This window comes from Dermochelys coriacea, chromosome 5 (genome assembly GCF_009764565.3).
Source record: "Dermochelys coriacea isolate rDerCor1 chromosome 5, rDerCor1.pri.v4, whole genome shotgun sequence".
Lineage (NCBI taxonomy): Eukaryota > Metazoa > Chordata > Testudines > Dermochelyidae > Dermochelys > Dermochelys coriacea.
Genome location: NC_050072.1, coordinates 122,735,904 through 122,857,799, shown reverse-complemented (window position 1 = coordinate 122,857,799; position 121,896 = coordinate 122,735,904). Strand labels below are relative to the sequence as shown.

The 121,896-nt window shown below is 43.4% G+C and overlaps 3 protein-coding genes across 19 annotated transcripts; 2 read left to right on the top strand and 1 right to left on the bottom strand.

Moving 5' to 3' along the window:
- Window positions 1–488: 488 nt before the first annotated feature.
- Window positions 489–27,505, top strand: SLC46A2 (solute carrier family 46 member 2). 5 transcript variants are annotated; one of them, XM_038401673.2, is made up of 6 exons: window positions 489–726; window positions 1,268–2,446; window positions 5,210–5,293; window positions 7,516–7,672; window positions 9,902–10,000; window positions 24,861–24,912. In XM_038401673.2, exons 1-5 carry the CDS (start codon window positions 699–701, stop codon window positions 9,957–9,959), a joined length of 1,506 nt encoding a protein of 501 aa, XP_038257601.1. In that variant the 5' UTR covers window positions 489–698; the 3' UTR covers window positions 9,960–10,000; window positions 24,861–24,912. The 5 variants fall into 5 exon arrangements, 4 of the variants coding, with proteins under 4 accessions (XP_038257601.1, XP_038257600.1, XP_038257599.1 ...); XM_038401672.2 differs by lacking the exon at window positions 24,861–24,912 and adding an exon at window positions 10,609–15,610; XR_006281290.1 differs by lacking the exon at window positions 489–726 and adding an exon at window positions 27,393–27,505 and having other exon boundaries at window positions 1,121–2,446; window positions 24,861–24,959.
- SNX30 (sorting nexin family member 30) lies at window positions 11,858–76,184 on the bottom strand. 2 transcript variants are annotated; one of them, XM_038401677.2, is made up of 9 exons: window positions 75,845–76,184; window positions 57,584–57,772; window positions 46,182–46,292; window positions 39,226–39,384; window positions 37,903–38,098; window positions 36,631–36,830; window positions 31,037–31,123; window positions 21,592–21,744; window positions 11,858–18,236 (listed from the first exon to the last, which is right to left on the bottom strand). In XM_038401677.2, the coding sequence occupies exons 1-9, from the start codon at window positions 76,025–76,027 to the stop codon at window positions 18,177–18,179; spliced, it is 1,338 nt and encodes a 445-aa protein (XP_038257605.1). In that variant the 5' UTR covers window positions 76,028–76,184; the 3' UTR covers window positions 11,858–18,176. The 2 variants fall into 2 exon arrangements, with proteins under 2 accessions (XP_038257605.1, XP_043370353.1); XM_043514418.1 differs by lacking the exon at window positions 46,182–46,292 and having other exon boundaries at window positions 75,845–76,085.
- Window positions 76,185–101,195: 25,011 nt separating this feature from the next.
- On the top strand, window positions 101,196–116,617 carry LOC119856025 (INTS3 and NABP interacting protein). 12 transcript variants are annotated; one of them, XM_043514407.1, is made up of 6 exons: window positions 101,196–101,327; window positions 103,803–103,886; window positions 111,950–112,052; window positions 113,153–113,212; window positions 113,653–113,743; window positions 115,645–116,617. In XM_043514407.1, the coding sequence occupies exons 2-6, from the start codon at window positions 103,862–103,864 to the stop codon at window positions 115,738–115,740; spliced, it is 375 nt and encodes a 124-aa protein (XP_043370342.1). In that variant the 5' UTR covers window positions 101,196–101,327; window positions 103,803–103,861; the 3' UTR covers window positions 115,741–116,617. The 12 variants fall into 12 exon arrangements, with proteins under 12 accessions (XP_043370342.1, XP_043370344.1, XP_038258993.1 ...); XM_043514409.1 differs by lacking the exon at window positions 115,645–116,617 and adding an exon at window positions 114,197–114,247; XM_038403064.2 differs by having other exon boundaries at window positions 101,210–101,320.
- The last annotated feature ends 5,279 nt before the right edge of the window (window positions 116,618–121,896 follow it).

The window sequence follows — 121,896 nt, the reverse complement described above, 5'->3', positions numbered from 1 at the left end:
CCATGTCCTTACATCAACCATTCGGAGCCCTGCTTGGCCAGACAAATCCGGCGGACGACAACAGAAAGGAAAAGAGCTCCCTCTCTTTGGGAATGCTGCGGTGTATGCCCCCCACTCCCCAGATCAATGAGCACAGTGCTCCCACGGGGCCGACAGCAGTGGGGCCAAACCGCTCCCTGCGTACAACTGCTCGGCCGCACCTGCAGTCCCACCAGCCCAGCGACGAGGCAGCAAAGAGGCGGGGGGGCCCTAGGCAGGACCCAACGCCTCAGGACAAAGAAAAGAGGGGGTGAGACATGGAGATGGCATCAGTTCTTTTTCCCCAGCAGCAGGAACGGAGCAAGGGTGGCCCTCGAGGTGGGGTGATTTGATAGGAAGAGGCTGCTTTGGGAGATGGGTTAGGCAAGAGGATCTTGCGAAAGCACACATGGTCACAGTACATATCCTGTTAGTCAGCCTCCCTTCTCCAGTTGCCTTGCTGTTCCCGGTGTCTCGGCCCTCAGGAGAACCCAGGGCAAGGGGCTGGCGTTGCCACACATTTTCCAGTACGTTGCCTGTTAGTAGCTGTGGTGAGTAACTCCTCAGCTCACTGGTTACTCAGCTAGTGAGGGAAGGGAGTTATTTCTAGACTCCGCTGTGTGTGTAAGCCAAGAGAGCCCGTCAGGATTGCCTGCATTTGAGAAGCACAGTGAGGCTGAATGCACACAGGAGTGGCTGTGGAGACAGGTCAGTGCAACAGCCTTGTTTTTGTTTGAATTTCCTGTTACAATTTGCTGTTCAAATTGTTGAAAAGGTTTTGGGGTGGAGGGGCAAGGAACAGGGTAAACAGGTTCAAAAACCACCAGCAACAAACATGGGGTGGGTGAAGACCGGGGGTCGGGGGGAAGGGGGCTACTGTCTAGTGATCTTGGCCCTCTCCACCCTTCCCCCCCACCCTGTAGGTAGACATCACCTTTTGCACGCTTCAGCTCAGGGGTGGTGAAACATAAGCCACAACCAGGGGACAGTCACTTCCTCAAGTGAGACAGAAATTCCCCAAGGCACGGCCCTGTGACTTTTTTGAATGCACGCCAGGAAGAGAGTGCTCCAGGCACGCAAAAGCATCCCTGGCACACAAAAGTGTCCCTAGCACAGGCAGGATTGACAGCAGTCTCAGTCATTGCATGGGGCCATGTGTGGCTGGAGGGGAGGTGCAGCCAGCGTTGCTCTCACACAAGTGTTTCTGTGCTAACTTGCAGACGTTAGTGACTTTCGGTTTTAACACCAGAACTTCTGGACCTGCTGTCTCCAGCACATCTCCCTGCCGCTCTTCCTTCCCCACCCACCTCCTTGCCAGTAGCCCCAAGGAAAGGTTTGGCAGCAGCCATCATGGTCGGAGGGATGGCGGTGAGGACCTGGATTGAGCCCGTGGTAGCTGGCGCCCAGGTAGCCAGCTCCTTTTACGACACAGGGCTGCTGCTAGTGGTGAAGAACTACTACAACCGGACCAGCTCGACCTCCCCAGCGCACATGCTTGAGGATCTACAGCAGAAAGCTGTCTCTGACTTCTTCATCATCTACAACTTGGTTCTGGGCCTGAGCCCCTTGTTGACGGCCTATGGCCTGGCAAAGCTTGGTGACAAGAAGAACAGGAAGCTCACCATTTTCTTACCTCTCCTCGGCTATCTGGTCTCTAGGTCCCTCCTGCTCCTCTTAATCCTGCTGGAGTGGCCTATTGAGGTGATGTATGGGGCGGCGGCCTTAAACGGTCTGACGGGAGGTTTTACCACCTACTGGGCTGGCGTCATGGCTCTGGGGTCTCTGGGCTCCTCTGAGCACAGGAGGTCTCTGCGGCTAATTGTTATCGAGCTGACCTATGGGATGGCGGGCTTCTTGGGAAGTATAGTGTCTGGGCACATCTTTGTTCATTCCCACATAAGTTATCGACAGGGCACCGTGCTAGTGGCCTGCAGCATTGCCTGCTATGCCTTCTGCTTCCTCTACAGCTTCTTTGTTCTGAAAGTCCCTATGCCTGAAGGCACCTGCCCAGCTTCCCCAGCTCACAGCAAACCCAAGGACATAGATCAGCCTGACAGTCAACTACCAGAGGATGAAAGAACTGCAGGGAATTCAGGCTCTTGTGAGGACGAGGGGCGGGGCCCCCTGGCACCATCAAAACTCATCATTGCAATGCTTTTCTGTGGGGCAGTCTTGTATGATCTAGCAGTTGTGGGAGCCATGGACGTGCTCCCGCTGTTTTTGCTTAAGAAACCTTTGAGCTGGGGCCCAGTGGAGATTGGCTATGGCAATGCTGCTGGCTACATGATCTTTATTACCAGTTTCCTGGGGGTTTTTGTGTTCTCCAAGTATTTAAGGGACACGACTATGATCATCATTGGGATACTGTCCTTCAGCATTGGCATTCTCATCATGGCCTTTGTGCGACAGACATTCCTGTTCTACATTGGTGAGTTGAACCGTGACATGAGTGGTCACAGCCACTGCAAGGGAGAATTACTGATCCCCCTGTACTCTAGGTAGCAGGCAGGCTGAGAAAAGGGAGATGTGCCAGTGCCATGCTTCAGCAGCAGTATAAGGCTCTTTGCTGTTCACGTCAATGAAAACCCCAGAGCAGGAAACACTATGGGAAAGACACACTTTCCAAAGAGACTCTTCTAGCCACAGTAAATTATTCACCCACACAAAATTCTCCTATTACATCAGGGTTTAAAGTTTAAGAGGTCAACATGATGACAGGGTAAGAAGCAATTTCCTTCTCCTGTTTTCCTCCCTCACACATAACCTCATCTTTGCTGCCTGGTTACAGGGTTGTCCCTACTTTCTCGGAGGGCGGGGGCAGAAAGGCCATGAAGAGCAGACCCATGACTCCCCCCTCTGCTCCTTCTGAGATGGCAGCAAGGGGCCTGCGTGAGTTCATTAACCCACTACACCAGCAGCCCCTGGGAGCCCCAGGTGCAAAATTCTGATCAGCTGTGAATTTTACCTAAATGTGTGGGCCCTTAGCTGTTGGGTCTGCCCCATCTTTTCCCCTGTCTTTGCTGGATTAACGATAATAAACTTGATGTCACATGTTGGCTTCAAGGAGGGATTGGGCTTTTTGGTTTTTTTTTTTATAAAATCATTTGTTTTAAAGACTAGTTAGTACTGGTAATTTTTCACTAGATCATATCCCAGGTATAAACTGATGAAAGGCAGCTTTGCACAGGAGAAAAACCCCTTTTCAGCTATTAATACTAGTCAAACAACAGTCTGTTTTCATTATGGGTAATATTGCTCCTTGTAAGGAAAGGCCTGTGGATGAGAAGGAAGAAAGTTTGGGTTACCTTGACAAAGATGAAATGGAGGCATCCTATGGACTGGAGCTGATTGGACAAAGTTTTGGTGTTGTTTCACAATAAGGCATAGCTATGGTTAGTAGGAAGCTTAATTGTCAAGCATTGTTAATTGTCAACTAGAGCTACTGTAGCAGTTTAAAAACTTAGTAGTACGTATCCAAAATCCTGAATTTTAAGTAAGTAAGGCCTTATCTACACTACAGCCTATGTTGGCAAAATATATATATATATATTGCTTGGCGGGGGGGGGAAGAGATATTCCTCCCCCCACCCGAGCGACATAAGCGTTCATGGGCACAGCACTATTTTGGTGGGAGAGCTTCTCCTGCTGACTTAGTTTATGTCACTCAGCGGTGCTGTTTTTATGCCGATGGCAGAGCTCTCTCCCCGCTCTAGAGCGTCTTCACATGCACTGCAGAGGCACATTTGCGCTGCACGTACAGACGTGAGGAATTATCTTTTATTGCTCCAACTTCTGTTGGTGAGGGGGACAAACTTGCGAGCCAGGCAGAGCTCTTCTTCAGGACTAGGAAAGGCATTCCCAGAAGTCATCACAAAAATGCCAGGTGAAACAGCTTGTTCAGCATAAGTAATTAGCACATATTGTAAGGGACCATTCCATGTAGAGAAGCCCATTAACACAGCTGCAGTCATAGGACAAAAAGAGGGAGTTAATGGGTCACAGGCATAAATGGACAAGGGGTAGACAGGGATAGGCTTCCTGACCCTCTCAGGAGCTGAGTTTTGCGGTAGAAAGCAGTTACTGTAGCATAAAAACAGTATCCTTGTTTGTGACACTGAGCAGCTGCAAGATGAATGTTTGGTAAAATGCAGAGAGAGAAAGAGGCCTATACCATTCAGCTTAAGATCTCCTTGCTGAAAGACTGACAGGGACACAGTGCTAAGGGAGAGCAAAACAAAAATAAGGTCTGTGTGATGCTGTTATACCCTTATGAATGGAAGCTGAAAATCCACTGAAAATTATTCTGGCTGGAGACAAGGTAGAATAGTATAGTAAAGAAACAACAGGGGAATGGACTTTAACAGCTTTTCTTATTCAACAGAGACATGTTGGGGGAACAAGGTTTCAGGGGAATGTGGTAGGAAAAAGCATACTTGGTTAAATAGCTTCCAGTGAGCTGTAGCTCACGAAAGCTTATGCTCTAATAAATTTGTTAGTCTCTAAGGTGCCACAAGTACTCCTTTTCTTTTTGCGAATACAGACTAACACGGCTGCTACTCTGAAACCCATCACCAACCAGTAATCCTGCATTGTTTGTAAGATATTATCTAATACTTGTATTGCGGTAGAACCCGGGAGCCCCAGTCACACGGACCAGGACCCTGTTGTGCTTGGTGCTGTACAAACAGGAAAAAAAAAAAAAAAAAAAAAAAAAAAAAAAAAGACAGTCTGTGCCCTAAAGAGCTTCAGATCTAAGACCCAACCAACAGCAGAACCATCACTTTCCTAGATAACACAATCATCCTATAAAACATCCTGCCTGTGCGTGAAGCTAGGACCCTAAGAGCATGAGCCCGGCTGATTGACCTTTAGAGGAGTAACCCTCTTTGCTGACAGGTAGATTCCCCTCCACTCATGTGGACCAGCCACTAGAATGGGACAATGACCTGCCTAAACACGAGGATTAGTTTTTAATACTGTAGAGGGACTGAAACAAAGTCAAGCTGCTATGACCAAAAGAACCACATTGCCCACATCACAAAGTGAATCCTACAATCCACAGCTGTTGCCTGTGATTTGCTCAACACCTCCCCAGTCCTGATCTGCAATGTATGGCCTCGCCCTAAGGGGCAGTAGGCTGACATTTTGACAACAGGTACTGATGAAAGCTACCCATTTATTTGTGTTACAGCTCGGGCCATAATGCTGTTTGCTCTCATCCCCTTACCAATCATCAGATCTCTGTTATCCAAACATGTACAAGGATCATCCTATGGTGAGTAACAAGATTTGTGTGTGCGTGCATGGGGTGACAGGAAATGGGACAGAAACCCAACGATGGCTATTGCTCTCATTCACTCTAGAGTGGAAGAGCAGGTTAAGTATCAAGTGCTGCCATCTGTATTCTGCTTAATAAAATAATTAGAACTGGAGAAAACCATCTGGAGAGTTAGAACGAGCTGGTCCCGGTTCCCTCTCAGTGTTTAGCCAGTCTTCGTCCCAACCCCAGGTCTTTAGCACAGGTTTTGGGACATTACTCTGATCAAATTGCAGTAGAAGGCATTATTGTAGGCAGTTATGCCACAGCTCAACTTCACAGCCTTACCGGATGAACAGAGGGGAAGCAAAGTTGGAGCAAACCATCAATACCTCTCTACCTGCACTGCCCTCCCATTCAAGCACTGATGATCCCAGAGTTCTCAGAGTTACTTAGCACAGGGACATTTAGATATGTCAGCCCGCATCCCTTTAGCCCTGTTTCAGCCATTGGTGACAAGCCACTGGAACAGCTGCAGTACCGCAAATGCCTAGACCATGTCCATTGGCAAAGGGGGGGAGGGGTTGCTTTTTGAACAGATACTTTAACTTAATTGAACCTCCCTCCCCCACTCCAGCTGTGTAGAAACAATTGAATACCTTTGAGCTTGTTGCATAGTGAGATCTGAAAGGTGCTGAACTGTGCCCAAACCGGCATAAAAGGAGGGGTTCCACTCAAGCTAACCCCCCCCCCATGTACACAGAGCTGCAAAGGTAGACTGCAGTTTGCAATAGCAGGGCTGCTTCTCCTTTCAGAAGTTTTGCCTGTCTATACTAGAAGTTTGTGGCTACATCAGCACACCAGTGGCTGGCAACCAATGGCTGAAATTGGAGCTGGGTAGACCAGGCCCTAATTACAACCCTGGACAAGGCTAAATGGTCATGCTAGATTCAGGTTCCATTTATAAAGGGCTAATTAATAGATATTATTAGCATATTCTAGACAGGGGTAATGTGTGCAGTAGAGTGATGAAACCATAGTTACAAGCAGATGTTAGATGCTAACAATTCACCATTTATTAAAACGTTAAACATTTATAAACCATTTGTAAATGGATCCTTAACACAAACTGTAGCCAGCTACAGTTGTTCTTTGCTCTCTGAAGGATGGAGATCAGAGTTATCACATCAGTCTTTGTCCTCCATCATAGTCAGCAGAAGCTAGAACAATTGCATCGTATAATAGTACTTCATGGCTGGGGACCGTTAGCCGTTACAGAATTTAAGCTTTCCATTTAAAATAGTTACATTTCTCACCCTCACAGTTCTCAAGATAAAAGCTTCCACATGTGAAATAGTGAAATGTTGTCTTACAGCATCTACAGCCAAGCCACAGTGAAACATGGCTAAGGCAAATATGCTATTGCCTCTGAAACCTAGTGACGAGGATTTAAAATATCATCCACACTTAACTGATGCTGCAGAAACCATCAGCTGAACTGGGATGAGTCTGAATAGCACATCACCACATCTTCCCAAGCAGTCTTCTGATTGTAGTCACGTTAAATCCTTTCCTGTGGGAGTGGCACCGTGGTAGCAGGTTTCAGAAGTTTGACCTGCGTAATAATGCTTTAATCAGTTACCTGTTTTTTTCTCCACAACATTTTCTTCTCCTGTTTGATCCTGCACAAAGGTCATAACCTTAGGAGAGATCCAAATCGCTACTCCAGAGCTTATCCTAATGGGGTAGGCAGCTGTGGGAGGATTGAATGAATGCATAAGGAAAAGTCTAAGCAGCTAAATTCAACCAAAATTAAACTGTTTCAAGTTCCATGAGCACGTGGTGCTGAGGTTTTGCTTCAGGCCCCATCTCCAGTTATAAACATGTATTTGCTTTTCATGAGAATAGATGGCATTCCCATTAAAGAAAGCGCATGCGCGCGCGCGCGCACACACACCAATAGCACCTACTTAAGAAAGGAGTTTTCGTTGGCTCCTTAGCAGAGGCGGTCCACAACTACAGGGGAGGCACTAAGGCATCTTCTTAAGACTAGCAGTTCTGGCACAAGGGTGGTCTTGTCTACAGGTTCCATGTTATCCAAAATGACATTTATTATGTGTCAAAGGGCCTGAATCTAAACACGGATGTGGCTTTCTGTCTATGTTGACTCCCCAGAGAGTGGTTTTCCTTCTTTCTTTGAGGCTCTGGCTAAGAGTAACTATTTATCTGCTTGTTTACAGGTAAGGTGTTTGTCTTGCTGCAGCTGTCTTTAGTGATCACGGGGGTTGCTACATCCACAGCCTACAACAAGATCTATCAACACATACTGGACTGGTTTAGTGGATTCTGTTTCATTTTGTCATGTGTCGCTGGCTGCCTAAGCATCATCCCCATCAGGTAAGGAGGGGGAAGGATCTTATTTAAGGGATTCCCCTGCCCCTTAAGTACTTGCAAAAAGGAGGGAAGGGGAAAATCAGACTGGTGTATAATCAAGAACAGATTACATGCCTGAAAACAGAGGCAGCCTGAGAGGACTTGGCCTTTAAAAAAAAAAAAAAAAAAAAAAAAGGCAGTGGAGAGTTCCTGGCTAGAGTTTAGGGAGAGTGGACAGCTAGTGAAATGAGCAGCATGTGCAAAGGAATGAAAAGAGAGAGGAAGGATTTCTAGTCAGCGTGTTTTATACTTCGTTTAACACACTTAATACCCATGACTGACTTGGTGGAGAAGTGATCTCTTTACCTGCAGGAGTGGGAGTGGTAACAATATTAGCTGATATCCCTCCAGAGTCCCAGGAAGTCCTCCAGCAAGACTAGATTGGATATTACAAAGATAACAGGTGGACAAAGAAAAAAAACAAACATTCTGGCTGTCTTTACATCTCACAGCAGCAAACCCCCCATAAAGAAATATGGCATGTCCATCTAGTCCTACCCACCACAGTGAAAACTAGGGCTACGCTACAGCTTAAGTCGACACAAGCTGTGGGGCTCCGGAGGGTGAATTAGCCACGTCCCCGAGTGACCTAACATATGCCGTCTTAAGCACTGGTGGGGACAGCACTATGTCAGCGGATGAGCTTCTGCTGCTGCTCACAGGGGCTGAAGTAATTAAGCCGACAGGAGAGCTCTCCCCCATTGGCTTAGAGGGGCTACATTAGAGAGCTTACAGGGCCCAGCTGTACCGATGCAGCTGCGCTGCTGCAAGCTCTCTAGTGGAGCCATAGCCTAGAATTCAGCAGAGGAAACAGGACTGACGCATTCCTTTCCAAGCGGCATGACATGCCCCACACTGTAACAGCGGTACATAGGCTCAAAGAGGAAATCATCACAGCCAGGTACGGTACCCACCTCTAAATTTTTTTCCTCTGGAAAGACAGAGCTGAGTCACCTCTCAATGAGCAACTTAAAGCCGTTTTTACCTTAGAGGAGACCATGCTGAGACGTCCCCCCCCCCCCCCGTTCGTAGTTACGCAGTGCTAAAGGCAGAAGCATTTGGGGGCGGGGGAAAGACGAAAATAAATTCTTCTGAAATGGAAGCCAGTCTAAACCTGTTTGTAAGAGCAAAACAGGTGACGTTTCCTCTGGATACCACCCCTTTGTGCAGACTAAGGGGAACAGGGAGACAGGAATAGCCACCTGATCATTCTGTGCCTTCTCACCCTCAGTCCAGCAGCCCTATGATACACCTGTTGGTGTAGTTACAACAACATGCCAGAAGTTGCAATGTATTTTGACCACAGCTGCATTGCACGTGGTGCCATAACTGGAATAGGGTGTTAGCATTCAACACAAGGCAGCTCACAGGCATAAAGCCCCTGGCTTTGCTCGTCTACGTCTTGCACAGCAGCTAGCAGCCTGGTCTCAGGTGAGGTCACTTCGCAGGCCCCCTGCTAGCATGTACCTCCTGGGACACTGTGTCAGATAGCGGCATCTCTGCAACCAAACACCAATGAGTTAATCAACTGCAGTTCTGAGCCCTAGAGAGAATTCTTACGAAAGGATGCCCGTGGTCATGGCTAGGGGCTCATTGACTCCTACAGGCTTGGCTGGTGGTTTATGCTACTATCACCACCTGTGAGTACTGGGTCTTTACAGTGAGACGCCACCTTCGCCTATCTGTTCTCCTGTATGAGCCAGTTCCTGATCTGGTACTTGTCCCATCCTTTCTACAAGGTCAGTGCACAATTACCAACTAGTTTAAGCGCACACCACTGATTACTGGGGGGAGGGATAGCTCAGTGGTTTGAGTATTGGCCCGCTAAACCCAGGGTTGGGAGTTCAATCCTTTAGGGGGCCATTTAGGGAACTGAGCCAAAAATTGGGGATTGGTCCTGCTTTGAGCAGGGGCTTGGACTAGATGACCTCCTGAGGTCCCTTCCATCCTTGATATTCTATGAAAGCTGTTACATGTGCAAGGCTCCTCCCTGTGGCAGTTAACAGCACTATGTAAGCTATCCATGCACAGCTAGCAAGCATAAAAGTGACTGTATAAATACTTGTGAGAAACCGGATAGTGGTTAACAATCTGAAACACACTGATTGTTATGCCAAATTCCTACTAGAACAGTGATACCAGAACCCCTCTGAGCAGTTGTTCACATTCTCATTCACATTTTATTTTCTACAGCATTGTGGCCTACAAGCAACACTCACGATCTGGGTCCCTTGAAATCCTCGCAGAATGATGGCATGCCGTTGCAAGTTTTAGCTCTGGGAGTTATTGCAGGTTAGAGCACCTTACTGTACTAGAGCACTGATGATGGAAGACAGCTCTTTGGGTCTACCATGCTAGTTTTAGTCACTATGGATTTAGGCTAAAACAAACATGTTGACTTAGGTGACAGCAGACAGGTATCCATGCCACAGACTGCTCTCATGGGTAGCCAATAGGCGGAGGCCAATAAGCATATCACCTCCCTCACCCAAGGTGAGAGGTACTTGCATTGCTGCTTCTGGGGTACAGAAGTAATAGACAATCTTTGCTGGAGTCAGGCCAGCAGCATTTGATTTCAAATTTATGCCAGTGGCAGGGATGACACCATCTTGGCTGCTAGTCCAAAAAAACAAAAAACAAAAAAAAAAACACTTTAGTGGGGCAACAACATTTGGATCAAGAGCTCTTTCTGGCCATAGAATAAGGGCTGTAGATACAACCCCCTGCTGAGATAAACACCTCCATTCAGCAGCACTGCCTGGAGGAATTTATGGACAGGCAAGAGGGAGGGAAGACTTGCTACCAGTCAGTCCTGGAAGGGAGGATTAGGTTTGTCAGAATACATAACCCTAAAAACAGTTTACATAAGCCTAAAAATTTCCCTTACCCTCCCCTTGCAGATTAAATTGGAGGGTGGTGAAGGCACAGAAAGAAGCAGGATATAAAAAGGGGCAAGCTCCTTTATAGAAGGAAGCCCCTTTTCAGAGTGATGCCGACCTGAGGGGAAGATACAGCGCTTGATCCTTTGTTTTGTCACTCTAGAGATGATTGCAAGCTTTTCAGGGCATGAACTGTCTTACTTGTAGAACAGCCTACCCCTTCTCTTCCCGCCCCCCCCCCCGTACTGTAAACCAATTGATCAGCTTGAGAAACCACAACACTTTTCATAAGCTGGATCATAGTCAGATCATCAGGAACAGGGTTCTGCACCTGCAGTGAAGTGGGAGCAGAGCTCATGCATGACATCTTTTAGAGCATACTGTAAGTACAATTAGTAGTGGATGCAAAATTGAAGTTGTTACTTCATCAGCAGCCACTGACTATTAATAGTGTTAAACTATTTCTGAAAGGCATGAGGACCCCAGAAATCCCCATATATAGCAATTAAATTCACCATGTGTAAATACATTGTAAATCAATGCATCAATAAAGAATTACTGAACAGGTATATGTGCTAAATGCTTTGGAACAGTGCTGTTGGAGAGAGCATCTAACACCAGGCCCACCAAACCACCCATGCAGTCTAAGGGGGATGGGGAGGGGTACTATTCAAAGTGACCCTGCCATGAAGCAGTGAGACCATCATGAGGAAGTTGTGTGAACTAGATCCTAGAAAGCCCCAGCAACATGAGGATTAAGATTCAGCACCTTGTGTAAACAGAGTAGCAAGTACATTTGCTTTAAATATGATGTCCTGCTGTTTACTTTATTTGAACTATGCTGAGACCCCTTAACTGTGTCCTCATAAGGAAAGGTTGGTTATGCAGTCAAGATGCTGGACTAGGTTGTAGGAGCTCTAGGGTCAAGTGCTGGCTCTGTGTGACCTTGCACAAAATCACTCCCCTACAGAGAGAGCATCTCATTCTCCCCATTTTATAAATGGAAAACCAAGGCACAGTGATATTGCAAGGATAAAATGTGTAAGCGAGGTGCTCGCAGTCTGGTGAGGGGTACTACAAGGAAGTAGATGTAAACAACTGAGTATACATTTGTATAGCATAGGTGAAATCTCACCCCTGCCTGGGAAGAGGGAGTATTAAAAGTTTCACCACCATAGAGAAAGTCAGGGCAGTAAACAGTTGAGCAAAAGTACGTACAAGTGCATGCATCATACTGTAGATGTGGTAAAGACTACACAAAATGAAACTATTAGGTAAAGAAATCATCCTTTAATACATTTATTGGTCCATTCCTTTAAATTAATTGAGGTAAAGAAACAGTGTCTTTAAAAAAAATGTACACACTAATAATCAAGCATTACAAATAGTTTACCTCAAAGTGTTTTTATCAATACTAGTTCCATAGTAACAATGCACAGAGTATGTTTATACAGAGCTAAATGAAAAACAGAAACATGCCAGCACCCGAAATCAAAGACATTTTATATCCTGTGAGTTTAACGAGAAAAGCAAAACAATGTTAAATTTGGTTGAGTATAGGAAACAAAAAACCTCTCCAATCTGTACATCATCCACTAGCTAATTCACACACAAGGACAAGTCTTCACAACTTTCATTTTGGTTTATCTGGTGAGGGAGGTGATGTGAGGGTGACCAGAGTACGAAAAAAAAAAAAAAAAAAAGTGTCTGTAAGCTGATTTTACAAAAAGTCAAAAATACAGTACACTGTTTGGGCACCTAGGCAGCAACATTTACATTCATGGTGTCATGCGCTGAGCAACAAAAGGGATGAATTCCTAAAAATGTGCTGGCAGAAGTTAAATTTCATGGCAACATCGACTTGCCTCATGGCATAAACTCCCCTGAAAGTTAAAGGGAGCCATGAGTGCAGGCACATAGGAAGTAGAATGAACAGGACAACATTGTCCAATCTCCACCCACAAAAGAGATGAAATACTATAGATCGTTCACGGTTGCGTAACAAAACCCAGCATCACCTAGTTGTATGCTGTGTGGGTGAGGGCCTCAAATCCTGCAATCTGTGTAGGTAGAACCTTGTCTCTATTTACCCAAGTGTCTCACTGTACCACTGAATGTAGGATTAGGGCTTAGCTATCCAGGTCCAGGACGACACAAGCATGCTAGATTTTTATATTTTTTGGTGTTATAGTTTGAGTTATTCAAAAGGCTACGATTTTGATAAGCACTTTCTGCCTTAACCCCAAATTAATACTGTTAATTGTGAATATTTCTATATATCAAATACCTCCTGCCAAGACTGTAGTGTCTAGCAGGTATTTATCAATAATGATCTATTATTCCTTCCAACCAATTTTTTTTCTTAAAAGTAACAAAAATACATTTAAAATATCAATTTATTTAAACCTTCATATATCCCAAAAAGATCAAAGTATTCTGGAGGTGCCCAGGTTCACATCATCATAAACGTATTTGGCAAATACTAGTAATTTTTCTCCTAAAAAAACAAAAAAAAAACAAACACGAACAAAAAACCCCAGTTATTTCCCTTCTTGAATGACCTTCAATTGTTTATAGTAAAAAAAAAAAAAAAAAAGCTGGTTAAAACCAAAAAGGAAGAAGACTGTCTCCCTACCTTGTAGCGTTTAAGGCAGCTGAACATCAAACAGCTTGTTAAATAAAACTCCGAATTTGTGCCCACAGCTCTGCGCACACAAAACACTGGGTCAAAAGCACCACGCATTGAAGACAAAGTTTCCATTTATAGTCTGAAGCACATTTTCTTTTAATTTTGGATCATTTCTTGAGTTTAATGGGTAAATTGGATTAAGGCCCCAATCTTGCAAACATACACAAATAGCCCCACTGAATTGAACGAAACCCTTCACACATGTAAGTATTTGCAGAACCAAGGCCTAAACAAGTATGTAAGTGTGGACAGGCTATGCAAAATCACCACCACAAAGCTCCCTCGACAACACCACCAGTTCTACCTATAGACTCTCCCTAGGTCAAGGCCTTCCATTTATGCCAATGTGCTGCAGTGCTTTAGTGATGCAGACAAAGGTTTGCGATGGAGGCCCTCAAGTTGCACTTGGCACTGAAGCCATATTCCCAGAGGTGAAAGGCCAGTGCATTAACTCATTGATGGATAAACTGCACATTCACACAACCTAAACCCTTGCTGAGCTTTTCCTAGTTTTCTCTCTTTCCACCTCTTTTCCTCCCTCTATCAACCACCACATTTTTTGATAACCTACCAAAATGACTGTGTCAAGGAACTTAAGTATAAACATACCACAATTTATCCTCTGGTAACTACCAGTAGTTAAGGAAAGACCTGACAGCTTTATGAAATGGAGCAGACCTGGAGAATTCATTTTAAATGATTACTTGAGAAGGCCATTATTTGTTTTCTTAAGTCTTCCAAGTTTATTGCATAAGTAAAATCCTGATGAGAGAATATTATATGTAGATAGATATATAAAGATCGGAGCTAAACAGTGCTTGCCTGGATGTGCTGGTGCCATTTCAAGAGTTACAACTTTCCAAATTGCACACCTATCAGAAGTTATGGAGAGACAGCAAGAAATTGCACATGCCTTGGATCAGTGTGCACCACAGGGCAGCTGCGGAGCAAGATTTGTTAAAAGGAAACAAGACACTTTAAAGCTGTAGATGGGCCCACACCACAAAGTTCAGCTCCGTGGAGTGCATATCCGCTGTTTGGGTTGATCAGCGTTGATATGATATCAAATTGATATCACTCAATTTTTGAGCCAGATCAATCTGTGTACACAGAAAAAAGCCCACGGAGATATACTGAAAGGTACTTAAACAACTATTAAAGGAAAAAAAATACAGTGAAACCAAGTTATTCTTTCAATGGATTTCTGCTCAGTATTTGTGAAGGGCTTGCTTTTCTACAGTCACAAAAATTAGTGAGACTATTTATACACTGCCAAACTTGGGCCCTAATAGATAGCCACACACAGATCATGAACTGCAATAGATTTTTAAACCTGCATTTCAAGGGGCAGGATCTGATGCAGCATGAACAGGAACAAGTCAGTTGTGACAACTGAATTCAGCCCTGAAAACACTTGTCATTTTGTAAGTCAGTTGGTCTCTTCTGTGCTTCTAACATGCTACACAAAATCTTCTGTTCAGACTACGAAACAATACCTGGCTCAGCATCATTTTCACACAGCAGTTCATATTGTGAGGATTCATTAAGACAGACCCAACCACAGGCTAGCTGTGTCCAAGAGGAAACCATCACACAATATCCTACTCGTATGACTTGCAATTACAGGTAAGAACTCCTTTTCCAACACGTTTCAAAAGCTTGCTTCCAATTTAAACCGTGATTTATGTTATTTAGCATAGCAGCAGGCAGCGTCTGCTTCACACTAGAGCAACATCCAACCTGGAACATGATCTAGGGCCTATACCCTCTGATCTGTGACCCAAACTTGCAGTCCACATATCTTCCCCCTTAAAGGGTTCCAGATACATGTGTACTTACAGTGAATCCTTCCGAGCCATTCCTAGCCATTGGCTAGTTGTCGAGGAAGGGCCAGCATTCTAATGGCTTAGCCGCAAAAGGTGTTTGCTTGACAACAAACAAGGACTGAAGTCACTTCATTCACTTGATTAGTAATTTAAAAATCAACTGGCTCCAGAGACTGTGCAGCAGAACGTTAATATTAAATGTAAATATTAGGTAAAACATTAGGTGTCTGTTGCCGGACACCCCACCACGTTTGCAGTAGGTGAAATTGTTACCATACTTAAATGCCTTAAGTGAAGCTATAAAAGCTCCCCTGCTACCCACTACAATCCTTACCTGATGTTGCAATGTTCTTTGCAAATAGAACCTTGTACAATATGTATTTTCTGAGAAATGGCAAATTTACTTAAAGAACCAAGACCCTGGAACTACAAGCTGATGACTGGTCTTCAGTTTTCTAACTAAGCCTGGAGGGCAAAAGGCATGAACATGGGAACTCAGAAGAAGGGGGGGGGGGGGGGGAAAAGGAAATTGATTAAATTCATTCCCCTCTAAACAGAGCCACTACATTTTTCAAATGTCCTCTTGTGGAAAAGTGCCTTTTTTTTTTTTTAGATGATCAGCAGAAATGCAGCTTAGCTGATCATTCTGTGAGAGAACAGTGCTAGAAAAAGCTGTCATTTCTCAATCCCTAATCAGTCTTTCCTGCTCATTGGGGAAGTTGAAGATAAGTTTACTTGACCCTAGGTTTATGCTGATGTTTCAGAGCCAATTATGTTAAAAAAACCTAACCAATTTGACAGGGGTTAAACAATTCTCTGGTTTCACTCCATGAAACCTTTTGTTATCAATCATTTTCATCTGCTAAATGATATGAATTAATGACAAAAAGCATAACACTGCAAATCAGAACAACTCCTATCCCATACAACCCAGCAATTCAACTAGGCCTTAATCATCAAACCCTAATATCAAACAATTGGAGAGGATGAATAGACAAAGGTTTAAGGAAGAAAAAAAATCAGATCGTTAGAGAATCATTTCTTAAAGTCTTCCCTCCCTGTACTAACATTAACACTAACTAACTAGAATATTGTTACTATACTGCAATTTCAACCAGCCAACCACCCACCTGAGGCAAGGTCCCTGATTTCACCAAGCAAATGTACGCTGACAAATTGGAACTGCAGGTTTAGAATCATAAAACTACATCAATGAAAATGATATGGTCAAGTAGGAAAAACTGCCTTAAACATGACAAACGTTATACCCAGTGATCCCCCAATGTTAATAATTTTACAGCCACAACTTTTATCTAATAGTTGTTTGAACAGAGACGATACAGACCTGAAGAAACTTCAGGTCTATTTTACCGCATTTATTTTAACTGGGGACAGTCCACAAATTAAGTGGAATTTGCATGGTCTTTGTAAAAGGGATCCAAATAAGAATTTTTTTTTTTAAATTGAACTTTGGATTCCTTGCCAGAATGGTGCCAGGGATCAACGGAGCATTCCAATAATCTTTGGCAGAAAATGAGATGATATAAAAGAATAAAAGGCTGTTTGCTGACCCTAGAATCCTGAATATTACAGTTATGTTTGCCAAAATAATTAAATCTTTGAGTTCCTCTGGGAGGAAACAAGCTGGTCAAGCAGCAAATGAAGTCTTAACAGATTCAAAGTATCTGTTACCCGTCTTGGCAGCGCTCCTGCCTTTGGAAGGTACGAAAGCCACTAACAACAAAAGGCAGTGAACTGGAGAGACTGGATAAGGAAAGGAAAAGAGATTCTGCAGACTAGAAGGTTGACAAAACCTGGTAGGAAAATAGATTTATAACTAAAAAAGGGTGACTCTTAAGAGGACCTTTCAATGAGGATCAATAGAGACAAGCATGAACACTAAATGTACATAACAGGGAAAAGAAGATTTCTCTACCACCTGCCATTGACATGTTTAAAGCAAGTTTCACACATGCACAATGATACCTGGTGTCAGCAAACACTTGACACTTTGGGGGTTTTGGCTGCTGTGAAAGAAAAAGGGGAAAAAAACAAGAACCCATCCTTACTATGATGGGCATGTTTTAAACGCCTAAAGCCAGAGGGAGATTCAGAGGGATTCTGATCTAGCTTAGATTGTTCTGAAAACAAGTGAAAGCATGGATCAAAGAATCCTATCACAGAACTATCTGTGCTTACTTTGGGGATAAAACGTTAACAGACTAGTGTTTGTTCCCATGACACCTTGTAAGGCTACAGCATAAACTCACCCCCCGGCCCCAGGCCAGTCTTCCTTTGAACCCCAAATCTGTCACATATGCGCTTCAGCCAATTTACACAACTTCATATCACCAAAGGTAAACAAATTAGTATGTAATAGTCAATATGAACAGAGTGCATGCCACGATGAACCACAGTTCAGACTTGCATCATAAGCTTTCTGCAGAAGTGGCAGTATGTTCTAAACTAGGACAGACTAGCCCAAACTCCCACACAAAGATCCAAAATTGCTTAATCCAGGGAGTTTACAAATTGTAGTAAGTGTCCACTTCTGGCCATTCCCTCTCCAGCAAGAAAAAAAAAAAAAAAAAAAAAAGCACCACCACCCCCACACACACACACACAAAAGAAGAAGGGTAGGTTGGTGGGCACTGTTTCATGGGAATCAACCCTTATTTAGCAAACAAGGAGGATGGTAATAAAGATGTCATATTGGCACCTTGCAGTTTAGAGTTTTATTTTCATCTTTTTAGTATTCCACTCATTAGTTCTTCCGGAATAAAAAGAGGTAAAGTTTTCTTTATCAAGAAGCGATTTGATCCCCGTGTATTTCCATTACAAGCTCAAGATCACTCCACAGGCTGGAGAAAGAACCGTTAAGATAACTCAAAAAAGGAAACCATACCGGTTTAAACACAAAAAGAGGAAAAGTCCAAATGCTTTTCAATGGGTCTGTACCAGACTGGGCATAGCTGGCATTTTTCAGGTAGCTCTCAGAGTAGTGCATCAGCCCCAGTAAGTTGTTTAGTGGTACTGTGCACTTGTGTAGAGAAGTCTGTGGGCTATGGAGCTTCTTATTTGGTCTCTGGTTTGTCTTGTAATAGTGGTATAATTGACTCCCACGCCGTAAGGCACTGCAAAAAAACAAATATGTATTAACAAAAAACTATTTAAAAAAAAGACAACATTACATACTCCTGATTCCTCATTCTTGTCTCACCACTCAGGCATGCAAGTTAAGAGGTCTCACAAAGCATGGTCCTGTTAGCCATCAGTTTAGTAGCTCGAAAGACAGGAACTTAAACAGTTTTCTAAATTCCCAGACAAAAGAAGTTGCTTGGCTGGAGTTGGGGGGGCGGGGGCACTAAGAACTAAGTGACTAACTAAGAAAGTTAGTCAGTCATCAAAAATTCCAAATGAGTAGAAACTTCAGAAATTCCGAAGTTAAAAACTGAAAGGAAGTCAGAATCATTGGAAAATATGAATGGGCAGAGCTACAGACACCTGGACAATCACCATGCTGGCTCCTTGTAGCAATGAAAGGCTCCCTAGTGCCTTTGTAAGACATTATTTTGAGGGCAAAGACTGCTTCTAACAGCTTTAAGCAGCCTACAGCAGCTAGCTGCTCAGTAAAGCTCTAAGCAGAGAGACAGACACTGGGTCTATGCCCTAGGGAAGAGGCTGGGCAGAGTGATAAAGACATAACAGAGAAACTGCTCCTACTTCCCTTCTGGCAGCTATAGAGGTTCACTGTTCAAATAAGCTTTTGCCTAGCAGAATAAACACAGAGTATCTAGTTAGGATCCAGAGATGCCTCTGGATAGGAATCCAATTATCTGGGGTTTCTTATGCAAACTAAGCATCATCATCCAGCGCAACATCTTTCATGAAGATCTAATAGGCTTGGGCCCAGCCTTTTAAAGATATTTTGGCATTTCTTTGTTTAACATTGCAACACTCAATAGATTTAAGAATCTAAGACTCAATTTCAAGAGGGATTTAGGCACTTAGAAGCCTTAATCCTATTAAGGTTCGAGATGAGACTTGGGCATTCCAACACTCAGCGCTGCAAAGCTGAAATACCTTTAAAAAGTTGGACCTCACTCCTCTGGCTATTAGGGACCAGAATTTCAAGTTATTGAGATCCCCATGTAGGAATGGAGCTAAGAGCCAGGGTTTTTTAAGGTGCTCAGCATCCAGTAGCTCCCACTGTGATGCCAGATTTTCAAGGTGAATCCCCAACAGGGTGAGCTCTTTAGGGATAGAGGGGGGAAATTTAACTCTCGACTCCGGTAAAGTTTTCAAGCCCCATGTGTGAGAGAATCTGTCTAATGAGTTAGGTACAACACTGAGACACAAATTCTAAGAGAGAAGAAAGCCAGAGACTAGCTACAGAATCCTTTGTAGGGAATTAGAGACACTGCCTAGAAGGTGGAGGGAGAGAGAAAAAACAAAACAGAGCAAAGCCAGTAAGGAGAAGAAGGTGTAACAAAGCAGTCAGGTTAAAGTACATTTATTTTAAAGACGCACTAAACACAAGGCTGATTGCTGGATACTGTAGCACATTGTGAGCTTGAGCTTTGCTAGTCCCCTTCTCCACTGGTTTGGGTGAAGTGCAGGGTGAGTGGAGGGGGTGGAGGACATTCTGAGCACTGCCTGGGAACCCTCAGTTTGAGGCCTATGATCCTTCACCAAGAGCCCTGCCCATAAAGCTCCTGACTGGGGGAGATACCCAGCCTCACCCATTGGCTGGGACACACTGCTTGAGCTAGAAAAAGGCACAGGAAGTTGTCCAAGCAACTAGGTGAATCCCTGGCTGGCTGCTACTGCAGACCCTGTCTACTTGCCTGACTTATTCCAGGTCCCTCCTCCTACTCCCGTCACTCGCTCAGGCTTTGACCTGTGGCGCGGCATCTGATGCTGACCCCGGTTCCAGGCTTCTGACTAACCTGACCACCCCCAATCCCTACAAACATAAGTAGATGCTACAGTACAGGGGGTGGGGCGACACAGGTAGCTTTCATTCCAGGCTTATTTTCATGGTTACTTAGACCCAAATACCCATTCAGCACACGCCTGTCAGCAACTCCCACTGTCAGTAGCACACCGGGCCCAAACCAGGGCATTCGAGTAGGGCCTAGTCAAACTGTGCTGGACAACAGAATCATTTTCCTTTACAACAAACCTAGGAAATGCTATTAAAAAAAAAAAAACTTCGTTCAGGCTCTAGGGTTCAGCTTTCAAGTCAAGAAGTGCCAAAACTAACATTGCCCGCCTCATGCATACAGATTACAATAGCATTTAAACTAACATTTAGATATTGACATACTATTATCTCATACTTTTTGTGTTCTCGTAAGGCACAACTGCTAAGATGGGCAGTGAATGAAGCAAAGAACTATGGATATTGTAAGTGCTCCTATGTGCTACAGTAATACAAATAATAAATAATGCAGAACCATAGAAATGTAGGGCTGAAAGGGACCTCAAGAGGTCATCTAGTCCAACGCCCTGTGCTGAGACAGGGCCCAGTATAGCTAGACCATCCCTGATAGGTGTTAGTCTAACCTATTCTTTAAAGCCTCTAAACACAGGGATTCCACAACCTGTTCAACTATCCTTATAAAAGTTTTTCCTGATATCTAATCTAAATCTCCCTTGCTGCAGATTAAGCTGGATTACTTCTTGTCCTACCTTTAAGTGGACATGGACAACGATCGATCAGCATCCTTTTTAACACTTAACATATTTGAAGACGTACGTCCTCCCTCTGTCTTTTTATCGCATGCCCAGTTGTTTTCCTTTCCTCAGAGGTCGATTTTCTAAACTTATTTTTGGTGCTCTCCTCTGAATTCTCTACTGTTGGTCATATTTTTCTTATAGCATGGCACCCAGAACCGGATACAGTACTCCAGCTTAGGCCTCGGCAGTGCCAAGCAGAGCAGGACAATTATCTCCCATGTCTTACATATGATGTGCCTGTTAATACACCCCAGAATGATATTAGCCTGTTCTGCAACTGCATCACATTGATGACTCGTATTCAATTTGAGATATATTATAACCCTCAAATTCTTTTCAGCAGTACTACTGCTTACCCAGTTACAGAAACAGTACATCAAGTAGCCAAAAGTTAATCATGATGCACAAAGGTAAAATTAAGATTACTATTCCCCAACCTCCATTTCTTTAACATATAGTCTTCCCATAGGGCCATGTAGCAGATTTGGCTCTTCCTCCAATGACTCAGTGAAAGTCTGAAGCAGGAGGGGGGCACAGACTCCTTTCTTACCCCAGTGGTAAGTATTTGCAGAACCAAGTTAACCTGGAGGCAGGGGCGGCACCTGATGTGAAGTCTGCACACTGAGCACTAGGTTCTTTACTGCAACGCAGGGCTTGCAATTTTTGAAAGCCACCCCTGACTAAGTCACTCAAAGAAATTATTTGTATGAGACCATCCAGTGCGGCTGCAGTAGCTCAGGGCAGTACCTTCTCGTAGTATTGGATGTTTTTATCTGCCATTCCCATAAGCAGCTGCCTAAAATCTTGGCGCTTGTTGTTCTGCCATCTCTCCATGTCGGCTTTCAGGTCAGCATTGAAGCATTCCACTCGGTCCTGACATTTTTCAACATCTGCTGGCACCTGAAGCGAGAAGCAGATTTTTCAGCAAGACAATGGCTATTTGGAATAATGGTCCCCCTCCCACCCGATCATGTGTCTCCCTTCATTTAAAATAAATACTAATTATCCAGACCATGCTCAATAGGTCAAAAATTATGACTAAAAATATATTAGTGTCACTTCATCCTTCCACTTCCTTATCTTTGACCTCACACACAAGACCTTTTAGTTACTAAAAGTGCAGAAGAAAAAAGCAACAGGTAAAATGGCTGCAACAGGTAGAGCCAAATCCTCATCTGCACCCAAATTTACTCCATCCAGAGTAGTTAGGGAAACTGTAGGTTGCTTTGCGTGTCTCCACACTCCCCAAGCTTTAGTGGGAGCAAGGCACAAAGATAATCCAAGGGAAGCTTAGTCAAGCTACAGTGAGTGGAAAGTTGGTCTTATGGTTTAAGCACGAGACTAGAACTCTGGACATCTGGGTTCAATTTCTGGCTCTGTTACAGACTGACTGTGACCTTTGTCAAGACTGTCCCTCAGCTCCCCATTTGGGCAATGGTGGTAGTGCTTCCTTTCCTCTACCCTCTCTCTTGAGTTTCTGATCGTATGATCTTTGGGGCCGGAACAGTCTCCGTGCCGCACCTAGCACAAAGGGCAGAGATGCGGTCCCCCGCAAGCACTAGTGTACATAGCATCAATAGAAAGCAAGATTAGGGGAATTTGTCACATGTAAAACAAACAGCACTTAAGCCGTATGAGAACAATTCCTTCAAAAGAGACCACCTTATTTCTCGGCAGTGTTAGCTCTCTACGTAGGGTAAGCCACCCCTTTGATTTTCCACATCTGATACCGCCATACAAAATCTGAAGCTCTCTCTCTCAAAAAAGGATTGTCTGTTTAAATATTCCTTTCAATACCTTGAGGCTACACATACTGAATGTAGCTCTATATAAATAGTCCAGATGTACGGTATTCCTGCCTATACCCAGAAACAGCAACAAAGAATCTTGGGTACATACTGTCTGCTTAGTGACCAGTGGATTAAGAGGTACAATCTACAGGATATGTGGTCGTTACAAGTAGGCTGCTCTGTAGCATATCCAATGTGCAGTTATGAAGGCAGAAGTCTGAGGGCCAGACAAGGCACAAGTCTGGAACAAACTGTACATATAAGACTGAGGGTAGGTCTACACTACAGAATTATTTTGGTATACCTACATCGCTCAGGCATGTGAAAAATCTATACCCTTAAGCGACGTTGTTATACCAACCTAAGAGCGTGTGTAGACAGAGCTGTGTTGATGGGAGAGTCTCTCCTGCTGACATAGCTACTGCCTCTCGTGGATGTGGATTAACTACGCCAGTGGAAATGTGGTGCAGCTGTGCCAATGCAGCATTTTAAGTGTAAATGAGATGCAACTGAAGACCTTAACATTCCAGGTTCCACAATCTGCATTAAGGTTCACTGACCCCAGGAACAGCAGATGGACCGTTTCGAACTAAAAACGGGCATAAATTATATTGGAAATTCTTTGCATCATGGACTGCAGTGACTTGTATACACACCACTCCCAACAAAACTGGCTTTGCATGCAGATATGAAGACTGCATATAACCAGAAAAGCCAGCTACAGCAATAGGCACATTAGAATAACTTAGGGCAGCTAGATAGAAATATCTCCAAACTTCTGAATCACTCCAACAACTGGCAGAACAAGGGGAAAAAAGGTGCAGTTTTCAGAGGTGATGGAAACTCCCAGTGAAGTCAAATGGAGATGTGGGTACTCAGCTCCTCTGAAGAACAGTCTCTCGTCAACCTGACCACTAGGCACTAGCCAACTAATAAACAGACAAAGGTTGGCATTCTCAGAAGTATTCATTGCTGGGCTAACTCTGTTCTTTGCTGGCAATGGGACTCTTACCACTGACTTCAGTGAGAGCCATTAACCGAACACTGGGCACTTCTGCAGAGTCCACCTGGAGGTGTGTAGCATAAGCCAAGACCATTCCAGAGTAGAATATTCAGGATACCAAAATGTGCCAACAATGAGGCTCATATTTTGGTCCCTGCAAGAAGTTACGCTTCTGTTTTAGGAGGTTCACATCTGTCAGCTTCCTCTAAACTTATATTGTCAGGATTATACTGGAGTTTGAGCCTCAAGGGAGAACCATGCCGCCTTCTGAGCCAGAAGACAGAATTGCAAGGAAAGGGAAACTTAATTCTGCAGCAGCTCAGCTGAATTCCAGTGGCTCAGTTTTATTGTTGAAATAGGTCTACCTTTTATAGATGAATGTAAAAGCCACTTAGTAATCATGATTTTAATATCAAGCAATACTTTACTTTAAAAATCTACCACCAATGACCTTGTCTATGTACTGATGTGTACTGATTTGACTACATTCATTTGAAAAAAGCAGGGTGGATAAAAATCCATGATTAAAAAAAATCTGATTTTAATTTAAATCAGATTTTTTTGATAAAATGCTTTTTGAGGAAAAAGCAATCTAAAGAGAAAGATACATTATAGCTCAGACATCTCATCATGAAATAGGAATTATAAATTCTAATTCTAAAGTATGAGACAATATATTCATCTAACATTTAAGGAAAGTTTTGTAAATGAGTTCCAATAGTTCACAGATTAGGGATCCAATCCTATGGGGTTCCACATGCTTCTGTATAGACTATTTAGATTAATCTTTCTATCTACCCAGTGGGACTCAGTGCTCAGTCTAGATGATACCACCAGAGACACTTAGATTTGCAGTTCTCAAACTGGATTTGGGTCTCCAGAGGTAACATGCTTGTTAACAGCAAAAATGTTTTTAAATATATAGAGGTGAGAAATAACAGACCTCAAGCCTATTGTCCCTCTGCAAATTTGTGTACAGAGTCAATCCCTTACCTCTCTCTAAAAGTGCAAAGTTTCAAAAAGTTCAATGAATAGAAGATTGTTTGGGGCAGAATAAATCTGGACAAGGAGAAGTCTGGAAATAAGTGTGAGACAAATGAAATATGCTTGTTTTGTTAAAATATACGTTTGCTGTTGAAGAAAAAATCCAGAATACTTAACGTTGTTTTAGTTAAATAAAACAATTTAAATGTCTGTCTGGTTATGTTCTCCTCCTAATATAGCATGACAAGAAAATCCTCCAAATATTAATGATTAACCTGCTGAATTGGAGATAGATATTTATGAAGTCATTTGGAGGTAAACTGCTTCAATTACCTTTGGTAAGTGAAATAACCAAACCATCATTCATTTTCTGATATAGCTGTAAAACGAATCTGAAAAGTTTTCCAAATAAATCACTGTTTAAAAATGTACAGTGTCCCTTCTAAAAATGAAAGCTACATCTGAGTTGTGAAGAATATGTATTAAGTGTATTAACAACCAACAAGAATGCACTTTTATGTAGAAACCCATGATTAAATCAAGTCTTCCTGACTAGTGATTTAAATCAAATCCACCCTGTGAAAAAGACAGATTTACTTAAGCTAAGGTAAACTCCTACGTAGAGAAGGTCCAGGAAGTTATTTCTGAATCCAACTCCTGCTCCAAGTTTGAGTTTTGTACATGTTTAAATATCTGATAAAGAAAATGTCTATCATCTATGTGGAGTGTCTAACCCACCCTACAGTCAAGTAGTGCTGTATTTTGATAAGCACAGAGCAAGAAAGCACAGTATCTATGTCTGCCCTGTAAGTGTTTTTTTTTCTAGCCCTCACTTACGTTCTAAGTGGTAAAGGAGACATTGCACTTTGTTACTTCAAAATGTTTGTCACCTGTTTGAACCCCTCTGGAAGATTACAAGGAAGGCTTTCCTTATCGGAATTCACTGAGCCTACATACACTAGTTATTGTGACAGGTTTCAGAGTAGCAGCCGTGTTAGTCTGTATTCGCAAAAAGAAAAGGAGTACTTGTGGCACCTTAGAGACTAACAAATTTATTAGAGCATAAGCTTTCGTGAGCGACAGCTCACTTCATCGGATGCATTGTGAGGTAGTGCAGGCAGAATGCTTGCCTGCTGACAGAGCTGAGATTAAAACTCCAGGAGTTTCCCAACCTTGTGCTTAGACCACATCTGACAGTGATTCCCCCGCTGGCCTTGGGCAGATCACAGCCCATTTCAGCTTCCCCCTCGGGGGTGGGGAGGAGAATACTTTGCTGAGGGCTTGTCTTCACCACACAGCTTTTAGTGACAAGGCTGTGTCGATACCTAGTCTGTAGCGGTGCATGGGATTCTTCCGTCCTAAGTACAGGACTCTGCACTTGTTGAACCTCATCAGATTTCTTTTGGGCAATCCTCTAATTTGTCTCGGCCCCTCTGTATCCTATCCCTACCCTCCAGCATATCTACTACCCCTCCCAGCTTAGTGTCATCTGCAAACTTGCTGAGGATTCAATCCACGCCATCCTCCAAATCATTAAATGAAGTTATTGAACAAAACTGACCCCAGGACCAACCCTTGGGGCACTCCGCTTGATACCGGCTGCCAACTAGATATGGAGCCATTGATCACTACCCATTAAGCCCGACTATCTAGCCAGCTTTCTCTCCACCTTATAGTCCATTCATCCAGCCCGTACTTCTTTAACTTGCTGGCAAGAATACTGTGGGAGACCACATTAAAAGCTTTGCTAAAGTCAAGGAACACCACGTCCACTGCTTTCCCCTCATCCACAGAGCCAGGTATCTTGTCACAGAAGGCAATTAGATTAGTCAGGCATGACTTGCCCTTGGCGAATCCATGCTGATGGTTCCTGATCACTTTCCTCTCCTCTAAGTGCTTCAGAATTGATTCCTTGAGGACCTGCTCCATGATTTTTCCAGGGACTGAGGTGATGCTGACTAGCCTATAGTTCCCTAAATCCTCCTCCTTCCCTTTTCTAAAGATGGGCACTACATTAGCCTTTTTCCAGTCATCCAGGACCTCCTCCGATCGCCATGAGTTTTCAAAGATAATGGCCAATGGCTCTGCAATCATATCCGCCAACTCCTTTAGCACTTTCGGATGCAGTGCATCCGGCCTCATGGACTTGTACTCATCCAGCTTTTCTAAGTAGTCCCGAACCACTTCTTTCTCCACAGAGGGCTGGTCAGCTCTTCCCCATGCTGTGCTGCCCAGTTCAGTAGTCTGGGAGCTGACCTTGTTCGTGAAGACAGAGGCAAAAAAGCATCGAGTACATTAGCTTTTTCCACATACTCTGTCACTAGGTTGCCTTCCCCCATTCAGTAAGGGGCCCACACTTTCCTTGACTTTCTTCTTGATGCTATCATACCTGAAGAAACCCTTCTTGTTACTCTTAACATCTCTTGCTAGCTGCAACTCCAAGTGTTATTTGGCCTTCCTGATTTCACTCCTGCATGCCCGAGCAATATTTTTATACTCCTCCCTGGTCATTTGTTCAATCTTCTACTTCTTGTATGGGCTGACTGAAAAGCTGTTCTTCATTAACTGTAGGGTAGTATTTGAGATTATGGATGGGGGTGAGATAAGTGGACCAGTGTGTAATTTTTCAGAAGCGCCTAAGTGACTTAAGTGCACTAGCCCCACTTGAAAGTCTATGGGACTTAGGTGCTTTACACACACAGACAGTTCTGGCCCCACGAAGTTAACTTCGGTTTATTTCAGTGGAATCAAGGTTTTACTCTTGGTTTCAGAGATGGCGAACACCTGCAGCTCCTGTTGAAGTCAATGGGAGCTGAGGTACTTAGTCTGGAAGACAGGCTCCATCTCGTGAAGGTCAGTCAAGAAGGGTGAGTACCCAGTAGACAACAGTAACTTGAACATACAGCTAGTGCAGGCAAAAACTACAAAAAAGCGTTATCTGAATTTGTGAACGTAACAGAATAAAACTGGGTCCAATTTCGGGCTTAAGTTACAACATGTCCTTTTAAGGCCCCTGAATATTTTAACCGACTGCAAGGAAGCCAACTGAGAAAGCTGTAAGTTAATTTTTACATGCATATGATTCTGGTAATCTTGTTCTAATTAAAGATTGGAGTAGAGGCTTAAGTATTTTAAATTTTCATTAAACTAAAAATGAGGTAGTTCAACCAACTATTGATTTAAGCCTTTTAATTCTGGCAGCAGCAATACCATCATGGGAAAAGAAGAAATGTGCTGCCGAGACAAACTCTGACATTAAGTATATGTGGAATGAGGAAAGTAGAAGCCTGATCAAAAATACAGTCGATATTCTTCATTACGAAGTCATGATTTAAGCACTAATGGAAGTTGTATAAATAAATCCCTATCCTACATACTCAGTGTAACCTTAGGACTTTAGGATTTCTGCTGTAGAATTTGTACCATGCCTAGAATTCTATTTATGCAGCAATGGACACCGACTATTTTGTCTAGCTCTCTATAGTGTACTTCATGAATGTGCAACGAATTTGGTAGCAGGTTTAGTCCTTAAGAGTCAGAAAAATCAGAATTAAGGCTAAAAATCCCATGCGCATATGATCACTGATTAGGGACTAACCCATTGCGAGCTACTCGAGGATGGGAATTTGCATTTCCTTCTTATGGGTTTACTTTGACTATGTGCAATTCAGTTTACATTGCCAACATGTGAAATACTTCTGGCTGAATTCGGAAGGCAGACTTGAAGTTCTGTATAATCAGACTATTTACTGTTCCCATAGATTCATTGTGCCTCTAAGCTTTAGGACAGAGAGCCAGATGCCACAATTGGTGCTCAGTGCTCATTGAGTCCCTTTAGTTAAGGGTGCGATTATTATTTCACTTTTGCTACATTAGTAATTGAGATTTCAATACATACAATGTTTCTAATACAGAATTCCAGGGCCAAGTTAAGAGAGAAATGGGAATGGGAGGGGTCCTTCTATATCTGAAGCTGCTGAAGACAAAACAATGCGGAGATAGCAAATGGACTCACACCAAATACAAAAGCAATTAAAATTATACTGTATACATGATGACTATCTGAAGTTAAGCAAAGTATATCCTGATTTAGTATCTACTGGCTTAAACACAAGAATTTTAATCACAGAATCTGATTTAATACATGCACATTTGTTCAGCCTAAATAATTAAAAAAAGACAGGTTTCAGAGTAGCAGCCGTGTTAGTCTGTATTCGCAAAAAGAAAAGGAGTACTTGTGGCACCTTAGAGACTAACAAATTTATTAGAACAAACTTTCGTGAGCTACAGCTCACTTCATCGGATGGCATCCGATGAAGTGAGCTGTAGCTCACGAAAGTTTATGCTCTAATAAATTTGTTAGTCTCTAAGGTGCCACAAGTACTCCTTTTCTTTTTTAAAAAAAGAAAAGACTGTATCAAGACAGACTGCTGTTAGAATTAGGACATGACTCAAGAGTCTGTTGGGAATCAGGTCAGGTTATGAAGTACAGCAAATCCTAAAATGCCCTCCAGTGGTTAAGAAGAGGGAAAATGTTTCTTCATCCTTCTCAATCACTGCAACCAACAGCAAATAGATTTTTGACAGAACTATCTTGTTGACATATTAACTTCAACAGATTCCAAAACAAACGGAACAGAATACCTGCAATGTGGGGTAACAAAAATCCAACTCATTGCAAATTCCAGTTCTTCTGGCCTGTTTGTTTGGTTTCTACATTCCATTAGACCACGCAAACAGCTAAAAAGTGTTCAGTGAAAGCAAGACAAAGCCAGAGATCAAATGATAACCTTACCCAGCATAGTAGCGATTGCTAATCAGCTTTTTTATTTTAAAATTGTTTCAAAGGTTTAGAACACTTAACTATTTTAAAAAAAAAACTTCCAACCTGTCCCAGGTTCTAGGCAGCAGCATTGTAGCATTGTTTGAACAAAAATGTCATGATGCCCATTTGCTCAGCTCTATTTGAGTGGTTAAGGAAACAACCAGGACGATCTCATTGTGTTGGAAGGCTTTTGCCTATGTCTAGCTGGAAAGTTGAAGTTAAATTTGAAAGTGGTCACCATTTAAAGGGAAGCAAACTTTGCTGCTATTTTGGAAAACCTGAAAGGGCCAAGATGATGAAAAGCTACTGAAAACGTAGAACGTTGTTGCATTAAAAACTCTTCAGCAGTGACTCTCTCGAATACTTGTGGCACCTTAGAGACTAACAAATTTATTAGAGCATAAGCTTTCATGAGCTACAGCTCACTTCATCGGATGCATTACACTCACGAAAGCTTATGCTCTAATAAATGTGTTAGTCTCTAAGGTGCCACAAGTACTCCTTTTCTTTTTGCGAATACAGACTAACACGGCTGCTACTCTGAAATCTCTCGAATACTGCACAGCATAAGTGGAAGTGGCTGTTTTTCTACCAAAGGACACGTGTCCAATGTAAATTAAGAACCATGTGTGTTAAAGAAGCAACTCTATGGACCCTCCATCCACTAAATGGGCTGCAAACCCTAGGCACAGTGGGAAGCACTGAAGTTGGAGGAAGCCATGTTGAATCAGTGTTTTCCAGCCAAGTGCCAATAAGATCCTTCAATTAAAATTTAAAATAGTGAGGGATAATTATGCAAAGCTCTTAACTCAAGCTCCCCATTTAAATACCTTCAGTTTCTGCTCCTCAAGATTCAGAGGCAGACAGAGACTGCAGGAGAAGATTGAGGGAGGAAAAAAGTCAAAAGCATGAGCAGATTGGGAAGGAGAGATTAAGTGTATTATGCTCATGATGGACGTTGCTGCCATAATTCACCAAATACAACTTGAGGCGTTATGTTCTCATACAGCAATGCTATGCAGACCCTGCCAAGTTGCTGCATGGTCTCAATGCAAAACCCAACTAAGACTGATTACTGTTTGGAATTGATGTACCTGCTTGTTATGTGTGCATCTCTTCCACCTTTAGGTATCTGAACGTGCAGGAACTATGTAAATCAACACCAAATAGTAGCTAATCTTGGTTTGGTTTTACATTGAGACAAGCAAGCAACTTCTCCTGAAGGTGGCAACGGATACACCTCACTAACATAAGCAAGATCATTTGTTCTTAAAGGGCCTGATCTGAAGTCCACTGAAATCAACAGGAGTCTTTCCATTGGCTTCAGATCAGGTCTACAGCAGCTGCTAGCTTACTCTTACTCCCTTCTACATTGAATTTGGCTAACACATTCTCCTTGGCTCGCCTCCTAAAGCCAGCTTGCAGCTACATGACAAGACATTGCTCTGCCTTGCACTGCTGTTTTTCAGAAGGCAGGAGATTGAACACAGATCTAGAAACAAATTATTTCCATTTCTCCAGAGTTTTCAGTTGAGAGAAGCTGCATGACAAATGTGTCACTTGTTTCGTGAAGTAGTTTCAAATGCTAACCTTGGGGCGCTCCTCCCTTTTCAAGGCCACAGCTTCCAATTTTGCTTCATACTCTGCTTGAACTTGGTCTCTTTTCTTTAGCACGTTCTAGGAAAGAGGAAAAAACACACCCAAAAAACGTAAGACTGAAAATGTACAAAATCTTGACTCCCCCTTCCTCCTCACCTCACAAGAGTTGCAGAGTGGATTCAACAACTGAAGTGCCACTAAAATCAGAGGTCTGCCTTTCAGAAGCCACTCCTGTTTTACAGGCATCTATGAAGAGGCTTTTGAATAAAAATAAAAAAAGCACTCCAGATTGAATGCTTTAGCCTGTGAGCAGATGCCAGATGACATTTGTAGCCATTTGCTTAGAGAAGTCAAAACTCCCAGCTTTGCAAAGGACTTGCATTGTGATCTTTGGCAAGTCACTTATCTTCTCCTGAAGATGAAAACGATGAATAAAAGGATAAACATTAACACTGAATGGGGTTGAGAGGGTTAGTTTGTAAAGCTTTCCAATATGCCCAAGCAACAAGGGAAGGAATGAGTTCATAGGCAACATTGTTCCTAAAGTTATGTACTTCTACCACAGCCCACCCATTCAGCTTTCTGCAAAATGCTTTTGAAAGGAATTTCCATGCTGAGTCTCAGACCAAAAGGTCAATTTTGGACAAAATCCTCTCCCTTGTTTTTGCATTATGTGATGGTGAAAAAGGTTCCCACTTTTGTACATGAAACATTCAATTTTTGAGTTATTAAAGTTCATGCTTTCTAGCTGAATAGCCGTCACTGACTAAGGATCTCCAGATATATTGATAAAGCTAGAAGACAGCTAATTTTACTTTGCAACCATGTATAAGATATCCAGGAAGTATAGTTACAATATTAACAGGACTAGGGAGTAACCAAATTATATAATAGACGTTTGTCATAGAGAAGTAGTTTCGTCTTTGCCTATGGTAGCTGTTTCCTACCCACGTTGAGTTTACAGCATAACTAGTAATACTGTATTAAAATGTGACATCCATACTGGGCAATGACTTATACAAGGTTTTGCTTGGGAGGGGAGCAATTGATGCCCTGGGAGACTCTCTCTCCAGAACAAAAATAAGGTAGAAGAATCTGACCCATACAGGGGATGACTAAGGAGCTTAGTCAAGTGGGCTGGTACCCAGATGGTGTTTCCAAGGGCCATTCAACTGCCAGGCACAGCTACACCAGAGTGGAAGAGGTCAGAATTTGGGCAGCCAGTTTGACAGAGGTTCTCCCTGCTTACCTATCAAATAGAAATTTTAAAAATCATCTACAGCTGACGTATCACTCCAAGACAATGAGTGCAAATATTTACCAAAATAACCACATGCATCTATTCATTATCATACTCCCCTCTCCACTTCCACCTACACTACATGCCAAGGGAAGAGTCACCATTTCAATATCAAAAATGCCATGTTTCTTAGTTATGCATGAAGGATCAACCATTACCATCAGAGGCTGATTATCAGTTTTAAGTACAGCGGAGGAGGATGTGTGTTCCTAAAGACTAACGTCCCAGTACTGTAACCTCCAGGACTAATTTTTTTTTAAATGCCAAGCATGTATTCAAAGGTGAGCATGACAAAGGAAGACAATATCCCTACTCCAGAGAGGATACCACACAATCTCCCGCAAGACACAGGGGGCAATAAGGAGAGAATGTTCAAAACATCAATGTGCGTGTGGCAACGCTTTAGTTCCAGTTTCTAAAGTTAAGCATGTTATTGGCTACATTTGCCTGCAGCAAAATGTGACATCAGTTCTCAATACGAGACTAGGTGGAATTTTTCCCTGCAGTTGTTTCAGATTTTTAGTGCACCAAAAGCATGGCTGGTATTTAACAGGTATTTCCGCTCATGTACAAAAGGGATATTGGGAAAAAGTAAACCTTACTGAGGAATTAATAGTTGCCTTGGAGTAAGTGGCCAGCACCCACCATGGATACACATTTGGAACCAGTAAAGTAAGTTGGACCTGTACCAGCAAGGTACAATAGGCATCGTATCAATAAACTAGATTCACAGGACAAGTGACTGGAGAGTACTGCTACTGGGGGGGTGAGCCCACAATGTGTTCTGAAGCATATATTAACTGACTGCCCAGGTCTAGATGCCAGTTAACATTTCTCCAGCAGATGGAGCAAAAAACAAAAAACAAAAACAAAAAAATGTACAGGAGAAGGAGGAACTTCTCTAGCATCTCTAGGTTATCTGCTCTTAGCTGTGGCCCAAAATACTCAGTAAATTCCCAGCAAAGTGTAAAGAATGCTACTTGACACTTCTGGACCACCTTCCAGCCAAGGATCTGAGAGTACACCACACTCAATTTGTACAACGTTCCAGTGAAATAGGGATCTTAAGATGGGGAAACAGAGGCACATGCCGCCGCTCAGGGACTTGCTCAAGGCCACACAGCACATCAGTGGCAGATTTGGGAACATAACTCCAGTTGACTCCTGGTCCTTTGCTATACCTGCTAGGCCATCCTCAAAGGCTAGAAAGGAATGCTGGCATAGGTCCCTTCCCTTTCTAGGAGGTCTTTCAAAAGTCCTTTATGTACTGAAATGAGAATATTCTTTACCTTGGTCCACAGCTTCCAGACCTATGTGTGGCTTTCCACTCAGTCCAGAGCACACCCAGGAGTTTCACAAACAAGTTGGAGCCCAAGAGAGGGAAAGAGGTAGCAGGAAATAGTTGTCTTTTGCAACAACTGTTCAGACATCCTAGAGAATGTGGTCTTTTCAAACACTCATGCCCATGACAGATGAGTTTATCTCAATCATGAATTTTTATTTATTTAAAAAACATCAGGCACTTTAAATATTTATAATGCAGTTTTAGAGTATGCCATTTACCTAATACTCAAGCACATAGTTGGGGACGGCATGTACTAATGCTGTCTATATGCCCCTCTGTCTAAATCACAGTATTTTAATAGCAGTCAGCATAAATTACATAGAACAGGGTTTCTTACCCGTCACATGCACCTCCCCATGCAATATAGCATATCTGTAATCAGAAAGCAAGGCAAGTTAGCTGCTTCTATTTACGAGAAGAGCCTTACCATGATTGTTCAGTCATTACTGGGACATTCCAAATATGGCAACCGTTTTAAACACAAGCCTCCTAAACATCCTCATTCCTCCCCAGATCTGTGAGGTCTTCTGTCAAACTAGTTCTTCTGGTTCTCAAAGGCTCAGGAACTGTTCAGCTCCGACTAGGACAGTGCCCTAAGGAATGATCTCTCCTCAAATTAAAGTTTGGCCATTTAGTCTGGGATAAAACTGCATAAGAGCAGCTATAAGCAAAGGGCACCTGACAGCCTTCCCTGTAGCAAAACACATGTTAAGCGTAAACCAGGTTTTTTTTATAACCATGTTTTCACATGCTCCTGCTACTCTGTTGCAATTCCTAGTAGCAAGTCTCCTTTCCAGTTGTTGGCTATGGTCAGGCTAACAGAACCTCTAAGCTTGGAGCTTTGCACATGTGCAGTGGTATTCCTCGCTTCACCAGACAGCAGTCCCTGTCCAACGATCCAAGGTAAAAGATTGGAGCGGTTCCAAAGGGAGACTGACCCACTCTTCTCAGCCAGAGATGGATGGCTGTGATGCAAGATTGCTTTGGTACTAATAGGAGTTTAAAAGGTTGTCATTTTATGGGTCATCCTTTGACTAAGGCACAAACAAGTTCCATGTACGAGGCAAAGATGACTAAAGATGACAAAGGTGACTAAGTTGTAAGGAACTCTGAAGTTCTGAGGTGAGGGATGCAAGGAGTAAAAAGTTTTTAAAAAGTTTACTTCTCATACTTTAAGAGTAGTCATCTCCTATGATGGCTAGCTTCCCACTGCTACATGCTTCATGAAGCAGTCCAGTGGAGAAGGCAAACATACCATCATGACACACCGACGCCTGCTTTGGGGTATAAGCAGAGCACGATGATGCTTCCAGCCAAAGCTATTTCGAGTAGGAAGTTGCCATCTGTGGATGGTTTTTCCATCCGAGACTGACCTGAAGAAACACCAAGCTCTTTGGAAGAGATCTCATGTAGAACAGAGCGTAAAGTACATACTTAAACTGCTATTACAATGACCACCGTCTTTCTAACTCTTTTTTGGGGTGAGATTCACCACTCAATATGAAAGGAATTTTCTTCCTGGGTTTTGTGAATTGAAGTCAGACCCTCTCCTTATTGTACTAAAATACTGTGCTTCAACTAACAGGCAGACAAAGAGGTAATTCAACCTTTCATTAGATAGCTTGCATACAGGTTTCTCTTTTAGTTTAGACGTTACATGTACTTCTAAAAGAAAAAAAGTTGGAAGAGGACTAAAATTCAGTCTTCATGAGGACGAAGTAGAGGCATTAAAGTCCTAGAACTTACAACATTTTGAAGGAGGATTGTAATTCCAGAATGAGCAACTGAAATGCATATATGGATAAGCATACATCATTGCCTTGTTAGGGGCTCACCAGAGCTGCTCTCTAGCCAAGACAACTTTCTAGAGGAGTTTTCTTCTAGTTCCACATCATGTTTGAAAATCTCAGGCTTTGCATCTATGTTGGCTTGCGTTCTGTAAAGCCTTGCCCCAGAATCAAACACCAAGTCAAAACCAGAGTGATTAATTTCAGCACTCAACATGTTTAACCCAATATTTTTTGCATGCTTCATTGAACAAAAAACCTAATATGTGCCTCAAATCTGAACAGAGAAAGAAACGTACTTGTAATGCAGGAGTTTAACACTTATGAAAGCACGACAGAGAAAGTTTTAGTGAAGATATCAATTAACTCCTCCTTAATATCCCAAGTGAGATTTAAAAATAATTTAAAGCACAAAAACAATGCCTATTAACTGATCCTGCATATTGAACAGACTGCATCAGTGCTCTTATTCACTAAAGAGACACGTTCTGTTCAGAACGTGCATGCAGATTTGTGGCAAGGGAATAATTTGTACTTTACCCAAGTAATACGCTAGGATTTTATCCAACAAGTGGCATATTGCAAAACATCTGATGTTCCTGGTTTTGTAAGGGAAAAAAAGCCACACCAAAGCTAGGTCATTGAACACCATTACTTAAAAGTTATGCCACTGTTTTGGTTCACAGAATTTAAATGCTAGACAACCACGGGAGATAGATTTGCAAGAAGGTTCCATGCAGAGTCCAGCTTATCACCATCACAGATTTTAGTAACACGTTTTTGTAGTATCGGTCTCTTTCATACAAATAGTTTTAGATAGGGCTCTCCAAGACTCAAGTTTGACTCCTAAAAAGGATAGCATGTTGAAAGACAAAAACACATTGCCATTACCAATAGGAGAACAATTCTAAAATGCAGATCAAATGCACATGACCTCTGTTTAGGCAGAACAAGACCATGACATAAATTTGACATTTTATGTGCATAATATTTTTCTGATCCTGGGTAGAAACACTAAGAATATAACGCTTATCTTTATAATGAGAAACAATCCCTACAAGATGACATTTCACAGCTAGGTTTCTCTATGCTTATTCCACCCCCCAGCCTCTAAACAAAAAGCGTGGACTTGCTGTCAAATGGTCTCTGTTACCTTCATGGACTCAGAGTACAAGATGTACTCTCTGAGTACAGGCAGGAAGTCGTCCGTCATGTCATCACTCAGTTCCTCAAGAGCGGTACAGCAGTTCCCGATACAGGCAGACACTCCTTCCAGGGGTTCTGCTAGCTCCACTTCTAACCCACCCCAGGTGGAGTAAACTGGTCCATACTCTCGCAGTTCCACCAGGTATTCTGGAAGAGACATTAAGAGGAAACATTTCAATTCTACAGTGACATTCAGGCAATTTGGTTTAAAAAAAAAAAGCAGTGGCTATTTCACCATCATACTCGACTCAAACATTTGGAAAGGCTGATCAGGTCACTGCTATCAATTGATGCACATAACCAGATGCAGATATTTACCAGAAAAAACTCTAGACTTTACAAAGCACCCTTCTTTGCCAGTGAAGATTAAATATCCATTTTATCCATTTCTCACCAAGCCTCTTCAGACAGAGGTCAGGTTTCTCGGTGCTTGCATTAGATTAGCTGCTTTCCTCAAAGAAGCAATACAGAACCACACAAAGCCCAAGAGTCTGATCTTAACTGGCAGTAAAGAGCTCCAGTAATAAAGACGAGATAGTATTAGTGAGAACATGGTGTAAGGGGAACGAAGTATGTAGGATCCCTTCTGTTTTACTGCTCCTATATTATTAGGCCAGGTGAGAGCTACTGCATGAGCTTCTACCTGTAGCCTATGCAGGAGCTAGGGTGACATTTATTTCCCCTCACAGCTTAAAATCAGAATTTTAGCTGATTTGTAATGAGATCTAGTTAGTCCTGTCAAAAAAGCTCAAGGCAACCAAGTATGAGTACATCTAGGAGTATCCTGGATTAGGGATTTCTGGAAATCTATAGATTCTAGTGGTCTAATCCTAGAATTAAACATTAGGGGTCAGCAATTCCATTTAATATGGTGGACTGCAAGAGAAGAATTCTCTTCATTATTTACCCTATTCTGTTTTGTTGTTTATTGCTGGCAAAATGGAATAACTTGCTCTTCTAATGGTTAAAGGCTACCCAACAGAGTTAAAACACTGGGAATCAACACAATAGCCTCTTCTGCTTGCACCTTAACAAGTACCCAACTCATACATATTATACAACTATCATAAAATTACACGAGTCTGTACAGAATACTCCTTTTGATGCACCCAGTTTAAAAAAAAAAAAAAAAAGGCCAGAATCACTGAATGCAGGTAGTTTCAGCAGTACTACCAGTGTACTGCCTCTTACTAAGCTCGCAATGTGCTAGAGTTCTTACCCAGTTCCTCCTTGATTATCCGCTGTGCTATTCTGTCAATGGTTCCAAGCTTGAGAACAAACGTATCTAAGTAGTCTCCAATGGCTGCAAACTCCAACGGTCGACTTCTGAGTTTGTAACCACCTGTGACATATTTTACAGACTCTCCCATCTTGGAGAGCAATGCCATTCCTTGTTTTTTATAGGCATTAAGATCCTGGCAATGACAAGAAACGTACTGTTTGCATGTAGAAAAACAAGTACCATCCCCAATCTAGAGTCATGCTTCAATTTCAGAGCACAGCAGAGAAAGTTTATGAAAGTAGGATGTTAATTCTGGCATCTAAATCCTGCTTTAAAAAGCTCACCTCTGCTTCTCATATAAGCTAGGCACACAGAGTGCATCAGATGCATCGACAGACAATGGGATATTTTACAGCCTTGTCTCCCTCTTGTACATTAGGGTAACAGGGGTTAGGAAGTTAACAAGCTACTTAGCCTATTAGCAGGAGGGAAGCTTAAAAAGAGCACAGGAAGGAAGTGTTCAAGAAGAAAGGGGAAAGAGAAGAAGGCTAGGAGAGCCTGAACCAGAGAAGCTCCTTGAGTAGAGACACCACAGCACCCACCACTCATGCCCCCCCCCAACCTTTAGAGAAGGGACCAGAAAGCTGGAAAACAATATAAAGATGTGGATGCACGGTTAGGTATTGGTGGAGGGATTGAGATACTAAAATAAAGAAGAGTGTTTAAAAGCAAAAAGGTCTCAGAGGTCTGTGTTCATGGATGAATTCAGGGGTACAGTAAGTATGCCCCATTCCCAGGAGCCCAAGTGCCAACAGGCAGACTGCTATCACCCATGCCCCTGTAGGTGAGCACCTTTCTTTCCACAATATCTCCTGCATAGTTGGCATATGTGCACCTTTTATATTGTATATATACACTCACACTCTGACTGTTAATAACCATTTGGAGTCCGATGCTTTTGAATAGAGTTAGTCAGATCCTCAGCCCCACATCCTTGCAGAAGAGGAATCCTGCCTTCAAATATAGGGGTGTGAAATAAACAGGGCCAGAGCACACTGGTAGAGCCTTACTGATGTAATGGCCCTCAAAGCTAGAGCAGCCCATTGGGTTGGACATCCAGCATAGAGGGAAGGCAGAAAGGTTGTTAACAGCCACTTTGCATCCCCAGCAGCTTCTCTGCTATGCTGAGCATGGGCTTGTCCTAGGCCTAGCCTGGTTGGTTGCGTTTCTTATCCTCAGGCTCCTTTATCACATTCATTTTCAACAGCTCACGTTTCTCGGATCTCTTTGGATTGTGTATGTTTAAATTCAGATGCTTACCTTGGCTGTGAGAAACACACTGAAATGTTCATTGAAAGAAAGGACTGGATGATCTGCAATTCTTTTCAAGAATTTATCTAAAGCTTTCCTCCTCGTCTCCACAAATTCTTCAGAAAAGCGATCGACAACACCCTTCATCACAAATTTCTCAGGAAGGGGCTGTGAAGAAAGGCAGAGAGAGAGAGAGAGAGAGACACGGTTTTCAGTAGAATAAAAGCCAATTGCTTTTGCTGATACTGCCTTGTTTCTATTAATTAGCTAGTTCACTCTTGACACAAGTAAATGGAGATGCTGTTAATAGGAACTGCATTTTTTTTCCAGTTATCCTGAAATAAATCTGGACTAATTCAATTTAACTCAGTAGTGTCACTCCAAAGTCACACCAATGTAGCAGAAACAAAACTGGCCCATGGCCTTTGGAGACATTACAAATGTACCTCATATTGGGGTGAGGAGTGGACCAGGGAAGAAAACCTCTCTACTGTACCCAATTTACCTACATTTATGCTCCAATTCAGGAAAGCACATACTTAACTTTAAGTATGTACTTAAATCCCATTCACCTCAGGGGGACTTAGGCCCACGTTCAAGTGCTGTTCTGAATAGAGATGCCTTCCTGGATCAGCTCATTGCTAAGAAGTTTCAGGCAAACCCTAAAAAAGTCTGGAAAAGCATCTGAAAGCTCAAATGCTTTCGAGTGGGTTGGAAGAAGTAGTAGACTTTTGCAAGCATCTTCCCCCCCCCCCCTTTAAAAATTGTGACTGAAAGTTTACCAGTTCCAAGATACCTACTTGAGCTTCTAGGCTCAACTGTCTCTGGATTTCTTTTCTTCCTACTGTTAAAGCTGAATGTGCAACTGAATGAAGGCCAGGTAAAGGCCCCACTGAAAGATCGGGCCTGTACCATGATAAGGTGTGCTGTCACTGCCAACAAAAGTGAAAGTTAAGTATGGGATAAGTTTTTCTTTAAAGTAGTGCCTGCCAATTGGGCCTGTTCTTTTTCCCCTCCTACACTTCTGCAATGCCTTAGTGCTCAACTCCTCCCTCAATGTGACAGATGAAGAGCACTAACCCCTGCAGTAGATCTCCATCACAAGCTCTGGAATGAATCTACTAATTCTGGAACATTAACTAGCCATCTGTTTCATTTCTCATTAATTAGGGTTTATCTTTACGTTATAGGCAGCAAAAGCTTTACATTTGTGAGGAACTGTAGTCTGGTAGTTGCAGGAGGACTGGACACCTTGGATCGAGTCTCTGCTCTGCCGTTATATTTGCTGTGTGACCTTGGGTAATTCACTTAGCCTTCTTCTGCTTCAATTTATCCCCCTCTAGATGGGGGGAGGGCAATCACCACAAACTACAGCACAGCTGCATCTCTAATCACATTTTCACCCTCCCATTCAGATTAGCATGAATAGAGATAGTGACCAAAGCCAAATACCAATCAGGGGTTTGGCACACCTCTAGTTACCATGCCTGCAATTTAAAGAGGTATTAATTTGATCATTTTGTACTTCTGAGAAATTTGCACCATCTCCGTACAGCAGCCTGGACTCCAAAGCTGTGATACTAGGTTTGGGTATTATTTTGTTTGTTTTTTTTTTAAGCCCCACACCATGGTTTGTTCCAAGTTTGCTTTCCTATTCTGTAAGAGTGGAAAGAATGTCAGACTCTGTGCAGACTGTAATATATACCCATCATTAAATGAAGATTAACTCAGCAACTAATGAGAAGTCTCTAACTGAAGAGAATCTTTCTTGCCATCTGAAGTTGGAAAGAGGAAACCTGAGGTAAAAATGAAGTGAGAGGACTTCCACACTAGAAACAGTGCCAGACCATTACTAGTGTTGAAACACTTCAGTTTCTCCAGCATTTTGATGGGTACCATATGGGACCACAGCAAAGGAAGCATTACCATCAAAAAAAGAGGTGGTTTGCCAAGGTTAGTTGATCCATCCCACAGATGGTTAGGACAGTCACAAAGCTTAGGTGTTTGTGCTGGACGTGAATTCGGAAAGTTTCTAATTTTGATGATTTACTTCAAATATCTCAACAAGAAATTCCATAAATTTACATTTTTATAAGATTTATGCAATGGTATGTTGGAGCAGTGGAATGTTTCTTGCAGGTCACACTCGATAATCATAATAGTCTCTTTCCTTAAGATCCATTAGTTACTTGAAGAGGGGAAAAAAAAAAAAAAAAAAAAAAGGGAGTTTCCTCATACTTCATAACTGCAGTGAGAGGATGCCAGCTAAGCGATAAGTTCGTACAACTTCACCAACACCACAAAGGGGAGGAAGAGAGACACTGAACCAGTCCGATTCTTTAAATGAATGGGAATCAAATCAATGCACCGAGAAGCCATAGACCAATTATTACAAACCCCTTACTTTTTAAATGAAAATTGAGGGTTTTTAAAAATGCACTCAGAGGTCAGTTATGTTTCCCCACAAAGGTTTTTTTTTTTTTTAACCTGACCACTCCCAATAAGTTCATTTACATAATTTCCAAGAAAGCAAATGAATTGGCCATTTAGAAACACAAATGATTAGGATCCATGCTACTATATAGCCAATAGTGCCTGTGACAAAATTAAAGCCAAGTACTTTGAGAGCAAATCAGCAGCACTTTCAAAAGAGTCCTGCAAATATTACAATTAGTCTTTGGCAATACCCAGTATACCATAAAGTGGAAAAACAATGTATTATATGGAGAATTTTATATAAACCGCCTTGGCTTTTACATACATCAAGTCTAAAGATCATGGGAATTGTATTACAAGAAAAAAAAAATAAGTGAATTATGACTCACTTATTCACTGGATTGCAGTACTTAGTATTTAGATCGATGGAGAGATATTCAAAGTTGATTGCTCTTTAGTGGATTGAACTATTCTCCAATATCTGTAAACTGACTCCATGTTCTTTAATTAAGTAGTCATATAATTCTGAAACCTTTTACATAAAGGGCTTAAAGATACAGGTCTGTAAATGAGACAAGAGTAATTTCCCCAACTATTAAAATGGACCAGTTCAATACTGAACTGCAGTGGTGTTGCACGAGCCACACTCTGCTCTCAATTACATCTATGCAAACAATTACTTCAATGGACTTGCACAGGTCTAAGAGCAGAATTTGGCCTGGTAGGATTTCAGAGGATTGGGGAGGAAGAATTCAATTATTCATTGGCTTAATATATTTATTTTGTACCTTTCCCTAAGGAAAAAAGGCACGCAAGACCAGATACTCAGGAGAAAGCCCTTTTCAACTGCTACCAAAGATCCTTATGCAAGACATGTGTGCAAGTACATCATCAATACATTTCCTTACAGTGCAAACTGATTATTAAAATAATTTGCTTCTATGGCAAATATGCTGTGGTATTTGGCATACAAAACATTTAAGCAAACCTGACAGCAGGTGCAGACAGAAGCCATTTATCTGTAACCTGTAAGTGGACTGCTCCATACTCTCCAGTGTCAAACTGGAGAGCTTCTGGAATTGCTCCATTTTCCCCCACTCAGAATTTTTAGGAAGGGCAGGTGCCGTAGCTTAATACAGCTCCACCAGGAGGCAATACAAGCAGAGACAATAGATTTTCCTCAATTCTAACCTAGATGAAAAAAATCACCACTCTAAAAAATGAACATGAAAGTAAAGGCTGTGTGTGCTTTATAGCTAGGGTGACTAGATGTTCATGTACAAGGATTACTCCTGTTTGCTGCCAGGAACTTGGTTTGTTCGTGCTTCAATGGAACAGGCTACTCGTATGTCCACCTATCCCTTCTAGTTTTTTGCCCTCCCTGCCTCAACACAACCCTCATATCCAGCCACCTACACTGTACCACATGCCCTTGTTTGCTTTCAGAGGTCTGACAGATGCTGGAATACTCTGAGAATCTGCCACCTGAGCTGCGAAGCCCTAGATTCCATCACAGGCAGCTGCACAAAGAAGGAACCTAGTACATCACCCAGCCACGAGGTCAGCCCTAAGGCAGAGGAGGGAAAGTGCAGCAATAGCGGGATAAACACAAACCCACCCAAGGCTTCCTCCCACTCCAATTTCATGCAGTCCCTCTGCTGTTGTGCCGCTTAACATATGCTTACAATAAAATCAGAGGGCTAGTGGCAACACACTACATTGGAGCTAAAAAGCCCTGGAAGCCCAAGGGTAAGACTACAGGATTTAGAGTGCCCCATAATTTGGTATGTCTATGCAGGTCTACTGTTAGAATCACGAGACTGGCAGCCGAGGGGGACGGTTGGGCTATGGGCATTACATACAGAGAATGCATGAGACTACGGACAGAACACAGAACTCAAGACAGCAGGCGGCTGGTTGCCTTGAAGAGAAAACCTGGCTAAGAAGCCTTTGGCAGAGAGGAGCTATCCTTCTACCCTCATGAGCCCTCTTACATCCCCAGCTGTCAGCACACCCAACCAGCACCCCAAGTTTGACCCCAGCATGGTCACCCTAATTAATGTTTGTTGTTTTACCCTTTGTCGCTCCTTTCTGAAGGCCTACAATAATCACCCACACTTAGAATTCCATCAAGAGGGCAGTGACAGATACTAAGGATACAGGGCTGTCCCTAGCTATTCTGGGGCCCTACAGAGCCCCCTCGTGGGGGGGTGCATTGTGGGGGAGGAGTGGGGGGGCTGGCCCCAGGCCTCCGTGGGGGGGTGGGGCTGGTTTGGGGGGCAAGGGGGAAAACCACCCTCCAGCACTCACCGGCAGCGCAGCTGGGGCTGGGATGCTGCACTTCCTGCTGCCGGTGAATGCAAGCCCAGCCCTGCTGCAGAGCTCAGGGGAGTGGGGGCGGGAAGAGCCGGAGCAGGGGCTGGAGCAGCATACAGCTGCACAGGGCACCAGGAAAATTTGGTGCCCCAAGCAGCTGCGTACTTTGCGTATGGGTTATGACGACCCTGTAAGGATAGATGCGTTTGTATCTTGAACAAAAAAAACCCACCACTCTAAAATCATTCTGTGCGCACACTAAAAATCACCGAGTGCTGTTGCTTCCTGCCCCGCCAGCTACATTCCAACACTGAACTCACTTAGAGGGAATTGCCGAAAGATTTTTTGCTACTGTACTGTGGCTAGGGAATCCAGTGTAGGAGCAGCCAGCAGTTGAGTGACCATCACCACATAGTTCTCTGTATCCAATTTGGAAAAATTTATCCCTCTTCGTAGCTGAACTTAGTCCCAGCTGCACTGTTACTATCAGTGAAAGTTTATCATGGCTTCATATTCCCAGACAAGCACATGTGGAAGTGAAATCAAATAGACTTAGAATACTAAGTAGTGCTTTTTCAGGCAAGCCTCATACTCCTTGATGGTTCAGCATGAGGCTTATTTTTTTCCTGCCCTGAACTCTTAAGTCAAGGTTGTTCAGTCCCAAGGGGATGCAGATTGTGTGTCCACAAATAGTGACCGTTTGTAAAGGGGGTTAGGGGAACAGCAAATTGAGATTTACTGTTAAAAACGAAGAGCTGCAGGGTGATCTGCAATGTGCTCAGTACTTGATCATCACAGGTTCACACCACACTTACATTGGTGGAGTCTCAGCTGGCCCAGGAAGAGTAGGCGGGGCAGTGATGCAGGTTTGCCAGCGCTCTCTGCACTGGTCCCAAATTCAATATAATATAGCTAGATTTTCTTTGCATTATTCTAGCACTTTAAATTAAAAAAAAAAAAAAACAGAAAAGGTGCAAAAAAAAAGATAGATTTAAAAAAAAATCCATCTAATAAAACAGTTGGCATTTTAGTTCATTGTCCAGAGAGTGGTTTCACACAATGGATGCAAGAAGTGCTTCTAGCAGCCCTTTACACAGCTAGAGGGGAATTGATTACTACTATTTAAAAGACAGGAAATCATCAGAAGGAAAGCCTCCTCACAAGCCAACTTTCCTAGGTACGCAAAGGCTCACTCAGCATCTTACACAGCCTAGCTCCAGGAGCATTTCCCTTTAAAAGTCTGAGTAACAAAGCACATGGAACACACATTGCTAACTGAGCCTTATACGCACCAAGAGTGATGTTTTACATCAGTCTGCCCTGTGGTCAATCAGGAGTTCATGCAACCTTACTTAGAATCCTCAAAGGCCCAGGGGGAAAAGCAGCTACTATGTTAAGAGGAAGAAAGGAGACCCCAATCCTTTCAGACCACACACAAACATAGTAACAAGGCTGTCAGTTTCAGAGAGAGGGATAATTATTTAGGGCTTATTTAGCCAAGTTTTCAGTGGACAGAGGCCCAGCTGTCAGCCCAAGCAGTGAATGTACACATAACAGATCAGGTCACAGGCTCTCTCTAAAAATTTGGAACAGTCAGTTTCTTTCCCTTTTGGATTCCTCCAAATAGCACAAACAAACAGAGTTAGTAGGGAGTTTTCTTTATAACCCCTTACACATGCAAATCAGAGAGCATGTAGTTTAAATACTAGATACTATAACTTTAAGTGCATCAGAGGGAAGGGTGTTCCCACTCAAAAAGGGAACATGGAAACGTGATGCCTTAGAGAATGCATTGGCAATGGATAGTGCTGTCAGAAGCCAACAGCTAGGCAAACAGAAGAGGGTATCTAACCAACAGAATCGCTAAACATTAGTCATGTTATGAGGGAAGCTAGGAAGATGCCACCTTTCAACCAGAGTTAAACCTGGGTGATTGTTAGTGGTTTAGGCTGCATCATATGGGCAAGCATTTGGCATTTAAGATCCATAACATTTCAAAGCTGGCTGGCACAGATCAGGGCAGGCCCTTTTTGTGCTGCTTTGCTTTCTAAAGTCAGAATGTTCCACTTTAGAAGACAAGAATAGAACGAAGCTTTGCATTTTACACACCTTGAATCCATAACTGCTGAACAACCAGAAGATTCACTTTTTTTTAAGCAGACATTCTGAATACACAAGTGTTCAGCAACAGCTGACCCTGGCTTACTACATACGGGAATGAGATGTGTTGGCTGAGATTCCTCCAGCTTATTCCTCAACCAGTCAAAATCCTGGTACCGTCGGCGTACGGAGTATTCTGGCAAGTCAAACTCTGCCCGTGTAGTCTGGAAATAGTAACAAATGAGATTAGACCATTTTCCCCTAGAAAACGAATGAAAATTTTGAGAAATACAACAAACAAAGCTTTCCTTTTCATTTTAGAGCATATAGCCGAAGTGGCCTAGTTACCTTAAACTAGGAAGAACCAAACAAGCCTGGCAATCAGAATTCATGCCTCAAATTGAGTCCTTGGAATGCCAGTATGGGAGAAAAATATTTTTCAGCTTCAGGCCATGGAAGTACCACTTATAATATATTTGGAAACACAGTCAGTTTAGTTATTCAGATAAGTGTTCTATTTAAGATTTACTTTGAGTTAGCAGAGAAGAACATTTCCTCAGGGTGAAAAATGCGTAGGGTGGAGAAGTTGGGATAAAAAAAACTCCACTGAAATGTACACATTTGAAGGGAAATTGCATGAAATCTTCTCTCATTCCAAGAGAGAGCAAAATACTTTTAGCAACAGAGGATTAAAAAAAAAAAAAAAAGACCACCAAGATTACTCATGACTTTTTTACTCAAGAGACAGATTAATGGTGGGCAAAAACATGCATGTGTCATTGCTGGGCTCTGCCAAAGCCCCAGGTTTAGTACAGTCTCATTTCTATACAAGGCTGCATAATTAGCTAACTTAAAAATCATCACTCAATGTAACAGTCCTTGAGCAGACATTTCTCCAAGATGAAGTGAGCACCAAAGACAATTCTGACTCAAGCCATAATTTTTTAGTACTGTATTTTGGAGCTAGAATCAATTTCCAGATAACCACTAATGAAGAAGGCATGGACAGTAAGGGCAAGAAATGTCCTGAACCAGAGAAATTCCTAGCTGCAAAACCTCAGTTTAATTTCATTGGAGGAAAACTACAAATAAATAATGCACACAATATGTTCCTTGGATAGGCTGCAGCCAAGTAAGCAAGCCAGGAGTTGCTTGCACAGCACCTACAAGACGATTCACAAGTCCCAGCTCCTAGGCTCTGATCAGTGCATGGCTTTGGTATGTGCGCACTAGGAGCTCAACTATCTCGTGATTCCCTTGGGTCATAAGGCAGAGGGCCCTCATGAATTCACTGATCTTCCAACAGAAACTCAATGCCCTGATGAGAGAAGACTGGCTACCAAAGGAGAAACTAGAAGCCATAGCTTGTTATGTGGCTACCGCATGCAGCAGAGTACAGAAACCCTCACTGAATCATTTCCAAGAGAAGAGTGTTGGAAGTGCCATTGGGATACACATTTACATGGTGTCAGTAAGTGCTGTCTGATGAAAGTCAGCTGGAAAGAGAGTCCCGAGCTACCGCAGTAATGCATAGATTTTAAGGCCAGACAAAGATCGTTCGGTCACCTTGTCTGAATTCCTGTATCACACAGGCCACAGAATTTCATCCAATTAACTTATTTTGTCCAGTAACTAGTGTCCAACTATCAGCTCTTGATTTGAGGACATCATGGAGCCCAAGAATCCACCATCACCCTCAGTGTGTGCCTTGTGTCTGGTTTTAGCTTCTGTTTTTGTTATATCTTTTTCTTCTAAGTTAGAGAGCCCTTTAAGGCCTAAATGTTTTCTCCCTATGAATGTACTTCTACATCGTAAACAAGTCACCTCTCAATCTTTGAGAGGGTAAACAGATTGAGCTCTTTAAGCCTCACTGTAAGACACACAAGTCATTTGTGAGTCTTCGTTGCCCCCTCTCCAATTGTTTCAAGTGTATACCGAACTGGATGTATTCCAGCATCAGTCTCACCAACTCCATATGCAGAGATTTAAAAAGAAAAAAAGAAAAACAAAACATGTACCTTCTCTTATACTGTGTGTTTGGGATGTCAGGCTTTGTCCTTTGATGAACACCACCACGAAATTCAGCATATTAACACAGCAAGACATTCAGGTAGTAATAGAATGTCCCGACCATCACTGGATAGTGAAGAATAAGCTTTCAGAACAAATTAAGTGTTTAAGCTTGACCAAGGACCTGTTTAATACTTGAGACGAACTAGAAATGCTCCTCTTTTAGCACAGGGATACAAGGGTACTTTGAAGAGGATTCAAACGCTCGACACAAAAACTTAAAGTGGGAGAAAATAGGGTTGCCTGCGATAGCAGGGGACTGGACTCAAAGACCCAGGAGGTTCCTTCCAGTCCCACATTCTTAGGAGCTTGCCATTCCCGAGTGGTGTCTACAACGGGGCATTCCAGGAGATATTCAAATAGGTGTGTTGACTTCTCTCCCAATGCTGGCGTGGATGGGGTAGATCTGCCCTGTAGCACATTTATCATGCCTAGTGTCAGAATGCCAACAGGGACACGTCTCAGGGCGGCCAGGAATCTACACATCAGGACAAGATCTACGCTGTACAAAACCACTGGGATAAGCCAATGGCTGCAATTTTAGTGGATACAAGATCCCCATTCAGGACCAGCGCGGGTGGCACAGGCTAACTTTTGTTTTCCACTTTTAAGGGCTATTCTTTCCATCCATACCCTATTCCCATTCATGTCTGTGGCAAATTTTAAGTGCCCTGCCTAAAATACTTTTTAAAAAATGCTAATGAATATATGGTTTTAACTAGACAAACTTTCCCAGACTGGAAAAGATCAGATCAGCATGCCAGCTTGACAACAGCATTAGCTGGAATACTCTTAGTTCAGTCAGTTTTCATTGCCAGGAAGTGGACACAGCTAGAGGTGCAGTCTCCCCATTATCTTCTATTGTCAATGTGATTAAGTCATTGTCTTATCAATGATGTGGTAGAATGTAAAGAAATAAGAAGAGATGGAATGGACAAGACAGTCAGTCTGGACAAAAATTAAATTAGGGAAGAAAACTATTAGAGCCTCCCCTGGGATAGTGTTTGGGGTGTGCTATAGAACGCTGGGATCTAATTTGGATATGGATAGAGCCTTTTTTAATGAAGTAAATACTAATGGAAACTACGTGATCATGGGAGACTAACTTCTCAGATATAGACTGGAGGACGAGTGCTACTAATAATAATAGGGCTCAGATTTTCCTAGATGCGATAGCTGATGGATTCCTTCATCAAGTAGTTGCTGAACCGACTAGAGGGGTTGCCATTTTAGATTTGGTTTCGGTGAGCAGTGGGGACCTCATAGAAGAAATGGTTGTAGGGGACAATCTTGGTTCAAGTGATCATGAGCTAATTCAGTTCAAACTGAACAGAAGGATTAACAAAAAAATAAATCTGCAACTAGGTTTTTGGTTTCAAAAAAGGGCCAAATTTCAAAAATTAAGAAAATTAGTTAAGGAAGTGGATTGGACTGAAGAATTTATGGATCTAAAAGTAGAGGCACCCTGGGATTATTTTAAATCAAAGCTACAGAAGCTGTCAGAAGCCTGCATCCCAAAAAAGGGGAAAAAATTCATAGGCAGGATTTGTAGACCAAGCATCTCAGAGAGGTGATTAAGAAGAAGCAAAAAGCATACAGGGAGTGGAAGATGGGAGGGATCCGCAAGGAAAGCTACCTTATTGAGGTCAGAACATGTAGGGATAAAGTGAGACAGGCTAAAAGTCAAGTAGAGTTGGACCTTGCAAAGGAATTAAAACCAATAGTAAAAGGTTCTATAGCCATATAAATACAAGAGGAAAACAAAGAAAGAAGAAGAAGAAGAAGTGGGACCGCTAAACACTGAGGATGGAGTGGAGGTTAAGGATAATCTAGGCATGGCCCAATATCTAAACAAATACTTTGCCTCAGTCTTTAATAAGGCTAAAGAGGATCTTAGGGATAATGGTAGCATGACAAATGGGAATGAGGATATGGAGGTAGATATTACCATATCTGGAGGTAGAAGCAAAACTTGAACAGTTTAATGGGACTAAATTGGGGGGCCCATATAATTTTCATCCAAGAATATTAAAGGAATTGGCACCCGAAATTGCAAGGCCATTAGCAAGAATTTAATGAATCTGTAAACTCAGGAGTTGTACTGTATGATTGGAGAATTGCTAACATAGTTCCTATTTTTAAGAAAGGAAAAAAAGTGATCCAGGTAACTACAGGCCTGTTAGTTTGACATCTGTAGTATGCAAGGTCTTGGAAAAAATTTTGGAGAAAGTAGTTAAGGTCACTGAAGTCAATGGTAAATGGGACAAAATATAAGATGGTTTTACAAAAGGTAGATCGTGCCAAACCAACCTGATCTCCTTCTTTGAGAAAGTAAGATTTTTTAGACAAAGAAAACACAGTGGATCTAATTTACCTAGATTTCAGTAAGGTGTTGGATACTGTGTCACATGGGGAATTAGTTAAATTGGAAAAGATGGGGATCAATATGAAAACTGAAAGGTGGATAAGGAATTGGTTAACAGGGAGACTACGGCAGGTCATACTGAAAGGTGACCTGTCAGGCTGGAGGGAGGTTACCAGTGGAGTTCCTCAGGGAACAGTTTTGGGACTAATCTTTTTATTACTGACTTCGGCACAAAAAGTGGGAATGTGCTAATAAAGTCTGCAGATGATACAAAGCTTGGAGGTATTGCCAATTTAGAGAAGGACCAGGATATCATACAGGAGGATCTGGATGACCTTGTAAACTGCAGTAATAGTAATAGGATGAAATTTAATAGCGAGAAGTGTCAGGTTATGCATTTAGGGATTAACAACAAGAATTTTAGTTATAAGCTGGGGACGCATCAATTAGAAGTAACAGAGGAGGAGAAGGACCTTGAGTATTGGTTGATCATAGGATGACTATGAGCCACCAAATATGATATGGCCGTGAAAAAAGCTAATGCAGTCTTGGGATGCATCAGGCAAAGTATTTCCAGTAGAGATAAGGAGGTTTTAGTACCGTTATACAAGGCACTGGTGAGACCTCACCTGGAATACTGTGTGCAGTTCTGGTCTCCCATGTTTAAGAAGGATGAATTCAAATTGGAACAGGTACAGAGAAGGGCTACTAGGATGATCTGAGGAATGGAAAACTTGTCTTATGAAAGGAGACTCAAGGAGCTTGGCTTGTTTAGCCTAACTAAAAGAAGGTTGAGGGGAGATATGATTGCTCTCTATAAATATATCAAAGGGATAAATACCGGAGAGGGAGAGGAATTATTTAAACTCAGTACCAATGTGGACACAAGAACAAATGGATATAAACTGGTCATTAGGAAGTTTAGACTTGAAATTAGACAAAGGTTTCTAACCATCAGAGGAATGAAGTTTTGGAATGGCCTTCCAAGGGAAGCAGTGGGGGCAAAAGACCTATCTGGCTTTAAGATTAAACTCAATACGTTTATGGAGAAGATGGTATGATGGGTTAACATGATTTTGGTCATTAATTGATCTTTAAATATTCATGGTAAATGTGCCCAATGGCCTCTGATGTGATGTTAGATAGGGTGGGATCTCAGTTACTACAGAAAATTCTTTCCTGGATATCTGGCTGGTGAATTTTGCCCATATGCTCAGAGTTTAGCCGATCGCCATATTTGGGATCAGGAAGGAATTTTCCTCCAGGGCAGATTGGAAGAGGCCCTGGAGGTTTTTCGCCTTCCTCTGTAGCATGGGGAATGGGTCACTTGCTGGAGGATTCTCTGCTCCTTGAAGTCTTTAAACTACAATTTGAGGACTTCACTAGCTCAGACATAGGTGAGAGGTTTTTCGCAGGAGTGGGTGGGTGAGATTCTGTGGCTTGCGTTGTGCAGGAGGTCGGACTAGATCATAATGGTCCCTTCTGACCTTAGTATCATTCTTCAGGATTATAGTTCTGCCAAGAACAAGGCTACTTTATGACAGTAATCAACTGTACATGTTCTGTACACAAAACAGAGGCTTTCCAGCCACATCTCATTTATCCAAAGAGAATACTTTAATTACTCATACTAACCCAATTTTAAAATGCTATTTTTTTCTTCCAGCTCTGGCCTGTTGGGCAGCACAGTATGGGGTGGAGGTGAGCAGCCCTTAGTGGTGAAACAGATTCCGGACTATTTAAAAAAGCTGGACATGCACAAGTCCATGGGACCAGATCTAATGCATCCGAGGGTGCTGAGGGAGTTGGCTGATGTGATTGCAGAGCCATTGGCCATTATCTTTGAAAACTCATGATGATCGCGGAGCTCCCAGATGATTGGAAAAAAGGCAAATATAGTGCCCATCTTTTAAAAAGGGAAGAAGGAGAATCTGGGGATCTACAGACCAGTCAGTCTCACCTCAGTCCCTAGAAAAATCAAGGATCAGGTGCTCAAGGAATCCATTTTGAAGCATTTGGAGGAAAGGAATCAGGAACAGTCAACAGATTTATCAAGGGCAAGTCACGCCTGACCAATCTGATTGCCTTCTATGATGAGATAACTGGCTCTGTGGATATGGGGAAAGCGGTGGATGTGATATACCTTGACTTTAGCAAAGCTTTTGATACGGTCTCCCACAATATTCTTGCCATCAAGTTAAAGTAGTATGGATTGGATGAATGGACTATAAGGGGGATAGAAAGCTGGCTAGATTGTCTGGCTCAATGGGTAGTGATCAACAGCCCTGTCTAGTTGGCATCTGGTATCAAGCCGAGTATACCCCAGGGGTCAATCCTGGGGCCAGTTGTGTTCAACATCTTTATTAATGATCTGGATGACGGGATGGATTGCACCCTCAGCAAGTTTGCAGATGATAGTAAGCTGGGGGGAAGAGGTAGATACGCTAGGGGGTAGGGATACGGTCCAGAGTGACCTAGACAAATTGGAGGACTGGTCCAAAAGAAATCTGATGAGGTTCAACAAGGACAAGTGCAGAGTCCTTCACTTAGGACGGAAGAATCCCATGCACTGCTACAGGCTGGGGACTGACTGGCTAAGCGGTAGTTCTGCAGAAAGGACCTGGGGATTATAGTGGACGAGAAGCTGGATAGGCGTCAGCAGTGTGCCCTTGTTGCTAAGAAGGCTAACGGCACATTGGGCTGCATTAGTAGGAATGCCAGCAGATTGAGGGAAGTGATCATTCCCCTCTATCGGCACTGGTAAAGCCGCATCTGGAGCATTGTGTCCAGTTTTGGGGCCCCACTACAGAAAGAATGTGGACAAGTTGGAGAGAGTCCAGCAGAGGGAAATGAAAATTACTAGGGGGCTGGGGCACATGACTAATGAGGAGAGGCTGAACGAACTGGCTTATTTAGTCTGCAGAAGAGAAGAGTGAGGGGGGATTTGATAGCAGCCTTCAACTACCTGAAAGGGGGTTCCAAAGAGGATGGAGCTCGGCTGTTCTCAGTGATGGCAGATGACAGAACAAGGACCAACGGTCTCAATTTGCAGTGGAGGCAGTCTAGGCTGGCTATTAGGAAACACTATTTCACAAGGAGGCTGGAGAAGCACTGGAATGGGTTACCTAGGGAGGTGGTGGAATCTATCTTGCAGGGCCAGCTCTATGTTTTTTGCTGCCCCAAGCAGCAAAGAAACAACCCAAAAAAAAAAAAAAAAAACAAAAAAAAAAAAACCCACCACCTGTCGAATACGCCACCGCCGGAGAGAACAGGAACATCGGAGTGAGCTGCCACAGAATTGCTGCTGCTGACGAGACCCAAGTCAGAAGAGTCGCCGCTGAAAACAATGGAGAGGGGCTGCTGCTGAATTGCAGCCGGGGCTGCTGCCAGAGTGCTACCCCAAGAACAGCTGAAGTGCCGCCCCTTCAGTAGTGCCTCCCCAGGCACCGGCTTGCTTAGCTGGGGGTGCCTAGAGCCAGCCTGCCAGCTTGACAAAGCCTGGGCTGGGATGATTTAGTTGGGGTTGGTCCTGCTTTGAGCCGGGTATTGGACTAGTTGACCTTCTGAGGTCTCTTCCAACTCTAATCTTCTGGGATTCTATCACTATGCTGATATTATCCAGGACACAGTAAGACGCAGCTTACTTTCCAGTTCTCACATGCTATCTAGGAGACCACTGGGAACATTTTAACACTTGGCAGATTGACACCTGCATAAATAACTGTCTTAAGCAACCTCAATAAGTTGGTCAGGCTAGAGGAGAGAAACGTATTAGCATTTCTAGAACCAAGGAGTAAAACATGTTTGTTCATTCATCTATGCCACCTTGGCATCTAACCAGCAAGTTATTAAAAAAAAGATAGAGTAAGGTAAACACTCCTCCTCCAGCACATTCTAAATTAGTAACCATCACATGGACGCCAGCTTGATTTGTTTAGAACAATTCTATTTGCCAAATTCTCTAGCCTCCAGTGTATCAGCTTCACCACTCAAGTGAAATTCCTATAATAAGAACTAGCTTTCTGGTTTGGTTTTTCAAACCACTGGACTATGAGCATTTTTAGTATCCCAAATACATTTTGCAATATGAGCAGCACTGGTTGTTCTTGGACACATGTATCAGAAAGGTGGTCCACAGAGGGTCTATAAAGGCACTATAAAGAAATAATGACAATGACACCAGATTTAAAGGCCTGAAAGATTTCCCATGACCTAGAGAGAAGGGATAGATAGGCTTGCTGCTTTTTGTTTTTTTAAAGCCTCAGAAAGAAGGTCAAGCCTGGATTTGCTAGATGTCTGAGATTCATTTTCCTCCCACCCCCAAAAACGGGCATTATAACCTTTCACCCTAACTGAAGGCATGAGGATTTTGACTCTTCAGAGGCATTTTATCTCTACATTCCATTAAGCACTGGAATTTTTAGTTTTAGCAAAGAAAGGTTGAATTATTATTTATTCCATCTAAGATATCCATTCCTCTCAGTTTAGCTTTCAGTTTCCATCTCCTCAGGTTTCAGCAGTTCTCCAGTTAGTCCTCCCAGGAGACAAGGCCTTAAATATTTCAAGATAAAAAGCCAGGTAGAAAGGGTTCAATCTGGTGCTGCAAGAATGGCTTTACGAGTCCTTTGTGAGGCGTACGCTACATAAGAGAAGGATATACTTGCTAACTGGAGAGCTGAAGGTGGTGATTGCAGACAAGGCCATGTGGAATAAAACACATGACTGAATCAAATCTGGGTTCTGTTCCCACAAGCTTCCTACGTGGCTTTGGAGCTCTCTCTCACTCATTCTGTGCTTCATTTCTCTCCATGATCAGTAAAGGGAAGGTAAATACCCTTCTACTTGCAACTAAATACTTAAGCTTTGAGTGCTTCTGAAGTACTGAGACTATATAGGTTTGATGTTTTTGAAGTATGTAGCATTTCCATTAGCCATTCAGCCAGGTAAGCCAAGTTTCTCATCCATATTAGAAATTCCTCTGATGGAGTTCTGTTGCTCCGAGTTTTATACGGCTTCCTATCATGGCATTATCAGAGAGCCTTCAAAGTAAGATCAACAGCAACAAGCCTAGTGGCTGTTTTATGGACCCTGAAAAAAAACATTTCTCAAGGGATTGGTTTATTCCAAGCAAATCTTGCTGTGCCCACACATGTACACAAACTTTCAACCATAGCATCAGATTATTATTCAGGGAATAATCACGAGACTCCTCAGCTGAAAATATTAAGACTAATTCCAAAAATGTATCCTCTCTAACAGGAGTAGACCATTTAAATCAGACTAACTGATTGATTCGTCCTCAGAGTAGTCTTTGGTCACCGGCAGACAGATCAAGGGTACAGGGTACCCTGTGCTATCATCTGCCAATACTACTTTTGATTGGTAAGTGAAGGAGCCTCTTTCTATACCTTCTAGAGTTGGCATTAGCTTTTTGGCTCTGAGGTGGTCTGTATGCAAATCAGACATGGCACTCAATGCAGGGCCACGCTTTTCCCCTCTACACATACAGCCCCGTGACGTCCAGCTGCATACACCTGCCTCTTGGTGCCACCACTGAAGTACCAAAGGCAGTGCCAAAGATGCTGCTGAAAAATTAAGTTCCCCAAAAGAAAAGGGGGGGAGGGAAAAAAAAAAAAAGATACAAAATTTCCTCTTCAGATCAGTTGGCCACCTCCTCCTCATGAAGGCATGGCTCCCTTAGTTTTTCTAGCCATAGTTCTGTATTGGTTTAGGCATCTTCATGCCACACAGGACACATCCTACCCATAACTTGGGAAAGAGATCGGCTGACTCTTGGGAGTTACACAACTGGGAAGATTCCAGTTGTTGTCCCACCTGCAGCAGTCTGCCTCTCCATCCTATAGAAGGTTCTATCCCCATTTTCTTTTAGTCCAACTGTGTATTTTTCTTCTCACTAGTTTCAAGAGGCCAAATGAATTATTGGACCCAGCACTGGCAGGCTTTTCTTTTGAGCTTCAGGTTTCACTTTGCAGCCCACAGCATGAGAGTCCCAAGTTTGCATAACAAGCGTGAAGACCAGGATAAGGGAAAGATAAAACACAGAACAAACCCAGAAAGTATGTTGAGTCTTAAATGGATGACAGCAATATCAATCCTGTTATCTTTTCCAAAAAATGATTAGAAATGGCTCCAATGTAAAAACAGTTACTTTGGGCAAAACTGTTCAGTAACTGATTAAGGCATGTGAGTGAAAAGCAGGCAAGTACTAGTTTACCTATGGACAATATTCACCTTAGGAGTTGGCTCTATGGAGAACAATTCATGAAGAGAGGAAGTTTGGATTGTGCATGCAATGATCACTTCTCCCATTAGTGTATAGGCATCTGACTAATGAATGCACTATACACAGAGGGAGAACTCCATAGCATACACTTTACTGGCAGTCAGGAGCATTCCTGGGCAACACTTGTTATGAGTAGTTCATGTAAATACCATCCATTACCTCTCTAGCACATCACAAAGACCTGAGGTGGAAAAGCAAAGGCAAGTCTAATATTTAGGACACTACAGAAAGGGAGAGTGAATTTTAAGAAGCATGCACAGGAGAGAGATTTGGAGACATTTAATTGTCAGCCAAGTGCAGAAACAATATAATAGGAGACAGTGCTGGAAGTGAGATTATGAAGACAGCAGTGAGGGAATATTTCTCCTCTGCTACCGAGAGAAAAATTGAGCTATATTTGAAACATGATTCTATACACCTTAATCTGTTTATACAAGAGATAACCTGATACCTCTTTTAAAAACTAATGAAGTCAGCGTAGCAGAGTTAATCAATGGTTTCTTGAAAGAACACCAATTAACCAATTTTTTAAAAAGCCACTAGAGATAAAATCTAGGATGATGTTAACAGTTTTGCATAGTTTCAATAAAAACACTGCAATGAATCTATTGAAAGCAATCACATCCTTGGCACATTAACTGAAAAGGGACAAATTAAGCTGTTACTTCTATGCTGGAGCTTAAGACCTCCCCCTCCCCACAAAAAAGGAATAAAAACCCAAAAGATAGCAAGTGCTTTTCTTTTTCAGGGTAACACATTCAAAAGATGTGTGGTACCTTTGTTGTAACCCTGTACGTGATGTAGGTCTCCATTGTACAGATATGTTTTTTGGGATCATCGACAGTGACGAAGAGGTCTCTAGTTTCCCCATCCAAGTCATCATCCAGCTGCAGTCTGTTGAGCAGTGAGGAGGAGGAGGCTGGGCTGGAAGTATCTACAGGAGTGCCATTGGGCAGACTGAGATCCTGGAGGAAGACAAAAAACACACACACACTCACTAACTATTTCTGACTAGTACAGTTCAGCAAAGTTTTAACTGTGAAATTGCCAAGTTGCATGACTGAGTTTCTTTTATGCTCTTCTCCCAAGTGGCCCCCCCATCTACCTAGAACCCCCTCCCTGGTCTACTAAGCACACTCCCTTTTCTTTCTTGAAGCCCCTTCTTAAACGCACCCTAAATCCTTTTTTTGGCAAGTAGTGTTCAGAGAGCTCGTTTGCTCCTTATTTCTAGTTGGTGAGCACCCTCTTGAGTAGAGAGCCCCCACCCCCCCATGTCCCTTCATCCCAGTTGGGGCCAGGATGCAGGAGGCAGCTTATTTAAAATTGCAGCAGCTACTCCCTAGGGTCAAACAGCGTGTTCATTTCTTGCACTTGACCTTAGGCCTCAGGATGAGTTGATGGACTAGACCATGAACGCACACCTTGCTGTAGTGTATTGGGTCACTGCAAAGTGTCAAATCAAAAACCTCAAAGGGGGCTTATGCACTTGTCACCTTTTAACTTGAGACTGGCATTTAAATCTTGAGTCAGCTCATGGGACAGTTCACTAGCCTCCAACAAAAACCCACCCACTAGCATCTGACAGTTCAGCATCCCCATGCTGCCTCCAGCTGGGGAGCTTCCATCAACCAGAACCGCAGCTATGTTACTGGTAGAGGTCAACAGGTAACTGAGCCACTGGGGTCTCTTTTCCTACAAAATACGGGTCAGGATGCAAGAGAGCATCCAGCCTTTAAAACTAAGTTTTGGAGCCCATGTTCCTGCCATCTTTTTGTCCTAGAGGTTCTGCCCTTTCCTGGAAGTTCCCAGCTGCTGCAGAGAGGCAGCCCCCCTCACCTGGAGTGGGCTAAATGAGTTACAAAGATACCAAGGGATAACAAGTAGCAACTCCGCTTCACGCGGCAGTCCTGCACTGAATCCCAGAGATCAATACTCTGGATCAGGGGTCTCAAAGTCCCGGCCCACCTGCAGCCCGAGAACCTCCCCACTGCGGACCGCGGAGGAGAGACGCATGCGGACACCTCTGTCTGCTGCAGGCACTGCCCCCGCAGCTCCCATTGGCTGGGGGAGAGGGACAGAGATATCACTAGTCGCCGGGCAGAGTCAGCCATGGAGGCAGCATCACTTCCCCTCCCCATGGATATAAACAAGTCAAAATACCGAACAACTATCTGATGCCCACCTTGCTGCAATCCTTAAGGTTTCAACTGCTCAGTCACTGAGGCCAAGCTGACAGAACTGAAGCGTTGCCAGGTGTTTGGCAAAATGCTAAAAAAAAAAAAAACTCTGGCAGGAGAAGAACTGTATAAAGTTGTATGACAGTTTTATTATTTCGAATTTCTTAAACAAAAAATAGAATATAAACATTTTCTTTTCTGAACACCATCTTCAGTGCCATGGGAGGATTTGGGGGCTGGCGCTGGCCCTAAGGTACATTGAGTTTGAGATCCCTGCTCTGGATACTTCTATTCTTTGAAGGGCTGGTTACATTTCTATGTAGCTAGTAACAGTTACCACTCCCCCAGAGTCTATACAAACCTACATGCAACATAGATAGTTTGCTCTATCCTGCCATCAGATGGTTTTGAAGCAGAAAATCTTAATGAATTAATTTTATAAGTTAGCAGAACAATTAAGACATACACAAAAAACTTAGAGTGCTCTGAATTCCATAGGAACGTTTGACACCAATATATAAAACACCACTCCAAGGACTCCGGCTCTTCCTTTGTAGAAGGAAGTCTTTTATTGTTAAGATGTGAATCCTGTCTATTCCAAATGTCTTTCAGGGAGGGCTGAGGTTCCCCCTCCCCTCCGTGCAAAGCTTTGTGGAATTTACTTTCATTGGAACAGAATAAAAGCATTTTGCATTAAGTATCTGAGTCACTGGAGTCCTCCATTTTGCTTGGAGATGGGAATGGGATGATATGGGAAGGAGAATCATTTGCAATTTGAGACATTATATCTGAAAGATGATGGATTTAAATAGAGAAGTATACAGAGGACACTCACTTCACTTTTGGAAAGTCTAATCCAAAAGGAGAGGCATGGAGGCTGGATCAGAGCTGTTTTACCAACAGCAGGAATTAAGACTCAGATGGTAGAGAACTCCAAATGCTTCAGTTCAGCTCTAGGTCAAGAGTGACTAGTGATTTTGGGCTCCTAACTTGAGACCTCCTAAAAGGGCCCGATTTTCGAGAAACTGAGCTCCCGCCTTCAAAAAATCAGGCCCCTTTAAGGCGTCTCAAAGGGAACACCCAAGGAACATTAGTTACTTTTCAAAAGTCTGGCCATATCGTATTATGAAATGGATTAAGTTTAGATGTGACAGTTTACTATTATTGGCCTACATTACTCATGTACTATACATTCCTCTTTATGGAAGTGACATATGTGGATAGGTTTTCTTTAAATACCAATTTAGCCTAAATGAGACTCCTATTAAAAAAAAAAAAGGACAGGAAAGCAAGTAAAAGGACAAGGAAGTGCCACACTTATTTGTGCTATCCAAAGCAGGCATACTTCTTCCTCTCCTCCCCCACTTTGTTCAAAAGATCGTCCCTCAAGATATTGAAGAATTGTTACCTTGTGCTTTTGCACAAATACGATATTATATAATAGCTACGAACAATTACAAAGCAAGATTTATAGCAGGTTGCTTGGAGAGAGAGAGCGCGCATGCACTATTATGGCAAGTTCTCAGCCAAGGATGCCACTGGTTTGAATATTATATAATGACTAAGGCTATGTCTACACTGCCACTTTCAGCACTAAAACTGTCACTCAGGGGTGTTTTTTCACACCCTTGAATGACTAAAGTTTTTGTGCTGAAAAGCGCCAGGAGAGAGAGAGAGTTTTATCCCGGGAGCCACGCTCCCAGCAATAAAGCTACCACCCTCATTTGGGGTGGTTATTTTTTTCCCCCTCATCATCATCACCGGGAGACTCTCCCCCAGCACGTCTACACTGCCCACGTCACAGCATGGCCATTGCAGCGCTGCCAACTGTGCTGTAACGTGGGCATTGTAGACATTCCCTCCCAGAGGAGCACTGAGAAGAAGAAGTAGAAGTAGAAGTGAGGGTAAGCTGGTAGGATAACCACGGCCAATGGGAGCTTCAGGGGAGGTACCTGGAGGCATGGCAAGGGCAGCGCACAAAGCCTCGTGGGCCCCCCACCCCCAGGGGCTGCGCAGGGATGTGGTTCCTGCTGCTTCCCAGAGTGGCATGGTGTGGGGCCAGGGCAGGCAGGGAGCCTGCCCTCGCCCCGGTGCACGCCACTGCCACCCTACAGCCACTTTAGGTAAGCGGCGCTGGGCTGGAGGCTGAATGCCTCCTGCACTCTGCCCCCCCAACCCCCTGCCGCACCCCTTCTGCTCCCCAACCCCCTGCCCTGAGCCCCATTGCACCCCACACCCCCACGCACCCAACTCACTGCCCTGAGCCCTATTGCACCCCACACCCCAACACCCTGCCCTGAGCTCCCTCCTGCAGTCTGCACCCCTCCTGCATCCCAACCCCCTTTCCTGAGCCCCCTCATACAGCATGCACCCCTCCTCTGCCCCAATCCCTTGCCCTGAGCCCGTTCCTGCACACTTCACTCCCTCCCACACCAGCCCTACATACAAATTTCCCCACCCAGATAACGGCCCTCGGCCCAAAAAGTTTGCCCATCCCTGCTGTAAATGAAGCATTTTAACAGTTTGCATTGTTATAATGCAACGTCAGCCTTGTGTGTTTAAGTTGTTTATTTTCTTAGGAATAGGCTCAAGAAAAGTGGTAGTTACTCACAATGATTTACCACCACGTAGCCCATCTCCATGTAAGAGCCTACAAATTAAATTTGGGACCTGGAAGTCACTGTGTATTTATTCCTGTTCCACTGCCTGTAACTGACCCACCTGAGATCTTTTAGGTTAACCCTCAATTTCAGATTTAACAATTTTATTAAGATAACGTTGAAGTAAAAAGAAAACGATACAGAGTTTAGGCATAGAAGTTTCTGGTTATCAGGGAATAAGGTACAGATTATCAAGGGGTGCGAAGTTCAGTTTAGGAGTGGGTGGCGTAAGGAATACATAATCTGCAATCTCCCCGATTGGGGGAGAAAGTTTAATGGGTCAAAGTACCGACATTGAGATATGGGGGTATGTTGTCCATATAATGGACATGTTCAGGTGTGGAGTATAATGAGCGGGTTATTAACTGCAGGTCAGTTGAGTCAGCTTTATTAGGGGTGATGCAAGAGTAAGGAGAAGGCAGATGAAAACAGAGATGCTACTCAGAAATATATATAAGTGAGACAAGCAAGATACCACACCCAGCACCCTGTTTACAGAATGAACAGCACTTCTACACTGTCACAGTGCTAAGATTCTCTAATCATAGAATATCAGAGTTGGAAGGGACCTCAGGAGATCTTGTCCAACCCCCTGCTCAAAGCAGGGCCAATCCCCAATTTATTTTTATTTTGTGTCCCAGATCCCTAAATGTCCCCCTCAAGGATTGAACTCACAAGCCTGGGTTTAGCAGGCCAATGCTCAAACCACTGAGCTATCCCTCCTGCAGAGCACGGAAAAGAAAGTCAGGGCACTGGCTTACATCCCCTGCCCTACATCAGCTTTGGGCAAGTCACTTTACAAATGGGGAAACTGAAGCCCAGAAGTCAATGAAGACACAAGTTACCAACTTCATAGGAGTGATGAGAGTTTGAATGCTTTGAGATCCTCGGGAAGGAAGAGCTATAGGAATTCAAATTAGCATTTTCCATATTGCTATTCCAACGAACACTAAGGAGTAAGACATTTTGATAGCTTAGGTTTGTGAGGAAAGGAGGCCAGTCATCCATGGATAGAGAATTTCTGTCAAGACCTAGTTTTCTGGGGTGCTTCGTGCACACAGCAGGATTCCTGCTGGAACTGCGGGTGCTGCCCCCAGAGGTATCAGAAGGGGGTCAGTCACTGAGGAAATACCTCTCCCAACTTGAATAAGGCATAACAGGACTGAACACTGAAGGAGCAAGACCTATGCTGGCCAGCTGTGAACAGAAACTGAAAGGAGCCTTATACCACCTCACCCCCTACTAGCCAGGTGCACACACGAGCAAGGGAGATCCAGGAATAGCACTACTGCGAGGAAAGATGAGCACTAGTGAGAGAGATACCAAGCACCCCCTCCCCTAATTGTTTGCATTGCTGCTGACTAGACTGTCTCATCTTCTCACAAAAAAATAAAAAGCCACGGAGGTGCGGGGGGCCACAACAAAGGAAAGAGTTTGTTTCTGTGCTGCAGGACTGCTCCCTACGCTGTCCCAATCACTGCCTCACCATTATTTCTTAGAGATTAACGAGGTCTGTGTTGGCAAGACAGACTACAGGGCCCACCTGTATCCCAGCAATCAAGAGAAGTGCCTCCATGTATATGCATCAAGTTCCTGGCAGAGCCATTGTGGTGGGGGCTATGGTTTCTCACTCAACCACTGGTGAAAGAAATGCATTGATCTGAGGGTAAGTTGGTCACTAACAAGTGATAGTATATTAGAAGACCTCAGCAGAACAGCAGTGCTTCTCATCTATTGAGAATAGAAATGAATTTCAGTGCAAGCTTTCTGATGATTATTATTATTAATAAAAAAAAGTTGCATTTTTATTTGCTTAACTATTGGTAACATTCTGGATTCTCATGTCCTGCTGGGATACTGGAGTCTTGAACCCAAAGCAGTTTCCAGTAGCTCCAATCTGCCAAGAACCATCCTAGATTTTGAAAACCCATCCCCAAGTATTTACAGCCCTGACTGCCAACTTAAGCCACAAGAACTGGCCCATTTTCTGAGTGCCAGTGCCTTGCACCACAAGGGCTGCTGTGCAGAGCAAACAGAAGATACCCAATGGTACCCAACCCAGTTGCTGCCCCAGATCTGCACAAAGTGGTAGCCAGAAAATTTGGTGCTCCTCTTGCCATGGAGGAAGAGGATTATTACTGGGACCTCCACAGGAAGAAAACATTACCGCGAGTGGAAGAACATGGTTGTCCTGCTCCTCCTGACAGAATGGGATGGTGAAAGACAAGCAAAGAATAAAGTTCCAAGTCCCAGATATATATTTTGTCATCTAGGATTATATTCCCTAAACATGCTTTAGAAAAGAATTAGGCAGGGCTCAGTAAATTCAGTTCGCCAAGTAGTCTTAGGTCATATTGGTTGGCCTTTTTAGGACATCATACTGAGTCTCGATAGCTAACTCGCAAGTGAGTTGTTAATAAATTGCAAGCTTGGTCACTTGCCAGGTTCCTCCGTCCAGTGTTTTGGACCCTATGAAAGAAGGCTAAAAAGCCTTGCATTAAAAAGCCCCATCTTCCAGCATGGAAGGGTTGTAAACAGGCATTACAATATGAAGAAGCTGACTAAAAATGTCAATGCAGAGGACAACACTAAAGTCAGCCAGCCAGCCAGCCAAGAGTCAAGCAAACAGCAGCTTTAATCCTACCTGCACGTCCTTCAATACACAAGCAGAGTCAGGCACCACTAACGGTTCATGTGACCCAGACACATGCTCTTATTGCAAGACTGGGTTGGGCTTCCTTTCTGACCTCTCTAGGAATGAGAGCTAGTCTATTCACTGCCATGAGTGGGTCTTCTACTTACAGACACAAATATTCCCCTTTTTACATCTCGCCTGCCTTCTGGCGGACCAAAGTGCTACATACACATTCTCAAAGCCTCACTGCCTGGGGTTTTGTCAGATTGATTCTTAGGGTATGTCTACACTGAACATCTGCAGCTGCACTTCTGTAGCGTTTCAGTGTAGACACTACCTACCAGTGGAGTAGCCAGGACGGGACAAGTGGTGTGCCCCGACTTCAGGTGGGTAGGCAATGACAGGGTCAGGAGGGAATCAGGACCGCTTCCCCCCACCCGTTGGCCTTGTGGGGGGGCGATGGACATGCTGCCCAACCCGAGGAGTGGGGTTTGGAGCACAGGGACTTGTCCCGCTCCGCTCGCCCAGATCTCCAGCTGGGGAGTGGGATTGGGGCACAGGGGCTTGTGGGCGGGCAAGTCCCCACGCCTGACCTCGCTCCCCGTCTGCAGTGCTGGACAGGAAGAGCAGTGCAAGTGCTGGGACCGGAGCAGAGCCGGGGGTGGACCTGGATGCTCAGTGGGTGGCCTGTGGCCCACCCATGGCTATGCCCCTGCTACCTACACTGATGGGAGCGGTTCTCCCATCCAGTTATTCCATCTCCCCAAGAAGTGACTACATCAACAGAAGAATTCTTCCATCCACCTAGCGCTGTCTACACCAGGGGGTTAGGGTGGCATAGCTACATCTCTCAGGGTTGTGGATTTTTCACACCCCTAAGCAACAAAGGTAAGCCAACCTAATTTTCTAGTATAGACCAGGCCTAAATAATACAGATTCATTAAGATTTCACCATTGCCTTTATTGGAGAGAAGCCATGACAGAAGAGATGCTTCCATACATGCAAGAAAGTAGCCTGATGGTCATGGGATTATTGCCAGCTTTTCTATTTTTTAGTGTGAATTTAACTAACCCTTTTCTCCATATGCAGCCCATATGCCAATTCAGGCATTAGCCTTTTATGGTGTGTAGGATTTGGAAGTAGGCCAATCACTGTGGAACTACATGTCACACAGTGCTGACGACGACAAGTATGCCGCTTTTTACCCCCAGCATGGAACTACTCACCAGAACAGTTACTGAATCAGTAAATCCTTCACAACTCAAGGTTGTGGCACTGAAAATGCTGGCTCATTAAGCCAGTTACAACTCACTTCAGGTTACAAGTGGACAGATTCTACATTCACTTACTCTAGGTCTTGATGACCATAATTGCATGATTTGCCCTCAAGTGCTGCTAGTAAAGAGTTCATTGGGAGTCCTGCTTTTAAGAACTGGAAAAGCAACAAGTTCTCAGCCTGGCCGGCCGGTGCAAATTGGGGCAGTGGGGCCTTGCCTTGCCTTTGAAGGATGTATGTGCTCGGGGGAGGGGCAAACAAAGGCAGATTGATCTCTTCCTATGGGCTCTTTACTCTTCCTCACCACTTTTGCAGATGCGGCCCTCTCCTTGCCCCGCCCCAACGTAAACAAAATCAAGCCCTCTCCTTTCAATCTCTCTGCCATCTGGAGCCTCTATATTACATCCCAGAACAACGCCCACATGCATAGCATGGCCCTGTTCTCCTGGCAGAGCGGCTCACTTCCTCAATGCCTGTCAGTGATGTTTTAATACAATCTGCCACTGCCTGATGAGACACCCCCTCACACCCACCAGCCTCTTCGTATATAAACCCTCCACTCCCACACAGCTAAAGTTTACAGCATCTGCCTATCAAACTAACCACATGCTTTGTCACGTGCAAGACACACACACACACACAAATGTCAACCAGAATGAGAGGGAGGATGGTCCAGCCATTTGGTATTTAGCCTAGGACTTGGGAGACCTGAGTTCAGTCCCCTGCTCCACCGGAGACCCCCTCCTGTGTCACTTTGGGCAGATCTCAGAGACTCTTCACTCATGTAAAATGGGATAACAATGCTGACCTGGTACATAGGTTATTTTCATCTTTACTAGAGACTACCTTTTTATAGAAAGAGAGCCTTAACACTCAGAGAAACAGGAATATTTTCCAACTCCAGTAGCCTTGCCGTAGTCTTAAACCAAAAAAAAAAAAAAAAAAAAAAAAAAAAAAAAAAACCACACACACCACGGCCACCACCCAGATGCAGCCACAAACAAACAGTGGAGAGAGCCTGAAAAATTCCTTCCAACTATTAGATAACAGTGGAATATTTAAAGACATGAGTTTTTCCACAATGTCTAACAGCAAGATGTTTCCAGGACTAAAAAACTTTTAAGACCCAGTCAGGAAGACAAATTCTAAATAATGCCTTTAAAAAAACACCACACAAAAGATCAGGTTTATTTTATACACATATATTCCATAATATTTTTACACCATCACTTCTCATCTTTAAGAGTTTGTTATGCAACATCTGTCTGACACTAAAGCCAACCTCCTAAAAATCATGCAACCTCTACCCCAAGTCAGCTGATTTATGATCTGCACAGCCTTCAGCATTTAGATAGTTGACATTTATTTCTATATGTAATTTTTAAAGACAACTATGTATGTGGGAAGAGAGAAACAGTGATTCTGTAGAAAGATCACTTCTACTCATATATGGAATGTGGATAAGGCAAAATTTCATAATAAATTTGAAGAAACCCCAATCTTTCTACCTCTGGTAAAGAGTATATGTGAACCTTAAAATCACAAGCAAGCTTCAAATGCAATAGGGCTATTGGGGAATTTAAGGGCCACAAAATAGAGATGGACTTTTAATGAAGTCCTATTGCAATCTAGAAGCGTCTGGCTAGGCTTTTTTAGGACAACAGTTAAAAGGGCTGGTTTGCCATTTAACAAGCCAAAACCCTATTATTGTTTTAAGATAGGCAATGCCAACGATTAATTCAATGAATAAAAATTATATCTTGTTTGCAGGATCATGCCCTATATTAGGAGGTAGGAAAGCAAAGGCGGGATTGTTATGGGAAGAAAGGTTATAACAAGAGCACAAGACATTAATGTATGCCCACATCTCGTTAGTTTGTAAGAGCAGAGTCCAATAAGAGAGAAGGAGCAGAGCTCACTATTGACTTGTTTCTTCCAGTTTTCCTTAGATTTGAAATAGACAAGACACAGGATCCAGAAATATGGGGCATCCTGAAAAAGGGGCAAAGCTGCTTATGGGAAGAGATCAGGATGCACAAGGTGACAGGATCTATTGAGGCTGGGTCAGGAAATGAGGAGTTAGAATATAGTGCAAAAGAGAAATCTTGAGCCAAGACAAGGATTGAGGTCGGAAGAGTCATCTACACAAAGTGAGCTTAACTACAGCATAGTGGACGGACTCTGGTGTGATGCAACCATCAGGGGACAGTGAGATAACTAGGATGGGGAGCAGGGTGTCAGCAGCAGGAATGGCCAAAGAAGGGATTGGATGTGGAAGTTGTATAGCACTGACAGGATTTACTAGCAGCCTGGTTGTGGGGGAAGAGTGCTGAAGCTGAGGCCAAGGGCAAGGAGTCCCACTCTTTTTTACCTGGAAGAATGGAGGAAAGAAGGGCTTTTCAAAACAAGTCACAATAGTAATGCATCCGATGAAGTGAGCTGTAGCTCACGAAAGCTTATGCTCTAATAAATTTGTTAGTCTCTAAGGTGCCACAAGTACTCCTTTTCTTTTTGCGAATACAGACTAACACGGCTGCTACTCTGAAAATAGTTTCTACTGTTCTCTTCACTTAATCCTTTATATAAAAGTGATAATTTGGAGAGCAGATTTTTGGTTCTGATATACACATTTATTTAAAATATAGTTCTGACTAGAGCAGCTGAGATTATTTCTGTGGAAGACAGATCAGTCATGGAAATAAGAGGTTTCGAAGTTTCAATTTAGTGAGATATAGCATAACACCAGAAAGCCACTAAATATTTGACTATCCCTCTATGAACTGTTGTCAGCATTTTGAAAAATGCCTCAAAACTAGGAATTGCTTCTCTGGAACCATAGTTAAGAGTTCTGATACTGCCAATATAGTGTGCAACTCATTTCTGTTAATCCACAGTGGTTTCTAGATCTCATCCATTCTAATACTTGCACTTTGGAGTGGGGAAAGCCCTAAGATGTCCCTACGGCTGTGAAGTGATGGATCAATTTCTGGGTGGAGTTCAGCATCTGTCTAGCCTCATCTCAGCAAAAATCAATACAATGGGGACTCCTGTAAAGTATTTAGTAGACAGAGGTAATTCAACTAGATACACAAAAGAGGAGTAATCCCATTAACCCTTAGAGCACAGAAGATGAGGAGCTTTTCTTCCCCACCTGCGGTAACATTAGTTATGAGTTTCTTCTGCTGCTGTATGCGATGTGCCCCAGCAGGCATAGCTAAGTGAAGGTTTACTAGAATTTCTACTCCTTGGGGTGGGATTTAAAACAAAAAATTAAATTCCATACTGGCATAACTCTATTCTCATTGAAGTCAATGGGAATTTTACTGTTCATTTCAATGGGAACAGAGTTAAGCCAGAGAATCTCACCCTAAAGCTTCTCTTCAGGTCTGAGGTGGACAGTACAAGTGATCAAGGGATGACAAGGAAAGCTAGTAAGGATGGGGGGTGGGGTGGGGGAGAATTCCACAGAGAAGCGGCAGAAACCAACAGACCCAAGAAGGGAGAGACCCCGAGGAGAGTCTGGAGCAGACAGCTCAGTTTTAAGGATGGAGACTATACTGTACCTACCCTACTCACAACCTGCTAAGCCAGTTAAACAGCAATAATTCCACTGGAAGTAAAGCCATGAAGTTTTAGAAAGTGTCTATTTGGAGCCTGCATGTGTGTTGGGGGTGAAGCTGTCAGACAAATGAAAGCACTACAAACTTGCATGCTGTTTTGTGTTAGAACATGGACCAGGCCTTCACTTGGGGGTACCTCACAAATGTACATGCACAAAGAGTGGCAAGGAGAGTTGTGACAGGGTGTCTGCACCTTAACTGCTGGAATTAGCCTACCTGCTTGTCACCATGAAAGGTTTTCCTCCTTCCCCCCCCCCTGCTGTTGGTGATGGCTTATCTTAAGTGATCACTCTCCTTACAGTGTGTATGATAACCCATTGTTTCATGTTCTCTGTGTGTGTGTGTGTGTGTGTGTGTGTGTGTGTGTGTGTGTGTGTGTGTGTGTGTATAAATCTCTCCTCTGTTTTTTCCACCAAATGCATCCGATGAAGTGAGCTGTAGCTCACGAAAGCTTATGCTCTAATAAATTTGTTAGTCTCTAAGGTGCCACAAGTACTCCTTTTCTTTTTGTGAATACAGACTAACACGGCTGCTACTCTGAAACCTGCACCTTAAGTGAGATTTTGGCATTTTTAAGTATGCATGTGTGACAAATCTAGGAATTTTCTGTGACAATTTTATGTGCTATGTATTGCTCTGTACCTAGGACCTATCCACTGTGGGGGAAAGAAATCATTTTTCCCCCTAGGACATGGGAGATCAGGCTAGGTATTTGAGACATGCCCACTCTGGCTCTCTCAAATGTGTTGATTCCATCTCAATGGAAGACCCTACCGAGACCTTGGCAGCCCATCCCAATGACCAGAAACATATATACCTCACTGCAGAGGGAGCTGAACATGTGAATGCAGTATGGCTGTGTTCAGAGAACAGAGACAAGATGTGTTAAGAGCTGAGCTCTCAGACAGGGGGCTCTGACTTGGGACTGACACACAAAAGAGCGATCGAGAGCACGCACGCGCGCCATGATAGTTTCTACAGCAGCACAGATCAGGGGCTGCTCTCTGCTAACCTAAGGACTTTCAGATTCTGTAGGCCAGGTGACCAATTAATTGTTACCTTGTTTTGAAAAAAGACTGCCTGATGTCACTGCAAATACTTACTGAGAGCACTGCACCCTGAACAGGTAGGAACCAGCCTTCTGCAGGAGTCTGATTTAGACGGATTCACTGCAGGAAGCCAGAGAGACAGGGATTGTTGGCGCCCAAAGGCCCAGTTTCAGAGTCATGGAGGCAGCATGTGAAAGTATGGGAGATGATTACTGAAAAGCATTTTCATGGAATGGTTGAAGTTTGAAACGGTCAGTAAGGATTTATGCCAGGAAGAAGTACAATTTATGCTATATACAAGACAATAAGAATGTCCATAGTGGGTCAGACCAATGGTCCATCTGGCCCACTGCCCTGCCTGTCAACCGGGGACAGTGCCAAATGCTTCAGAGCGACTGAACAGATCAAGTGATCCATCCTCTGTCATCCAGTCCCAGCTTCTTGCAGTCAGAAACCTCTAAGAATACTTATGGAGAAGTTCAGAGAAGAGAGACAGCATCTGGGTATGGTCTTTATAGACAGAGAGGTCATACGATTGCGTACCAAGAGAATTGCGTACCCAGGATATGTGCAATGGAGCAGCTAGCATAGTCAAAACCAAATAGGGCTACAACAGAGCGAGTTTCCAGTAAACATTGGCCAGCATGAGGGGTTAGCATGGAGCCTTTTTTGTTAGCAGTTGTCACAGATGTGATAAGTGAGACTATATGACGGGAGACACCTTGGAATATGCTGTTTGCTGATGACAGTCATATGTGTAGAAGACAGAGATCCTGCAAGCCAACTTTCACAAGCAGCATCAACAACATTTTCAGCAGGCAGGATATGGAGTGGACGTTAATAAGACCAAGGCTTTGATACCTAGGAGGGAGGACCACCTATCATAAAGGCTATTAGAGGCAGAGAGTTTAGGAGAGTGAAAGAATTCACATATCTAGCATCAATAGTTGCTGACAATAGTGCCCTCTTGAGTGATGCATGGCATCATACCAAAGCTGCTTCAGGTGCAAATAGAAGGAGGTGACCCCAATTCTCTGTGATAAAAAGATGCCAATAGAGTTAAAAGGCAGAGTGCATAAAACTGTAATTTGTCCCACCCTAATGTATGGAACAGAGACTTGGCCAGTCACAAGAAAAGAGACCTTGAGATGGTCAAATGGTTAGATGCTCAGTGATAAGGAAATGAAATGAAGTTGTGAGGGGCTTAATGAGGGGTGCCCCCAGGTGAAGATAAGTTGAGGAAGGCTAGGTTGCATTTGTATAGACATATCCGGCAGAGACCTGAGAGTTATATTGGTAGGATGGCCCTTGCTATGATTGTGGATGGAAGACTACGAAGGGGGAGGCTAAAGACACAGTATATGGACCAGATATCAGCAGCCTGTACAGAAACCAATTTGCACAACAGCCAGGCATACAATCATGAGTTTTGGGAGATGGCTACAGAAGTCGCCAACCCCAAATAAGGAAGTGGAGAGAAATAAGAAGAAATTGCAGGTTCACAAGTGTGAATGTAGAGAAGGCTAGCCATCCTTCTACTGATCATTACTTCTCCTGCAGCAGGAACTTACACATAGAAGGCACCCTAATTGCACTTTGACCAGTGACAGCTGGTGAACTCTGGGACAAGTGGGTGTAAAAAATGATTTGGGAAAGCCCCAGTGGTAACTCCCCCATTAGTCCCATTCCTCTGGGGCCTCTTCCCCCAAACATCCACCGTGCTCAGCCCCAGTCCAAGGTCTACCTCCTCTCTTCACCCTAATTCCTGCCTTCTCCACAGACCATGGGACTTATTGCCTTCCTCCTCGTTTGTCATTAGCCCCAAGTCCCAGAGGCTTCGTCACCACCCAAGCCCGTAGTGCTCCCCCAGCCTTCCCCGGGCCAGACTGAAGGATTTACCAGTTCAGTAGGGTGGCTCTTCTCCTGCCCCTCTGGCCTTTCTTCCCAGCTTCCCCAGAGCCTCCTGTGGCTTCTTGTCCATTTCTCCTCCAGTTTTTCCTCCCCTGCAGACTGCACAGTCAAGGTTTGACAGGAAGAAAGCTGCAGGGATTTTGAGTGGGGTCTGAGGCGCTGGATTCACCACTCAAGCTACAGGCTGCAGTGCATTTTAACTGCCCCACATGAAGTCTACACTCCAGACCCACTCAAAATCCCTGTGGCTTACCTTTTATTAGATTTGATGGCGCCGTCTGTACGCGTGCCACAGGTAGAGAGCACCTTGAGGCTGCTACTAAATACAAATCACAAGCACAGAGGTGTTCACAATTCATATTTAGTCACAAAAGTGACTTTGCATACTTCAGTGGGCGTGGTACCCCAGTGCCCTCTGCATATGAGCTATCACTGACTGACTCTCCAGAAACTTTCACATTAAACGAATTCACTAGAAGCTTTATCTGTCAGCAGCATGGGTCCTTATCCAGCTCTGCCAAAGAGAGGAAAGGAGAAGAGCGCTTTGGGGAAATAAAGGCAACAAACAGAGTTCTGCCAGCTTCCAGAAACAGAACTAGATCTGTCTTTACCTTTTAAGGCAGCATCTCCGAGTGTGTGGGGGACACACCTCTTCTGAGGTGGGGCACAAAACAGTGGCAGTGCAAGTTTCCTCAGTACTGTCCAGCCAATATGGCAGGGTTGGAGCTTTCAGAGGGTTTAGGAAGTACTGCTTGAAAGTTCCTAAACAGGTGCATAATCCAACCCCTCTGGCTGACTCAGTAAATTGTCCTATCCCTCCACTTAATAGGCATCAGGGTTTTAGGGCTTGTCTGGTCGATATGGAGCAGACAGTCCAGGCTAAATTCAGTCCTGGCATAAGCCCACTAACTCAATGGAGCTGTGTCTACTTACAGCAGGGAGAATTGGCACCCCGATCTCAAGTTATACAGAGCAGAGTACTATAGCCCTTCATACCTGGCAAGTGCATTTTGCTGGGGCTGGGGGAGGCAAAGAGTAAATGTAGCTTTTGTGCTTAGATGGAAGTTACAGGGGCAGCAGAAAGAGCTAGGAACCTAAACCAGAACAGCAGCAGAGTTCAGCCACACTTGCATCTTCTTACCCAACTATTGGAGGCCACATACATATATGATTACTTTTTCAAGCCAGCAAATTAGCCTGCTAAGAGATGAAGAAGTCGCAGCCACAGATTAAGACAATCAGGCCAGTCGGCAAGCTAGCAGGCACTAAATTTAACCTATTGAAGGGTCTGGGGAATGGGCATTAGCAGCACCAGCAGTTTAAACCTAACTACTGCCATAAGATTGGAGACAGAGATGCTGCTTATTTCATCCCTATATACTTGCAAAAGCGAACAGAAGTAGAGTTTTTTCTGCCAGTCCTGTGAACATTAAACGGAGGAGGGAGAGCTCTTGGACAGAAAGGCAGAACACCCTGAAGATATGCTCTCAGATTCACGGTCTTCTGGATTTTACTGCCCAATCCTTCTCCAGATATTGGAATGGTGGAGCATCTCAGCTCTTTTCTCATGTCTGACCTACTGGGCTTTAGGCTCAAGGAGTCCCTTTTTATTTGAGAGATTATACCAAAGATACAGCCTTCAGACAGAGAGCTAATTCAGGCTGCTGTTCTCCACTGCTTCAGGGTCAGAATCTTTTACTCCGAGACAAGTTTTGAATAAGGCCAGTTACTATGAGCATCTATCTATTCTCCCATCACACACACAGCATTTTTAGCTGCTGGCACTCATCCGCGCCCTACACAAATGACTCCAGCAGCACAGGTGGATGGATTCATCTGCACTGCTTCTGACAAGCATACGGTCACCTGGTCTGAGGCTACTGTCGGGCAGAACCCCATCCCCCCGAAATGATCAGGGTGAGGAAGCTCACCCGACTCTCAGCTGCCACCTAAAAAGAGATGTGTACCAGCTTGCACTCCAGAATTTAAGCGTTCATTAAAGAGTGAGTTTAAAGCCCCGTTTACGCTAGGAAAAGTCACACCAGTGTAGTTATGTCTCAGAGCAGGACTTACACCAGTAACATACCAGGATAAGCAATACTGGTGCAACACATTGTGTTTGCAGCACTGCAGTTACTTTCATACAGATCTCCTTGGTGGAGACAAGGCCAGAGCCTCCAGCCCTTACGGATCAAAAGGCCAAGTTGTGAACTAAAATATTAAGGTGAACCAAGGCAGTAACAGCCACCTTAGTGCACTGACAACCCACTATGCAGCTCTGAGGTGTGAGCTGCCCCATGCCATCTCAACGGGATGTTAATAACTTGCATGTCTAGCATTTGCCTGCTAATCAAGTCACAGAAGGGTACCACACAGTCTTTGGCTCAGGTGGGCAAGTCCCCTCTCCTCCAGGCAAGGCACCTTCCCCCTCAGAGACAAGGTATGAGGAAGAGGCCCCAGTACTCCTTTTCTTTTTGCATCTACAGAGAGGAACAGTGGCCGCAGACACTTGTAGGGGGAGGGAGGGCCTCTGCCACCCCACTAAGAAGCATGGCAGGGCAAAAAGCGTACGCCTGGGGCTCCAGATGATCTCAGTCTTGCCCTGTACAGAGCTCCACCCATGAGGATTTAGACAAAGCTGGGGACAGCCACAAAAAGTCTCCAGAACAAAGGATGGCAGATTTGTAACTGTTGACCCATGGCCCCACACCGCACAAGTCCACGAGAATGGAGAACGCCATTCAGCGTTCAGGAAGCCTGCAGCAGCTTGCAGGCCCCATGTTTGCCCCTTGACTGAATGAAATTTAGTTTGAGAAAGCTTCAGGCCCAAAGCATAACGACTATCCAACCCGACAAGATATCTTTACGCCGCTACAATTAAAAGAAAAAAAAAAAAAAAAAAGGGCCACATGCACGCTCGATAAGTAGCGGCAAACCATGGCAGCAATGGGCAACGCCGGTATCATGCGAGGTCTGCCCTGACTGCCAGTCCATGTTGCGCCAAGTTCCCTCGAGAGAGAGAGAGGAGAGAGTCACAAGGTGTTTAGAAACGCAGCGCTTCTCAAGGCACCTGGACTCGTGTAGTGCGCGGGCCCACAGGCGCAGAAAGAGAGGGGGTGTGGAGACAGCACAGCCTCCCTGCCATATTATCGTTGTGAGAAGGGAAAGCGGCGCCGGAGCAGAGGCTCGCGTTCAACTAGATGACAAACCTAAGGGTAGGCAATAACGGCAGCAGCACCCAACCTTCCCCGCCCAGCTATACAGGCTACACCTTGCCAGGCAGGGATCCAGTCCTCAGCATCATCCATCATTGGCCAGAAAGGCCCGAACACCGAACAGAAGAGGAGCATTGACCACATCCTGCCCGTTTAAGCAGCAGCCAAGACAACAAGAGACGGGGGGGGGGGGGGAGATGGGGGATTTGCTGGGATTTCACCAGCTGCTCAAGTCTTTCCCACCACACTCCCGGCGCGAACCGACCCGAATGTGGGGGCTGGGGGGGGGGGGGGAGCAGCCCCCCGGGAGAGCACAACCGCCCTGGAGCAGCCCAGCGCTGCTGCTGCTGGGTCATGAGCCTCGCCGGTGGGGTGGGGGGGGGGGCGAAGGGGTCTTTTGCACGCAGAGCCCCAGCCCCGGGGTACGAGGGATGCAGCCGGCCGGCAGACAAGCCCCGCAATTCACCCCCCCCCCCCCCCGCCCGGCCCCTACCTTGTCGGCGAAGCCGCGGGGCGGCGGCAGCAGCAGCAGCAGCTCCGAGCTGGGGATGAGCTCGGAGGCCGCCGCCTCCTCGCTGCCGGAAGCGGCCAGCGGGTGCGGCATGTCCCGCAGAGCCCGGGGCCCGGAGGAGGGCAGGGCCCGGGGGGTCCCCAGCCCGCCGCCCCCGGCCGACATGGCGGCGGCCCAAGGCGACCGCGGCAGCCCGCCGGAGCCCGTGCGCCGCCCAGCCGCCCGCTCCGCGCCCGGCCACCACGCAGGGAGCGGGCAGGGGCGGAAGATACAATGTAGCCGCCGCGGCCCGCGTGGGCGTGTCCCGCGGGGCGCCCGCCCAGGAGCTCCGCCCCCTCCGGCCGGCGCGGCCCGCTCGGGCCCCCCCCGCCAGCGCCGGCGGGGCGCGGCCAGGGGCGGTGCCGCCCCCCGCGGCGGCCGCAGGGTGAGCGCCGCCTACTGGGCGCGCAGGGGCCGGGGCTGGCAGGTGCGGTTAGAGGTCGGGTGACGTGCCCACACTGGGGGCAGGACATAATCCCAGGATCGGGGGCCTGGACTGTCAACTCGGGGTGGGGTGGGGGGCCGAAGGGTACGTCTACAGGACGGCATTATTCTCGAAATGATTCTAGTCGAGTTTTCGGAAGCGATTTTATACGTGCGGCCTTGTGGGTCCCCACTAGCGCGCGCCAGTTCGGCAGAGTGGGTCCACAGTCCCGAGGCTGGCAGCCACTGTCGGCGCGGCGCACGGTGGGCAGCTGCCCCCACCGCCCACTGGAATTCTGGGTTAAGCTCCCACTGCAAGGTGGGGCAAGAACGTTGTCGCGGGGGTGTCTGGGTGTGTGTCGTCAGGCGCTCCTCCCTCTGTGAAAGCTACGGCAGGCAGTCGTTTCACGCCTCTCTGGTGTGCAGATGCCACACTGCTTGCAGCAGACGGTGCGGTACGGTGCAGCGCTTCTCTCCTGGCACTACGAATCCATCCCGTGTTTCCTCTCGTCTTTCTGTGTAATCTCTAGAAGTGTCTACTCTTCCCCTTCCTCGTCGACCGCTTCCGCCGCCGACTCTGCTCTCCCACTCTTGCCGCGCTACTGAGCTTCTCCATGTTGTCTAGCCTGGGCTCCCACCTCTGTGAAAGCTACAGAAGACAACCATTCACCGCCTTTTTTCAGCTACCGTGAACTGAACAGCACCTCTTCCTCTGCCACTCTGCTCTCCTATGTTTCACGCCCTTTTTTCCTGGATTACCGGTGCAGGCGCCATAGCGCGGCAAGCAGGGAGCCCGCTCAGATCTCTGCTGCACTTGTGACCATTGTAAATACCTTTATCCATTATCCATTATCCAGCAGCATGTGCAGAACCTGCAAAACCAGGCAAGGAAGCGACGACAGCGTGATTACGATAGTGATGAAGATACGGACACAGATATTCCTAGAAGCACAGCATCTGGCAATTGGGAGATCATGATGGCATTGGGGCAGGTTCATGCCGTGGAATGCCAATTCTGGGCCCGGGAAACAAGCACAGACTGGTGGGACTGCATAGTGTTGCAGTGGCTGAGAAACTTTTGTATGCGTAGGGCCACTTTCATGGAACTTTGTGACTTGCTGTCCCCTGCCCCGAAGCGCAAAGACACCAAAATGAGAGCAGCCCTCACAGTTGAGAAGCCAGTGGCCATAGCCCTGTGGAAGCTTGCAACGCCCAACAGCTACCGGTCAGTTTGGAGTGGGCAAATCTACTGTGGGGGCTGCTGTGCTGCAAATAGCCAACGCAATCATTGACCAGCTGCTATCAAGGATAGTGACTTTGGGAAATGTGCAGACCATTGTGGATGGCTTTAATGTGCTGGGGATCCCTAACTGTGATGGGGCACTAGACGGAACCCATATCCCTATCTTGGCCCCGGAACACTGGGGCGACCAGTATGTAAACCGCAAGGGGTACTTTTCCATGGTGTCACAAGGGACGTTTCACCGACATCAACGTGGGATGGCCAGGAAAGGTGCATGACGCTTGCATGTTCAGGAACTCTGGTCTGTTTGAATAGCAGCAGGAAGGGACTTACTTCCCAGACCAGAATATTACTGTTGGGGATGTTGAAATGCCTATAGTTATCCTCGGGTACCCAGCCTACCCCTTAATGCCATGGCTCCTGAAGCCATACGCAGGCACCCTGGACAGTAGTAAGGAGCAGTTCAACTATAGGCTAAGCAAGTGCAGAATGGTGGTAGAATGTGCTTTTGGTCATTTAAAAGCTCGCTAGCGCAGTTTACTGATGCATTTAGATCTCAGCACAACCTATATTCCAATTGTAATTGCTGCTTTTTGTGTGCTCCACAGTATCTGTGAGAGTAATGGAGAGACGTTAATGGCGGGGTGGGAGGCTGAGGTAACTCTCCTGGCGGCCAGTTTTGCACAGCCAGACAACAGGGCGATTAGAAGAGTGCAGCAGGGCACACTGCACATCAGAGAAGCTTTGAAAGCCAGTTTCATGACTGGCCAGGGTACGATGTGACAGTTGTGTTTGTTTTTCTTGAAGTTACCCACCCCCTACATATATGAAAGGAAATAAAGTCACAATTGTTTAAAAAACATTCTTTATTATTTGTTGCACAACACATAGAGAGAAATCAGAAGGTAGACCGGGAGGTGGGGGGTATTGGGTTAGAGGGGTGGAGGAGGAGGAGGAAAGGACATTGCCTCCACACATTCAGCTGGGGCCTATCAGTGTAGGAGGACTGCATGAGCTCGGTGAACATTTCATCCCGAGTTTGTTTTTTCTGCCTTCTAATCTGGACCAGCCTCTGGAACGGAGTAGACAGGGGCCACGTTGAAACATTTGCACCTGCGGGAGGGGAAAAAGGGAGGGTAGTATTTTAAAAGATACATTTTAGAGAACAAAGGGAACACTCTTTCTCAGTGAAACAGGCAATTCATCGTACACAGCACATGTTCTTTTTGTACAAGGTCACATTTTGCCTCTTATACTGAAGTGCTTGCCACTTTGGTGTGACTAAGCCATTACACGCGGCCGGGCAACAGAATTCAGCTTGCAGGCAGCCATGGTAAGCCCTAGGGGCATGCGGGGTTCTGCTTCTTCCACATTCATTTCAATGCTTTCAAACTCCTGGGCCCCCTTTCCCATAGCAAGCAATGCCTGGAGGGTTTGCCATATAAAAGGAGGGCCTGCAGGCTCTTTGGGATGATCACTTCACATAACCCCCCCTCGCCTCCCCCCCCGCACCCACCACATGGCCGTGATGAGGCTCTGAGCAGGGATGAGCCGTTTAAACTAAAGGTGAACAGCCCAGTGTGGCTGGGTTTCCCCCCACTCCCCAGCTCCGATCAGGCTCTCACTCACCAGAAGTGCCTTCTCCAGGGTCATGGTCCAGGAGCCCGCATTGGGAGTTGGGGGAGGCTGTTGGCTCCAGTGTTAAGAACAGTTCCTGGCTGGGGGGGAAATGGATTCCCCACTTGCTGCCTGTGCACTGTCCTCCTGCTCCTCTTCGTCCTCCAATAACTCATCCTCCTTGCTCCGTGCAACTCCCACTTTGCTGGTGTCCATGGATAGTGGTGGGGTAGTGATGGCATCACCCCCCCCCCCCCGCCCAATTGCATGCAGCTCACAGTAGAAGCGACATGTATGGGGCTGTGATCCAGAGCACCCGTTCACCTCCCTGGCTTTTTGATACGCTTGACTGAGCGCCTTGATTTTTGTACGACACTGCTCTGTGTCCGTGGAGTAACCTCTTTCCATCATGGTCCTGGAGACTTTAGTGTACATGTCATAAATATAAAGGGAAGGGTAACCACCTTTCTGTCCACAGTGCTATAACATCCCTCCTGGCCAGAGGCAAAACCCTTTCACCTGTAAAGGGCTAAGAAGCTAAGATAACCTTGCTGGCACCTGACGAAAATGACCAATGAGGAGACAAGATACTTTCAAAGCTGGAGTGGGGGGAACAAAGGATCTGTCTGTCTGTATCATGCTTTGCTGGGAACAGATCAGGAATGCAGCTCAGAACTCCTGTAAAAAGTTAGTAAGTAATCTAGCTAGAAATGCCTTAGATTTCTTTTATTTAATGGCTGGTAAAATAGCTGTGCTGAATGGAATGTATATTCCTGTTTTTGTGTCTTTTTGTAGCTTAAGGTTTTGCCTAGAGGGATTCTCTATGTTTTGAATCTGATTATCCTGTAAGATATTTACCATCCTCATTTTTACAGAGGTGATTCTTTTACTTTAATTAAAAGTCTTCTTTTAAGAACCTGATTGATTTTTCATTGTTCTTACGATCGAAGGGTTTGGGTCTGCGTTCACCTGTACAAACTGATGAGGATTTTTATCAAGCCTTCCCCAGGAAAGGGGGTGTAGGACTTGGGAGGATATTTTGGAGGGAAGATGTCTCCAAATGGGCTCTTTCCCTGTTCTTTGTTTAACACGCATGGTGGTCGTAGCGTAGGGTTCAAAGCCAAGGCAAAGTTTGTACCTTGAGGAAGTTTTTAACCTAAGCTGGCAAGAATAAGCTTAAGGGGTCTTTCATGCAGGTCCCCACATCTGTACCCTAGAGTTCAGAGTGGGGAAGGAACCTTGACATGGTGGCAGAGCGGTGGGATCATTTTGAGATTTTTTTTTTAGATCATTTTGAACCAGAAGCACAGCAGGATTTTAAAAGATTTTGTAATTCTATGTATGTATTCTGCCTTGGGGGACAGAGAAGCAGGCATAACAAAGGGATCTTTCGTTTTTGAGCTAGAGTTTTCTCTATCTAAAGGCAGGGTAGTTAACCTCCTGCAGGGAAATTCACAAGTTTTTCCACAGACCTGAAGAGGTTATTTTGATGTGGTTTTTTTTGTTTTTTTTTTTAGCTAAGAGCAGGTAGAGGCTTTTTCTGTCTATTTGCCTGGAGACAGAGGTGTTTTTTAAAGGATTTTTCTGTAGGCTGAGAATAGTTATCAGAAAACATAGGTATCAGATTACAGCACAGCAAAATTTTACAAACCAGGTTTGTTTGTTTGTTTGTTTGTTTGTTTGTTTGTTTGTTTGTTTGTTTGTTTGTTTGTTTGTTGTGGTTTTCTTTCTAACTCTTGGGTGTAAAGTTAGTTAAAAACAGAGAGGCTAAGATGTCAGAAACCAAGGCACTACACAAACTGGAGTTAACCAGACTGGAGGCAGCGAAAGAGGCAGAAAAAGCCCTAGAGGCTGCCCAAAGGAGAGCTATGGAGGCAAAGGACAAAGAAATAGAGGCAGCGAAAGTGGCAGAAAAAGCCCAAGAGGCTGCCCACAGGAGAGATATGGAGGCAGAAAAAACCCAAGAGGCTGCCCACAGGAGAGCTATGGAGGCAAGGGAAAAAGAAAGGGAGGAGAAGGAAAAAGAGAGGAAGCATGTGGAGGAGAAGGAAAAAGAGAGGAAGCATGCACTGGAGATGGAGAAGGCAAAGGCTCAGCAGAATATACCAATAAACCCTAGCAATCCTTCTCCAGGTACCACTTCCTATCCCAGAAAGTTCCCCACCTACAAGGCAGGCGATGATACCAAGGCCTTCTTAGAAAACTTCAAAAGGGCCTGCCTTGGGTACAGCATTCTACAGACCAATACATGGTAGAGCTGAGGCTGCAGCTCAGTGGACCCTTAGCCGAGGTGGCGGCTGAAATGCCTAAGGAACACATGAACAAGTATGAACTGTTTAAAAACCAGGTGAGAGTCAGAATTGGGCTAACACCCGAGCATTCCCATCAGTGGTTCAGAGCCCTAAGGTGGAAACCTGATGTGTCGTTTACCCAACATGCCTACCACATTGTGAAACATTGGGATGCCTGGATATCAGGAGCAAGTGTTAAACAGGAAGACTGGCATCCTCAGAGACAGTTGGTAGTTCCAACTAAGTATCGGGAAAAGCTCTTGAGCTTAGCCCATGTTCATCCTAGTGGCCATGCTGGGATGAACAGGACCAAAGACCGTTTGGGGAGGTCATTCCACTGGGAGGTTTCTCCCTATGTCCAATCTTGTGAGGTATGCCAAAGAGTGGGAAAACCCCAAGACCAGGTCAAAGCCCCTCTCCAGCCACTCCCCATCATTGAAGTTCCATTTCAGCGAGTAGCTGTGGATATTCTGGGTCCTTTTCCGAAAAAGACACCCAAAGGAAAGCATGGCTTTCATGGATTTTTGCCACCCGATGGCCGGAAGCATAGCTCTAAGCAACACCAGGGCTAAAAGTGTGTGCCAGGCACTAACAGACATTTTTGCCAGGGTAGGTTGGTCCTCTGACATCATTACAGAGGCAGGAACTAATTTCCTGGCAGGAACTATGGAAAGCCTTTGGGAAGCTCATGGGGTGAATCACTTGGTTGCCACACCTTACCATCATCAAACAAATGACCTGGTGGAGAAGTTTAATGGAACTTTGGGGGCCATGATATGTAAATTCTTAAATGAGCATTCCAATGATTGGGACCTAGTGTTGCAGCAGTTGCTTCTTGCCTACAGAGCTGTACCACATCCCAATTTAGGGTTTTCTCCATTTGAACTTGTATATGGCCGTGAGGTTAAGGGGTCATTACAGTTGGTGAAGCAGCAATGGGAGGGATTTACACCTTCTCCAGGAACTAACATTCTGGACTTTGTAACCAACTCAACAAAACACCCTCCGAACCTCTTTAGCCCTTGCTAAAGAAAACCTACAGGATGCTCAAAAAGAGCAAAAAGCCTGGTATGATAAACATGCCAGAAGGCGTTCCTTCAAAGTAGGAAACCAGGTCATGGTCTTAAAGGCGCTCCAGGCCCATAAAATGGAAGCATCGTGGGAAGGGCCATTCACAGTCCAAGAGCGCCTGGGAGCTGTTAATTATCTCATAGCATTCCCCACCTCCAACCAAAAGCCTAAGGTGTACCATATTAATTCTCTAAAGCCCTTTTATTCCAGAGAATTAAAGGTTTGTCAGTTTACAGCCCAGGGAGGAGATGACGCTGAGTGGCCTGAAGGTGTCTACTATGAAGGGAAAAGTGCTGGTTGCATGGAGGATGTGAACCTCTCCATGACCCTTGGGTGTATGCAGCGACTGCAGATGAAGGAGCTGTGCACTAGCTACACGCCGACGTTCTCAGCCACCCCAGGACTGACTGAATGGGCATACCACTCCATTGATACAGGTTATGCTCACTCAATTAAAGCCCAACCTTACCGGGTGTCTCCTCAAGCTAAAACTGCTATAGAACGGGAGATCCAGGGTATGCTACAGATGGGTGTAATCCGCCCCTCTGGCAGTGCATGGGCATCTCCAGTGGTTATAGTTCCCAAATCAGATGGGGAGATATGTTTTTGCATGGACTACCATGAGCTAAATGCTGTAAGTCGCCCAGACAACTATCCAATGCCACACACAGATGAACTATTAGAGAAACTGGGACAGGCCCAGTTCATCTCTACCTTGGACTTAACCAAGGGGTACTGGCAGGTACCGCTAGATGAATCTGCCAAGGAAAGGTCAGCCTTCACCACACATGTTGGGCTGTATGAATTTAATGTGCTCCCTTTCGGGCTGTGGAATGCACCCGCCACCTTCCAAAGACTTGTAGATGGTCTCCTAGTGGGATTAGGAGAATATGCAGTCGCCTACCTTGATGATGTGGCCATATTTTCGGATTCCTGGGCAGAACACCTGGAACATCTACAAAAAGTCTTTGAGCGATAAGGGTGGCAGGACTGTTAAGGCTAAGAAGTGTCAAATAGACCTAAACAGAGTGACTTAACTTGGACACCAGGTGCGTCAAGGAACTATCAACCCCCTACAGGCCAAAGTGGATGCTATCCAAGAGTGGCCTGTCCCAAAGTCAAAGAAAAAGGTCCAACCCTTCTTAGGCTTGGCCAGGTATTACAGATGATTTGTACTGCAATGCAGCCAAATCGCCGCCCCACTGACAGACCTAACCAAAAAGAAACAGCCAAATGCCATTCAGTGGACTGAAGAATGTCAGAAGGCCTTTGACCAGCTTAAAGTGACACTCATGTCTGACCCTGTGCTAAGGGCCCCAGACTTTGACAAACCATTCCTAGTAACCACAGATGCGTCCGAGCGTGGTGTGGGAGTACCATCTTTCCATCATGGCCCTGGAGACTTTAGCGTACGTATTTGTGTTTGTTTTTTTTTTGCATCCCCAACATGCAATGAGATCCAGTACCTCCCGTTTGGACCAAGCTGGAGCTCGTCTGCGAATCCAGGACTGCGTGGTCTCTTGTGATGGTGGACTGTGCTGATGGTCACCCGTGCTGATGGTGACCAAACAGGAAATGAAAATCAAAAGTTCTCCGGGCTTTTACTGCCTACCTGGCTATTGCATCGGAGTTGAGAGTGTTGTCCAGAACGGTCACAAGGGAGCTCCCAGAGGCCAATAACATCGAATTGCGTCCACAGTACCTGTAACCCGGAACTGCAATCTCAATTTTAGCGCTACTCCACTTGCCAAGGTGGAGTACAGAAATAGGATTAAAGAGCCCTTTAAATCGAAAAAACTGGTTTGGTCATGTGGACGGAATCAGTTTTATTTTGAATTAACTCAGCTAATTCCGAAATAACTGCGTACTGTAGACCAGGCCTAAATTTTGCTCTTTATTTGTACAGCACCTTGCACAATGGGTCATCATTCCTGGCTGGGACCTCTAAGGTGTTGCTGTGATACTACAAATAATAATGATCAAGCCAAACAAGCCCTTTTGAAGCCAGTCGTTACTGTCTGTCTGCTTAGGGCCCCAATCTAGCAAAAATTTTCCCCTGGGCTTAATTTGAGACTACTCACATACTTAAAAATAAATCTTTGCCCAACTGGAGCCCCAGTCAGGACCATTATGCACATGAGTATTTTCAAAATTTCAGTGGGAATACTCACAGTGAATAACTGTTAAGGATGTGCACAAATCTTTGCAAGGGGAATCTGAATTCAGAGGTCACCAGTAAGTGTAAAAGAGACACTATCAAGGTAAAAGTCATATATTTAACAAATGCCTTTTCTGTATTTTGGATAAAACTTCAGATTCCTATAATGTAACAAATATATGACACCCTGGACTCAATTCTGCTCAACAAAAATCCCATGTAATTTAATGGGAGTAGCAATAGGTCCCCTTACAGGTAACGTGGTCCAGTGGATAGGGCACTGCTCAGGGACTCAGGAGACCTGGGTGAAATCCTGGCCTCAGTGAAGTCAATGGTGAAACTCCCATTGACTTCAGTGTGTCCAGGATTTCACCTCTAGTCCCCTAGAGTCAACCACTGAATTGCTGTAGTATTTAAGGCAAGTCACTTCACCCCTCAATTTTCCTTTCTCCATCTTGTTTATTTAACCCCTGATTCTGTAAAGACTTATGTATGTGCTTAACTTTATGCACCGTAGGCAGCTCCATTGATATACAGTATCTGGGCCTTAGACTGTACAAGGAGCTGGTATTAAAAAAGAAGAAAATGTTTTACCTTTTTTCATTGAAAATTCCAAATTTTGAAGTGTTGTAACCAGCTCTGTATCTGTAGACTCTGTAACACTGAGATGTGTGTTTGTACAGAGCCTTGCACAAATGGGGCCACTAGGTGTTTCTGTAATAAATAAAATAGTGTCCTTTTCAATATTTCTCCTTTGTTTACTTTCACTCTACTTGAACACTGATACTAGATTAGCATGACAGGGTACATACATGGTGCCCCTGCCTCTTCCATGAACACAAATGGCTCGGAGACCCTTTTGCTTGAAAACACCAGTATGTACTTTATTTACAGTGTCTAATTCCCCCCACCAATACATATCTGCACACCTTTAGTGAGGCCTTTACCAGAGAGCACCCCTTGTCAGACTCTGTTAACTTTCTCACACTCCCCTTTTTCCTCACTTACTTACTTCCTGTGCTCTTTTTAAACCACTTGTCTGTTAATTGGCTAATTAGCTCATTGACTTCCAAACCCCACTCTGGCCTAGTAATGGGGCACATTTCCTGACCAATTAGGCCTGAGGATGGGAGAATTTTCAAGCTCTATCACTCACCCGCTCTCTCACCACTAGTCAGTTTCACTATCAGGTAATGTATTTGATTTCTCTGCAAAGGAACACTTAAATTTTTTTTGAATGTGCATTTTTAAAGAAGATATATTTTACGTTTTTCATTTTTATTAGTTTTTGTAAAAACTTTTCTTTTTAGAACAAACTTAAATGGGGACTATTTAACTCAGCCTTTTTTATACACCTGTGCACATTTACCAAGGGTCCCATGACCGATTTGTGTGAACTTTCATAACTAACCAACACAGTTTAGATAGCATGTGTCAAAAACTCAGAGAGAATTTAGCCATCAATGCATAGAGTTAAAAATGTGCTGAAAGCTTTTGAATAATTAATAAATTGGAGGCAATTGCGGTCTATTTTCAAATATTCCCTGAGCAGATAAAGAAGCTATATTTGTTGTATAAATTATTTGTGAACTATTTATTCAGCACTAATGAGACTAATTAGACTAATTATGTTATGGAGAGAGGATCACTATTAAGCAAAACGCTTCTGATTATAATCCCTTTAAAACATTACCGCCTAGGATCCTGATACTGCAAGCGGTTGTGCAGGTGTATAATTTCTTGCATGTGAGTAGTACATACTGACTGTGTAGAGTTAAGCATGTGAGTGTTTACAGGTTTGGGCCTGCATAAATATGGCAGAGGTATGAATATAGGAATAGAAGTACAATGCACATTCATTACACAAGGAAGTGCTAGTTTGTGAAGGAAAAGCTATGAAATTGGATTCCGACTATAAATAACTTACTATTATTTACTATTTATGTTGTGATAGCCCTCGAAGGCCCCAGTCAGAATCCATTTGCCCTCATGCTGTGTGTGTTGTACTTGCTGGTTATATTTTTTAAACAACTGTTTCAGAAAAAAAAACAATATGGAACACCATAAATCATCTCACACATGCAGTATCTTAATAGACTCTAAATTATTTCCCAATGTATCTAAAATCTACACAGAAACCACTGTGATCACCCGTTAGACAGGTTTTCTCATCTGGCATGCTTTTGGGGGAATTAGTTTCCTTCGGGTGACCTCAGAGGAGGATTTCTGCAACCTTGCACTCCATACCTCTTTTACCAATGGCTTACCAGTTAGCAGCAGTTCTTCTCATCCATTTCTTCAACCAGTCATTGAGTACAGTTATCAGCTCCAGTCCAAATCTCCAAATGAAGCATACATGCAGTGATTCAGAACTTGCCTCTTTGGGGCAAAATTCTGCTCTCAATTACACCAGAAAACCGTTGCCTAGGTAGAAATTCTGTTCTCATTTATACCCATCTATCTAGGCATATCACATCCACCACTATGCCAGAGCAACTGGTTTCTAGAATGATGTGGTGAGGTCACTACTTAGTATAATTCCCCAGCACATGTTAAAACTCAGAGCTCCGTTGCAATGATTTATTTATTGGTCTAGCTCATGGAGAATGTAGTATGGGCATGCAATGTATTTTTTTGCCTCTCTGCTTACTAATCTCATTTGTGTAAGTTGCCTGGACTGTGTCTAACTGGATCTGATACACGTCATCCTTATCCTCCTATCTGACACTAACTACTGAGGAAAAGGAGTCTTTTAGATCCAAACCAATTTTTAAAAGAATACATTGTCTCACTAGATGCAAACTGCAAGAAGATTTATGAACTCCAGGATACAAACAGGCTGAAGTCTTTTTGGAAGAAATGCAAAGGCACTTTACATGGGCCTCCCTGACTCAGACAAACAGGCAAACCCAGCTATAGTAAGACTGAGTTGTAGGATCATTCTGCATCTGTTGTATAATTAAATCAATTGTTCATTCTATATGTGCCATATCTGTTTCTCTTCCTCTCTGTCCTGTGCCTGGAGTTTAACATTGGGTAACTCTTGACATAGGAGACAGGTAGTTTTATTTGCATAAGAGAATATGCTTTGTTAAATTTACATATTACAAAAATTATGCAGTGTACTGGGTTTGTGAGAAAAGATCAAATGCAAAGTTAAAATTTGTTTTTTCCTCCTTTTAAATAACTTTACACTTGATCCTGTGGTTCATACTAAGGAAAACAAACAAAAACACCACATTTAAACCACGGGTAATTTTGCAGGATTGAAGGCTGCAAATCTTCATACAAGTCTCAGATTATATGAACCACACATTGCTTTTTATCTTGTTCTTGTTATGTTCTTAATGTCTGACAGTGCAGAGAGACAGAAATTATTGTCATGCTTCAGTTACACGTTCCTTATTTTTCTGCACATTACTGTAATGCCAAGAAATTTAATTGTTCAGTAGTTCTCTTTTCTGCATCATTCATAGGTTATTTAACTTTGAACCTTTGCCAAATAGCTTTTTTCTTAATAACTTGCATTCTGCAAAACCCTGAATAGCCACAATTTTGTACTGATTAGTATTAACGTGAGTCTCTTTAAGGTGAAGATTCAGATCTCAAAGATATTTAGGCTCCTAATTTCCAATGGTGTTTATATAGTTTATATATATAGCTGGTTGAGTTGCAGGTACAAAACATAGCATTTCCAACCCAAAAAGTTCAAAAATCAGGAGTCAGGCCTCAAAAATTCATTAAATTATCTTAGAAATCATGGTACTTTTTAAAAATAACAATAACACTTCGGTTCTTTTCTTTGCTTTCTGGTCTCGGAGCCTTTGGGATACAGTCAAGTCCCATTTTCCAGCTTTCTCCTTTACTGCAACAGATAGGAACTTAATTTCTTTTTTCAAAGGGAGCTGAGGTTGTCATGTAATCACTTGACTCCAGGAGCTGGTGCTCTGAGGAAAAACCCACAATATCATGAGACTTGTGTTAAACTCACAAGAGTTGGCAACACTCTGTTATAAGCTTGATTGGAAGCACCTGTGTGGGCTTCAACATTTTTCAACAGGGAGCACTGAGAAGCCCCAAACCTATTGTGCATTAAATAAAAGAACAAAAAATACAGCCAGGTCCTGAATCCAGGTGGCAAGACCCCACAGCACTTCTGTTACATCAGAGTCTGGGAGTCATGGATCTTCACATAAAGATCCCTGTTGCAAGATCTGGCCCTATGCAAGCAGGCTTAGGGAGTGACAGCCAAGTATTGAAGATGAAAAGTGTGTTTTCTACATAGTTAGGAGTACAGAAATAGGCTCCCACATTTTGTCTAGGGATCTCATAATTAAGAAACTGTGATTTAAAAGTGCTGTTTGCAATGCTCTGTTCCGTTCCTTATAGGTCAAATTACCATGCTATGAATTTCATTGTTATCATATGTAGAAAATGTTTTCATTGCTCTTTCTATTTTTAATTTATTTTGAATTAAGATGTTACAGAGTTTGAAAATCAGCTGCCAAACAAACAACCCTATCAAAATACAGCATGTGAGATGAAAATTAAGTAATTAACATGCCAAATAACTTATTCAAGAGAGGCTCAACTTCAAATTCTCTCTTTCTCATTCCAAATGAAAAGCTGACAAACACGCTAAGCAAAATCCTAACAATTCTTCATTCTTCCATCAGACCTACTGAAAAACAACAAAACAGAACAGAGGACGTTTTTATGCTGCTACAATTGGATAAACAGGCAAAGGATGAGTTTTTGAGCTGGTTCAGGGGATCAAGAATTTCAGATGTCATATTAACTACAATGACTATTTTGCAAGAAAACCTTTCATCTCTACATCACTTCACATAAATTTTCACATGCTACTTTGTTGTTGTTTTTTCTTTAATGCAAGGATTGTTTAAATGAGGCGGAGAAAGGATCTGATAGAAGCTGTCTGAGCAGGGCCAGGCTGTGATAAGTCTTTACATGGATGCATGAGGAGGGAGTGAGCAAAGAGCCTCACATGACTGTAGGCTCTGTGCTTGGGGGAGCATAAGGATTGCTTCTCAGTGTGGCCCTAAGGGGGCAGTGAGAATCTGGGACTAGGGCTTTCTCTCTCCATTACAGACTGGCCCAGATGGTGTACCGTTCATCACAGATACTGTGTGGACATAGTGGCCTGGCTAGTGGTCAAAGAGCCCTGAGCTCCTTGGGGCAGCTCCGCTCTGCACTACCTCTATTGAGACATGTGGCTAAATGTCACAATTTGACATGCAGTTCAAATGAGAACACAGATTGAATGGGGGCCCCTATGTTAATGAGCAAATGGATATGGATAGGTGTCCACTTGGGGGCACTTACATTTTTCTTGACATTTGTTGAAAATCTGAGAAGCTGTTCAGACTGTTAGGGGCCTGGCCCTGACCCTGCACCCACTCCATTTGCCTTCATTGGGAGCTCTTCATGTAGCAGGTAGTTGTAGGATCAGTGCACAACCAGGTCAGATTATAGCGTACATTTTGATTTGTAGCACATGATTCAATTAACTCCTGAACATAATTCTGATCCTTTGCAAGTGGACATCATTGCCCCAACTACATGCTTAAAATGCACTTGTGGAAATCTTGCCTTACTCGGATATCCTGGTGTCTACTCTACGGATCTTTTGGAAAAAAAATCCCATTCTTGGTCTTCAACTGGTGGCAGCAATCATGGGAGCACTGGTGTAGACAAGGTAGTGCTGCTTTTGGTGTTTAATGCTATATTGTCTTAACCTCCTTAGAGCAGGTCTAAACCACAGTATTAAAAACTGACAGCCATAGAAGCCTCCTCTTCACCATAGCTCCCATGGTTGCTACGTACCATAGTTGGAAATGGGCCAACATTAGCAAGAGTGGGAATTTATATGCAAAAACCTTAGTATCGACAAACTCCAACCTCAGATACGCAGGGGACTTTGGTAGCAGCTGTCTACAGCAGCTTGTACAGATCTGCGGGGCAGAATTTGGTCTTTCATTTACTGCCAATCAAAATCCCAAATAGGTTTACACATTTTTATATCTATATATCATTACAATTTTAAAATATGTTGGAGGAGAAAAGAGGACTGAATAAAAACAGCAGCAAGTGCTAGTGCTAACAAAGTCAACAATACAACATTTAGGTAATAAAGGTGCTTTTATGCAGAGCAGGAATTGTAGCAATTGCTATTAATCTTCTTATTGAGTAATGGAAAATACCTGCATGATAGCCCATTTACAGATCTAAGGGTAGGCACCATAAGCCGGCATTGGTGCAAATCTGCTATTTTGTCCCTGGAGTTGCAGACAATCAGGTATTTATTCCAAGTATGTATTTACCACGGCAGATGGCATCACAGTTGCTCAGTGTGGGGGACAAAAAATCCCTCAATTAGCTTACAATAAATGGAAAGAACTCTTCTGATTATGTATCTTTGCCTTTATCTTTAGCTTGTTGTTTAGAGGATAATGTGTAAAATGGCACCTGGGCTTATAAAGATTGTAGAGGGAGAGAGTGAGGAGAGGAAGGACTGAGGTTGAATTTACTTTCCAGAACAGCTGTTGCTCTATAGGAGTTGCCATAGCTCTACTTCTTATTGTTCAGTGTGTTATTAACATGAACACGTACATGTTTAGGAGCCTACTCCAGTGCATACTTCCCACCAGGGTGGATAAAAATCAATGATTTTTTTAAAAAAATTCTGATTTTTTTAATTTAAATTGGATTTTTTTTGATAAAATGCTTTTTGAGGAAAAAAGATAGTTTTAATTAAGATACGTTATAGCTCAAAAATATCACATCTTGGAATAGGGATTACAAATTCTAATTCTATAGTATGAAACAATATAGTCATGTAATGTTTAAGAAAAGTTTTGTAAATGAGTTCCAATAGTTCATGGATTAGGGACCCAATTTTATGGTGTTCCATGGGCTTCTGTAGAGATTATTTAGGTTAATCTTTCTATCTACCCAATGGGACTCAGTGCTCAGTCTAAAAGGTACCATCAGAGATGATTAGTTTTGCAGTTTTCAGACTGTGGATTTGTGTCTTCAGAGATAACATGTTTGTTAATAGCAAAAATGTTTTTAAGTAAATAATATATAGAGGTGAGAAATTACAGACCTCAACCCTATTGTCCCTCTGCAAATTTGTGTACTCAGAATCAATCCCTTACCTCTCTTTAAAAGTGCAAAGTTTCAAAAAGTTCAATGAATAGAAGATTGTTGGGAACGGAATAGATCTGGATAAGGAGAAGAAGTCTGGAGATAAATGTGAGAAGGGAGGGACAGGCAGTAGAAACAAAAGTGAAACTGTTCGAGCACCATATTCCAGAAGTCTTGAGGTCTTTCTGAGTGTAGCCTTCATTGATTTGAGATCTACCATACCATTCTCTCACTAAAAGGGAAAACCTATAATGGCAGCAGGCCATGAAAGAGACCCAGTTTGGGAATAAGAACCATTCAAGAAATATATGTTTCCTGATGATGTTTTAAAGAAAGTCACACCAGTGAACTGGTGGAAGTCATTTAAGCATCTGGATTCAGACTGTTGAAGTGATAATCTCATTTTTAACAGCAGTAGCTTCTTCTGCTGTTGTAGAAAGAATATTTTCTTCCTTTGGACTAATTCATTCCCAAACTGAGAAATCATTTGGGACCTGAAAAAGTAGGAAAGATTGTTTTTCTTTTCCAGATTATGAACAAACAGGAAAATGAAGGTGAAGACGACTGAGCTGCAGAAGCCAATATTTTAAGTTTCTCATGTTGACCTGTCTGACATAGTCGATTTGGGTTTTTTAAAAAAAAATATTTAACTATTTTAGTTAAAAACAATTTTAATAAAAACAAACCTGATTTTAAAAAACTTGAATGTTTAACTAAATTCAAAAATTCATGTGTGTTTTGTTAAAATATTATGTTTGTGGTTGAAGAAAAAAATCCAGAATACATAATGTTGTTGTTTTAGTTAAATAAAACAATTTAAATATCGGTCTGGAGATGTTCTCCTAATGCAACATGGCAAGAAAATCCTCCAAATATTAATGATTAACCTGTTGAATTGGAGATAGTTCACCTCCCACTGACTTCATAAATATCTGCTTCAATCACCTTTGGTAAATGAAATAACCAATCATTCATTTTCTGATATAGCTGTAAAATGATTCTGAAAAGTTTTCCAAATAAATCACTGTTTAAAAACGTATAGTGTGTAGCTTCTAAAAATGAAACCTACATAGATATCTGAGTTGTGAAGAATATGTATTAAGGTTATAACAACCAACAAGAATGCCCTTTTATGTAAAAATCCATGATTAAATCGAGTCTTCCTGACTAGTGATTTAAATCAAATCCACTCTGCTTTCTACAGTAAAAGTACTGTAGATAAGATGAGTTGGAGTGTGTCCGAAACGTATCTTAAAGTTTAGCCAGTTGGTCATGTCTGAAAATGAAAACTCTCCCCTCTTTTTGATGCTCCTCCCTTGACTCTCTCCCTTATCTGCTTCCTTATTCATCATTTTTCTTTTTGTTCTATTTGCAGAAAGGCATAGTATCTATGTAGGTATTTTACACCCACATGTATATGCATATATAAAATTATCATGAAATATATAATACATATTGACTCATGAATATAAGGTACAATGACTTCATGTGTCCCTTTGGGAAGGACAGAATCTCTCCTTCCCAACAGCACGCAGCTCCTGTTTCTTGCCCTGCAGAGCTGCAGGATGAGGTTTTGTCCCCCTCCCCTACTAAAAAGACTAACACATATGCTTAACTTTTATATATCGGAGAAGTCCCATTGAGGTCAGTGGGGCTAGTCATGTACATATAAAGTTAAGCACATAGCATTGTTTGTGAATCTTTTGTTCGGTCAAAGCCTTTAAAGCTGTGGAGGTAATACATGCATTTGTGTGAAGGTAATAAGCATGTGAAAGATTATGGAAGCTTGTGATAAAATGCAGTCAAGCAAGAAATGAATTGATTATGTACCTTTAACTTGCACAGTTGGATTCATGGTAATTAAGGCAGCTAGCTTTACAGGCAAAGGGATATAAAATACCTTTAATAAAATGCTTAAGAACTCACTAAAACATTCCTAAAATTGTTTATTTGTTTTGTAATACACATGGCAAATACAGAATACAAGAGGGTGCATTAGCAGTGACCCACATAACTCACTGGCAGATTTGTCACTCGTGAGTAATGGATCCATCCCAAACTCCAGCTAAGCCTTCACAGCCCAGTGAGCCATCATATATACCATTTACACATATGCCAAGCAATCTGTAAATTGTTGATGTAAAATTATCCTAAACTGTATCTCAACTTCTCCAGGCACAAGCAGCCTTTAGTGGGTGATATGTTTATGCTGCTGGCGAAACCCACCCTGAAAGGTTGTCACTCATTAGCTTTGAGTGTCACATTTGTGGTCTCCCGTTAATTTCTTTTGATTTGTTTATTCAGTGAGATATACTGCTTCAATACTATGGTGACAGGAGCTTTACAAATAGATAGCTAGAGCAGGTGGACAGAAAGCATGGTCAGATTGGTTAGGTGAGTTTCAAGACATTTCTAAGTTAAGATTTTGTCATGAATTTTTGTAACAATTATAGAAAATTAGAAAAAAATAGTATTTATAACTTATCACAATATGGTTAAAATATAAGCTATCAGCGCATGAAATATGACAAATCACTACAAATCTTTAAGGAATCTAATATTAAAATTACACCTAAACAGTATTTTTGAAGCAAAAATTATTTCATGCTTATACATCACAGGATTCAGTGATAACAGAAATATTTTAATGCTGGAGGATAATTTTAATTGCAGCCATAGGGTCTTCTTTAAGACCAGATACTCAGTGCTACAACTGTAGGTGATGTTCATTACCTTTATTAAAAAAAAAAACCCTTGATCTAGATCAGTGGGTATAGGTAACAGAGTAACATCCTAATAATCAAAAGCAAAAGTAACACGTGAGCACCTGAGAGCCGCAGGAAAAGCAAACTATTGCATGGACAAATGAGGGAAGAGATGACAAATTGCTAAAACAACACTTGTTTAGAAGAGGAAAGGAGAGGAGGGCAGTCCTTGCCCTGAAAATGTGCCACAGACAGGGGTCACTCGATCACAGACCTAAGAGTGGCTATACTTCAACAAAAAAGCTTCAAAAACAGACTCCAACGAGAGACTGCGGAATTGGAATTAATTTGCAAACTGGATACAATTAACTTAGGCTTCAATAGAGACTGGGAATGGATGAGTCATTACACAAAGTAAAACTATTTCCCCATGGTATTTCTCCATCCCACCCCCGTTCCTCTGATATTCTTGTTAACTGCTAGAATTAGCCTACCTTGCTTGTCACCATGAAAGGTTTTCCTCCTTTCCCCCCCCCCTCCGCTGCTGGTGATGGCTTATCTTAAGTGATCACTCTCCTTACAGTGTGTATGATAAACCCATTGTTTCATGTTCTCTGTGTGTGTGTATATAAATCTCTCCTCTGTTTTTTCCACCAAATGCATCCGATGAAGTGAGCTGTAGCTCACGAAAGCTTATGCTCTAATAAATTTGTTAGTCTCTAAGGTGCCACAAGTACTCCTTTTCTGGTTGGAAGTATGTTAGCCTAGAGGATCTGCAAGGAAATGTGGGCCAAACCACAGAGATCTCATTACAGCCATGAATAATATCTGTCCCTACGTTTGCCTTTCACTTGCTCTCCCATCTAGATTGTCCCTTTCCCCCTCTGCGCCATATGAAATTTGCAGGAGTAGTTAATGTTTAAACTTTCAGCATCCATTTACGCTGCCAGTTTGCTCTGTATGTTATAGTGCTTTCCTATGGTGGGAACATGACACTTGCACAGGCTTTTCCCTGATTTCACTTACATCTGCCTCTGGGTATGGACTGAATTCCATTGTATCTTGTTGGCGCAGGGGAGCTGTCAGTAGTTACGCAGAAGAGCATGGAAGAGATATGCCATGTAGCCACCATTCCCCTCTGAATGCCACCTTCCCTGTCACTGCATTTTAAAAAAGGAGTACTTGTGACACCTTAGAGACTAACAAATTTAAACAACTTTAAACAAAGTTAAAACTGCATTTTAACAATCACTAATGCAATTTTGTTCCCCTCCTGGATGAACAGGGGAGAGGAGCATAAAAATTGTTGCCTTAGGGACTGATCCAGCTCCCCAGAGCTGGATTCTTGTTCATCAGGGAGGGGAACAAAATTGCATTAGTGATTGTTAACTTAAACAGGATTTAGATAATCATAGAAAAGAGCTGAAAATAACAGAAATCCATAGTACTGTCAGCCATTACTTTCAATAGTAGAAAGTTACTAGCATAAGTTTTAAACTGTCCTAAAACAACAAACAGCAAGGCAGTTCTAAATTTGCCAGATGTTTATCTGCTGTTCAGGTGTTGGTTTTGGTTGCATAATCTAATTATAAACCTGAAAGTTATGAATCGGTAGTGAGGAACTTATCCAGTTTTAAAGCTTAATAAAGTTTTGAAAAATATGCATAAATGTCACTGGCAGAGGGCCTCCTTGGTTAATAGGATATTCTCCTCCTCTCACTGAGTCTAAATGCACATATGACACTTTGAATATTTTAAATTGGGATGAACTGGACTGCATTTTGTTTGAAATAAATTTAATTCACTTCTTTTTATTATTGATATTTGTGCACCAAGAAATATGTAGATTTTCATTGTTTTCTATAGCTGGTTATAGTAGTGGACCTGAAAACTTGCCATGTTCCTTAACTAAATAAGTATTTGCATTTAGATAACCTCAGAATTTGATATATTCAAGTATCAGAGCGGTAGCCGTGTTAGTCTGTATCCACAAAAAACAACGAGGAGTCTGCTGGCACCTTAAAGATTAACAGATTTATTTGGGCATAAGTTGTTTTTTGTGGATACAGACTATTTCTTATAGTAAGTACAGGGAAATACTGTACAAAGGAATAGTGTAGATAGCAAGGTAACCTTCATCTTAAGTAAAATTGGCAAATGGATAAGGGCAAAAGGGCCACTGTTCCAGTTCGGAGCCTGATCCATCAAGGTGATGAGGACTAACAAATAATAGAGAGGAAAAATGCTCCAGTGATAGGGTATGATAATCAGGAAAGCCTGGTTCAATTCCGTTACCTTGAGCAAGTCACAATCTCTCTGAGCCTCGGTTCCCCTCTATAAAAGGGGGATAATAGCACTTACCTACATCACACACATGCTCTAAGAGTAAATACATAAAAAGACAAATACTCAGATACTACATCAAAGTGAGCTGTAGCTCACAAAATCTTATGCTCAAATAAATGTGTTAATCTCTAAGGTGCCACAAGTCCTTCTTTTCTTCTTGCGGATACAGACTAACACAGCTGCTACTCTGAAACCTATCAGATACTACAGTAAAACTAGAGTCTTGTAAGCATTTAATGTAGATAGGTGTTAAGCTTCAACATATTATTCAGACTGGGAGTTGACACTAGCATTTTGGTTGAGGCACTCAGCAAAATGCAGAATTGTTTCCTACCTAATAACAAAGTCCTCGCACTTCTTTCTGAGAATTTCTAGACTTACACAGCTTTAATTCACACATATGTATCAGACGTTTTCTATTTCACTTAATTGCACAATTTTACAGTTGCATTTGCAGATGAGTTGAATTTGCTTATGCCACCACCCATAAACTGCCTCTATTATAGGCACCAAATTCAGCAAACAGGCAAAGCTTCAGGTATACACATGACTACTTTAGCAACAATGTGCAAATGATGTGATAGCTGTCCTGTGAACCAGACCAAAGCACCTGTTTAAGTCAAGACAACATGAACATGGAAAAATGTTTTTTTTTTGTTTTTTTTTTTTCTTCAAATCTCTGGATGTTGCTCAGGGCATCCAGGCCCCTGGTTAATACATTAAAATGACTCAAATGACAAAAGATGTAATATAAAATAGTTGTATGTAACAATCTCTCATTTGTGTAAACTCTTAAGATTTCTGTCATATAAATTGACTCAAAATCACTTGAGTCCTAAAACTCAATATTACAAGGTTTGATTGCTAGTAATAAATTCAGGACTTTGGCTGGTCAGAGCCTTTGATTTGACACTTGCCATTATTAACATTGTAACATTTTCTGTACCTATATTTTCCACTTGATTTGCATAAAATTCATCCTGCTTACTTCATGAAAAAATTTGCTGTTGCTTTAAAAGATGGAATTGAAAACTTAAATAGAGTCTGTGTGGCATCAGTCCAGAAAAGAGATTTGAATATACAAAAAACACTAGTTTTGGTTTGATAAATTTAACCCCCCCTTCCACACCTATTTGCAGCCTAATGGTAAAATATTTATTTGTATTTTTAGCAGTGGATTATTTGTTCTTGAGAGGTTATATTAGGTGAGCAAACTTACACATTTAAAGGACCACACCTCAAATAACAGTATTACAGATTTTGATTTAATGGGTTTAAAGTATTTTAGGTACCAAGTAATGTAACAATTAATCTGTAGATGATGCATGATTGTTCTTCAGGTTAGCATTATTCTCCCCCAAAAGGATGTGCTTATCTGCAATGCTGTCACTTGGTGCTCATAAATAAAAATAAAAAGATGATTTACAACATGGATACACAAACTCTTCTGGAATTCATGCAAGATAGTCTTTTTAGAATCCATGGCCATCATTAAAAATTAAACAGGTCTGTTCAATTCTTGGGCACATTTTTTTCTATTTAAAATTAGCTAGTAAGCAGCATGCCCCAAATACCCTCAGAATTTGTGATCTTTGCATGATGCCAAAAATTGTTCCTGCGTTCATATTGGTGCATCACATGTGAACCATTCAAAATCCTTTTTAAGGTTTTAAGCTATGTATCACGCTGCCTGGAGTTGGTCACGACCATACATGCCAAACTCAGAGCAGACTGTCAAAAAGCAGGGCAGACACCCCAAACAGGTTGTATGTTCTATCATTAGATTTCACCAACCCAGTAGCAAATATGAATTCATGAAGCACCATGGAGTCACAGACAGTCCTCTTGGCCATTTCAGTCTATCTTGCCACTCAGGCAAGCTGGACTTAGTGATAGTTGGTTGCCATACACCAACAATCACAAAAAAGAGTCAGGTTGCTTCCAGTCCCAAGAGCCCAGTCACTTATCCCAGATCAATTTGTACCTCAAATCTCACACCAAAGACAACACTTGTAAACTAACTAAGGATTTATTAACTAGGAAAAAAGAAATGAGAAAATTATTCACAGGTTAAAGCGGGCAAACATATACACACAAATGAGTTACATTCTGTGGTGAGATACATAGTTCACAACAAACATTTTACAGCTATATAGCAGACACTCAAGTACTAACTTATAGCACGGGTTATGGGTATTATACACAGGATTAACAGATGTAGCAATTTACAAGCAGTTCATAAAGTCTAAACACATTATTATAAGTTCAATACCCATCTCAACACACAGGTGAGCAGGATCGGTTTTCAGCAATGAATTTGTCAGTGCTTGGCTGAGGCCTAAAGCCTTGACAAGAGCTGGCAACTAGTCTGCCAGTGTCACTCTGTAGAGCCATATTTAAAAAAAAAAAAAAGTAAGTGTGTGTAAGTGTAAGCCAGGAAAACACTCACCCTCATCTAAGTAAGCTATTCTCTGGTTCTAAACATTAAATAAAGCCTCAATCCAGCAAAGGATTTGAGCAGTAGTTCCATTGACTTCAATAGGGATAATCACTTTACAAATTAAGCACATGCTCAAGTACTGTGCTAAATTAGGGCCTAGTTTTGTAGCCCATGAATGTATGTTCCTCTATATATTTTTCTGGGGCTTGCATTATTATTTGCAAAATCACAGTACTATTTATTTCACTTCAAGGCCTTTGTGTGCCTTCTAGGAAAAACAAGCAAACCAACAACAAGCCACTTACATTCTCAGCTTGAATTTATGAAACCATTGCAATACCTTTAAACAATGATTCATGTTTGTAGTTCTGCCTTTTGTTTGTCTGTCCTGAGATTCTGCATAGCACCCAATGTTCTGTGGGGTTCACACAGGCACAGAACCGCACAAAGCACATTGCAGGACCGGGGCTCTAAATCCTTACATTTCTTTTTCAGTTACAGGAAAATCTGTATCCAAAATGTTTTGACAAGAATTTGTCAGTGATAAATTTGACAAGATTAGAAACATTAGATTTAAACAGGGGGAAGGTAAGGATTAAAAGGGGTTTAGTGTAGGGTCAATAAAATCAAAGACATAAACTTAAAAGGAAATCAATGGCCTGGGTTTTCAAAAGTAGGTGCAGCTCCCCCAAGACAAGGAGAGAAAGGGAGCTGCCCTCATGTCAGAGGCAACTCTTGCCCAGGGCTGGCCTTACCACGAGGTGAACTGAGGCGACCGCCTCAGGTGTCAGACTGTGGGCAGGGCGGGGGGCGCCACTAGGACCCAGAGTTTAAAAGTTTTGGCCCAAGCGAGGTAGAATGGGGGCATCATTTGAGCTCCCCGCCTCAGGTGCCAAAATGTTGTGGGCTGGCCCCGCCCTCTCCCTGTGCTCCAGTGTGCCTCTGCCTGGGATCTGCCCCCAGCTGCTGCTTCCCACTGTGACATGATTCCCCCCTTGAGTCCACCCCCACACACCTGTCAGGGTCCCCCCAAGTCTCTATGGCCCAGTTTCCCACCCCAGGATGCCCTCTCAGTGAACCCCCTCCCCCAAGGTACTCCCCAAGGAGCCCCACCCCAGGATGCCCTCTCAGTGAACCCCCTCCCCCAAGGTGCTCCCCAAGGAGCCCCACCCCAGGGTGCCATCTCAGTGAACCCCTCCCCCCTGGGTGCACCCCAAGGAGCCCCACTCCAGGGTTCCCTTTCAATGAACCCCCTCCTACCTGGGCATGCCCCAAGGAGCCCCACCCCAGGGTGCCCTCTCAGTGAACCCCTCCCCCCTGGGTGCACCCCAAGTAGCCCCACCCCAGGGTGCCCGCTCAGTGAACCCCTCCCCACTGGGTGCGCCACAAGGAGCCCCACCCCAGGGTGCCCTCTCAGTGAGCCCCTCCCCCCTGGGTGCGCCCCAAGGAGCCCCCCCCAAGGTGCCCTCTCAGTGAACCCCTCCCCCCTGGGTGCACCCCAACGAGCCCCCCCCAAGGTGCCCTCTCAGTGAACCCCTCCCCCCTGGGTGCACCCCAACGAGCCCCCCCCAAGGTGCCCTCTCAGTGAACCCCTCCCCCCCGGGCGCGCCCCCAGCTCCCCACCGCGCCCTATCGGCGGCCGAGGCTGCCCGGGCCAAGCGAAGCCCCCGCACCGATGCGGAGATGCACCGTCGCTCCGCCCGCTTCTTGTTGCCAAGACACAGGCCCCGCCCCGCCCCGCCCCGCCCGACAGCTCCCCGCGCGCTCGAAAGGTGGCGCTGCGCCACGGAACCGCCACGTGAGCGGCTCCGCCCATCGCCTAAGGTGATTGGCCACCAAAGGTGCCCGTCACACCAAGCTTGCTTCCGCCCACGGAAGCGGTGACGTGTTTCAGTCTCGCCCGGGGAAAAAAACGGAGGCGGGTGTGCGTGTCGCCCGTGCTGTGCGTCATGAACGGGGTGTGTGGTGAGTTCATCGGCTTTGGGGGAGTCCAGCCGTGCGGGGGTGGGGGGAGGACAGCCCAACCCTGCAGGCTGGGGGGTGCGCCCAGCTTTGAGGAGGGGAGGGCGAAGGAAGAGTCCAAGCCTGCAGCTGGGTGGGGGAAGAGTCCAAGCCTGAAGGGGGGGAGAATCCAAGCCACCAGCTGGGGGATGGGGGTAGAGCAGGGTGGTGTGGAGCTGGGGGGGGGAGGGGGAATCCAAGCCACCAGCTGGGGGATGGGGGTAGAGCAGGGTGGTGTGGAGCTGGGGGGGGGAGGGGGAATCCAAGCCACCAGCTTGGGGGGGTAGAGCAGGGTGGTGTGGAGCTGGGGGGGGGGAGGGGGAATCTAAGCCACCAGCTTGGGGGGGTAGAGCAGGGTGGTGTGGAGCTGGGGGGGGGAGGGGGAATCTAAGCCACCAGCTTGGGGGGGTAGAGCAGGGTGGTGTGGAGCTGCGGGGGGGAGGGGGAATCCAAACCACCAGCTGGGGGATGGGGGTAGAGCAGGGTGGTGTGGAGCTGGGGGGGGGAGGGGGAATCTAAGCCACCAGCTGGGGGATGGGGGTAGAGCAGGGTGGTGTGGAGCTGGGGGGGAGGGGGAATCCAAACCACCAGCTTGGGGGGGTAGAGCAGGGTGGTGTGGAGCTGGGGGGAGGTAGGGGGAATCCAAGCCACCAGCTGGGGGATGGGGGTAGAGCAGGGTGATGTGGAGCTGGGGGGGAGGGAGAATCCAAACCAGCTTGGGGGGGTAGAGCAGGGTGGTGTGGAGCAGGGTGGGGGGAGCGTCCAAGGCTGCATTGGGGGAGGGAGTGCTCAGCCTGGGGGGCTGTCAAGCCAGCTCCAGTGGGGCCTGCCTCTCAGCAGTGTCAGGGAGGGGGGGTGGGTGTGACTCAGCACCGCATGGGGCTTTGGGTCTGTGTGCGGTAGCTGGCCCTGGGGTTAGGTGCCCCTGAACTCACTGGCGTCCCCCGGCGTGGGCATGCCCAGGCGCCTGTGGGGACATGGGCCACATGCACTCCTGGCCCTCGGGCCCACCAGGACTGTGTGGACATGAGTCCTGGCCTAGTTCTCTGGCAACCAGTAGGGGGTGCTGTGTCAGGAGGAGGGAGCCTTGGTGTACCTGCCCTGACAGCTCCAGGCCAGGAATACCCCCTCTCCTCCGTCCCTCCTGCACCTGGAGCCCCCACCTCCTGTCTTCTCCTGAAGTCCCTCTCTATACTAAACTCTTCCCCTCTGAGCCAGACCAGAACAAGCCTACCTTGCTCTCCCACTACTGCCCTGATAAGCAAAGCAGCCACCTGATCTTACTGCCACAGCTTGACCTGCCCCTCTCCTCCCCCTCTGTATTTATCTTCCCTTACGCATTGTTGGCATTGGTATTTCCACCTAAAACAACCCACCATTGTTACTATCACTGGCCCCAACCAGTGAGATCAGGTGACTGCTGGGGGACCTTACTTACCATTGCAGCTCGTCCTGCTCTGAGCAGGGTTAGACAACATGGATCAAGCCCTAAGGTTCAGTCTGTGCTAGCAGTCCCACTGTTGTCCTCCTTGGTGGAGCAGCACCAGTGGTATCAGTGTTGGGGAATAAAGTCTAATGACACAGCTTTACGGCCTGCTGCTTCAAATACTTACTTCCAGATGTAGCCCTAGTATCTCATTGTTACCTTACAGGTTATAAGCATTAAACCCAGTAATAAGGGTTAGAAGAATCAGCACCTTAGATAATAAAATGTTTTAGGGTAGGGATTTTGTGTGAGAGAGAGATTAGTGCATATTGTGTTGCCTGAGCCCTCTCCATATAAATAATAAATATAACGTGTGTTATGTTTTTGGTGCTACATAAATAACTTACCATAATAAATCACATAATATAAGTTTTTTAATTTCTGCATGCAGCTGAGGTACTACAGCAGACTTTAAAGTATGGATCAGATCCTGAAGTCTATGCAAGTCGCCATGAAGCTCACTGGGAGCAAAATCAAGTCTCTCATGACTGAGTCAGAAAGTGGTTCTGGCTGCCTTAGGGATATGATGGGTTGATTAGGAACTTAAATGCCTAGCTAATAACACTTTGGAATCCTTCTAAATGAGTTAACAGAAAAGTGTGTATGTGAAACTTAATGCCCTGTTTAATAATAAACCTAAATATGTTCTTGGTGCATACCCTCTAGAAGACAGGAGTGGGAGAAACAAATTCAGATATATTAAGACACTGTTGGTTCCTGTCACAAAAGATGGACTGAGCAGACTGTCTTGTAAAAACTCAGATTTCAAAATAACACTCGGCCAACAATACAATAACAGAATTCAATAATTTGATCAACTGTTACATTGAATCAGAGTGACACATTGTAACAGTTGCTAAATGTAGTGCCTCTTTCATAACCCAAATTGAATGAGAGCTAGGATTTAATTTCAAATAATATGTTAATATTTTATGTTTTGTCCATTTTTGCAGATTTGCGTTAAATTGAGAGTTCTAACTATAATTGGGTAATTACTCCTGAAACTAACAAGATGGCAGCAAACCCTCCAGGTCAAGGTAATTTTTAAACTAGATATTTTTTGTTTATATCTCTTCAACTGCAGACACTTTGCTTTTGTTTTATTCGTTTATTATTCAGGTCTGTTAAGGAGAAAAATTAGAGGTGGTGTTCTGGTCCCAGTGAAGTCATTGGGACCAGGATTTCATCCTAGAAGTATAATTTAAGGGGAAACAATTTCTTCCATTTTTTGAGGCAGGAATCCAGTTTCCAAGATTGTAGATTAGAAAATAAGCAAAATCTCAATAGGACTAGATTCTTTTTTGTTTTAACTTTTTTTTTTAAGGGGGGGAAGGGGTAAGAGAAATACAAAACTACTAATTATACTGGAAGCACAGAGTTAGTGCATGTCTCTTTAAACTCAAATCCCAAAAGAAAACAAATGAGACTTTACAGTGATATAGTATTTTTTTTAAGTTTGTTATTTTGCTATTCTCAACGGCTCTTGTACACTGAATTTGACTCTTGGTTGCCACACTGTGCATCTGGGAGCATACTGAAGGTCCAAAGAGGCACAGTCCTGCAAGTGAGAACAAAAGATGAGGAGATCTTAGCCATCAAGAATAGATAACAAAATTTTGAGACCACAAAAAACAAAAACAAAGTACTGCTAACTTTTTTAAAGCTTGTTTACATTATGACAACTGTAGAGTTACCATATTTGAACATTCGAAAAAGAAGACATTCCATGGGGGAGGTATTTGCTTGTGGCCCCCTGATCCCGCCCCAACCCCTTCCCCAAAGTCCCTGCCCCAACTCTGCCTCCTCCCTGCCCCATTGGACCTCTTCCCCAAATCCCTGCCCTGGCCCTGCCTCCTCGCCTGAGCGCGCTGCATTCCCCCTTCTCCCTCCCTCCTAGCCGCGCAAAACAGCTGTTTCGTGGCGCAAGCGCTGGGAGCTAGGGGGAAAAAGCTGGCACCCTTTCTTGAATGATCAACTCTTCTTTAGGGAAAAATAATAATGGTAAAATCCCAGATGTTTTTAGATATTTAAAAACTCCTCCCCGATGGCGATTTAAGAATGAAAAAGCCGGACATGTCCAGGAAAATACAGACATATGGTAACCTTAGACAACTGTTGTACATTTAAATTTGTCTATTTGCGAATTTAGTACCCAAAGAACTCTTAATGGAACTTTAAAAAAAGAAATCTGGCTTATTTTAACATTTTACCATGGCAAAAATTGAAATTAAAAACATCAACAGGAGGCAAAAAAATAGTGTGCTTGGTCATTGGGAAATACTTGTTTGTTGAACACAGTGATTCCAATGTGGTTTATAAAGTATGGACCCAATTCTAAGTTGTCTTGTGTGGGTAGAGCCCCACGAACAGTCTCCTGCACTGAATGTCTTCCAGGGTAGTGGCCTGTGCCCCTAAACCTGTAAACCCTAGCACACAAGTAACTGTACACCTAAATGCAATGGGGCTACTCTTCCACATAAGTGTTTGCAGTACTAGACTTTGAAATACTGAAGTACAGGCACCTCTGAAGTGGAACATAGGATTTGTGTATAAGCCCAGACCAATATTGGACATTAAAGAAAGATTGTTGTATCAAATAGATGGATTTAGAAGTTGGGGACAGATGGGGTGATTTGCAGAAGAAAGTACTTATAAAAAGCTTTGTTTTTGGATTTCTGCCAAAAAAAAATTGAGGGATAGTCCCATTGACTTCAAATGGGATTCAGCATGGGCATACCTTTGCAGGATTTGGCCTTAAACACCATCCCTTTTAAGTACATGGTAAGCCTTGTTTTTGACTGTAAAATCAGTTTAACTCCATCATTAGAGACTAACAAATATTCCAATACTGAATTTAGAGCTTCACTTCTAAAGTTTTGAATACAAATGTACAAATCTGACTCACATGATTTCTTCTTCCTCCTCCCCCAAAGTTTAGGTAACTTAACTTAGAAAGGAAAACTGCAATTATTTTTTATTTCTTGAGTACTCCCCTAAGAATAACTCAAGGGGCTGAATATTTGTTTTATATTATAAACAAAAGTATTCAAAAAACCCTCAAAGCTTTAAAGAACCGAAAGATAAATGGGCAAAAGAAGGGGACTCTAAGTCAAAAAGAAGAAATGGGAAAGTCAGAAGGATTCAGCAGTGATCTCCTAGTTCTGCCTGGCCAAAGAGTACTAGCCTAGATGCAGACTGATGATAACAAACAATACATGAGTGAAGTATGTCTGTCGGGTTTGCTGAATAGCACAAATATTGATGCTATTCAGGGAATTTATTCTTTGATGCCTTGCTTCCTAATCAAAGCACAAGGTTAAGGACTTTGCTTCAAAAATTAAGCAGAATGGGTGTGAACAGGTAACTTATTCAGACTTCCCAAAAGAAACACACATTTGTTATACAAGTAAACATCTTGTATATTTTTGCTCCAAGCAATTGAACAACATTTTTTTGAAGATACCGTATCAGCAATGTATTTCCATGTCCTTACAGATGTGAACTCAAACTCTAAATGTTACGGTTTTGCTAAACAAGTTTATTTTAGTTTCAGTTTCAAAGGTGAGATGTGTAGGAGGACTGCAAAGCCAAATAGGACTCTGAATAAAATTTACTTTGGGGCTTTTATACCATGGAGCACTTACAAATTTCTTCTAATAAAGAAAAGGAAAAGCTTTTAGTGTGGTGTACCGTGTCCTCAGGAAGTGTTTAGACCACTGTGGTGCATTTTGAAAATAAACTTTTAAAAGCAAGAAATAAACTGAGTGCTTGGCAATAAATGGTAATACATTCTTAACCATTTGTTACATGTATTACGCTCGTGCACAAAGCTGGGAACAAAGAAGGTATCTGTCTTGTGTGACAGCATCATAGGTTTTATTCTACGTGTGACCTTCTTGTAAGTGTTAGTGTGATGGTAGCAACACAATAGTTACATTTTGGGAAAATGCTCTTCCTCTAGGCCCCACTTCAGAGAAATGGAAGAAATATGTTCTGCCTATTTTTCTCACAGGGCTACATTTTGCCTGCTGACCTGCACAACGGAGCTCTGCAATTTAACAGAAGATAAACTTTTGAGGCACTGATGTTGGCTCAAAAGTGTAATTTTCAGTGTGTTGTTATTCTCTCTCTGTTAGGTGCTCTTGCATCTCTTCTAGCTGTCATTTATTCACTTTAAGCAGTACTGAATGTTGGTTAAATATTCCGCCCCCACCCCCGTGCTGACAAAGCCTTGTATATAGAGGGTGCAGGGACTGGTTTCAAAGTGAGTATGTTAGCCAAGGGCAATCTTAAGAATCTGGCGAATCACTAAGCCAACTTAATTCACAATACAGTGTAAAGAAGAAAATTGTCCTCTTGCCTTGGATGATGTAAGCAAGAGGGAGTCATCTAGCAATTGTAGAACTCTTCAGAGATCCAAATGTAAAACCTCGTCCTTGAGGGCATTGGTAGATTTGACATTCCCTGGAGGTCTTTGCATCCGTAACCTAATGAACAAATTATATTCATCTGTATTGGTCGTAGTCGTGAGGGACAAATTATTAATAATTCAAGTGTAATTTAATGAGTTACTAATATTCATTTTGCTTAACTGCTGCATAACATGTGTGAGACCATAGAATGTAAATTACCACCAAAAAATTGTGTAATAGTCTGCTATATTGTGACTACTGCAATCACAAAATACAATTAACGTATGAAAAATGGAATAACAACTTACAGATTGCCTAGAAACCCAAAATATGTTGCATAAATTATGATTCTGCTATTTCAGATATTTCCTCATAGAATGAAGATCACCATTATGATGATGATTTTGTATTTTGATAGAGAAATTATTTTGAAATGTATTCTGAATTGAGCAGAAAGAACAAGGAATGTGGTGGTATTTTTAAATGCAGTGAGACTCAGCGTACAGTACGTATCTACATCTGGGTTCAAGCTGTGGCTCTGTTCCGAAAAGTGGTTTAAAAAAAAAAGTGGCATTATGAGTTTAATTGTTTCTCAGTAATTTTCAGTTCATGTGCTCAGATTACAAGTAAAAAGATTCTTCCAACTGCCAATCCTGCTATCTCAACCTCACCTTTTAAAGTCAATATCCCCCCCCCCCCCATATTGCATAACCTCATCAGTAGGGGAAACATGGTTTTGTGGGCCAAATTAGGCCATCAGTTACAGTTGTACAATCTGTAGCTGGGTGTTCAAGCCTGATAAGTCTTATGAGGGGAATCTTTATAGGTCATTGTTTTTACTGTTTCAGATTTTCTTGCAAAAATATCCTTGGGATAGGGGTCATCTTCACTCTGGGAGAAGAAAAGGCATTGGGGAAGCAGGAGAGAGTTTGTAAAGAAATCCAGGCTACTTTCTCTTGCTTTGGGACCCAAAGTTCAGAATTCCATGAACAGGAATTCCCCCCTTGTGTAAGCTAAGCCCTGTTGGGCATCAATTTCAGTAAACTCTGCTTTTTGCTTCTTTTGAAGTGGATTCTCATGCAATTCAGGGTATGTTCCACACTGGTTTTGCATGTGAAAAATCACATTGACGCAAGTAGGTTTTCAGCTCACCCACTGAGTACAGAACATGGCACTTGAAGTTACAGAAGCCAAACTTTAAAAGGGCAGATTTGAGCTATAAATATCTTGTCCTGAGTTTTAGAGCCAGCTCTGCCATTGGCTTATGTGGCCTTGGGCAAATCATTTCATCTCGCCATCCCTTTCAGCAAAAGAGGGATAATACTTCTTGCCTATCTACATAACAGGGATGTTCTGAGGTTAAATTTTGGTGAAGTGTAGACATTCTAAGTGCTATTAGAAGGAAACTACTCAACTAGTGGAGGTGTGAATTGAAAGTTCTTCATTAGAGGAATTCTCAATCTAAAGCTCTTCGCATTTGTATGTTTAAATCAGGCCCTTAGTGACAGTGGTAATATTTCTTTGTATAACCACATTTTGGTATAGGAATTGTATAAAGGCAGAACAGAAGAATTAAAATGGTGTAGCAAAATTGTTGTAGCATGGGATTGTTGTAGCTTCTTCACTTGTTTTCTTTAATGAAGTGTTTTTAAGCAAGACTATCTTACTCTTAAGTGTTGCCAGATCTGATAAGAATGAATTTACTGAAGATGCTAGTTTCTCTCTAAGACTATTCCCCTGTGATTATATATAAATGTTTGGGTATTCCCCCCCCCCCCCCCCCGCACAACACTCTTCAATTACATGAATACTGTTAATCAGATTACTTACAGTTGAAATTATAATTAGTGAATCAAATTGCTTAATGGACAGCAGCCTTGCCAATGCTTTATTCCTCCTTTTTTGATGTGCCTGACTTTTTTTTTCTGAAATCATAATCACTTTATGCTTTAGTATTGGGGAGATGGGGAAAGAGAAGAGGTAGTAGAAGGACAAAGATCCCTGCTTTTCCCCTGTAGTGTTTCCAATATAGAACACTACCTTCCACTATGGCTTAATTCATAATCCTTTACAGATATTTGGATTACAGATATTTGGATTGCAGTTTAAAATAGCTTATTTTTATCCTACTCTCTAAAATTACTGAAGCATATAACTGGTTTCATGATGAAAACCAAGATTAATTGGGGGTGCAAAACTGTTTGGAAAACCATTCCCAGAGAGTAGGTATCATGGTTAGCAGTCATGCTGGAGGGGCATAACAAATGGGGTTCTGCAGGGATCAGTTCTGGGTCCAGTTCTGTTAAATATCTTCATCAGTGATTTAGATAATGGTATAGAGAGTACACTTACAAAGTTTACGGATGATACCAAGCTGGGAGGAGTTGCAAGTGCTTTGGAGGATAGGATTAAAATTTCAAAATGATCTAGACAAACTGGAGAAATGGTCTTAAGTAAATAAGATGAAATTCAATAAGGACAAATGCAAAGTACTCCACCTAGGAAGGAACAATCAGTTGCCACACGTAAAATGGGAAATGACTGCTTAGGAAGGAGTACTGCAGAAAGGGATCTGGGGGTTATAGTGGACCACAAGCTAAATGAGTCAACAGTGTAACACTGTTGCGCAAAAAAAAAAAAAATTATGGAATGTATTAGGAGTGTTGTAAGCAAGTAATTCTTCTGCTCTACTGCATGCTGATTAGGCCTCAATTGGAGTATTGTGTCCAGTTCTGGGCGCCACATTTCAGGAAAGATGTGGACAAATTGGAGAAAGTCCAGATAGGAGCAACAAAAATGATTTCAGATCTAGAAAACCTGACCTATGAGGAAAGATTGAAAAAATTGGGTTTGTTTAGTCTGGAAAAGAGACTACCGAGGGGATATGATAACAGTTTCAGTACATAAAAGGTTGTTGCAAGGAGGAGGGAGAAGAATTGTTCTTTTTAACCTCTGAGGGTAGGACAAGAAGCAATGGACTTAAATTGCAGCAAAGGAGGTTTAGGTTGGACATTAGGAAAAAAATTCCTAACTGTCAGGGTGGTTAAGCACTGGAATAAATTGCTTAGGGAGATTGTGGAATCTCCATCGTTTAGAGATTTTTAAGAGCAGATTAGACAAACACCCAATCAGGAATGGTCTAGATAATACTTAGTCCTGCCACGAATGCAGGGGACTGGACTAGATAACCTCTCGAGGTCCCTTCCAGTCCTATGGTTCTAGATTCCATGAATTTATATAACCAGCATAATGAAAATCTTGACTAAAAATATCTATTTAAAAAGGTGTCCCTCATTTACCCCACTCACCCAGTGCTCCGATTTTCAAGCATGCATTTGGTCCATGTATTTTAAGAATGACCAGATTGCAGTGGCGGTGGTTCTCTATACGAAGCCGCCTCCCATTCCACTGACCAGATCTAGGATGTTCACTTATAAACATGTGGCTAAAGACTGCCTGGAGTAGACACACTGTTGACATGTTGGATTTAGCTGAGGGCTTGTGTGATATTTAGAAGTACTTAAAATGTCCCTGGGATGGTACCGGTATCTCAAATATCTAAGATCAGAGTGCAAAAATTACAGCTGTTTTCCTGTCCCAGAGCAGGGTCAGCTGAGTCATCTAGACAGATGTTATACTGGCAACATCAGGTTCCTTGCGTGATGGATGTCTTCTCGTTTTTTTGACAACTGATCTTGCATTCGTCACTGAAAGCCTAAGCGTGGGGCTATTTTTTGACAGTGTTTTTTGATTTAGGAATGAGGCACTGAGAGAAATCAGAGTAATGGGATGCAAGTTCTTGACAGTTGGTCCTCGCGTGGGACCCAACCTTGTCCTAGATTTGTATTGGTACAAGTCTTTTAAAGCAGATATAAAATACACAAATAGTGGCTCCTTAAGATGGCAGCCATTTTAAGTATGTCCCAGTTTCCCTCCTTACTGATTCTGCCTCCTGAAACTTTCCCTTACACCAAAGATTCCTTTCTGCTCCGTAGGAACATTCAATGAACCAAGTAAGGGCAAAACCATTTTTAGATCTATACAGTAGAAATTAACTACAATACTCTGATTACCAGTCATGCCAGAACTCCAACTTCAGTGAGAGGTTATGGCGGTGTAGAGAGACTAGATGGATCGAAAAGGAGAATTTTGTCATGTCTAATTTTATTGCAAATAGGCCTGATCATTTATTATCCAAGCAAAACTCCCATTATAGTTCATGAGTTCTCCCTGACTCGGGTATAAAGAATCATGCCCTATGAATGCATTCAGTCAGTCAGTCTTGTCATGCTTTAAACTGCATGTCCATTCACTTTATAAAACAAAACAAAAAAAAATCTGATCAACTTAATTTGTCTTCTGACACTATCAAAAGCCAAATATTTAACAGATACACACTTTGGCTATAGCTGTAAAACTGGTTCCTGAAAAAAACCTAACTAGAGATGATAGCTCTATAATATATTTTAAATTATATTAATATTTATGATCTTTAGGAAGCCATTTCATGTTGTAAAATGAGGCGAGGAAAAATAAAACCTATTTATTAATAGCCTTTCAGATTGGTGCAAAGCTTTGAAGATTAGTATATTCATCATCATGTCATACTGTGCAGTGACTTTAATTCCATAAGGTTATAGGTGCCCCATGTAAAAAGGCAAATCTAATATTTTTCTGATTCTTACCAGGTTTTCAAAATAAAAATAGGGTTGCAATCTTGGCAGAACTAGACAAGGAGAAGAGAAAATTACTTATGCAAAACCAGTCTTCCACAAATCACCCTGGAGCCAGGTACTTTATGTTCATATACCTGTTTGGACAATACTTGTACATCAAAGAAAATCACATATGTTCTTTCCTTACAGGTAATCTATAGATCTAAACAAAATACATGTAAGAATTGTGTGCTGCATGTCCCCAATAACCAGTGCAAGAATGATTATTTGTTTGTGGATTCTGAATCTTGACCTGCATGCTTTCCACTTGAGAGAGAAATAGGGGTGCTTCATGACTGCTAAGCAAGCCCTTTTAAAGGAGCATGCTCCTAGAAAATATTAAGCTAATATGCTATTTCTTGTGCTTCAAAATGTACCCTTTTAAATCTTGCTAGCAAACCAACTGTAGGCAGTCTGGAATATTTAGGAGTATACAAAAAAGTACTTGGTCTCCGTTCTACCTGTTCTGTATGGGCATGTTGCAGGTTTCTACTCTTGACATATGTGAGCCTCATATTTAAGGACACAGGTGCTCTCTTGACAAGTATAAAAAAAATTTAAAATGGAGGTCTGAAGTTTATCTCAAAATATTGAATTGGATAGTTAGTTCATTTTAGGATGCAGTATTAAGTGCAAGAGACTTGAGAAAAGTATTCATTTTTGTCTTCCCCTAATAAAATAAGTGAAAATAGTATGCTATTAGTTTCTTTTTTAAAGCACTGCAGTTTAATGTTCGTTATAAATCCTTCTGTTCTGAGGGTCACTACTTGGCTCCAAGTATTCACATAGGTTTTAAGAGAACTGCTACTTTTAGAGGGTTTTTTTCCTCCAGTTCAGTAGAAGTGTTCAGCATGAAGCACCTCTGATTGCCCTTAATGGGAGCTGTTGGGTGAGGAGTTCTTTTAAAAAATCTGGCACTTTAAACATTAAAGTGTCTCCCATCAAAATCAGTGAGAGCTGGATTGGGCTCTATATAACAAATTAAGGAAAGGTAATATTTTGTTTGGACTCTTTTTTTTTTTTTTTTTTTTTTTTTTCCCAAATTGAAACCTAAATTATTTGTTGCCTGCAGCTATCTGAGAAAACATTTTATATTCTGTAGTTTATTACCACTTTAGCAAAAAAGGGCCTTCGTCCGAGTTCTGTATCAATAGGAAATCCTTTTCCTATATGCAGAGTTCTGCAGCCATTCTGCCAAACATCTGATCTTCCCATCATGAAGAATATGGACCCATGGTTAGTGCTATTGTTTTATCACATATTGTTTCATCGCAAATACTATTTTAGGAAAGTCACTGGGTGGCAATGGTGAAAAGGGCAAAAGCTGTAGTTAAACGGAATGTCAAATGACTCTGGCATGACACCAGTGGATTTCAGTTGACATCAGTGAAGTTACACTAAGAACAGTGAGATCAGAATCGGGCTCCAAGTCTCCGTTAGGCTTCTGGGTTTAGTGTGGCAACATTCGATATTCTCAGCGAAATGGTTCAGTTACTGCTATTGCATTTTCTCATTTGCATATAAAAAAATCCAAAATGTCAAGCCATGGATTTTAAAAGCCAAACAAAACACCAAATCCATAGAAAATCATGGCCTCCATTATACCCCTGCTCCAACATGACGACAATGCAGCTTTTCTTACAGATGATCAATGATACCTTCCTCGTCTATTACAGCATTGCACTTGCAAGATCGTCCCTTAACAAGGATTTCCGTGATCATGCTGAGCAGCAGCACATAGCAGCACAGCAAAAAGCAGCATTACAGGTGAGCAGCCCTGTCCTCCTTCGTTCGGTTTTACGGTTGTTTTGTAACCCAGACAGAGAACAACCTTGTACCTACAGAGCTTAGGTAAAGTATCATTAAAAGGGTTTCTTAAAGATTTTTTTCCTATATTTGGCAACAATAATTAAATTCTAACCCTTCACCATGCCTCCAGTTCCTTATTTCCATAATACAATGTCAACAAGTTAGTTTGCACTACCAAATTGCTGTTACACCATTACATTGTTGTAAAACAATTAAAAAAAAAAAAACCCCAAATGCTAGCAGCACGAATGAACTTTAGAGGCAAAATTCTAGCTGGTATCACAATAAAAAAGCAGAGGTGGAGAGAGGTTAGAAATCTCTGGCCTCATCACTTTGGCAGTAGGAAGTAGCAAGGGGCCTTGGGGCTTTGACTAACCTGACCTTATAGGAACAATTGGTACTGCAAGAGAGCATGCACATGGCGGCATGTGCCTGTGGCTTTTTTAGGTAGCTCTGACTTAAATACGCTGAGTGGTTTGGGCCCTTTAGGGTGTCACCTGATGTGCTGGGGTACCATGGAGTCAGCCTGTTCTGCCAGCCTGGGTCACCTTTACCTGGCCTTGCTGGATTAGGCTCACAAGCCTCTTCCAGCTAAGCACACAGGCACCCAGCTGCACAGAGAGAGAGAGAGCCGCTCTGGAAAGATTCAGCCTTAGGGACTTGTCCCAACACTCTGGTGCCCACTTCCTTTAAGGGGTACAAAGCCAAAGGTTTTATAAAATTCACCCCCTCCCTCAGTTGTGTATATCTCCCTCCACACTACTTGCCCGCCCAGTTAGAAATTACATAAACTGGGTTAGGTTCTAAACTAGAAATACCTTTTATAAACTACAAAAGGTGAATTTTAAGTGAATATAAGAGAACTGACAGAACAACGCAGATTACTGACCAAATAAAGCAAAATTCACCAGCTAAGATCGATATACTTAAACAGTTACAAAATATAAATTCTCACCCTAAAATGTTTTAGGCATGTTGCAAAGTTTTTGGTTCAGAGTTCCAGTTATTCCTTTTCAGACTGGACCCTTGTCTCAGTCTGGACTCCCCCTTGCCTTCCCTTCAGGTGGCTTTAGCAGTCTTTCTTGCACAGACAGGCCATGGAGAGGAGTCCCCCTGTTTGCCTTCCTCCCCACCCTTAAATAGGATTTACATAAGGTGGGAATCCTTGTTTCTCAAACTTAACCCCCCTTATCTTCCAGTGGAAAGTTACAAGAAGTCCCAGGTAATGTTTGGTGTCGGGTAATAAGACCATCTGACGCTGTAGTATCACAGCATCCATGACTCAGTGGTAGTGTGGAGTGTCCACAGGAAGGCCAAGCCTTTACACAGTCCATTGTCCTCGCTGATGGGCCATTATCCCTGTCTGGCTTTTCCATTGTTGCACCTGAAGTGTTAGCAGGGGGCATCACCGAAAGTAGCATAGTTGAAATACATATATAGTCAATATTCCTAACTTCCAACACAGAAATGATACAGGCATACCCATTGGATAATCACATTCAGTAAATTTTATAACCTTTCCAAGGATATCTTACAAGATCCATCTTGTGTAAAGTACATCTCATTTATGTCATTCATATCATAAGCATATTTTCATAAGATTATGGAGTGAAACATCACATACACAACGAGACCAATAGAAGTCCCAAATCAACGGGAGCAGGAGTGGGCCCCTAATTGGAATCCCATTGGGCTATTAGAAGCAGACTCTCTTATTTATCTGCTTGGAAGTTTTGATACCAAAGCTTATGAGCAGGCTCATACAAATGTAAAATAAATGCAAAACATGAAGTTTAAACCCTGAATTATTTTGGAGCTGTCAGGGTTAATGATTTAAACAAGTGTTTTTCTCTTTCCAGCATGCACATGCACATTCTTCAGGATATTTCATAACCCAAGATTCTGCATTTGGAAATCTTATTCTTCCTGTCTTGCCTCGACTAGAGTCGGAATGAGAGCGGTTATTTCTCAGAATGAAGGAGATGATATTTTGCCCATTGTCGAAGCTGCCATCTTTCACAACTACTTTACATGATTTGTGAAAACAGATTATGTGAGCTGTTTAAAAAACTGAGCTTTTTTTTAAAAAAATATTTGACTTATTTTTAAAAAGCCTGTTTCATTCTGGACTCATGCTTGTCTTCCATGGTTGAGTCTGGCTTCACCTGAGAAGAGGTGCTGTAGATATTATGGAACCGACAGTATTCTTCACTTAATTTCTTTTGTCAGCTCAGAGTAAGACTGTTTGACTGACATGTCGCACATACATTTTATTTTTCCGATTTCCTTTAGTCGAAAGGAAGGATGCCCTACCCAGAATTTAATAGATGCTTGTTCTAATCTGCATTTCTAAAGTATCTGTCATAGTATCTATGTACTGTATCTGGCCTTAATGAAAGCAAAGTCATCGTTGTCTATCCTAAAAGAGTCACTTTCATTCACTCTGTGCAGGAACGTTATTAGTGAACCCTAATGGTTTTTATGTTTAGTCTTTGAAACAGTATCCTGGTTTCCCAGGTAGTTAGAGATACTATGTGCCATTGTCTCAATCCGTTATACAATATATAAAACCTAATTATTAACCTTGCCAACAAATAATCTTGTGTCCAATTAACCTCCTCTTTTCTAGTGACATGGGGTAAAAATTCCCAAAGCATTTAAGTCCCATGAAACTTAGGATCATAAGTTCCTTAGCCACCTTTGAAAATGTTACCCATAAAAGTTCAAAATCTGCCCAATTCAAAATATCACACTTAGAGTTTTATTATTATTTCAGTGCCTTTGAAAGTGTTTGTGTTGCTCAATTAAAAGTTTTGATTCTGTCTCTGTAAATCCTTTTCAGGCTCATTTCAATTCTGGCATCCCACTTCAGCACGAGGCTGAAGCTTGGCCTACAAACTCAGCCTACCATCCATGATTTGATATTTTCTGTGGTTCACTTCCCACACCGATTTCCTCAAGGACAATATATTGGAGGTGGAACGAACAAACTAAATGCCAGCTAATTTTCTTGGGTATAATAGATCCATACAGTACAATTTAAAAGCTGAAAACAGTGTGAAAGCATTAGAGATTTGGCAGTAACATGTCTAGTTGTGGCTCAAAATTATTAGCCCTTCATCTGAATGAAGACTTGCAGCCGAAGAAAAATTTCCAAAGTGCTGAACCTATTCCATTTGAGTAGATCCCTGGCTGTGTTTGCGAAGATGAAGCACATGCAAATGCTTTGACCAGTTACCTATATACACTTTCGGATTGCAGCATTTTCTGCCTAAATTACATCAAGTCAACATGATTGGGCGGCGTGAGTGCTTTCAACATTTTCATCTGCTGCCCCTTACAGGAGGTTTACAAGTGCAGTTTGACCTCCTATAAAACTCTAGTGTAATCCACCCCGTTTTTCCCAAAAGGCATTTTCTCTACTCTAACTTCTTATTCCTATATTTATTATTTTTACTATGGCAGCACCTCAAGGCTCCATCTTGGATCAGGGCCCCTTTGTGCTGGGGGCTGTCCGTACATGTGACGAGAGACCATCTCTGCACTGAAAACTTGCAAACTAAACAGACAGGGCAGACGAAAGGTGGGAACTGATATTTTACTCATTTTACAGGTGAGGAACTGAAAGAGAGAAACCAAGAGTCAGATTTTTGAAGGTATGTAGACACTTGAAGATGCAGATAGGCAGCTAAAGGGGTTTTCAGACCAAGGTGCCTAACTCCTATTTAACTCATTTAAATGGGAGTTAGGCACCCAATTGCTTTTGAATATCTCATAGCTTCTTTAGGTACCTAAATACTTTTCAAAATTTGGTGCTAAGTGACTTACCCAGAGTTCCACAGTTAGGCTGTGGCAGAGGCAGGAACTGAACCTAGCACTCCTGAGTCCAAGCCCACATTAACCACAACAGCAGCTTTCCCCTTACAGTGTTCTCTTTTTCTCAAGTCCTTTTCCAGGTCTAGATCCTTTGCTTGTTTTTCCTCCTCATTCCTTAATTATTTTTAATATACATTTATATACTAAAGTAATTAGTCTCCCACCTAATATTGAGGCTCAACAGAATGGAGCAATCTCATGGGGATTGCTCTGGTATTTTAATCCCAATATTTATTTATTTATTTTGTTTTTACTTATTACAGGCACTTTGATGATGATGATGCAGAATAGTATCTGGATCCCCTGCCTGTGGCTTAAGTTGAAACGATGCACTTCCAATGTATGAAGCAAATATCCCATGGACCACTCAGCACCGTGCATGAAATCCTTCCTCTACTGAAGTCAGCTTTACCATTGACTTCAGTGAAGCCAGCATTTAACCCCCGACTTAAAAGAACAAAGATAAGGAGGATATTGACAGGCCAGATGCTAGAAGAAACTGAGTCAGCACTTATGGAAAAGCTTGCACAAGTAGGGGTGTCTTGGAATGCCTAATCGCAGACAAAGCCCAGCTTTCTGGGTCCTTGCTTTCCTTAGCTTCTGTACCATATCAGGCACCAAAGGCAATTACTCAGGAAAGGCCAGTCACTCTAGAATAGTGAAACATGGAGCTTCGGGGCAGCAAGAGGCAGTGGAACCCTGTCTGGGCTCCACTCACTTCTGGTAGCTGTACCCAGCTGTGACATTCCCACCCAGCAAGAACCACTTGCTAAAATTAGCTTTCATACCCACAAGATGTTCTTCTTCATTGGCAAAGGCTACATCCCCTTTTAAAAAGAAAAAAAAAACAAACAAACAGAGGGCATTGGTGACCCTATCAAAGGCTGAGACGTTGGGGAGGCTGTGTGGCACCTGTTGTGCGCTGAACACTCTGAAAGGTACTGTTGGAGACAACTTCTGCCATTAACCGTACTGTTGGGACCATGCCAGATACTTCACAGGGGCTATATTGAGTGGTGGAGACAGGGGATAGAATCTGCATTCTCCTGAGAGATCCCATGCTGAATAAGGCCACACAAGACAAGCAGCTGGAAGCACTGAAGGCCAAGGTCATGGACCTTGTAATTGCTCCTCAACCAGCTTTCCCATAGTGCTTCCCACAGGGCAGTCACTTGGGCATGCTCACTGAGTGGGTAGCTCCACCTCTGCTGAAGATAATGCCCTTATCCCACTATGGATGCAGAAACTGTCTGGGTCCATGGATCATTGAGGCAAAAGCTAAATGAGGGACAGGCAGCCCCACCCCTTTGTGGTGGCTTAGGGGCCATAGAGGTGCTCCTAATTTGGGGACACTGAAATGAGGAATGCCCTCACCCAGATGGAAAATCTCAGTCATCCAGAGCTCAGAATAAGTCAACATGCCTGATATATGTTCCACTAAAGACTGGCTGAAAATCCTGTCAACACTGCTAGTAAACCCATCATGTCTGTAAGGTTGGCTGACTAATAAGCTGTGAAACACTCATGTAGGCAATGGGAAATCCTTCTCAGGGCAGAAGTGTACTTTACAGAGCTTTCTGTAACAACCAGCAAAGGCAATTTGAAGACTACTAGGCTAAGCAGATTTCACACCCGGCCAGGAAATAAGCCCCCTACAATGAGAGTCTGCACCATTGCTGGATTTACACAGAATACTACAGCCTACTGTGGATGGCACTTTGTCCTCGGTACCTTGTTCCTATTGTCGGTTAAGGAGGTTCCTTCCAGCAGATGACAATTTTCCCCTTGGGAAATGATTTCTACTCTTTCCTTTAATGCAGGGAGTGTGAATGAGAGCAGGGGAAAGAGCTTCAGTCACTCTGGGGGGGAAAAGTCATTGCTACAGTGGGAGTCTGAAATATGATGCCAGGCTGCTGATCAGCCACAGATTCTACCCTCCCTCATCAGTTACTCCTCCTAGCCAAGCTCATTCGGGCATTGAATTATGCAAGGCAGCTACATGGAGTTCTATCTGTTATCATTAAACTTGGTAATCTGGATGCTTTTGTGATGGCAGATGCTGCTGTTGGGATGGAGTTTTAGTAGACTCCAGCTTTATATGTAAAAATCAGTTGTTTGAAGCTTGCCTGATCTCATCCACGGGTTATATTAATTTATTTTAATAAGTGTAAATTAAAATATAAATTAAAGACCAGTGAGCATGCATTTGGGTTAGTGGCCAATGGAGAGAGGGTCTCATTCATACCACAGAAATGCTTTGCCATCATTAATAATGAATATAATAATACCTGTCATGTATGTAGCATCTTCAGAGAATCTCATTACAACTATGTGAGGCATGTAAATAACTATCTTATCTCAATTTTACAAAAAAAGGAAGCAAAGTCAGAGAGATCAAGTGGCATCTGCAAGATCACAGCAAGTCAGTAGCAGAGACAGGATTAGAACCCAGGAGCTGCTGGTTCCCATCTCTCTATATGGGCTATTAGATCTCAGCATCCCTCATCCTCTAGCTCTTCCTTCCATTCCATTTTATGTTCAAGGGATCATCTTCCCCCTACAGGCTAGAAAACTTGAGGGTTCTTTGATTTCTCTGCTTCTTAACTCTGTTTCCAGGAGTTGCTCACTTGCCTCTGGAGTAGTTACATTTTTGCCCAGGTTGCTGAAGGCCAGAAAACAGAGCAGAGCCTGGGCCTCTTCTGGTTGAGGTCTGGGCTAGGGCGGATGGTGCCACAGATACCTCATCCATGCTGGCAATGGGGGGAATCTGCATGAAGACACCCCTGTAACACCAGCACAGCTGAGATGATCTAGCTGCATAGTTTTGTCTGCCTGGCTTGTAATGTATTAGGCAGCAGCACCCTGGTGCCCTCTCTTAGTTGGATCATGTCAGACCTTCAGTGCACTGTCCGTAGGTGGCCACTTGTGGGTGAACTGCTAGAGAGACTACAAGGTGGGTCACAGCCAGAGGTGAAAGTAAGCCGGTACGCCCCGGTACGGTATACCAGCAAAAGCCGGTGCACCGTACCGGGGTGGATCGGCTTCCCCAGGTGCAATTTAAAGGGCCCGCAGCTCCCAGCAGTGGCTGGAGCCCCCGGCCCTTTAAATTGCTGCCAGAGCCCTGCTGCCAGAGCCCTGGGGTAGCGGCGGCGGGGCTGGGGCGGAGATTTAAAGGGCTCGGGGCGGTAGCAACGGCCAAGCCCTGGGCCCTTTAAATCGTCCCCGGAGCCCCGCTGCTGCTTCCCCAGGGCTCCGGGAGGCTCTGGGGACGATTTAAAGGGCCTGGCGCGGTAGTGGCGGCCGGAGCCCTGGGGAAGCGGCGGCGGGGCTCCGGGGACGATTTAAAAGGCCCAGGACTCCTGCTGCCGCTACCACCCAGGGCCCTTTAAATCACTGCCAGAGCCCCTGGCTGCCACTGTTACCCTGGGGAGGGGGAAGGAGACACTTGCTGGTACAGGGTGGGCCAGGCCTGGCTCTGACCTCCCCCAGCCCCGCCCCTTCTGCCCAAGGCCCCGCCCCTTCCGGGGTCCAGAGCCGGCCCCAGTCCAGCCCCGTACCAGTAAGTCCCTAGACTTACTTTCACCCCTGGTCACAGCCTGTGTAGTCAGAGCTGCCTTCTGTTCCACATACCAGTGGGAGCCATAATCAACCAGCTGGGGACTGTGGGGCCTGTGGGTTTGCCACCCAGAACATCACAGTCCGTATGAAGCGGATGCAGATAGGGTAAACAGGTCTCAAATTCTGCCCTCATAGATGATTTGTCAGCCCCAGGGAACCAGAATGGCCGTGATCTGAACTGTGCACAACCGGCTGACACGTTGCTGAATTAAGAGCTCTTGGCATCCTCTGCAAGCACCAGGTGGTAGTCATCTTATCCAAATTAAGACATATTATCCGGTTCGGGCTTTCAGCAGAACATCTCCATGTACAACAAGGGTCATCAACCATGTTCCTGCTCTCTTCAGACTCGTTTTTGAATGCTCTGCAGTCCCCCTGGGCATTGCCCCACTCACTTCCCCCATTTTTCGGCACTGCTGCAGTTCTAACTGACTGCCCATTTAAAACCTGGAACCTGGCTGTACTGAAGTACAATTCCTGAGCTCATTGGGGCAGGAATCATCATTTGGTTCTGTGGTTGCATGATACCAAGCATAATGGGGACTGCCATCATTACAGCAATACCAATTTATTAATAATAACAGTAATGCCTCTAGCCTGACTTATGTATTAGTGTT

What these genes read in the sequence shown, in the direction of transcription:
- SLC46A2 (XM_038401673.2), top strand. Translation starts at nt 699, where the DNA reads ATGCACACAGGAGTGGCTGTGGAGACAG. An exon ending in GACATTCCTGTTCTACATTG is followed by an intron (nt 2,447 to 5,209) that starts GTGAGTTGAACC and finishes TTTGTGTTACAG; the next exon opens with CTCGGGCCATAATGCTGTTT. An exon ending in TGTACAAGGATCATCCTATG is followed by an intron (nt 5,294 to 7,515) that starts GTGAGTAACAAG and finishes GCTTGTTTACAG; the next exon opens with GTAAGGTGTTTGTCTTGCTG.
- SNX30 (XM_038401677.2), bottom strand. Translation starts at nt 76,027, where the DNA reads ATGTCGGCCGGGGGCGGCGGGCTGGGGACCCCCCGGGCCCTGCCCTCC. An exon ending in AGCCAACACATCTCATTCCC is followed by an intron (nt 39,385 to 46,181) that starts GTATGTAGTAAG and finishes CTTTCTTCACAG; the next exon opens with CCCCTTCCTGAGAAATTTGT. An exon ending in TGTACTCTGAGTCCATGAAG is followed by an intron (nt 31,124 to 36,630) that starts GTAACAGAGACC and finishes CCTCTTTCCTAG; the next exon opens with AACGTGCTAAAGAAAAGAGA.
- LOC119856025 (XM_043514407.1), top strand. Translation starts at nt 103,862, where the DNA reads ATGGCAGCAAACCCTCCAGGTCAAG. An exon ending in AGCAAACCCTCCAGGTCAAG is followed by an intron (nt 103,887 to 111,949) that starts GTAATTTTTAAA and finishes GATTCTTACCAG; the next exon opens with GTTTTCAAAATAAAAATAGG. An exon ending in ATGAAGAATATGGACCCATG is followed by an intron (nt 113,213 to 113,652) that starts GTTAGTGCTATT and finishes CGTCTATTACAG; the next exon opens with CATTGCACTTGCAAGATCGT.